The sequence below is a fragment of the Mytilus galloprovincialis genome, chromosome 5 (genome assembly GCF_965363235.1).
Source record: "Mytilus galloprovincialis chromosome 5, xbMytGall1.hap1.1, whole genome shotgun sequence".
In the NCBI taxonomy this organism is placed as follows: Eukaryota; Metazoa; Mollusca; class Bivalvia; order Mytilida; family Mytilidae; genus Mytilus; species Mytilus galloprovincialis.
Window position 1 is genome coordinate 72,548,152 of NC_134842.1, and position 116,118 is coordinate 72,664,269.

General features: G+C 32.0%; 5 protein-coding genes across 10 annotated transcripts; 3 read left to right on the forward strand and 2 right to left on the reverse strand.

The window, feature by feature from the left end:
• The first annotated feature begins 10,373 nt into the window (after positions 1-10,373).
• On the forward strand, positions 10,374-28,811 carry LOC143076366 (uncharacterized). 2 transcript variants are annotated; one of them, XM_076252096.1, is made up of 10 exons: positions 10,374-11,874; positions 12,836-12,955; positions 14,062-14,106; positions 16,077-16,209; positions 17,652-17,752; positions 19,972-20,021; positions 21,290-21,371; positions 21,695-21,730; positions 23,189-23,286; positions 28,545-28,811. In XM_076252096.1, the coding sequence occupies exons 1-10, from the start codon at positions 10,380-10,382 to the stop codon at positions 28,740-28,742; spliced, it is 2,358 nt and encodes a 785-aa protein (XP_076108211.1). In that variant the 5' UTR covers positions 10,374-10,379; the 3' UTR covers positions 28,743-28,811. The 2 variants fall into 2 exon arrangements, with proteins under 2 accessions (XP_076108211.1, XP_076108210.1); XM_076252095.1 differs by lacking the exon at positions 21,695-21,730 and having other exon boundaries at positions 21,290-21,407.
• Positions 28,812-30,604: 1,793 nt separating this feature from the next.
• On the reverse strand, positions 30,605-41,833 carry LOC143076371 (RWD domain-containing protein 4-like). 2 transcript variants are annotated; one of them, XM_076252106.1, is made up of 7 exons: positions 41,725-41,833; positions 38,830-38,898; positions 38,025-38,105; positions 36,099-36,208; positions 35,544-35,589; positions 34,198-34,305; positions 30,605-30,799 (listed from the first exon to the last, which is right to left on the reverse strand). In XM_076252106.1, the coding sequence occupies exons 2-7, from the start codon at positions 38,851-38,853 to the stop codon at positions 30,623-30,625; spliced, it is 546 nt and encodes a 181-aa protein (XP_076108221.1). In that variant the 5' UTR covers positions 38,854-38,898; positions 41,725-41,833; the 3' UTR covers positions 30,605-30,622. The 2 variants fall into 2 exon arrangements, with proteins under 2 accessions (XP_076108221.1, XP_076108222.1); XM_076252107.1 differs by having other exon boundaries at positions 41,738-41,802.
• A 200-nt stretch (positions 41,834-42,033) lies between these two features.
• On the forward strand, positions 42,034-80,754 carry LOC143076369 (synaptic vesicle 2-related protein-like). Its single transcript, XM_076252103.1, has 17 exons — positions 42,034-42,199; positions 45,423-45,685; positions 51,195-51,280; positions 58,787-58,885; positions 60,290-60,361; positions 60,961-61,085; positions 63,733-63,796; positions 65,897-66,022; positions 67,097-67,228; positions 68,016-68,092; positions 69,077-69,153; positions 70,863-70,964; positions 71,569-71,680; positions 74,577-74,658; positions 75,713-75,802; positions 76,042-76,155; positions 76,730-80,754. Exons 2-17 carry the CDS (start codon positions 45,469-45,471, stop codon positions 76,760-76,762), a joined length of 1,608 nt encoding a protein of 535 aa, XP_076108218.1. The 5' UTR covers positions 42,034-42,199; positions 45,423-45,468; the 3' UTR covers positions 76,763-80,754.
• Positions 80,755-85,242: 4,488 nt separating this feature from the next.
• Positions 85,243-92,647, reverse strand: LOC143076372 (small ribosomal subunit protein mS23-like). Its single transcript, XM_076252109.1, has 5 exons — positions 92,501-92,647; positions 90,406-90,570; positions 89,947-90,030; positions 86,836-86,974; positions 85,243-85,414 (listed from the first exon to the last, which is right to left on the reverse strand). Exons 1-5 carry the CDS (start codon positions 92,542-92,544, stop codon positions 85,382-85,384), a joined length of 465 nt encoding a protein of 154 aa, XP_076108224.1. The 5' UTR covers positions 92,545-92,647; the 3' UTR covers positions 85,243-85,381.
• Positions 92,624-109,932, forward strand: LOC143076368 (uncharacterized). Of its 4 annotated transcripts, XM_076252100.1 has the most exons (10): positions 92,641-92,782; positions 96,358-96,766; positions 96,830-96,873; positions 103,184-103,816; positions 104,584-104,788; positions 105,398-105,640; positions 106,011-106,133; positions 107,027-107,105; positions 107,525-107,639; positions 108,102-109,932. In XM_076252100.1, the coding sequence occupies exons 2-10, from the start codon at positions 96,412-96,414 to the stop codon at positions 108,207-108,209; spliced, it is 1,905 nt and encodes a 634-aa protein (XP_076108215.1). In that variant the 5' UTR covers positions 92,641-92,782; positions 96,358-96,411; the 3' UTR covers positions 108,210-109,932. The 4 variants fall into 4 exon arrangements, with proteins under 4 accessions (XP_076108216.1, XP_076108215.1, XP_076108214.1 ...); XM_076252101.1 differs by lacking the exon at positions 96,830-96,873 and having other exon boundaries at positions 92,624-92,770; positions 96,358-96,810; positions 108,102-109,931; XM_076252099.1 differs by lacking the exon at positions 96,830-96,873 and having other exon boundaries at positions 92,642-92,782; positions 96,358-96,810; positions 108,102-109,930.
• The last annotated feature ends 6,186 nt before the right edge of the window (positions 109,933-116,118 follow it).

Genomic DNA, 116,118 nt, shown 5'->3' on the forward strand with positions numbered 1-116,118 from the left:
TTAAATGAAGGATCGTGCATAATCATATGAGGACCTTACTTTAACCAAACTTCAATAAATTCAGGATTTTTTGGATTCAAAGATGAAGCCAATAATGATTGGCTCGACTATTTGCTTTACAGGAAATTCATAGGCAGAAGAACAAAAGAGAGAATCATTTCTGCCCTCCCTAACCCAAGTTCCTTTAGAATATTAGAACAAAAAAATCTGATTCAAATGTATAGTTTTTTTTATTATTAGAATGAGATCTTTTTCATAAAATGATGTTAGCTAATATATTTTGAAACAACTCGTGCTTTATTTAAAACCTTCAAAACACGATGTTATATCTTCATCATTATATTTTTGGCCGGACAAATAGCGAAAACCCGTAACGTTGAAATGCTATTTGTCCGGCTTGCCGGATGAATAGACATTTTAGACTATTTGTCCGGCTAGCCGGACGAATAGCCACTGCCTTAATTATATTGAACTGATACAAATAAGTGTCAATATCTTATTTGTTTTACAATATTTTTACACGAAACTAAGAAATCTACGACATCAATAAATACTTGATATGAAAATATAAACTTTATAGTAAATAAAAATGTTTTTCTTCAAAAAAAGATGACCGGACGGAACAAACATTCGCCGTTATATGCCTTAATATAAGTTGGTAGACCCAAGTGTTTATATCTCTTTTATTTTATCAAATTTATGAAATCTGAGAGATCAATAAGTACTTGATATGAAAATATAAACCTTATATCAAATATGTTAAATGTTGTTCTTAAAAAAAAAAGTTGATCTGAGGGAATTAACATTCGCCGATATTATTATTTAAATATATTGAACTGATCAACACAAGTTTTAATATCTCTTCATTTTTATAATATATCTGTCCATGAAATGAAATAATTTGTGAGATTAGATAAATATTTTACAAGAAAAATAAACTTTAAAGTAAAAACAATGAGCCCAAAATGTTTATGTGAGCGAGTTCACCAATGCATATTAGAAGTAATGATATTTAATCAAATTAATCTAATTTTGACACTTGTTGTAATCACCAATCAAGCCAAATAACATGTCATTAAAGTTTTTACACCTGAGACATCAAATACATTTAATTGAATTACCTTATAATCAGTTGGTAATTAGTATCCAATTAAAGAAGAAATTTTATGAAGTTCAGGATTTCAGATTAACATTTAACTCACCTAATAATAACTATTCAATTGTTCAGTCATTTATGCTCTGACTTTCAACCAGTTCAGATCACACAAATTATATTTCTACTATATTTTGCTTGTTGTCAGAATCTCACTTTCGTTGTATTATAAATACAGTCATGTCCACTAATTCTGCCCGTCCGATAACTCCACCCGTCCGATAACTCTGCCTTTTACTTCCGTGTGTGTCTCTACCAAAACATTTTCTTCTGCTAAAGTATTTTTACTTTAAAAAAAAACATTTGCTTACGGCATGCCAAAATCAAAGGGAGATAATTCAATTTTAAAACTATGGAAAGCCAAAATAACAAATTCAAAAAAATCTTAAAGATCCTGAATCCTTAAGAAATATGTATATATGAAAGTTTGATGTAAGCTTTCTTGTTTTTTTTGTGATATATTTTCGATTATAAAAAATAAAAATAAAATATATTGACTCAGAAATAATAATTTTGGTCATGTATTTAAATCACTTTATTTACATGTGTACTGCACAGACTTTAAACCCATTGACAAGAATGATGGTGTCTTTAAAGCTGCATTTCAGAATACTGAATGATGGCAATTTTGTTATGAGAATACTATTAACCATTCTATTGACATTCTTATCTTTTTGTATAATCATATTTTTACTTTTCTTCATTTTCTGATCATTATAAAAAGAATGTTTTTTGACATTTTGAAATATTCTTCTTTTTCACCAACTTCTTTATCATATTGACTTTAATTGTTTATATTTCGTACTCCTTTCTTATTGGTCCATCACTTAAACATCATTTCCTAACGTTTTAGTTCGTTAATATGTGATAAATCGGCCCTCCATGCATGTTTACTACACATGGGCTGACTTACCGGAAACCACACTTCCGCCACACTTCCGTGAAAAACACAGGTGACCTATTTGTCTGATTGTTTTTCCTAATCATTTCAGATATGTCTTTGCGGAACTAAGATAATATACGTAACATTCAGTTTTTAGTGAAAAGATTTAAATAAAATTTGATGAAATTTTTTTAATTAACAATGAAAAAAGAAGAGATATACACGATCAAAGCCTTAGGTGGGAGGAGTTACCGGACTGCATCGTATCTGTATGGCGAATCCGTATTTTCTGGAACTGTATCCATGATTGTTGTGATTATTACATGTATTTTTGTGTTTCAATTCAAAGAAAAAGGATATAATTTGAAAGCTCTTCTTTGTAATTACTATTATACTGTAGTCCCCCAAACCCAAGTCAGGAATACTACACTTCATTTTAAAACCATGAAAAAATAAAAATTTATAGCAATACCAAAACTCGATAATAAAATTATCAAACACAAAACCAATTAAAAGGGTATGAAAAGAATTTGGGTGTGATAGTGTAGGGTGCAAAAGTGAAATGGGGAGAATGTGAATGAATCCAGGCCTTTGCGCCCAGTCTTGTTCACACCCTTTCACTTTCGCACCCTACACGTTTGCACCATACACGTTTGCGCCCAACTTTTTATTGGTTTTGTGTTGAATGGCTTTGTAATCAAATTTTGGAATGTGTATTCTTTAAGCATAATTTGTTGTCATATGCATTGTCTCAAAATAAATTGAGACAACGTTTTTTGTTGTTGAATAAATCTTAATCATGTTTTGGATTGTGCATTGTTGAAAAAAATAAATAATCAGTTTCTGTTTAAATGAGATTCTGTCAACATTTTTTTTTGGTTGTGTTTAATAACTCTTAATCATGTTTTGGTTAGTGTATTGCTATAACTTCATTTCATTGTTTCAAATGTCACAAATGATTTTTGTAAAGAAAGTGAGATTCTGACAAAGTGTTTTTTTCAAGCTGACATAGTAAAAACAATTGTCTTTTGTGTTTTTCGTTTAAAATCTTCAATTTTTTAATCATACCAAGCTTAATACATGCAGTATTAATTACATCAAAGCAATTTAAACAACAATCATGATTTTCTAAATATTCAACTAGAATTTGCTTTAAATTGGGTGCAAACGTGTAGGGTGCGAACGGACTAAAGGTGGGATTGTGCGAACATGTAGAGTGGGAAAGTGTATTGGGTGCGAACAGATTTGATACCCACGTTAATGGGGTGCAAGTGAATAGGCGCCACCGTGTGTTTTGGCACACGGACACGGATTCAATGGGTGCAAATTTCCAAATAGCAAAAAGCTATTATAAAGTCGTTTGAGTATCATTAACCTTTTGATAAACACAGCACATATACAAAATTTCCTTTAGAAGTTTCTGCTTGGACTGTTGGTGAGAAGAACATGCACTCATCGTCTGGGTGAGCTGTGATCAGCAGTATTTTGCGTGGAAATTTAGGGATTTTTACTTTCCTCCAAATGAAGGCAAAATATGTTATTATACATATGACAAAATATATCAACACTATAACAGTTAAGGTGCTTTGTTGACAAAATATTTCAAAAACTTCCTTCCATCCCGCCATGTTTGTTTATGATATTTCTAATATCGGGACGAGGTAGGAAGCGGACAAGAAGATTTCCGAGCACCGGCAACGTTTCGTATTTAGTATTTTCAGGGTTGCACTAATGACAGGACGATTGCCCGGATAGTGACAGGACGGTTGACCGGACGACATATAAATAGTCATAACCTTTTTGTTATCCGATAGATTTGTTTAATATTTGTAAACCTGAAAGATATTAAACTATATTTTATGAATATAAAAAAAAAAGAGGAAAAATATTTATTTTTGAGCAAAAAAAGTTGACCGGACGGTATTCACACTCGCCAATATACGCTAAATATATATTCAACTGGTTGACGACAAGTGTTAATATCACTTTTGTTTTACAATATTTGTCCATGAAACTCAGGAATCTGTGAGATTTATAAATATATTATACGAAAATATAAACTTGATTGCAAAAAAACGTGTTTTTCTCAAAAAAAAGTTGACCTGACGGTATTCACCCTCGCCGATATACGCTATATATATATTGAAATGGTCGACGACAAGTGTTAATATCTCTTTTGTTTTACAATATTTGTCCATGAAACTCAGGAACCTGTGAGATTGAATAATATATTACACGAAAATATAAACTTTAGGGTAAAAAAGAAAACAAATCTACAAAAAAAGTTGACCGGACGGTATTCACCCTCGCCGATATACGCTATATATATATTCAACTGGTCGACGACAAGTGTTGATATCTCTTTTGTTTTACAATATTTTATCATGAAATTCAGGAATCTGTGAGAATAATAAATATTGGATACGACAATATAAACTTTATAGTGAAAAAAAAAGTTTGTCTCCAAAAAAAGTTGACCGGACGGTGTTCACATTCGCCGATGTACGCGTTAATTATACGGAGTGTCTATTCGTCCGGCTAGCCGGACGAATAGTTAAAAATCTCTATTCGTCCGGCCATCCGTCTGCAGATGCGCAAACCTTCGATATCAATCAAAGTGTCATGTGACGCGGAAAGTGTCCCGGATGAGGTGTCGGATAACACACGCGGTGTCGGATAACACACGCGCGTATGCAATGGACGTTTTGAGAATTGGAGATCGTGATTTATATTTAGAGATGGCATAGAGAAAACCAGAGAGAATGTGATTGCTTTAAACAAATGTCTATAGGAGTGATTCCAGAACAATAGCGTATACATGTTAATTGTGAGAAATAAGCCTGAAATCAAAGTGAAATTGATGATTTACCCCCATTTACCTTATGGACGCATTCGGAAAAAAGTACTATATCAAACTTGCTTGGATGCATTATTTTCAGTTATACTACAACGGAGATATATGAACATACTGATATGCCTGGACTGGGAATAAGACACCAGGGTTGGGGAATCCCCCCTTTTTTTGTTGTATCTAATACACATTTTTTTCTAAAAAAAATCTTATCGAAAACACAATCCTACTTTTGGGGACAGGTTACACGTGCCTGACCTTTTCTCTAATTTCCTATGAAATAAAAATCGCCGAACAATTTAAATGAAGGATCGTGCATAATCATATGAGGACCTTACTTTAACCAAACTTCAATAAATTCAGGATTTTTTGGATTCAAAGATGAAGCCAATAATGATTGGCTCGACTATTTGCTTTACAGGAAATTCATAGGCAGAAGAACAAAAGAGAGAATCATTTCTGCCCTCCCTAACCCAAGTTCCTTTAGAATATTAGAACAAAAAAATCTGATTCAAATGTATAGTTTTTTTTATTATTAGAATGAGATCTTTTTCATAAAATGATGTTAGCTAATATATTTTGAAACAACTCGTGCTTTATTTAAAACCTTCAAAACACGATGTTATATCTTCATCATTATATTTTTGGCCGGACAAATAGCGAAAACCCGTAACGTTGAAATGCTATTTGTCCGGCTTGCCGGATGAATAGACATTTTAGACTATTTGTCCGGCTAGCCGGACGAATAGCCACTGCCTTAATTATATTGAACTGATACAAATAAGTGTCAATATCTTATTTGTTTTACAATATTTTTACACGAAACTAAGAAATCTACGACATCAATAAATACTTGATATGAAAATATAAACTTTATAGTAAATAAAAATGTTTTTCTTCAAAAAAAGATGACCGGACGGAACAAACATTCGCCGTTATATGCCTTAATATAAGTTGGTAGACCCAAGTGTTTATATCTCTTTTATTTTATCAAATTTATGAAATCTGAGAGATCAATAAGTACTTGATATGAAAATATAAACCTTATATCAAATATGTTAAATGTTGTTCTTAAAAAAAAAAGTTGATCTGAGGGAATTAACATTCGCCGATATTATTATTTAAATATATTGAACTGATCAACACAAGTTTTAATATCTCTTCATTTTTATAATATATCTGTCCATGAAATGAAATAATTTGTGAGATTAGATAAATATTTTACAAGAAAAATAAACTTTAAAGTAAAAACAATGAGCCCAAAATGTTTATGTGAGCGAGTTCACCAATGCATATTAGAAGTAATGATATTTAATCAAATTAATCTAATTTTGACACTTGTTGTAATCACCAATCAAGCCAAATAACATGTCATTAAAGTTTTTACACCTGAGACATCAAATACATTTAATTGAATTACCTTATAATCAGTTGGTAATTAGTATCCAATTAAAGAAGAAATTTTATGAAGTTCAGGATTTCAGATTAACATTTAACTCACCTAATAATAACTATTCAATTGTTCAGTCATTTATGCTCTGACTTTCAACCAGTTCAGATCACACAAATTATATTTCTACTATATTTTGCTTTTTGCATGTCTTTTTAAAGACAATTTTCAATATATATTCATTATTGAACTATTGATATAGATAGATTGATAGTTGTGTTACTATATATATTGCTTTATTCAAAAGCATGTCTTTTTAAAGACAGTTGTCAAACATATATTTATAAATACAAAAGTAAACAGATTGATATTAGTGCTACTATATATTGCTTTATTTAAAGGCATGTCTTTTTAAAGACAGTTGTATAGCCATCATATTAGTACAACTTACCAGTAGACAAAATATCAAAATGGACAGTGGGTCTATTGTCTATATGCATACAGATGTATTACATCAAACAGAAATAGTAGATATTTTAACTAAACCTGAAACATCTTGTACATCGAATGTTCCCCCTTATAAGCCAAAGGCAAACGAAGTTTACTTGTTTCAAACTGGTGCTGATGATTGGAAATGTGACCAATATCTGTGGATAAATAATGGTACAAAATCAGTCACCATTGGTAATGATGTTCTTAAAAAACATTTTTACAAAATCCGATTACCAGGAACAACAGACAAAACAAACGGTAGAAAAAGACCAGTTGGTTCTTTACAGTTTAAGAAAACTGCATATAGTTTGAAAAGTAACAAAAGCTTAAAATACTTGTGCATTGAAACATGAAACATGAAAACTTAATTAAACGCCTATTTCTACATATACAATATGTATTCAATGGCGTTGTACATAAATGACATATAAAATACAAAAATACTAAACAAAAATACAATATGTATGTACAATACCAAAAATTGAAAATTTATACTGTGATACACAAGAAAAAAGTCAGAAAAGTTCAAAATAATTTTGGAAATACAATGTTTTCAACCGACATTTAAAAATATCCAAAGATTCAGAGTTTCTTACATGTGTACCTAGTTCATTCCACAATTTTGGCCCAGTAGTACTAAAGCTTCTATCTGAAAAAGTTTTCTTTTTGTTATATGGGACTGCATAACAACCAATAGATGACTCTGACGACCTTAATGAACGTTTCGACACTGGAGGATTTAACAAATTGATCAAATAAGACGGTGCATTACCTACATGACAGTTGTACATGTATGTTAAGATTTTAAATGTAATTCTGGCTTTGATCGGAAGCCAGTGTAAGTCAAACAATGCCTGCTTGGCACTGTCATACTTAGAACGGTTTAACACAAGTTTGGCACACATATTCTGTATACGTTGCAATTTATATAAATCAGTTTGTGAAACTCCAAAAAGTATAACATTGCAATAATCTAAATGTGAAATAACCAAAGATAAGACCAAAGTTTATGAGGGAGATGAGACGGTATATGTACCCGTTGGCCATGGGAACAGCAAAAAGTCAGATCCCCCTGAGTATACACGCACTGCTCCTTCTGTATTAAGAAAAATAGAGCAAGACATAAGGTCAGGTGAAAAAACTGCCATGGATGTTTACAGAGAAAGCATATCAAATGGTTCAGTTTCTGGTGAACACCAAGGGGTGCTAAATGCTAGAAATGTGAAACAAGTTGAGAACCTAGTAAGGAAAGTCAATGAGGAAGAAAGACTGAGCAAAGATGATATATATAACCTATATTTTTACCATTTGAACAAATTGAAACAATTTCATTTATTCGATAGTAATATAAACTATTAACTATAAACAAGGATTTCTAACTATACAAATCCTTGCTATAAAGGTTATTTTTTCATAAAATATTGCTATTAACAATATTATAACCAAAGAAGAGATATTTTAGTCTTGTGTCGATCAGTTCAATATATTAAGGCATATATCGATTGAATGTAAAATCCGTCCGGTCAATTTTTTTTTTTTTTTTTATTATTTAAATATATAGTTTAATTTTTCGTATAATATATTTATTCATTTCCAATGTTCATAAATTTCAGGGACAGATATGGTAAAAAAAATATTAACACTTATGTCAATCAATTTATTATTATTAACATATATCGGCGAATGTTAGCTGTCCGGTCAATTTTTTTTTGAAGAAAAATATTTTTTTTATCATAGAGTTTATATTTTCATATCATATATTTATTTATCTCGCACATATCTTTTATGAAAAAATATTGTTTACAAAAAAAATATTTACATTTTTTGTCGCTCAGTTCAATATAATCAACGCGTACATAGGCGAGGGTGAATATGTAACAAAAAATTTGTTCCGGCGTGACATTTGTTCCACCGGAACAAATTTCATAGGAAATATGTTCCACTGGAACTTATGTCACAGAAAATATGTTCCAGCACTATAAAATTTGTTCCGGAACTAATTTTTTAACCAAGTGTGAAATAAGTTCCGGAACAAAAATCACAGCACCATGAGTTTTGTTCCAATATTAAAATTTAAAAAAAAGTGAAATAAGTTCTTTTGATATTAGTTTTAACATGTTTAAACGAAGGTAATTTATAGGAATCAATGAAAATGTTCTGCTCGAAACTTATTTCACAGAAAATAAGTTCTGTGCTTGCATGGGGTACATTTGCAATTGAAGGAATGACTGTAGGATGAAGATAAGAAAATGATGCGATGATAATGTATCTGTGTTTTATGGTTTATGTGGTATTCAACCTCCTTGTTTCCTAATGATCTGTCATGGGTGTTCTAATCATACATGTACTTAGCTATGATAATTGCACATTTTTAAAAGAATGTGTCTTTTGTTTCTTTATGTCTTTTAATATAATTGATCAGTCACTTTGTCCTTTTCAAAAAGTACAAATGTTCATCTTTAACTATAATACTTTTTTTCGGAGTGACTTTTATTATTATTTCTTATTCTACTCTTTCCTGGCTCATAAGGTCCATTTTTAGTATTATTAATTGAGCATGTTATTAAAATTTTGCTTTACTCCACATGATCCAATTGGATGTTTACACTTTTTATTTATTACATTATCAATATAGTACATGTTTTTTATAATGACTTTAAACTCACTGATGACAAGTGCTCAGTATATAAGATAACTTGTTTAACCAGTGGAACATATTTCACAGACAAGGAACTTATTTCACCAGGTAAGGAACAAATTTCACAAATCCAGAACTTATTTCACCAGGTGAGGAACAAATCTCACAAACATGGAACTTATTTCACTAGGTAAGGAACAAATTTCACCAACCCAGAACTTATTTCACCAAGTAAAGTGTGGAACTTATTTCATAGAGGTGGAACAAATTATATAGAAATTGTCTGTGAAAAAAGTTCTCCCAGAACATATTTCCTGTGAAATTAGTTCCACTGGAACTTTTTTCACAGGAACAAATTTTGGCTCACAAATACCGTCCGGTCAACTTTTTTTGCAGATTTTTTTTCTTTTTTACTTTAAAGTTTATATTTTCGTGTAATATACTATTCAATCTCACAGGTTCCTGATTTTCATGGACAAATATTGTAAAACAAAAGAGATATTAACACTTGTCGTCGACCATTTCAATATATATATAGCGTATATCGGCGAGGGTGAATACCGTCCGGGCAACTTTTTTTTGAGAAAAACACGTTTTTTTTGCAATCAAGTTTATATTTTCGTATAATATATTTATAAATCTCACAGATTCCTGAGTTTCATGGACAAATATTGTAAAACAAAAGAGATATTAACACTTGTCGTCAACCAGTTGAATATATATTTAGCGTATATTGGCGAGTGTGAATACCGTCCGGTCAACTTTTTTTGCTCAAAAATAATTATTTTTCCTCTTTTTTTTTATATTCATAAAATATAGTTTAATATCTTTCAGGTTTACAAATATTAAACAAATCTATCGGATAACAAAAAAGTTATGACTATATATATGTCGTCCGGTCAACCGTCCTGTCACTATCCGGGCAATCGTCCTGTCATTAGTGGTTCCCGTATTTTCAAGATGTCAGCGCCCATGCGGAGTTGTGTTGGGATGAATTTAACACAACGATCAAACATTACTCGTACTTTAAGGGTTATTTTGAAACGAAATAAATATCTTAACATACGTTGCATTGAAGATAGATATATTTCTTCTCAAACTACCAAAATCGAAGAACAAACAACTGAGTGTAATGTCACAAATGATTTTTGTAAAGAAGATGACATTTATGGCATTAATAAATTTTATGAATCACTTCAGCCTCGTGTAAATCCAGAGGTGTCCCTCAAAACAGAACAGTTGGCAACAAAATACAACATTCCTAATATTCTCCGTAAGAAAAAATTTGACACAGTTCAAGTGCCGTATGGATTTGTTCGCTTAGATCCAGGTGTTTCAAATAAGTTTGTGACAAGCCAGTCTTCTGATGAAAATGAATCATACAATGTTCAAACAAAGCGACAAAGAAGAAAGGCGAAAAATGTAAATGCTTCAAAAATTGACAGCATGCGAATGGATATCAATATGGATTCTCGTTCAATAGTCCCAGACGTTTCAACACAAGATTTTGACTCAGCAAACAATAATGGTGATATCCTTCAAAATTTCTCATCAAATTTTAAAAATCCTAGACTACATCCAACTAGACAAGACATAACTGTGACATCAAGAAGAGAAAACAGAGATTATGAAATGAAACATCATACTAAAATTAAATCTGAAAGAAAAACTGCTAGTGGAGAGTATAGATTTTCTCATGATACTGATCAAAATTACTTTAATTCTTCTGTAAACCGAGAGATGGACAAACAAACAAAGATGTCTAACAACACATCTTCTACAGTTGAGACACAATATTTTCCCTATTTATTAAAGCAGGAGAGCACACTTGAAAACTGTGATCTTAAAGCTAAACCTGTGACAGAAGAGAACCATGATAACTTTATAGACCAACAATATTTTGACACTGTACATGAATCAAACAGAAATGGTTCAAATATTTCAGATCACAGTCATGACAGTGCAAAGAAAAAATCTGAATCTTTTAGTGAAAGACAAAGTAACATAATAGATCAGCAATATTTTGATTATGCACTGAACCATGAAAGTGCTAGAGATGGCTTAAATGAAAATACCAACATTAAACCAGATATATTATCTGATCCTCAATATAGAGAAGATGAACAAGAAAATAATAAGTTATCGCCTGTTTCACTAGAAGAAATTGATTATAACCAACTAAATGATCATGAAACTTCAATTGAAAGTCAATATTTCAATAATTTACATACAACAGAAAAGACAAACAATAAGCACCAGCCAGAAGTAGAAAATAGAAACTTGAATGATATAAGACAAAGTAAAATTACTCTTGATTTAACCATAGAACATCAAAAGTCATCTGCTTATAATCGTAAACAAACTGTCTCTTCAAGAAAAGTGCATGAGGAGAAAATTCTCTCTACAGCTGAGGAAGCTGTCAAAAAAATAAGAGATGAGCTTGAAGCTAAATCTATATTGTCTAAAGGTACATTATAATAAATACCTGTTTCAAATTTGCTTACATGTAGAATTGTTTGCACCTGTCCTACATCATGTACATACATGTATATAAGTCAGGAATCTGATGTTCAGTGGTTGTCATGATTGTCATCTGTTTATGTGGTTCATAAGTGTTTCTTGTTTCTCGTTTTTATATAGATTAGACCGTTGGTTTTCCTGTTTGAATGGTTTTACACTAGTAATTTTTGGGGCCCTTTATAGCTTGCTGTTCACTGTGTGCCAAGGCTCTGTGTTGAAGGCTGTACCTTGACCTATAATACTGGTAGTTTACTTTTATTAATTGTGACTTGGATGGAGAGTTGTCTCATTGGCACTCATACCACATCTTCATTTATCTATCATGTGATATATATAACTTGTTTTTAACCAAAATAATGTAGAGAAATTTCTAGAACACAAGTGTCATTCACATCATCATGTTCTGCTTCAATATTTTACCAGTTATCATGGTTATTGACACAGTTATAATGAAATGCTTAAAGGTCCTCATGAATATTTTCAAGCTTTAATCATTTAATACCATCATGACCATGTGCTTACCAGCTGTGCACAATTCTCAACTTTTCAGGTTTATACTTAATAACTCAGTCACTAAAATAAACTTAGATAATATAATTTTGAGATGAAATTTGAGCAAGTACTCAGTAGCTCTTACAAATGTATATCATGTATATATGCAATGCATTAAAAAATAATTATTAAAAAATGAAATTATTAATGTATACCTGTATACATGTATACAATTCTCAGTTTGGAAAGAGTTCGATCCATATGACATCTAAATAGAAAGAAGTGTAATGCCTTTACAGGTTAATTCCATCCCCAGTCTGGAAAAAGTTACAAATCGCATCTACTCTAAAAAAAAAAGTATTAAAATTGTATAGCTAAATTAACCTTTGACCTTATATTGAATTCATTTATTACAGAACCAACAGAACCAATAAGAAAGAAGATGAGGCAAAACAAAGAAATGATGGAACAGTTACACAATATGACCTCTACAGAGGTCGTTAGCAAGCTTTATCATAGTATTGTGTATGACAGAGGTAAATAAGAATCTGAGGTTAAAGGTTAATTGATATGACCTCTACAGAGGTAGTTAGCAAGCTTAATCATTGTATTGTGTATGATAGAGGTAAATAAGAATCTGAGGTTAAAGGTTAATTCACATGACCTCTACAGAAGTTGTTAGCAAGCTTTATCATAGTATTGTGTATGATAGTGGTAAATAAGAATCTGAGGTTAAAGGTTAATTCACATGACCTCTACTGAAGTTTTTAGCAAGCTTTATCATAGTATTGTGTATGATAGAGGTAAATAAGAATCTGAGGTTAAAGGTTAATTGATATGACCTCTACAGAGGTGGTTAGCAAGCTTTATCATAGTATTGTGTATGATAGAAGTAATTAAGAATCTGAGGTTAAAGGTTAATTCATATGACCTCTATAGAGGTTGTTAGCAAGCTTTGTCATAATTGTGTAAGGTAGAAATAATTGAAAAAAAAGTTTAAAGGTGAATTGTTATGACCTCTAGAGCTTTATCATATATTCATAGTATACTGCAAGGCAAAGGTAATTAAAGAAACAGAGGCTTAATATTGATTGTTATGACCTCAGTCTCTGAAAGTTGTTAGCAAGCTTTGTCATGGTATTGTGAAAGATAGAAATAATTGAAAAAATAAGGTTAAAGGTGAATTGTTATGACCTCTACATATCTTTGTATTCTGCAAGACAAAGGTAATTAAAGAAACAGAAGCTAAAGGTTGATTGTAATAACCTCTGCGAAAGTTGTTAGCAAGCTTTATGATAATATTGTGCAATCGTAATTGTAATGAATTTATGAACTTGAAGTTAAATTTTAAAATCTCTAACAAAGAAGTCATACTGTGAAGATGAAGATTTTATCATATTTTTGACCTTGGTGTAAATGGCACATTTTTGAAAGTCTAATCTCAGTTAAATTTACTTTCATTTTTTCAGACTTGACCTATAATGGTTTACTTTTATAAATTGCTATTTGGATAGAGAGTTGTCTCATTGGCACTCACACCACATCTTCCTATATCTATTGAAGTCATTAGACCTTGACCTATAGACAACTTTCTATTTTAGGAATAAAATGTAAAGGAATTAATCTGAACTTTTTCTTCCAGATGATGTTATAGCCATCAGTAAACCCTATGGAATGCCTTGTGTTGGTAAGTTTCAACAGGGACTTAACAAAACGCCAATAGGTTTGAATTAGTACTTTGACCATTGACATTGACTCTCACATATTTACAAGATTGGGCATCTGCATCCCATGGGCACATTCTTCTTTTTTTTCCAAACTTGGCAAAAGTTATATGATCAAAGATTAAAATATGAATTTCGAGTGGGATTTTTAAAAGCTCTATACTATTTTTGCCAACTCATATTTCTTTTGGTAAGATATTGCCTTTTTTTGTTGAGCCTGCAACTTTTGTCCCAGAAAGCTCGATATAGGGATAGTGACCCGGTGGTTCTCAGACAGTTTTCACTTGACCTTGACCTCATTTCATGGATCAGTGAAGAAGGTTAAGTTTTGGTGGTCAAGTCCATATCTCAGATACTATAAGCAATAGGGCTAGTATATTCGGTGTATGAAAGGACTGTAAGGTGTACCGGTCCATCTGGTAGGTGTCATTTGACCTTGACCTCATTTTCATTGTTCAGTGGTTATAGTTAAGATTTTGTGTTTTGGTCTATTTTTCTTATACTTTATGCAATAAGTCTACTACCGGTTATATTTGTTGTATGAAATGATTGTAAGGTGTATATGTCTAGCTGGCAGGTGTCATCTGACCTTGACCTCATTTCATGGTTCAGTGGTCTAAGTTAAGTTTTTGAGTTTTGTTCTTTTTATACTACCGCAAAAATTTTTGGTCGTATATTGGTATCACGTTGGCGTCGTCGTCGTCCGTCGTCGTCAGCATACGAAAAACTTTTGTTTTCGCACTAAAACTTTAGTATAAGTGAATAGAAATCTATGAAATTTAAACACAAGGTTTATGACTATAAAAGAAAGGTTGGGATTGATTTTGAAAGTTTTAATACCAACATTTTGGGAATTAGGGGCCAAAAAGGGCCCAAATAAGCATTTTCTTGGTTTTCGCACTATAACTTTAGTTTAAGTAAATAGAAATCTATGAAATTTTGACACAAGGTTTATGACCACTAAAGGAAGGTTGGGATTGATTTTGGGAGTTAAGGTCCCAACAGTTTAGAAATTAGGGGCCAAAAAGGGCCCAAATAAGCATTATTCTTGGTTTTTGCACAATAACTTAAGTATAAGTAAACAGAAATCAATGAAATTTAAACACAAGGTTTATGAACACAAAAGGAAGGTTGGGATTAATTTTGGGAGTTGAGGTCTCAACAGTTTAGGAATAAGGGGCCAAAAAGGGGCCCAAATAAGCATTTTTCTTGGTTTTCGCACCATAACTTTCATATGACTTTAGTATAAGTAAATAGAAATCTATGAAATTTAAACACAAGATTTATGACCATAAAAGGAAGGTTTGGATTGATTTTGGGAGTTCTGGTCCCAACAGTTTAGGAATAAGGGGCCCAAAGGGTCCAAAATTAAACTTTGTTTGATTTCATCAAAAATTTAATAATTGGGGTTCTTTGATATTCCGAATCTAACTGTGTATGTAGATTCTTAATTTTTGGTCCTGTTTTCAAATTGGTCTACATTAAGGTCCAAAGGGTCCAAAATTAAACTAAGTTTGATTTTAATAAAAATTAATTTTTGGGCTTCTTTGATATGCTGAATCTAAACATGTACTTAGATTTTTGATTATTGGCCCAGTTTTCAAGTTGGTCCAAATTGGGGTCCAAAATTAAAGTTTGTTTGATTTCAACAGAAATTGAATTCTTGGGGTTCTTTCATATGCTGAATCTAAACATGTACTTAGATTTTTTATAATGGGCCCAGTTTTCAAGTTGGTTCAAATCGTGGTCAAATATAATTATATTTAGGACTATCAATAATCAATATAATATCAATAATTAGTAAAGAACATGAAGAAGGCGAGACATTGCAGCGTGTGCACTCTTGTTTAGTTTTTAAACTTTGTCAAAAGTTGTGCTTTGTATGTTTTCTTTGTATTTTGAGTACATGTATTTATATTTTGATTATTTTTAGACGGCCCTGGAGGTCATTTGACTATACAGAACTGTTTAGAAAAGTTAAAGAACCATGTTGACCCAGAACTGAAGAAGCTCCACCTTATAACACACCTAGACAGAGATTCAACAGGGATTATCTTGTTAGCAAAGTATGTTATGTTTATCAATGTTTATACAGTAATAATGTAGCAATTGGATCAACTTTTGTAAAAATAACAGGTAAACAAACTTTTTTGCACTCAATATAATATACATTTTAATGCAATTTAGATGTAACTATTTTTTTCATTTGCTAAAAGTTGCCGTCAAATCCACAGTTGACCAGGCGTAACTAAGGAGGGACCCGCCATTTTGAATTGATTGAATCAACAAATGTTCGATTACTACTACATAATTGAAAATAAAACAACACCAACCTCGAATATGCCGTTTTAATGTAATTTTACCCAATTTGAAGCGTACAGATAACATAATAACCTCCAGTTTGTAAGTTTTCATTTGTATGACGTCACGTTTAGCCATGACGTCTTTGTGCCAAAATCATTCATGAAGTTTCGCGGATTTTTTTCTTTTTGTCAAATTTAGACATTTTTTCAAGTTTGATCGTATTTTTTCTTTTTGTAATGCATTAGAATCGGAATAACAGTACTGTAGTTGAAGAGTTGCCACCGTCAATTTTGATTTGACGGTCGCAAATCTCCGTTTTACTGTCCACGCTACGCGTCGCCTGTAAAACTTCATTTGCGACCGTCAAATCTACAATTGACGGTGGCAACTCTTCAACTACAGTACTGTTATTCCTTAATTGCACTTTGACCTATAATGGTTTACTTTTTACAAATTGTTACTTCAATGGAGAGTCGTCTCATTTGCAATCATACCACATCTTATATTGTCTCCTGTTATTATGCTTCTATGTTATGCAATATGAGAAAGGTAAAGTTACTGTTTACCTCACAGTTCATATTCGGTTTTCTTCCAGGTTTACTTTAAGCCATGTTAATTATTATGAAGAATCAAAGACACCTTTTTCTGTTTTCTACTAGACAAACTCTCTTTGTACTGGGTCTTTTTGAAATTGAATAATGTCACAGGGAATGAATAAATACAGAAAGTGGAAAATTTTCCAAATAGTCTTGCTTGTGGGACAGGACAGATAATGAAATATAAAAGAGTGTGAATTAGCTTCTACTGTGACATGTAATATTGAATTAGGCTATAGTTTAAGGCCCATTTTGGTCATATAGCTGGTAATGTATTATAGGTATTTATGCATTTCTGGCTTTCAAAAGTTTGGAAGTGAACATAACTGATGATAGTATATTCAGAAAAAGGCTTTAAAAGCACAACATTTTTGAAGTGAAGTACTGTAAATTCAGAAATTATTGCGATGTTTTCATTATTGGGAAAAACGCAACAATGTTAAAATCGCAATAATTTGAAGTTTAAATACAGAATTTTCCTCAATATCACAAAATTAAAATCACATTAAAAATTACAAAAAGGCAATAATAAATGCAAGCAATAATTTCTGAATTTCCAGTATTTGTTGAATGATTTGTTGATTTGTTGATTTATCTTTATATTATAGAACAGAAATGATGGCCTTCAGATTAACAGAGGCTTATAAGAAAAATGAAGTGATAAAGAAATTCTTTGTTTTGACCAAAGGCATCCCTCAGCCTGAGGAAGGTATGTCATATGTTACACTGTTACACACTTACAACACACTAAGTTTAACACACTTTTACACTTACAACCTTACAAGTGACAGATTCGAGTGATGATTGTAAGGCGGTTACAAGCAGGGCTTCCAAAAAACATTTGAGCCAGCCGGACATTTTATATCTGATCCCGATTTTAATCCCTTAAAACTAAGTCACAAAAGGCAATTATGGTAATCAGATGGCCATTCTAATGATAATGACATTAGATTAAAAAACGATTTTAAACTTTACTTTGTTTTGGATGTTTGGATGTAAACTGTTAAATTGGCAGTGCATCATTCAAAGTGTGCACATCAGCGTGCTCATATCTGCCATAGACTCTTTATTTGTGCAAAATGACATGTCAAAAACTTCATTTTCGTTTTTAAAATCACATTTTTCTAAAACCGGATGTTGACTTGACAATGGTAAAACATGGACCGTAAATGGATATGTAAAATCCGTGTACGTTTGCAAAGCATGACTGAGTGAAGAAGCTCTTTCCACGTTATTTCTTCAACAAAATGCTTGAAATGAACGTTTAGGTACAGGTATCAATGATAATTTTAGCATTTTGAAGAAATAAAGGATGCATAATAAAATTTCCCAACTTTGCACATGCGCACACATGTTCTTGTTCATTTGACGTAGTTCTGACGATTTTTCATTTAGACCTTTTAAATTTTTTTATCAAATCATGTAGGTAAACTAATTTCTTATAATTTTAATCTTTTGGACTAAATCAATTAGCTACAAACCGCTGAAATGTAAGTAAATAATTGTGAATAGACCGATCAATTTATACGATGTCCGGTACTGAACATAGTTTACCTGTCACCTCAACAGGTAGATATCACCTGTCCAACAACTAATTAGCCTTGATTAGAATTAGAAAGTATTGAAGTAGGGGTTGTTTTGATAGTAATTAATCATCATGTCACTTTTATGACCGGAAATGTGTAGATGTTAAAGGCAAGAGGTTGGGTCAAAAAGATCGTGACTTATGTTAAAATGACCGAAAAAGCCTTGAAAACTAAAATGTATATGACCGTTTCATGCTTTGCCCAGCCGGACTTTTACCGGACATTAATCAAATGTTCGGAATATATGACTGTTTTGAAAGCCCTGGTTACAAGTACATTGTAGATACGTGCACAATGAACATATTGAAATACAAGTAATTCAAGAATGCTGAATCGACAGCTTATTGAAGAATTTTAGAATATTTTAATGAGAAAGGAGAGAATAGTTAAATTAAACATATTGATTAAAATAGCTTTTCAATAAATGTATATGGGAGAATTAAGCATCAGCATTTGTTGGGTTTAATCTGGAACTTATTTCTCATTGGTCTGTTTGCATTGGAAAAACCAAAAATCCCCTTATTTTATAGTTTCTTTTAAAATGCATACTTACTTTGTATAGACACTACTTTATAGGCTGTCAAAGGAGTAGGTAAGGGCCGATTTTGGCCTCAAATTTCAGGTTCATCTAATGAAAGTTTTTAGACATTTTTTAAACACTTAAGTGTCTATTTCAATTGATTCGATCAGTTTATGAGAAAGATTTTAACTGATTTAGTCATTAAAAACACCCTGATTCAAGCTTAAAAATGAAAAATCTATCAAACATGCCAAAAAACGTCACTTTTCAGATGTTTTTTGTCAAAAATGAAAGTGGCCGCATCCGTGTTCATCCTCAACCTTTATATATGTTTTGTATTATCATCAAATACAACTTACATTTCAATATTATTAATGAACACGAATGCGGCCACTTTCATTTTAGACGGAAACCGTCTAAAAATTAGCCAAAATGCTAAAATTTTGAAGATTTCAGTAATTTAGCATGACTTAATGATGCTAGAACGCGATATTTGTGTATTGTATTGTCAAAAACAGCTCATATTTATGTAACAGAAGCATTTTACTTTCCAAAAAATAGCTTAAAGATTACATTTTCACAATTTTCTAAAACTGCTATATTTTGGGACCAAAAAGGGGTCTTACTGAACCTACTCCTTTCTTCATCCACTGTTTAATTTACATCTGCGTCTTCTCTGAGTAACCAGATTGATTGATGTATTGAAGTTGATGCTTGGCTGATTACATGATACATTGAGGAACAACTCTATCATTTTTGCATACAAGGTCGAGAAATAAATAGATGCAAACTTTGTATGAAAAATGTGGTTTTATTTTTTAGGTGTGATAGACATACCAGTTGCAGAGGGCAAGATAGATGGAAAATACAGGGTAAGGGTTAAAATATGAAACATGTAGATATGGTGTATGGACGGTGAAGAAACTGCAAATTAACAACACATGCAGCACAAAAATTTTAAAGACAAAATGTCTGTTTTGTATTACCTATGTTGGTGGATTGCTGCCACAGCACCTTTACAGCACCAATACTAACGCAGCAATAATTTCGTTTTTAGGATAGCATCTGTTATTCTTCAAAGCTGTCAGTTGGCAATAACAAATTGTTATAAGTGAAAAATCCTGTATTGATGTGTAAAAAATATGATATGATTGCCAATGAGACAACTAACTATCCACCAAAGTTCAAATAAAGTGAATGTAAGCAATACAGAGTAAACTCTTCAAAGTTTATGCATTTGTTTATATTCATAAAGATAATAATTTTTCTATCTCATTTTTGAATTTAACTGGGTAATTTAAAATGTCTATTCCAAAAATGAAACAGTGAAAAATGACAACTTTATACAGAAAACTCTGTAGTAAACACACACATTAATCTTTTAACACACCAAAATTGGATCACTCCTTTTTTGTAAAATTAATTACAATTTACAGTAGGGTCTTTGAAACACATATCATAAAATAAAACAAACAGTAGAGTCATATGAATATAAGGAGATATTTAGTGATATATTACATACTTAGTAGTAAATACAGATAAATTGTATGTGTAATACAATCAATGGCAAGCGTGCTGTATCAGCCACCCGTGATGATATCGATATCAGCACGGTTGCAAACTCTTTATCACACCTTTAATCTGTATGATGTCACCTCATCGATTGCAGTCACTGTTGCAAAGACTTTATCAAAACCCTAATCTGTATGACGTTATGTCAAACCTATAATCTGTATGACGTCATTTCAATCCTCCTTATCTGTATGACGTCATGTCACATAAAAAACATCTACTTCAGATATATGTATATAATAAAGTGTATATGATATGGCTTTTTCAATATCACACACCGTATCAACCCTCAACCAATATAATCCCTCGAGCAGAGCTTTTGGGATTATATTGGTGTCTCGGGTTGATACGAATGCGATATTGAAAAAGCCATATGATATCCTCTCTATATAATCAATGATACAATATATCACAACAAAAGTTTCTACTTCTTTAGCTGTATAAATCCTTCATTAAGATTTGCTAGGTTGACTCAAAACAGTACATTGTGTTGAGTAATGAAGTTATATCAATTAATATAATACATAATAAAATATAAATAATCACAAATTATGTTTACTATTTTAAGATGGTTCTGAAACCAGAAGGATTTAATAGATCTAAAGGAACATTCAAAGCAGTAACTCAGTATAAAGTATTGGCAACATCAGGCACTGTGGCTTTAGTAGAATGTATTCCCTTGACAAGTAAGTGATGCATAGTAACTAAGTATAAAGTATTGGCAACATCAGGCACTGCGGCTTTAGTAGAATGTATTCCCCTGACCAGTAAGTGATGGATAGTAACTCAGTATAAAGTATTGGCAACGTCAGGCACTGCGGCTTTAGTAGAATGTATTCCCCTGACCAGTAAGTGATGCACAGTAACTAAGTATAAAGTATTGGCAACGTCAGGCACTGCTGCTTAGTAGAATGTATTCCCCTGACCAGTAAGTGATGGATAGTAACTCAGTATAAAGTATTGGCAACGTCAGGCACTGCGGCTTTAGTAGAATGTATTCCCCTGACAAGTAAGTGATGCATAGTTACTCAGTATAAAGTATTGGCAACGTCAGGCACTGCTGGTTTTGTAGAATGTATTCCCCTGACAAGTAAGTGATGCATAGTTACTCAGTATAAAGTATTGGCAACGTCAGGCACTACGGCTTATAATAATAATAATAATAATAATAAATTCTTTATTTAAAGAGGGTAACTCAATTAGAAATAGTCTAATTTTCATTGAGGCCCTCAAACAAAATACATGCATACAGTTAACATTCATACATTCATACATTAATTTACAATATATATTACTAGTATATACACAATTCAATCATTGAAATATACAAAGGGTAATAAATGACAATATTTGATATAGTTTTGTTAGAGGAAAACAAATTAGTTGACTTGCATATAATTTTCAAGAAAATGATTATAACTATGTTTCTTGAATAATTCCACATTAGGACATTTCTTTATTTCTAGTGGTAAATTATTCCATACTTTGGTTGCAGAATAATGAAAAGATTTTTTATAAAAATTTGTATTTGGTCTTGGAACAAAAAGTAGAATGTATTCCCCTGACAAGTAAGTGATGCATAGTAACTCAGTATAAAGTATTGGCAACGTCAGGCACTGCTGGTTTAGTAGAATGTATTCGCTTGACAAGTAAGTGATGGATAATTACTCTGTAAAAACATAGTTGGTTGATTAGGATTTAGAGTTGTTTAGTTGAAGTTGAGAATGGAAACAGAAATGTGCCAAAGAGACAACAACCGGACCAATGAGCAGAAAACAACCCAAATGCCACCAAAGGGTCTTCAATACAGTGATAAATCCCACTCCTGAAGGCATGCTTTAGTTTGCCTGAAAAACAATAATGTTTACTAGTTCAGCAAAAAAGACATTACACTAAAATTTGAAACAAATAAATGAACCAAAATTTAAAAAAAACATACATGACCAACTAAGGCCAGAGGTTCCCGACTTTGGATAGTTGCAAAATGCAGCAGGGTTAAACACGTGTTGTGAGATCTCAACTGTCCCCCTATACCTCTAGCCAATGAGAAATAAAAAGCAGTAAAATTCTGTTTGAAAGAAGAACAAGACTGATGTTAGAATAGGTAACAGAAATATTTGCCACTTGGCGTTAATTGTATAAACAAACAACATTTAATTATTATTTCATTATACAAAGATAGAAGATTCATTTTGAATATGTAGTTGAATATATTCATTATGAGTTTGCTTATCATTGAAGCCCATATTATCCTCGTTCTATTCTGAAGGTGCATAGTTGTCTAAATGGCATTTAAACACATCTTTTTATTTTTATTAAATAATTTGGAAAATAAAAGGGTTAAAAGTGGAAATGTAAAAATTCAACATGTTGGATGGTGAGTTGTCTCCTTGGCACTCATACTAAATATTCTTATATCTATGAGTTGTTGTGTAGATTAATACTTTAATATATTGTTTGTTTACAGGTGTAAAACATCAGATTAGAGCCCACATGTTCTTTGGACTGAACACACCTATCCTTGGAGATCACAAGTATTCACATATAACCAAAATGGCTCCTCAGGTATGTAGAATAGTACAAGATCGACTATTGTAGGTTGTATGTGACAGTTTGTCATCCGTTATATTATCCAAATAAAATTGTACTTGAAGAACCTAATCCTTCAAAAAAACTAGTCAATAACAAACATTTTACATATCAATTATTTACTTATCTATTTAATATACAGTTGACTCTCGTTATGTCGAAGTCAGCTGGACCAGCGAAATATTTCGAGATACACGTTGTTCGACTCAAACGAACACCGGAAGTTCGACAATCTAAGGGACACAACTCTTGCTTTGCTTGGTAAAGCTAAAATAAATCCGGGTGAATATGGCAAGGGGATCGATATTCTAGTATCAGATCGATGTATTTGTATGTCACAGTCTTTTATTTTTATGATGACATTATTTTTATTTATTCAATTCTTTCAATTAAAAAAATCCTATGGCTTTTCCAAGAGACTAATTTCCAATTGATAGTTTCGCTACTCAGGTTGGTTATAGCTGACAAAATTGTTTATTCTCGGATACAAGAGATTTAAGAACATTTTGATTTCTATTCATTATGTTTTATCTCAAAAGAAAATATAACAAGATTAAAGACGCTGTTTGAGTAGTTTTTAGGTGATCATCAACGGAAGCCATAATCCTCACTTTATACACACCCAAGCTCATTAGTGTAAATCACAAATTAATTGTTTTGTAAACATTTTAAATATTTTTTCATGAACATTAACAATGTATCACTAATTATTTGTCAAAATTCTATAAAAGATAATCTTAAGTAAACACTCATGGAAATAGCATGTCATAAATCAATACAGTGGTCAGTGACCGGAATTTTAATTACACGTGTATTGTCAGATTAACTATTCAATCCATTTAAATCCCGGAGGTCATGTTTTGACATATGTGTATTAGTTCGAGATAAAAAAATGAATTTTGAATGCTTTTGTTAACCTTGGGACCGTAAATTAAGTTCGACTCAACCGAAATTTCGACTCATTCAATTTCGACTCATCAGGAGTCGAATTACATACTTTTGTATGGAATAAAGTTCGGGACCACATGAAAACTTCGACTCATCCGAAATTTCGAGTCAACCGAGTTCGTAACAACGAGAGTTAACTGTATATGCTTGCTGTTCTGTATGAGTGAAGGCTCCATGTTGAAGACTCTACTTTCACTTATAACGGTTTACTCTAACATATTATGACTTGGATGGAGAGATGTCTCATTGGCACTCATACCACATCTTCTTATATCTAATTATTCATTTTTATTCATTTTTAGTCATAAATTGTGTACTTCATAAATGTACGGTTAGCTTGAGGCCTGTATTTTACAATAAACTTGATTTCATTTGTGACTTCTCAAAGGTCAAGTGAAATATTTATACTTAGATGGATTTATTGTTCTTTGCTTTACATCAAGTAGCAAATATTTCATTAATGTTCAAGAAGATCTATTGATAGTTTGTTTTGTGTCCAGTGGCAAATACATAATTCATGTTCAAGATATGGTATCTTTAGATTAAGGTAAGGTTTGCATGAAACCTGGATTTTTTTCTTAGTGATATTGTACCAATATGATACATCATTTTGTTCAGGGAGGAGTACCCAATCATTTAATGAAAAAAAATTGAACATCGCCCGTCCCGTTTTTTCAGGTGAAAAGCTAAAAATTCCGATTTTTAACGATTTTTAGGGAATATTGTATTTGAATTCTTCTGAAATAATAATGTATGCGAGTGATTATAAAAAATAAAACTGAATAAAACATGTATAAATAATTGTGGTCCATTCATTAATAATAAATTTTAATTAAAAAAATCATATAAAAGTTCCTAAAAACAAGATTTTTCAATTTTTGGGTTAAAAAAAACCCGTTGCCATGGTAACAAAAAGCCAAAAATATCCATTTTCCGGGTCCACCGTTTTTGTAAAAAACTGTGAACATAACGATTTAACTATTTGCATTATAATGAGCTAATAAAATTAATATGTCCCCGAACTTGTTTTTACGGTAATGGGCGTTATGCGTTCATCTGGTCATTTCTGTAAAACAAAAAAATATTTTGTTTGTTGATCTGCAAAGAAGAAAGTCATCTTTAAAGCATCTTTTAACAAAGAATCTTTTTGTCTTGTAACTTTTTGAGATTGACCATAATCAATGAGAGAAACAGTGATTATTTTAGGGATGACATCAAAAGATCAATGTAGGATAAAAAACTTAATTCAAATAGTTTAGGGGTGGTTAAAGTTGCTGCAAGTTTTGTTAATTTGACATGGATTTTACATATATCCATATTGGTCAATCAATTTTTCCCAAATTAAGTTTAGAGGGGGAAAGGGGGTGTCAGCGAACACTCTATGTGAATTAAGTTTTTTTTATCCTGCATTGAATTTTTGATGTCTTTGATGTCGTCCCTGAACTTTTATGCCCACCTATCAGTCGGAAGGGGAGGTGTTTAGCTTTGGTCATACTTGTGTATTAATACATGTAGAAAATGTACAAGACACTGGTTTTGAAGGAAACACTTGTATTCGTTCAGTGCTTCGAACTGTAATATTTTGAATCTTAGGAAAGCATTCAAATTGCCTTTAAAAGTAATTGAAATTGCTTTATTTCCCATGTCTGGTAAATTGTTTGTATGCAGCAAATGGATGAAAAGACATCAGTTTTGACTAGTAAAATCATTTACAGCAGTCATGTTTATTCCATTCATTTAAATCTAGACATCTACAAATGTTATTCAAATATGATCAAATATGTATGACTTAGCATGGAAAGCATTGCAGGAGAAAGATAGATTACTGGTATGATTTGTCCAATTGTTACACAGGATGTTCAGATTTGGGGTCTTTGACCAAACAAACAAACTACATGCTCCTATACATGATAAAAGACGAAACAGACAATGGCCTGGGAATACAAATGACAGTCGTATATGTATTGTTCATATTTAAAATAAGAAATGTAGTTATGTAGACCCGTAATATGAAAATCTTCCACATACTTTCAATAAATTAAAATCACTTCAATGAAGTTCCCAGGAGTAACGGCACTGTAGTTGAGGAGTCCCCACCGTCAATTTGTGATTTGATGTTCGCAAATGCCGTTTTACCGTCGACGCGTAGGGGAGCCAGTAAAACGGAAATTTTCAACCGTCAAATCAAAATTGATTGTGGCTACTCTTCAACCACAGTAATGTAAAATAAAACGTTAGAGCTTGGAATAAATGGGGAATGTGTCCATGGGACACTGATGATGCCCCCTTTTGTATAAACATAAAACATTATAAAGCATTACGTATAAATTTTATAACATTTGGTCGAAGCAACTAAAGGTAGAGAACAGAAACGAAAAATTCAGAAACGACCTCAAAAAAATACTCAGACCGAGCGTCGTCACTACTTCATTATGATCTCATATATACAGTGAAAGACTAAAAACTAACAATTTCCCATATTTTATAGTGCATACGTGCATGTGTATAGACACATGTTACCATCCTTGTTTTTAGATAAAATTGATTCAAATTTGACTGATATACATAGACGTTTGTTTGATAAGAGGTTGTAAAATGTCCGGTGGCAAATAGATCAGGCGGCATGTTCAGGACGACACAATACAATGGTTGTGTCTAATGCATCCATAAAAAAAATACTATAAGAAACAGTCCGTCAGTTGTAAAAGTGATTGATAAAATAACCCATATTTCGAATGATGTAAACGTGTGGGTTGTGTGCGTATTTTGGGACAAATCTGCTAACTGTACATTTGAAAAGACCAAGTTCAACATTCTGTCATTCGTAAAAATTATGCAATAAAAATATCTGAGAATATATATATGCATCCTCTGTAAGTAAAACATATGGCGCATTATGTTAGTTCCAACCATTTTAAACGAAATTGACTAAAAGTGTTACAAAAATGTGACGTTTTTCACTCAATCCTATTGTATTTATACTTTATAAAAATCGGAAACGGCGTGCATCAGACTTACAAATTCAATGAAAGAGACAGCGTTTTTGGAGCAGAATAAACATCACTTCTAACATCGATTTCTATTGAAATGAGCTTCCCATACATTTTTTTAAGGTTTTACGTCGGGAGACAAGAGAAAGGGGACGGCAGAAAGGAGAAATGTATCCCCCGTACGACCCCTCATAAATCTAGAACTGTAAAAAAAAATCAATTTTATTCTGTGTTTTTGTGGTAAAATGCATTGTGCATAAGTTTTTTATATCAGTTTGTTGATGCGAACTAAAGTTAGAGAACGGAAACCAATTTTATAAAAACAGACGTACACTATGGTACGTACGTTCGGATGGACGTACGAACAGACAAGGATAAAACTTAATACCCCCTTTACTACGGCGGGGGCATCAAAATGTACAATTATGAAATAAAATAAAATTCCGCGAAACTTCATGAATGGTTTTTGCACAAAGACGTTATGGCTTAACGTGACGTCATATAAATGAAAACTAACAAACTGAAGGTCATAACGTTACTTGTACGATTCAAATTTTGATAAAATTACATCAAAACAGCGATTTTGAGGTAGGTGTTGTTTTATTTTTGATAATATTGTAGTTATCGAACATTGGTCAATCAAAGCAATTCAAAATGGCGGGTCCCTCCTTTTTTCAATTATTTGAATTCGAGTTATCTCCCTGTGTACGCAAACCTTACCTTAAACGATTGTTGTTTGCTTTACATCCTGTGGCAAATATTAACTCATGTTCAAGACACAGTATCTTCAGATTACCCCATCAAACTGTTTTTGATATCTTCACATCGTTTAAATTAAATTTGATTGAAATTAACAATGAAATGTTATGGAGATTGATTATACTTATAATTCTAATAGAATGCAAACAAAATTCATGCCAGATATCAAATGTGTAATGAATACAGACATAATTATTTCACCCATGGAGGAATACTTGTAACATCATAATACAGGTTTATGTATTTACAATCTTTTTGTGTGACAAGCATATAGTGCTCACCAATGATATAAGACTGGTTATTAAACAGCACACATGCTTGGTCAATTAACAACACACATGCTTGGTCTATTAACAGCACACATGCTTGGTCAATTAACAGCACACATGCTTGGTCAATTAACAGCACACTTGCTTGGTCAATTAACAGCACACATGCTTGATCAATTAACAGTACAGGTTATGTGTCCAATTGATTAAAATGTATCTTGTAGAACTTACATGATGTAGTTATTCAATAATTTTGTTCTGATTACAGAAGATTTTTCCTGACATGCTGACTCGTCTGAGAATACGACAAGCTGAAGTGCGTTACCTACCATTACATTTACATGCCAGGTCCATTGTTATTCCAGAATTCATGGACGGCAGAAATCTCAATGTCACAGCTTATGTTCCTGACTTCTTCGTTAATAACATGAAAAGATTGAAATTAGATTTCAAGAAACATTTGTAAAGTTATATAAAAGATTCTGAGAAAATTTATAAATTTATGAAATAGATTATAAAAACATTTTTGAATTTAGTGTTACTCTTTAGTTGTTACTTAATGTAGTGTCCATAACGAATTTGTTGATAGAAATAAGAAGATGTGGTATGAGTGCCAATGAAACAACTCTCTATCCAAGTCACAATTTGTAAAAGTAAACCATTATAGGTCAAATACGATCTTTAATGGGGAGTCTTAGCTCACATCTACAGCAAGCTATAAAGGGCACCCCAAATGACTACTGTAAAACCATTCAAACCGGAAACTAACTTCTAAAAAAAAGTCTATCTATATAAAAGGAGTGCACAAGCTGAAATTTCTCAGCGTCTTTACTAACAATAGATGTTATGGTGATAGTGTTAAATATAAAGCTTTATTACAAAAGAGGGACGAAAGATACCAAAGGGACAGTCAAACTCATAAATCTAAAACAAACTGACAACGCCTTGGCTAAAAATGAAAAAGACAAACAAACAACAGCACACACGACACAACATAGAAAACTAAAGAATAAATAACACGAACCCCACTTTCACATAAACTTAACATGATCCAAAAATGAGGCCAATTTCAAATAAACCAACGAGAAATACATGTACACCTTACAATCATTCAATACACCAAATATAGTTGACCTATTGCTAATAGTTTCTAAGAAACAGACTTAACCAAGAAAACTTAACATTGACCAATGATCCGAGATCAGATGAAACCTGCCAGACAGACATGTATACCATACAATCAATATATGCATTTTAGTAAAACTATTGCTTATAGTATCTAAGAAACAAACTTAACCATGAAAACTTAACATTGACTAATGAACCATGAAAATGAGATCAAGGTCAGAAGATACCTGCCAGACAGACATATACACCTTACAATCCTTCCATACAACAAATATAGTTGACCTATTTCATATAGTACCCGTATTAGAAAAAAAAGACCAAGACTCAAAACTCAACTTTGACCACAGATTGGCACAGAACCATGAAAATGAGGTCATGGTCAAATGACACCTGCCAGTTGGACATGTACACCATACAATCATTCCATACACCACATATAGAAGACCTATTGCTTACAGTATCTAAGAGACAAACTTAACCATAAAAACTTAACATTGACAAATGAACTATGAAAAAGAGGTCAAGGTCAAATAAAAATCTGCGAGACTGACATCATAAAATATTTCCATACACCAAAAATAGTTGACCTATTGCATATAGTAGTAGGAAAAAAGACCAAATCTCAAAAACTTAAGTTTGACCACTGAACCATGAAAATAAGGTAAAGGTCAGATGACACCAGCCAGTTGGACATGTACACCTAGTAGTCATTCCATACACCAAATATAGAAGAGCTTTTCCTTATAGTATCTGATATATGGACTTTACCATGAAAACTTTACCTAGTTCACTGATCCATGAAATGAGGTTGAGGTCAGATGAAAACTACATTTATATATCTGACAGACAAGAGGACCTTGCAAGATGCACACATACTATATATACTATAGTTGTCCTATTACTCACAAGAAAGAAATTAACATTACAAAAAATCTTGACTTGTTTCAAGTAGTCACTGAACCATGAAAATGAGGTCATAGAAAATGGACATATGACAGAAGGAAACTTTGTAACATAAAGCATCCATATACAAAGTATGAAAAGTGTTATTTTTTTTATGAGTAGGTAATTTTTGGATTTACCCTGAGTTACAGGTCAAACTATATTTGGTCAAAGGAATCATTATTAGATGAATATAAAACATTAAAAGATTAGCATGGATCACAAAACATATTTGACAACAAATAAGTAAAACACCTATAGTTTCTGATGTATTTATTAAGTTTGAACACCGCTCTGACTCAAATGTTTGATTATATCCACCCAATCATAACCTCTCGGTTTCTCTCCTGCTGCGTTCATTCGCTCATACATTTTTCTCTTCTGATTTTTAGTTAACTGTTCTTTCTTTTCTTTCTTTTTACCAACATCTGGTTGATTCTTATCTTCATCAGTCTGTAAAAAATCATTAAATAAATTTAAACGTGGATGCTGTCAAAAAATCTTGAAGTACAGGTAAAAATATATACTGGTATGCCCTTGACGTCATAAGTTAACAACTTGCCTATAGATAAGTAAACATATTTTTAGTTCCATATTAGATTCATTGTTTCATAAAATAAAAAGTTAACAGGATTTCATACTATAGTGTTATTAACTGGCTGTTTCTGTATTGGCCCTGTTATGGAATCAAGGTTAGCTGTATTGGACCTGAGACACTTTAATCAAATGATTATAAGAAATTTAATCAAAGTGCTGGATAGCACCTCTGGAAAGTTTGCAACTGTATATGTGTATTATTTCAAATAGGTTATTGACGTGTATTATTTTAAATATGTATTTAAATCACTGTTTTGATTTTTTAAACTAAACCATTGTCTCGTCAGCAATTTCCAAAAATCACTTTTTATGCCCCATTTATGGGCATTATGTTTTCTGGTCTGTGCGTCCCTTCGTCCGTCCGTCCGTCCTTCTGTCCGTTCGTCTATCCCGATCAGGTTAAAGTTTTTGGTCAAGGTAGCTTTTGATGAAGTTGAAGTCCAATCAATTTGAAACTTAGTACACACTAGAATACACCTGTGATATCACGGGTCTGTGATTGAATTAAATTATATAACTATGCCTACGCCTTATTTTAGTATTGGGATTGCCATCTGATAAAGTCATGCCGATTATAAGATGCACAGTGTTCTCTGCTTTCAAAATCTGTCTGTTTGAACCCGTCGACCTGGAACTTATCAATTATTGGTAATATTAATTGAAAACAAAAGGTCCTGGAATGGAGTATTTTTTAATCAACAGCAGTCCTATATTTATTAATTTAGTTATAAATAAAGTTGAATTCTTTGATTCGTTGTTTTATGTCATGCCCGCTAACAAACTGAAAACTGTACCTATACGCCTTATTTTAAGTCCAGATTTTTAGTACTCGTCATCTTAGAAAGTCTTACTGCTTAAAATACTACAATAGGGAACAATTTGACAATGATTGAATTTAGTAGTGTCAACCCTGTGACTATGATCCGTGTACAGGGCAAAATCCGAAATACACTGTTTGGTGGTGCGCCTGTCAGATGAGAAACGTACCGATAAGGTAATGTATAGGTAACAGGTGAATATTAATTATGTGGAAGAGTGCTGTAACTTTTAATCAACACCATTGTCCTATATTAGATATATATAAAATTGAATTCTTTGATTTGTCGTTTTTACCCCATGACGGCTGATAAATTGGACCTCGTCATTTTAGTATTATAGTTGTTCCCTATGATATAATCTTTCTAATTTTAATGCCAAATTAGAGTTTATACTCCATTTTCACGGTCCACTGAACATAGAAAATGATAGTGCAGATGGGGCATGTGTGTACTGGGGACACATTCTTATATATATCTATACTTCTAAATCTAAAGACCGTTTTTATGTTTATGTTTTATATATACATGTAAAGGTATATATACTTGATAGGGTATACTGAAAATTTCACCCCTTTACATCATCTAGAATGGTAAAAGTGACGCCAACAAAATTCAAACTTGACTTGTGTTTTGTGGTTGTGTATAAGTTTCATTAAATTTGGTTCAGGCCAACTAAAGTAAGAGAACAGAAATCAATTTTGGGATGTGTGGACGTATGTACAAGTAAGGGACGTACATACTTACAGAAAAAAACAAGGATAAAACTCAATATGGTGGGGGCATAACAATAGTAGTATGACCTCAGGAATAAAAAAGTTTATATACACTAGATTCATACAATGTTGATCTGAGGTGCTTATAACCCTGTAACACATTTTAGTTGCTGCTGCGTAATTGCCATTGAGGCAATGACATTTGAGATTTTTGTTTTAAGCCATTAATTTAATCATTGCCTCTGTGGGGACACATTATTAACTATAGGTCAATCTTAAAAAATCATACTGCCCAAGGAATAAAGTGAGGATAAAAAGTTCTGGATCCGCCACTGTATTGTTAAGCACTAAGAAAGTCATTTTGCTAGTACATGGACAAATGTTATTAAATCATTTTAATAATTTCTACAGCACTTTAAATTGTCTTTAGCTTGATCTCGGTCTTGATACACGAACTATAATATTCTTAGAAGTAGTTGATGACTCAGTTGCTTTTAAATTATACGGATGCTATGATACTAATTGTCATTAAGACAATGTATTTTCTGTTGTCAGTTTGATCCACTTGAACATGCTGAACGAGTGAAGGTCCTTATATCCACATTGGAATGTGAAACAGCTAGTACTTAACGAATTAAAAGTTTCCAAATGATTTTTGGCATCAAAACTTTCAGATCGATGTCAGTTTGACAAAAACAATGCACTTTTCTATTTATTTCTATACGCCGGTATTTACCTTTAATCGTCCTTGGCGTGAGACATAAGCCACATAATTATCGATTATTTTATATTCTATCATCTGTGTATTGTTAAAATAAATCAAATCATTATCACTTGTCAATTATCCGACAATTTTGTCAAATATCAACTTGTTCTCGCATACCGGACTCTTTCGATGCACTCGGGCTTTTACCTATTCAATAATAAACAGTTGTAAATATCGTACATAGTAAAAAATAGTGCGGGAAAATGTTCATTCATGAAATATTCATGAATGAAACGCTGTCTCGCGTAGATTTCTTTGATTTTCTCTTCAGCCAATGGCCGATCCGCAAAGTAGTGTTTGTAATACTTATTTTCAATATGAAGCTAAATTCATCTGAATTGTCGTTGAACATTCATTCCTTTTTTATTCAAGCTGTAATCTTTTCAAAAGAGTAGCAACTCGAAGTATCCAAGAATCAGAAGTCAAACACTAGTACTACATTATCTTGAAGCAGAACATTGGGATAGTCTGTCTCACCGGAAGTTGAGGCCGACGCCTAAGGAAAGTAGCAATAGCAAGCTATAGCAAACTTTCCAAAAACGGTAAGTGAATGTCCCGTATGAACCCATGGGCCAATACAGCTTTTTTCCATATTGGGCCACTTTTTCTGTTTTAAGACTTTTAAGACGTTACAAAACATTTTGTTCGTATTGGCCCTGTTTGAAAAGCAATATCAAATCTTGATTTATATCGACAGTGGAACATTTCAGTATTGCACATGGTGATTTATCCGTATTGGGGCTTGTTTGCTCATATCATTTAATAAAACATCTGACTTTGTGATAAGTTAACTGGAATCCTTGCAACTTGCCAAACGAGTCTGCCAATATTTGATTAAATGTGATATCATTAAGAGTAAGTATTAGCAAATTACAAGTGATGGAAAGTTATACCCATATATGGTGAAATCAGCCACTAAAGCCATTCCTGACTAAATATAAGTAATGTCCTCCATACCTGTATAAGAGATGGGACTTCTGGCTGTTCTGATATCAGTTCATCATAATTCTCTTTTACATATTCAAATAAGGTATAGGTCATGGCACAGCCAATCAAATCTGGTACCTGTAATATAATAAGGTATAGGTCATGGCACAGCCAATCAAATCTGGTACCTGTAATATAATAAGGTATAGGTCATGGCACAGCCAATCAGATCTGGGGTCTATAATATAATAAGGTATAGGTCATGGCACAGCCAATCAGATCTGGGGTCTATGTTATAATAAGGTATGGGTCATGGCACAGCCAATCAAATCTGGTACCTGAAATATAATAAGCACTAAAAATTGGCTTGTTGTATAGAGGGACAGAAATAATAGATATATGATTTAAATCTGTTTAAACATTTTAATACATACTTCCTATTTCATGTCAATACAAACATATTAGTTGAATTAAGAATCAAAGGATAAAAGTTTTAAACTAGACACTTTTGATGATTAAGCTGAAGTTTGGTTTCAAATCCAGAGTTTTAACCAAGTGGCCTTTTCAAAACGGAGCTTTAAAGTTGATATATTTTTACACATCTTTCTATTCTTTCCCTCAGTTAAGGTGGTACCCAACACTTTCACTAAAATTAATTTAGCTTGTTTAATTTTCATAAAATTTTGACAAAGTATTTCCTTTGACCCTTTGACAAAAATATAAAAATTTCAAAACATTTGAACCAACCGATTGATCAGAAAAATTAGACTGGTTATACAGCAGTTTGACAAAAATTAAATCTGATCATTAAGAAGCTTAAAATTCCCTTAAAACACAACGTAATTAAAATGTTTAGCTGATTTTACAGAGTTATCTCCCTGTAGTGTAAGGTACCACCTTAATTTCAGCAAATGGAATGATTTTACACTTAAAAGAATTCAACAACTTATCTATTTCGAAACCCTCATACTGCTGTAAACTTATGATCAGGTGACATTACCAACAAGTTGATATTTCATGCAGACAAAATTTTGATCTTTCTAATCACGCCTAACTGTCTGACGTAAAATTAAAAACAATAAAAATTCCAATTTCTAAGGAAAATTCATAACAAATAGTCCCTGTAAAAATACAAAATCATAAGCATAGACACATCAAACAAACAGTTAACATGTCTGGTGAGTGTAAAATTAGATTGGAAGCAAAAAATGAACATTGTGCTTTCTGGTGGAAAATTTCTAAATAAGTAAGACATAACTAGCAGTGTAACTTTGTTTATTTCTTTGAAACATGATTGTTTAAGCCAATTAGATATGTGTTTCGTATGTTTTTCCATAGTCATGATAGTTACATGAATAAAAACCTAAAATACTGACCTGTTCTGCTACACTATTCTTTATTGTTTCTTTCACGTTACTCAATCTATAAATAAACAAAATTATTAATCTTTAACATTTGTAATCCAGTTTTCTACAAAAATTTAATTTCCAACATTTTTATCTAGTGCTCAAAAATGATAATTTGCAACATTTTAATCCCCAATATTACCAATTAGTGTTCCAGAATTAATTGTATGGGGGAGGGGGTGTATTTGAGGAAGGCACTTTTGATAAAATTTGATGGGTGATGGTTATTTTGGGTCAAATAAAAAGTGCCTTCCTTCCCAAACCCCCCTCCCCATACATTTAATTTTGGAGCAGCCCTTATCAACAACATCATTTCTATATTATCAATTATCAAAATTTCTATATATGGTACCAACATGATAAATTGATTGTTACCCAGGCAGTATTTTTCTATCTTTTCATATAGTGATAATAAAGCATTTGAGTTTGACTGTCCCTTTGGTATCTTTCGTCCCTCTTGCATAATCCAACTTTAAAACTAACTCAAGCTACTGTTACAAAGTTTATATACATGTAATATCTTACATGTGTTTATTGTAGAAAGCATCTAACTTTATATTAGGGCTGTTTTCTGGATAGTCTGCTGTCCATGAAATCTCCATTACAAATGATCTATGGTTACCTTCTTCACCATACTGGGGGAAAAACAAAAACATGTAAAAGTGAAAACTGTCGTAAAATCTAGTTCAACCAAACTCTTTTGGGACTGAGGAATTGTTCAAAGTTATACAGTTATGTTATTTAATAAGATAAGATAAGATAAGATAAGATAATTTTATTAACCAATCATGGTGCCCAAAATTTGAGCTATACAATCAAATGAATTACAAAATAAAGCACAGAAAATGATTAGAATGATTAAAGTACAATTAAACAAAAAACCACATGAATACACATTTACACTAATTAACCTGATATAAACCAAGTTATTGACAAAACATAGTTGTTATGGGTGCCACTGTGACCTGGAGAAATTACATAAATCTTTAGGATAGTTCTAGGTCTATGGGAGACAACTCCTGATCAATTTTAATTTATATATATATCTAATATATATTTTTTCTTCTATTTAAACAACAATATTTTCTATAATTTTCTTTCGTTCTTTAGAAAGGGAGTGCAATAAATTAGATAAGTTTGAAGTAACAAACAAATCTTCAGATGAAAGAATCCAAACAAATTTCATTTCATCAGGTAATCTTGAAAAATTTTTGAATTTAGAATTTAAATTAGATAGATGTTGAGATCTAGTATCTTTTAGAACAGGACATTTTAAAAGAAAATGTAGTTCGTCTTCAACTGCGTTCTTACATAGCTTACACTTTCTGTCTTCAGCTTTAATTCCAATATACCTCCCTCTTTCTATTTCAAGATCATGACAGCTAGTTCTAAATCTTGTGATTATTTGCCTGTCTTTTTTTGAATTCATTTTTAAATATGGTTCAAACATAAAAATATTTTTAAATTTTCTGTAAGTTCTTAATTTATTGCCAGATTGTAAATTAGTACACTTCCCAGAATTGCTTTCTAAACTCGCTAACCAGCTTTCTTTAAATTTAATAGTTAAAGATGTTTTTACTTTTTTTAGAATATGGTTTTTTTTAAAGTTTGACTGGTTAACAAATAGATATTCTAAGTCTAGAAATTTAAATATATGTTTAATGCTTCCTATCCAAGATTCCTGGTTATGTTTGTCCATAGAATGAGATAGATTTATGGCTTCCCTTAGAATAATATTTGAAGGTTCAATATCTTTCATAAGATGGATCCAATATTTTACCATATTCATTATTACATAATACAGTGTAGGGAGTGAACCTAGTTCTCCTCTACATGCCATATTTGATGTTTTTATATTAACTCCAAGTGAAAATTTACAAAGCTTAGTATGAATTTTCTCTAGTACAAGATAATCAGTTTCTTTTGATATAAAGTTATCCAAATGTATTTGTTTCTTATGTGGTATATAACCCCAAATTTCAGATCCATACAACAAGATTGGTCGGATTGTATGGTTATAGATGTGGGTTGGAATATTCTAAAATATTCATTGTATATCATGGTACAATAGTTTTTGAGAGCTATTTTCTGGCTGGTATTGTTTAAACAGGTATCACTCAAATGCACTATATTAATAATTAGCTTGTTTCAAAAAGTATAGGATTGGTAACAAAACATTGTACATACAGCATTGCAACGGAAAATAAACATGTTGTAAATGTGACTTTTGTTCAATTTTATTTTCAGGAAATTCTTGCTGCATTAAGATCGATTTGGTGGCCTTCAGCTGTTATCTGCTCTTTGGTCAGGTTGTTGTGTCTTTGACAAATTCACCATTCGTTCTCAATTTTATTACTACACTTCAACATCACAATTTTGTGTTTAATCACAAATCTGTGCACAGTTCTTAGGATGTGATACATAATTTTATTGTGGATGCATTGTACTTACTTTATACTGGAATGTTGTCTCATTTACTTGTTTAAAACTTTCATCACCATCATATATTGAATGGAGGACTTCCAGCTCTTCCTGAAACAATGATATAAACCAAGAATACAGGGGGATAACTCATATAATAACAAACAAAAATGGATAATGTGTCCCCATGGACAGAGATGATACCCTCATTTGCATACAACATTATAAAGGGACATAACTCAAGAACGGTTAAAATAACACAACCCAAATTTGTACTTGATCTGAGTTTTGTGGTAATAAGTATTGTCACTATTGTGTATAGGTTTCATTATGTTTGGTTGGGGCAAACTTCAGTTACAGAATTTTCCATTAATAAAGGGGCATAACTTGATAATGGTTAAATTGACGCCACCAAATTCAAACTTGATCTGTGTTTGTGTTTTGTGGTAATAAGTATTAGGTATAAGTTTCATAACATTTGGTTAACATCAGAAACCAATTTTGGAACGTACGTACATTCGTAAGTGCAAGAGTAAAACTTAATGCCCCCTCCGCTATGGCAGGAACATATTGAACATGATAAGTATCCTATGTAAACCGGACAGGGCATAATAAACATGATAAGTATCTGATGTAAACTAACAAAACAAGTATCAACTAAAACGGACTGTTTTATATATATTTTTGAAAGATATTGTATGGTTCAATTCTATCATTTGTTATCAATCCATACACATATAAAATCTTTTATTAGTAGCAGTTGTGTGTGACATGAGTAGGATAGTTACATTTTTACATATCAACTTTGTAATTATAATTTATTCTTTTATCTTACCTCCTGTAGTTCTTTGTTGGACATAGTTTCTGCTGATTCAGCTTAAAAATTATCACATTCTCATTTTCTCTACAAAATAAAGTAAACGAAATTTAAATTAGAGAACATGTTTACAACACATGTACAAACATGATCTTTAGCATTATTAGTTAAAACATCTAGGATAATGGAGCCCCTCTTTTTTATTGGACGATCAATGCATTTGAATGGAACATATAGTTGGAACCCCACCTTTGTCTTGGGTTTGGAACCCACCTTTGTCCTGGGTTGAGAACCCCCCTTTTTTAAATGGCTGGATCCACCCCTGTATCATATCTTCAAAATCTGCACACAACATGCACAATTGAAAAACAATAAATCTCAAAATCTTTTTTAGGGTCTATTATATTATGGACCACACATGTGAACCTCCCAACGGGAATACAATAATCCCCTTTTCAGGGGTCTCCTCCCGTCCTCCTATTAAGGAGAAAAAATCCTGTAAATGAAATATTTCATGAATGAAAATTTTCAGCCACCATTTTTGTTAATTTCTTACTACTGTACAGGTGTATTTCACACATGTGTTAAATTTATGAATGTAAAACTATTAATAAATCTTCTGAATATAGTAATACATAAACAACACATATTTGTGATACAGAATTTACTCAAAATTGTCCAAAATCTGCTCTTCGGGTCTGGGCAGAAACAAACTTCTCTATTACTTTGTCAACATTCACACTGAAATCCCGATGAATATGCAGTAATGCTATGTAACTTTCGTTGTTCATTGTTGATCGTACATTTGTTTTCAATTACATACGTAGTACCGTGATTGATAGATCTCAGGGCCATCATGGCATGGTAGCACTCGCGAGATGTTATAAACCAGTGTACGTGTTCGGCATCGAGCGACCTCCCAATTGAATTCGTCAAAATTAAATGCTAGGTCAGTTTCGTATGTTTCAGACAATATTGAGATGAAGCGGATACAGCACAAAGAAGCGATTTTCTGATAACTTGACGCGACTCCAATCTCCAGTTGCCTTATCATATGGTCTATGAACGCAAAAAAATAATGAGACTTTCCAATACTGTTTTGGCGTGGTTGCAGGGTGATTGGCTCCGGAAGTCTGTCAACCACATCGCCTCTGCATATTTTCAACAATATTGAAGGGATCTGATAATTCTAATGCCGATTGGTACATCTCATTCCAAACTGATGAACTGTACACTGTAAAATGTGCTCCAAAACTACATATCTTAGACTGAGTATTACAAATTCAAAAGTAATATTTTGTAAAAGATACAAGTAACCTTCTGATTTTGTCATAATCTCAACAAAAAAAATTGTTTTGAAACCAAATGTCGTTATTTAATGATATTTCACATAGGTGTTTCCTTTAACATTCAATTTATAAATTTTTATTTTGCCATTTCTTTTTTTGCATGCCAAATCAATGTGCACGCAACTTCGGAGCTACGATCTTTTTCTGACTGAACAGCTTCATCAACACTTGTAACTAGGTTGTCAAACTAATATCCGGGATAGATGGAAAAGACACCAACAGTCTCTGATTCTGATTTTTTTTGTTTTTTTTTTTTGGTGAAAACGACATGGATGCACGTGCTGTCGTGCCCCGGGTAGCTACGCCCCTGGATAAGGAGATGGAGACATGAATACAAATTTATACACAAAAAAAAAAGATCATAATGATTTATTTGCAAGCAGTGAACAATCAATTATCAAAAACTAAGCAAGAAACAGATTCTTCTCAATACTTTTTAAAAAAAATATGATATCATTCAAATAGAAAGGCTTAAAAGATACTTTAAAGTGTTTTTTTTTTCTTCAAATTTCCATCAATATGTAATATATTTAAAGACAATTTCTACATCATACAGTTACATTTACGACAAAATTTATATGTTGATAAAAAACCTCCTGATCTGAGTCCTAATCTCCTGGCCAAATTTTCCAAATCTCCTGATCTGAGTTTCACAGTCCATCACATGTATGATGGACCAGAAACACAACACATGCAAAAGGAAAAATTAAATCTAGTCCAAATAATTATGACTTCTGGCAAGGCTATTTTATCTTTTTTCTGGGACGCCTTCCTACATTGTGCCAGAAGTCATAATCATTTGGACTAAATTAAATCATATTTCTAATTAAAGCCATATGGCAATGTACATGTACGCAAGGACGTATATTAGATTTAGTTATACGTCCTTGGTGTATGGTGTCACTTTTCCAGATGCACAGCTAGGTTTGTCATGTTTGTCTGTATAAATAAGAATAAATTTTGAGGTGAAAACACAGCTAATATTTCACATTACCAGTGGCGGATCCAGAGGGGGGGTTCCGGGGGTCCGCACCCCCCCCTTTATTTTGGCTGATCAATGCATTTGAATCGGGACATATGTTTTGCACCCCCTGCACCCCCCCTTTGCCATGGGCTAGCACCCCCCCTTTCGAAAATTCCTGCATCCGCCACTGATTACCCATATAAAAATAATTTTTCATTCAACCACAGATTAACTCATTTTACAATAACATTTAAATCTTCCCTGAAGCTTTCAAAAATAATAAATTGAAGAAGAAAATTACAAACAAACAAGATAGCAAATTCTAGATATATATAGGCTTAAATAGTAAATAAACAACTACAAATTTATGCAAGCTTCATAGAGGATTAAAAATAAAACCCTTTGATTCAGGTATATTCATTCTTTCAACTACAGTCTCATGGTCTACACATGTACATCTACACTGTTTACAGTAATGATCAGTAATACAGTTAGGATATCTTATGTTAAATCTTAATGATGTACGTTTAAATTAATATGCTAGTGTAAATACATAATTATATCATACAATATCTGATTTCCAACATATCTAAAACTCACCTAAATAACATACATGTAAAAGTGCACGATCGTATGGTGGAGACGTAAAGGGAAAAGGGAGAGAAACGACGTTAGTGATATCATAAAATCGCATAAAGAGAGCGACAACAATTTGATACAGAGAGAAAGAAAATACAACTTTTTGGCCTGAAATAGTTTTGGTTAAATTTATGATTTGCCAACGCAGGTAAAGTATGACAAAAACAATATGATCTCTATTGTTTTTTATGTTTGAGGTGCTCCAACGTAAGGAGATGAATGTACTGTACAGTCATAAAATTATACGAAAATAAATTACCCTAGCTCCATTTGCATCTGTCAATATTTTTATTAACAAAGTTGAGTTCAGATAGGAGCTGCATTATAATAATTTTACTTCATACATGCAGGCTTGATTTCTTCCACTAGTTTGCAGAATTGCAAATCAGTAGCTGCAAAGTGCTTGAGGAGAAAATCAGCATGTCAGAATTTACTGGTAAGACATACAATGACTTTAATTTGTAAGAAGTCTTGAAAAATTTGGTGTACATTTGTACATGCATACATTGTAGTTTACATATTATATGTAATCTGTTAAATAGTTAAAAGCTTCCAGTGAACATTTCTTTTTTTAATCTGCAATTATTCAGTTTCTGCCACATATGACACAACTCCAATCATTTTGCATATACAGAATAGGAAAAAAAGAGTTTGGGGGGGGATACACCGCTTTCGGGTCGAACCGGCCCCACGTCGATCCGGCCCAAGTCGATCCGGCCCACGTCGATCCGGCCCCACGTCGATCCGGCCCATATGTAAAGTCGATCCGGCCCCAATAAAAAATATATTTATAAGGAATAAAAATAAAGATATATATTAATTGTAATTCATAAATATTTCTGATTTCTTTTAATTATAATGTAAAAAGTGTTACTTCCACTTTTTATCAAAATGTGGGATCTGCTTATTGATTTGTGCACAACCCGAAGACTAAATCTCCAGCCCGAGGTAGATAAATTGACTTTAAATGCGCAATGCATACTGCTATTACAAAAATTTCATGCTACTACAATCAACGGTTCAAGGTACTCAGATTAATTATCTTTAATATATTTTTTCCGGAATGGTTACTATTTTCGCGGAAAAGTAAGGCATTTATTTCCGGAAACGTAGACTTTTTTTTTGCGGAAACGTAGACTTTTTTTTTGCGGAAACGTAAAACGCCGACTGTAATCCAATACGTCTTTTATCTTGTGTTATAACAAATAGCTACATACACAACGGTACAGGCCGATCCCCAAGCTGATACATACAAATTTTGTTTTTCTTTTTTAAAAGTTCTTAAATTAAATTCTCAAATTGAGAAATGTTGTTAGATTTGCCTAGTCCTTTCTATAAAAGAGAAGACAGAATGCGTTTGTTTTTATATCACAATGGCTTTTCCTTGTGTGTTATGGGACCAACATGTGCATTTAGTGTCATTGGTTTGTTATTTTCTTGCAATAAAGAATAATGGATACTCATATTACTTGTTTTTTTTTATCTACACACAACTATTCAAAGTATTGTCAATTTTAAGAAAAAATAAATTGACTATATTCGATATTACAAAAGAAAAACAAGTGTAACATGTGTTATAGAAGCCTCTGATGTTACCTGAAAAAAATAAAATTAATTATTATTATATAAACACCAAACACCAAACAAAAGATCAAACTACAAAGACCTTGTTGATAACGTAACTTTAATTAATCAGGATTTGATTGAATTAAGTGATTACGATTGGCATTACCTTAGTTCACAATCATCAGACAATTATTGAATAAACAAACCAATTATAGACTAATGATTTGGTTAAACAAGACATTAATGATGAGTTAAATTTTTACGGTTCCATTGGACTCAGCACTGGCGGATCCAGAAATTTTCATAAGTGGGGGCCCACTGACTGACCTAAGAGGGGGCCTGCTCCAGTCACGCTTCAGTGATTCCCTATATAAGCAACCAAATTTTTTCCCAAAAAGGGGGGGCCCGGGCTCCCTGGCCCCCCCCCTAAATCCGCCTATGGACTGTAAATATTTATTTAGCTACTCTGTGTGAGAAGTAAATAAAATAAAAATCGCCATGACATTCAAAGTCAAATTTGAAAATATCTTCACATTTTAAAATATCATTGGAGCTGCTGTACAAATAGACACAATAACTATAGTTCAAAGCCACTAACAACTAATAAAAAAATCATGCATCTAAGACTAAACTAACACTTCGTTTCATATCGATTTAAAATAGTTCTTTAACTGGTACTTCAATACTTCGTTTACCTGTTGTGATCCATCATCGACACTTTTTGCAAATTCCGTTTATACAGTTCAAATTTGTCAAAAATTCCTCCATATAGTGAATATAGTTTATTCATATTTTGTTATGGGGCCGGATCGACTTGTGGCCGGATCGACGTGGGCCGGAACGACTTGGGCTGGATCGACTTGGGGCCGGATTGACTTGGGGCCGGATCGGTTTGGGGCCGGAACGACCGGATACCGATACACCTAATCGCTATTTATTCCATTCCGGATAAGTTCTAAAATTACACAACTTTTTCATCCAGTTGAAGCTATCTGGGACCCTGTTTAAACAATTCACCATGCATGATACTTTTTAATGAGACCTGTTTAAACTACCGTAAATACTTCAAACAAAATATTTTTTTACTTCAATTTTAATTTCGAAAAAAGTGGATCATACTATATCAAAGTTTCTTGACGATCACTTTCTAAAGTTTTTTCTCCCTCAGCTCACTACTGATGACCTCCATTTTTCGGCCGTGACCCAAACAGGAAGTTGTATAAATGACTGTTTTTCCCCGGAATGGACTAAATAGCGATAAGGTGTATTGGAGGGGGATTGATCCCAAAATCCCTGCCTTAAAAAGATGAAATCCTGATGTCTAGAATTTAAAGAAATTTAAATCGCAACATCCCTAAATTCGAAAAAAGAATTCATGGATCCTGAAATGATCAATCACAAAATCCTGAGGTTTAAAAACACCCGATCACGACATCCTGAAAAAGGTCCTGCCTTCCACCTCTGTAAAAGTAGAAGCTAGGATGTACATCATGATTCTTGCCCAGTAATGACAGTACATGTACATGTATATATAGTTTACAGTTTACTATGCAAAGTTGGCAAACTATGAACTGTTATATCCAGTGGCGGATCCAGAACTTTTCTTAAGGGGGGGCCTGCTGACTGACCTAAGGGGGCCCGCTCCAGTCATGCTTCAGTGATTCCCTATATAATCGACCAAATTTTTCCCACGAAAGGGGGGGCCTATGATATCTATGAATAGTTAAGTATACATTGTACATATAGAAAAAAGTAATATCAATAGAACTTTTATACATTTTAACTAAACTAATGATGTATATTGTCCCTTTGAAACATGTAACATACATATGTTATCACAGTTCTTTGATGTTTTAGTCCACAATAACAAATGTATGATATTTTCCTGTAATAATCCTATAGAGTTATATCCCTGACTGATGTAGTCCTGATTTGAACATTTTAATGTTAATATATAAAATTAATCAATCTGTAAAATATATAACTAGAACAAGTTTTGAAAACATGAATGTCAGTCAGTCTGAGTAGTGCTCCCAGAATACGGTCAAGTTTTGTGATAAAAAAAAAAACATTTCATTTCTTTTTTAATACAGAGATGTAGAAATTAAAACTAACACAAGGAATAGTAAAGAAGCAACCATGTTGAACAGATTTAAATACAAAAAGGGGAGTGACAACTATGAGGATATATCTGGGGAGGATAAGATGGACATGGATTTAACTGATCCTGCAATGAGAAGGGCTGCAGGGATACAGGATGGGACAGGCGGCACTGATAGTTATACAAGCTTGAAGGAGTTACGCCATAATCTGAGTCCAGTGGAAGAAGGGGAACCATCAACAGATTCATCTGAAGGTAAGATTCATGACCTTATCTGAATTAAAGATCCATAATCTCTTTTGTAGGTAAGGTCCATCAGACCTTTCCTCTGAAGGTCAAATCCATGACTTCTCCTCTGAAGGTCAGATCCATGACCTCTCATCTTAAGATTGGATCAATGACCTCTCCTCTCAAGGTAGAATCCATGACCTCTCCTCTGAAGGTAGGATCCATGACCTTTCATCTAAAGGTCAGATCTATGACCTCTCCTCTGAAGGTACATTGTAGCATCCATGTATGATGAACTCTTCTCTGAATGTCAGATCTATGACCTTTCCTCTTAAGATAGGATCCATGACCTCTTCTCTGATGGTAGGATCAATGACCTCTCCTCTGAAGGTGGGATCCATGACCTCTCCTCTGAAGGTGGGATCTATGACCTTTTGAAGGTGGGATCCATGAACTCTCCTCTGAACGTAGGATCCATGACCTCTCCTCTAAAGGTAGGATCCATGAACTCTCCTCTGAAGGTAGGATCCATGACACTGAAGGTAGGATCCATGACCTCTCCTCTGAAGATAGGATCCATGAACTCTCTGAAGGTAGGATCCATGACCTCTCCTCTGAAGGTTGGATCCATGACCTCTCCTCTGAAGGTAGGATTCATGACATCTCCTCTGAAGGTAAGATTCATGACCTCTCCTCTGAAGGTAAGATCCATGACCTCTCCTCTGAAGGTCGGATACATGACCTCTCATCTGAAGGACAGATATATGACCTTTCATCAGAATGTAAGATCCATGACATTCATGACTTTTTCATTCAGCTTTGTCCTTAATAATGTTATAAACCTCCCGCAGGTTAATAAATCAAGCAAGTAAAGGTGATTCATGAAAAAATTCATGAAAAAATTCTTGGTTGCAAGTTTACATGATAAATACTGGTGATTTAATGGCTGAACATCTAAAATATCTTTCTGCACATGTTAATCAAATGTATTAATACAATTATCAGAGTGCAATCAATCTAAATCTACAGCAATCACATGTTGGTCCAAGAATAACTCTACACCAGCAAAGGTATCTTTCAACAGAGCCACATCTTGTGTACTGTAATTACTGAAAATTAAGAAATTATTGTGACTGAGGAATTTATAAATGTGAATAATGCGACTAAGTGAGTATAGCAATAATAAGAACCTGCATTCTTATATCTGATACATTTTATCTGTATGTAGGTTTTCCTGACATGGCAGTAATTATTTTTGCATTTTTGTCCATTTAAAAAAAAACACAATAATAAATGCATGTAATTATTTCTGAATTTACAGTCATGACAGTATATCAAATAGAATTTCATACATGTAAATCTTATCACACATATCCCTCACCTCAACTAATGTCATGAATGTATCTGAATCAGAGATATTAAAAAAATTTAAACTTCAGTATTAATATACATTTTTGTACATGTACCAGTATATAATTAGCATATATATTCAATACTTGTAGTAAAAATTTCAGTGTGAGGCCAATAAGTTTGATCCATATCATTCCTTACCAGAGATACTCTTTTTTACTACATGTACATGTATACCCTGATTTCTCACATCATTTATGGGCTTACAAGCTAGATCCCTTCATTTTTGAACTGAAGAAAAAAAGATATTAGTTTTATGAATTGAAAACAGTTGTCAGAGCAGTCGTGAGGAAGTTCAAATATTCATCCTTTACTCAAAATATTGCCGTAGATTTTATGCCCCACAACTGCACAAATAACATAACATTAAACCAAACACTTTAAAAGTTTTCTTCTCAGAAATTTCTTACATCATTCTGGCAAACAAGAAATTATGAAATATCTTGTTTCTAGAAATTATAGCATCACATCTATAACACTTTCTATAAAGAAATCATTTCAGATAACATCATGTTCTATCAATATAGCATCACATTAAGCATGATGCTAAAAGGCCCTAGGGGAGAACACTGAGAAAGATAATGATTGGGATCAAGTGTTATATAGAAAAGTTCTCCACCTTTTGCCATATAAAGTTGGGGTTTATTTTCTTTATTTTACCATATTTTTATTAAGATTGATAAAAGAAATTAGCAAGAAATTAAAATAAACTTAAAATAAGAGAAATTTGCCAAACATGTTGTCATGAATGCATCTAAAGGTTTTTTGTACGAATATTTTAAAAGATAATATTTTCCGATAGTACATGTAGATCCAATTACATGTTATGTCAACAAAAATTGGATTTCCTTTTATACACAGCGATGTAATAAAGATAGAGTTTCACAATAAATACGTGAAATTTACAGAGAAATTGATTATTGGTAATGATATCATATTGTACATTTATAAAAGTCACTGATGGGGAAATAACGATTTTTTTGTATTTATAAAGAAAAGAAAATGTAAAGTATGTCAATATTCAGCAACCCAACAAGAAAGAAGACCCCCAAAAAACAATCATATACATGTTGTATCTATATCTATGGAAAAAAAGAGATATTGCTCAAATCAAGATGGCCACCACGGCTAAACATAGAACATAGGGGTAAAATGCAGTTTTTGGCTTATAACTCAAAAACCAAAGCATTTAGAGCAAATCTAACGAAAGTAAAATTGTTGATCAGGTCAAGATCTATCTGCCCTAGAATTTTCAGATGAATCAGATAACCGGTTGTTAGGTTGCTGCCCCTGAATTGGTAATTTTATTACATTAAATACCTCACCTTCATAAATTTAGATGAGTCCACTCGCTGCATTATTCAACCGGAAACCAGCCAGGTCATACATTGATCTGTAAATGTTAACTGATTAAAATCTTTTATGTCATTTGGATTCTGACTGAGGGGTGTCTCCTTGTGAATCATACCACATCTTCTTATTTTTAAAATTAACATAGTTGCTAATGGGACAACAATATACAGTTTAAGAGAAGTGGATAATGTGTTATTTTTTGTAGCTTACAAACCTTCAACAGTTTATTAGTCCCCTACCTATTAAGTTGAAGAAGACTTTAGATTTGCACTCTGTCTGTCCATCTGTCAGTCCAGCAAATCAGTTTTCCGCACTTTTTTTCTTTCTTGAAGTTATTGATTTGATATTTGATATATTGTTTAATCATGACAATTAAGTTACAGGTCAAGTTCCAATATTGTTCCGATCAGATGATTTAGTGTGGAGTTATATATATGGTCCTTGAACTTAGAAAATTCACTAAAATAATCAGTTTTCAATTTGTCTTTCTCGTCATGCTTGAAGATGTTGACTTGGTATTTGTTATAAAGTTTACATCATGACAAGTTATAGATCAAGTTAGAATTTTGTTCCAATACAACGATTTGTTTAACCAGTAGCTAGGGGACATTGTATTGCCATGCAATACTCACAGAATACTTGTCCATCATTTGAAAGTGGCATTAAACACCAATCAACCAAGCTGTGTAGTTCATTCAATGAAGACATAAATTTTAATTTCCTTTTATTCTACAATGTTAGAAGAATATCAGTAACAGTAATTATTATCAACTGGCTTAGACTCCATTTTTCTTAAATTCATGGAAAAACCCTTATATGGAAACTTATTGATGACATGTGTTCTCTAGAAAACTAAATGATGACAATGTGTTATATAGAAACTAAATGATGACAATGTGTTATATAGAAACTAAATGATGACAATGTGTTATATAGAAACTAAATGATGACAATGTGTTATAAAGAAATGATGACAATGTGTTATATAGAAACTAAATGATGACAATGTGTTATATAGAAACTTAATGATGACATTGTATTATAAAGAGATATAAGATTAATTGTCCTTTATTACTTTTGATAAAGAGAGACATCTTGTTGACAAATATAGCCTGATCATCAATACTCAAGGTCTATAGCTGTTTATATTTTCTAAGGACGTGAACCATTCTGGACGTTTAATCAATACAGTCATGATTAAGATCTGTAAAACCTACAAATGACTGATTTTACAAATGTCATTTCCGACTCTAATACAATTGATTGCTTTTTGCTGGTCTGTAATCTTGGTGTTATTTCTGAATGAGATTGTAATTCATGTTTAAAAGTGCAATGAGAAACACAGCTTTTACGTTATTACTAGTCATATGGCATGTTTAAAGTAAAAAATTAACAAGCATTTTGAAAATACATAAACTAGATGGTATTACTTTCACAATCAATATGACATTTCTGCTTAAACCTTAATTATTAAGAATAGAATCTGAAATTTGAGTTAAATTACTCATTATATATCTGTTAGTTTGAACTGTTGACTTAAACATGTTAAAATTTAGAGCCTTAGATTTAATTTTATACTGCAAATAATTACTCATTTTATGTGATGGTATCTGAATTTTGTTGACTAGTTCAAATCTGCATGTTTTTCTTGAAGTATAAATTAGAAGAAGGTATAATTGCCAATGAGACAACTCTCCACAAGAGACCAAATGACACAGAAATTAGCAACTATAGATCACCATATGACCTTCAACAATTAGCAAAGCCCAGACTCCAAAGTTGAAGGTCAATTTCATAAACTTATTTTAAATTTAAGACATATGTTCATGTCCATCTGTAAGTGAAAACCTTGTCAGTACTTGTCCTTAGTTATACCTAAGGCCGTAGTTTTTTTATTTTTAGTTTTACGAACCCTCCTATCCTAATTTTTGCCAAATAGGAAAAAAAATAAAATTAAAAATGTTGATTTTTAATTTTTTTTTCTCCTCCGACCCAGTGTTTTTCATGCAAAAAAAAAAATTTTTATTTCATAACTGCATGAAAGAATCTAAATTTATGCTCTTGGTGATTTAGTAAGTTGTTGCACATTGATTTTCAATTCAAACCTTGTCAAGAAAAAAAAAATAGTTGTTACACTAGTAGAAAATCTCCTGGTGAAATAAAAAAAAAAAAATTTGATATTGACGGTTGGTATTAAAAAAAAAATCAGCAGCAGCAGCAGTTTTTTTTTTTTTTTTTTTTTCGTCCTCCTACCCATTGGTTTTGTCAAAAAATTTCGTAAAACTAAAAATATAATAACTATGGCCTAAATGTATTTTAAAATTCCTTAACAGATTTTGTTGAAGACAGATCTTTAGTTCATGCTACTAGCCGCTGTCAATTTTTTTCACAATATGTACATAGATATAGGAAGATGTGGTATGAGTGCCAATGAGACCATTCTCCATCCAAGTAACAATTTTTAAAAGTAAACCATTATAGGTCAATGTACAACCTTCAACACAGAGCCTTGGCTCACACCGAACAGCAATCTATAAAGAGCCATTATGAGTGTAAAACCATTCAGATGGGAAAACCAAGAGTCTAACCTATATAAAACAAGAAACAAGAAACACTTATGAACCACATAAACAGACGACAACCACTGAACATGAGATTCTTGACTTAGGACATAAAAGCTCTCTCACAGGCAAGCAACCCATAATTGAAAAACTGATGTAATAGAATAATCATTACAATTAAAAAATAATGTTGTATTTACAATTTGTTGTAGATACTTACACAATACAGCAAGCAATAGATAATATTGGTTTTGGGAAGTTTCAAGTCAAGCTGTCCATTCTTACAGGTTTTGCCTGGGTAAGTCTTTATGTCAGATCAAATCAAATTTGCAATGTCCATTATTGTTTTTCTTTAAAATGGAGAGGTTGTTGCAATTGGTTTTAATTTTTTCCATTTTAATAATGTAAGATAATGATAGGGTTTCAGATTTCATTTTTAAGGTACACATCAAGTTATGTTTACGGTGGGGGAAAAAAAACACCACAATGTGTTGAAGAAGTCATGTAAGGGAGCTACCATTTGATTTTTATGGGGGGGCTAGGATGAAATTTGAAAAAAATAGGCAGGACAGGAGTTTTGAGTTAAAAAAAAAGGCAGGATGAGCAACTTGGTAAAAAAAAAAAAAAAAAAAAAAAAAAAAAAAGGCAGGATGACAATTTGTGTAAAAAAAGTCAGGATAAACTAGTAAAAAAAAATGGCAGGAACAAATAGAGTAAAAAATAAAAAGGCAGGACAGGGATTACAACTAAAAAAAAAAGCAGGACAAAATTTTTCATCCTAGCCCCCCCCCCATAAAAATCAAATGGTAGCTCCCTAACTGCAATGGAAGCTGTAAAACATTGATTGTTCAGTTATGCTATACATGCTTAAGGTCAAGGATCAGTAAATGAACTAGTGCATAGAATTATTTTAAATTTAGAACTCGATTATATAGATATTGAAAATATACATCAGAAAATGTTAAAAAAAGTATATGTCACCGACTTAGTTTTCGAGAAAAAAATCATTTTTAAAATGGTCCGAGAGGGTACTAAATTACATTGAACATATAGGGGGAATCTGTATTTTTCTTCTACAATTTTCTGTTTCCGGTATAAATCACGTAAACCGCTCCATAGAATTTCTTTTTAAATTAACATTTTCTTCCTCTTTGTCTTACGAATTAGATGATGTTAAAAACAAATATGGTCACCGACTTCGTTTTCCCTGTAGAAGCGACGCAAACTCAACATTTTGGCAAAAAACCCATCAAAATTTGTGACGTCGTTATTTTTATTACATAACGTCAAGTTATCATGCTAATTATTTCCAACGTTCTTCGTGTTGATTATGCACAATTAATATGTGTTTCGTATTGATAGATTCTTTTTATCTGGATAATTATCATTAATTTTTATTTTGTATTTCCGATATTCTTTATTCTTTATATTTAGGCACCCCATTATGCTCTTTTTTTTTTTTCTTTTTTTTTTTGCCTTTTATTCTGCAATTTTTGCCCATTATTCTGTATTCCGTTAACCTCAATCAGACCCTCTTTTATGGGACATTTTAAAAAGAAACTATACGTTATAAAAAATATGATACATGTATGTTCATTATCAATACACATGTCTAAAACAATTACTAGTTCAAACAAAAATACATTGTATGTACATGAACGCAAAAATATTAAAAACATAAAAATAGAAATCATCAGGTTTACTGTCTACAATCTACAAGTTGATGCAATTATTATATAAAAAGATGTAATTGAAACTATAATTTGTTATGCCCCAGCAACTGAAAGTTGGAGGGGGGGTGTTACCCCTGTCCTTCTGTCCGCCGTCCTTCCCCTATTATAGTTAATCCGCATAACATCTACAGTTTGAATCCTAGAACGTTTTCACTTTGTTGTCTGTTTGTACATATATTGAAGGTGTGCATGTGGTCAGGGTTGTGATCTTTATTAATATTTGCTCTAATGGGAGATTGTTGAATTTTGTCACTTTTTTGGGTAACCAATTCGTAAATCTCTTAGACTATCGTGTAGATCATCTGTTTGCATTTTTTCTCCGTTCCGATATATGATTTGGCAAATTTTTGAAAACAACGGTTACTTTATCAGCGGAACATGTAATAGCTCGTTTTTTGGTACTATATCACGACAGATCAAGCTCTGTCCATATTCTACTGCTTAACATCGCATATATAAACAAACATTATATCAACGATTCTACAAATTATTGAAAGAGTGTCATGCGGTTATTTATACATCTGCAAGTTAACAATTAAAACACGCAGACAAACTGACATCTTTGTAAATATTTTATTTTGATCTGCATAAAATTTATTGTATACAAGTCTATAAAAACGTCTTAAAAAGTTTAGTAAATAGTTATTTTTCCATAAGTGTACATGTGTATGCTCGAAGTATATATAGAATCAGTACATGATACACAACATGCGACAAAAAAAGGGGGGTAGTAATAACAGGAAACTAAATTAAACTAAGGCTTTGATCAATGTAAACTTCAATAAAACTGGAAGTTACACAAGGGGAACAGGAAAATAAGAATATATTGAATCACTTACGAAAACCTTTGAATTGACCAGTGACTTTTTTATTTATTACTGACCAGCCACAACGAGATAATCCAACGAGTTTTTAAGGGTTCATATGAAGTGTGGACCTAAATATTCTTTATCTTTAAATATAACGCTTATTCTGTAAAATCCTCAATAAACAATTTTGTAAAATTCTTCTATCATTAAATGATTTCTGAATTCTGTACATGGTTCTTGTCTGTGTCTACACTGTTGTATTTAATTATTATTTTATTTTCTGTTGTTATTCTTTATAATTTTGCAAACTTTTTTGTTCAATTTTTACATTCGCCAGTATCCGTTATTCTGCAACTTCCTTTGAGATCTTATTATATGTGACAATAAATTAATGTCCTTCTCTCTCTGATTTTCGCTTTCTCTCAAGACATTGCACGGTCTTTGAAGCACGGTGTATTTTCCAGAAGATACATCGTGTAAAACATTTACAAGGAAACCAAACATACGGAGATTGAGATATAACTTAAAAACAGATGTACAAATTAATGTTTAATATGCCTACCAAACAAATCCCCCCCCCCCCCCCCCCCCCAAAAAAAAAAACACAACAAAAAACAAAAAAACAAAAAAACAAAAAATTACAATCGCACACAGGCTGAGACATGACTCGTAAATGTTTGTTTTGTTATTTAGTTCATCCACACAAATGATGGAGGGGGGAGGACTGGGATCGGAACTCCGGGATTGGGTATTTTTAAATACGGGATTTCGGAATTAATCTTTTCGGGATGTGGGAATTCTTTTTTCGAATTTCGGGATGGCGGGATTTATTTTAAATTACTTTAAAATTCGGGACCTCTGGATTTCATTTTTTAAAGTCCGGGATTTCGGAATCAGGACCCCTCCTATTTTTTTAGTAGGTATATAGTACATGTAGTAGTATTATATAGAGATGATCGATATAATCTCGTTCTCGACCTTCAAGTTTTATGGGTGAAATAGAATTGAGAACAGTTCTATTCTATATTTGAGATGCTACTTTCAGGGTACATTTTTATTTTTTATTCGATTAATTTTTACCCATATATATATATATATATATATAGAACAATTTCCTTTGAGGAGACAACCATACGAATCAATACTAGTAAGAAAATTCTTTTAAGGATCCACTGAATGTTCTTTTATTAGGATAATATTCCATGTATAACTTTTTAAACCATAAACTATTTATACATGTATCTATTAAAAAGATTTGTGTTCTATTTTTAACATCGAAACTTTCAACAAAATTGCGGACGTGAAAGAAAACACCATTAGAAAAAAACAAACACGTCAGAATACAAAATGTAGCGATGGATTAATGATCGTGAAACATCATTTTTGTTTATTTTTCATTTGTTATAGTCTAAAAAATGTTGTATGAATATTAAATTATTGTTCCGACCGTAAAGAAGGTTAAAAATTTAAATGTATTATAGTTTAGTGTCATCTATATGACTGACTGACAGCAGCGGAGAATTTATGACCAGTATTAATTTATGTGGTTCATTTCCTTTTCGCTACTTTGAAAATATTTTTAATTGTTCCGAATGGTGTGATAATTTTTAAAATAGGGGAATCTAGTCTTACCGTACAAGACTAAGTTTAGTATTAATGTCCCAAACTTGTACCCCATTCTGCTTATTTCCTGCTACACGATGTCTTTTCCCAGTGAATCCACTCGGCGAACAAATTTTGGGACCTTTTTTTGGCTGAAAAACATAAAATAAGTGTAAAATGCACTTTTTAAACGGTTCTTGACGTGGGGCATGTATATTTAATAGTTGCTGTTAAGTGTAAGAGTTGGACATTTTTGATGTTGTATTCTCCCCATAAATTGTCTATCATAAAATTATAGTATGGGTCAAAAGCTATGAACTGATATATTTGATGTGGGACTTGTCAGTAAAAAATAGACATGGAAAATTCTCGCTTGTTGTATGTTAAGTTAGCATAAGCTCACAGATTTCTTGTTGTAAACAAGAGACATGCCGCGCTATTCGATGAATTTTACAATACGAGCTACACGAGTTAAAAAAGACAAACAAGCAATTTTTATACAAATGTTTGGTTGATATGTTTTACCCAACACAATTGAAAATTAACCAAAGGCTACGAATGAGTCTGAAATGACAATGAATTTATGAATGACGGTCGACAAATGGAGACATAAAGGCCACACCAGCAGGCAGGTTGCAGTCTGATCTTGATAAAAGTATTCGATATATCAGTTCATGCAAACCCCCGTCCCGAAAAAAATATGCCCTTTTTTATTCATTATAATCATTTAATGCTATATTATTCTGTTGGAAATTTTCGTTTCTATTAGCCAAAAAGTGGACAAGATTATTGTTTTCAATCTAAATACGGCCAGACTCTCAGATCTCAGACTGCCTCCTCAAACAATGGCTCGAACCTTGCACTTTAAATCTATAATTATTCAGCTATGTTATTTTAAGATAGGCGCGGGCGTTTGGGGTTAAACATAATTTCGTAGGTAAATAATATTAATGTGGAACTTTTTTCATGAGATTATAATAGAGTATAACTTTTTTTGGTTGAATTGTGAAATAGAAGTCAATATGTTCTTGCTCACTCCTTTGTCGCTTTGAAGGTGTCATGATTTTTCATGCTCAGAATTGCAAATGTGTTCCTGTAATTTGAATTTCAAAATGACTGAGTAACATTTTTTCGACGAACTGGTCAACTCAACCATACCGAATCACTCTACTGTGATGCGACTGCCATATAAGTGAGAGGTTTAGCGCTATAAAACCTGTACCAAGTCAGGAATATGACAGTTGTTGTCCATTCGTTTGATGTGTTTTATCATTTGAATTTGCCATTTGATTAGGGACTTTCCGTTTTGAACTGTCCTCGGAGTTCAGTATTTTGTAGTTTTACTTTTGAAATAATTAGTAAATACTGGCGAAAAAAAATCTATATATGAAAAGAATTGTCTCATAAAAATAAAATACACGGGAAATGGCAAAGTTTACGAAGTCTAATCTAAGTCCAAGCAAAAAGGGGGGCGTACGCCCTCATGCCCCCTCTGTATCCGCCACTACACGCAGTTACTGACTTGTTCAAAGCCAAAGCCAATAACAACTAATAAAAAAATCAAGCATCTAAGACTAAATTCTTACCAAGATTTCTGTAAATCAGTGTTGATTGAGACCCACTGGAAAGAAATGCACCACTATTATTCTGTGTAACAGATTGTCATTGTTGCGTCAACCTGATTGATTTCTTGTTTTACTTCATTTGAATTTTAAAAGTGTAAGAAAAATTGATTTCTTGTCCAAAAATACCGTGTGTTGCACTTATAAACATTTCTTCCTGCTTTTAAAACATGCTGAATGTTTATAATTACATAATTGTGTAAATTTACATTCAAACATTAGATGAATTACATTTATTTCAAACGTGCCAGAAAACATGCTCATATTCGAATAAGCTGACAATAATTCAAGTGAAACATGGATGGGGATATACAAAGTACTGTAAAAGAAAAGTTAGAGTATCTATACTAAAAAACGAGAAGACCTAATTTTGTGTGTCGCTTCTCTTCCTTCTACAATGAATTAATCATCATGCCTCTGTGTTCTATATAGGTATAGTCGCATTTGTCATCTTTTCTTATGATTATTCAGTTTGTGTTATTTTGGGAGGAAAACAAAAATAAAGGTGTCAGACCACCAATTAAAAATCCCTATCTGTTAAACCGAATCTTGCAATTTTCACAGCTATCTAAATATTTTACCTTAAGTTTAACTTCAAGGAAACCAGGTATATCCTGAATTGTACATGTATCACCTTTCTACATGACAATTTTCAACCAATGTTTAAAGTCTTATATGAAATTTCTGATCTTGAAAACACAGGTACTATTAAAATAAATCCCTGTTTTCTGGACATCTTAAATTAGTGTACTATGTAGCGCATTAATCTGGAATTTTTAACGCAAACTCATAGACAAGTGAATTTTGACTCAAAATGGTCTAAATATATTTCCCTTTCACCAGAAGTTTCATTTCTGCATATTTGTTGGTTAGTTTAAGTAAACAATGACATCAAAAGTACTATTTTGTGTCAGAGTTCAATATACTGTCAAGACCGCACTGTTTTTCCTCATCACAATTATGTAGAAATAGTGGTGAGCAACAGTGATCAACAGTTTTCACACTTGTTTTAACTGGTAGGCAGATATCCAAACTCTAACACCTGATTTTCGTTTTGAATGTCGTCTTCATGACTGTTTTCATATTCATTTTCAAAATCCTGTAGCATTTCTTCAATTTTAGCAAACAAGTTCATTCTCCTAGAAGATACATACTTTCCGTCAGATTTACCGTTGTCCCATTGAAAAGTCGCCGGTTGAAATTTTAACATTGCAAAATCTGGTCAAAGGGACGTAATTCGTACAAAACGTCGCAATATTTCGCGGAATCCGCTAGACGGTGTTCATTTACTGTTACTTGACCTTAAGGTGGTACCCAACACTTTCACTAAAATAATTTGGCTCGTTTAATTTTCATAAAGTTTTGACAAAGTATTTACTTAGACCCTTTGACAAAAATATAAAAATTTAAATTTTTTTAAACAAACTGTTTTGTCAGAAAAATTACACTGGTTATATAGTAATTTGACAAACACCAATTTTGATCATTGAGAAGCTTAATATTCCTTTTACAACACAACCTAATTAAAACGTTTAGTTGACTTTACAGAGTTATCTCCCTGTAGTGTTAGGTACCACCTTAAATTCTTTGAAATGGAATTTGAATTGCTGTTGTGCCATTTATGCACAAACTTTAATTTGAGAATTTTAATGAACAAATTTTATGATCCAGACATGTAAGAAGATAAAACATGTGTTGAAAATGTACAAAAAAATTGAAAGAAGAAAGGAAACTTGATTTTTATTGCTATTCTTCAGTTTGTACAGCACCCATTATCCCCCAGGGATGAGTGAGACACACATTTTAGACTAACAAAGACTAGACATTCCTGACTTGGGACAGTCGTGAAAAATATGGCAGGGTTAAACATGGCATGTTTTTCTTTAATTATAATTTCTTATTTTATAGATGACTGCATGATGCTTTCTCAAGAAATACAAGTCTTCTATATATATCTTCAAGATACAAGAAGACAAAAAAACATGGCAGAGTTAAAAACGGCATGGTTTCTTTTTAATTATAATTTGTGGTTTTGTAGATGGCTGATGCTATGGAGATGATGATTTTAGCCATTCTATCTCCTGCCTTACATTGTGAATGGCAGTTAAAAGGCTGGCAACAAGCTCTTATAACAACAGTAAGTACACACTGAAATGTTGGTTTCTTTCCCTCACCATCATGCATCCCTATTTGTCAGTCAATAAAATATATGCCAGGATAAACATTTACATAAATTATTGAAGATGTGACATGATTGCCAGTGAGACAAATATCCACTTAAGGATGTATTCTTCTGACTTTTCAGTCTCGTTCAGTCTCGTTGAAATCTCGTTCTTGAATTATTTCCAAAACATGTGATAGAAGTGGAAAATATCAATGAATTTAAAAAATATTATAAGCAAACATAAATCTGTGAAAAAAATTTGTATTTACAATGAATGGTTTTCGCGTAATCCAGTTTTCAAATTTTATGACCAATCAAGTCAATATTTTTAGCCAAAATTTTGAGAAAATGGGTGAGGGATTCAAAAAATGATTTTACAAGAATCATGTACATCCCATATCATTTTGGTCTTTTCAAATTTCTTAGATATGTCTTTTGTCATTCATTTATAACAAAAAAGTTGAAATAATATGCATTTTGTTCTTAAAACTGAGAAAAATCACAAAAATACAAAATTGACAGCATGGTAAATTTTACACAAAAAAGCGTCAAAATATGATAAAACTTTCTTATATTAACACCTACCTATAGTTTTTGTAAGTAAAATTTATTCAGATTGGTCCACTTCATCTTTATAGAAAGTATGAGAAAAAGTTTAATTGTGAAACTGTATTTTTTTTCATAATAATAGCCCAAAAATAGGTAAAAATCGATGAAAAATGGGAAAATCATCAAAATTGGGCATTTTCAAAGGGCCGTAGCAAAAAGTACACCACCATATGATTTTTTCTTCACCAATTATTTTGTTACAGTATTATAAACCCAAAAATCAGGTTAAGAAAAAAAGTTTAATTCTAGAAATTTTTGGCTCCTCAGAGGTGTACATCCTTAAGACCAAATGACATTAATATAAACAGCAAATATTTCTTTCCACCATTACCTCGTAATATCTCTACAAAGCAAAGTGAACTGAAGTTTTTATAAATCATGAACACATCACCCAAAATCAGATTTGCTAACATGTTTAATTCTCTTGACATAAAGGATCAATATTGAATCAAGCACCATTTACTCTGATGTGATTTAGTTATTTATGAGTTTTCTACTTCAAGATTGAGTATAGTATTCTTCAGTATGATTACAATCAAACCTCTCACTTGCTATCGTTTATTTTAATATGGTGGGCAACATATCAGAATACAGGAGCCCTGAGAGGTTGGGATTTTAATCAGACTGAATATTCTTCTATCTATTTTTAACTATTACATGTACAAACTTTTCTTAAAGCTTGTAATCTAGCCTTTTGTAATGCTTTGAACAATAGGAAAACATAATCCACATATTTTAAGGTTATTGTGACCCAATTTTATCTTTTAGGTAGTATTTGCTGGTATGATGTGTAGCTCTAGTTTATGGGGAAGTATATCAGACAAATATGGTAGAAAAGCTGTAAGTTTTATTTAACTACAACTCCTGATCAATATCAATACAAATGTACATCAATTAATGCAAGAATAACTAATATTTCAAGATTTATTTAATTCTTTGTGTTTTTTTATTGTCATTTTTTATATTCAAACTGAAAGGTGGTAAAATTTTCATTCAAAATGTTCATGGCATTATATAAAACTTTCTTAGTTGACCACACCTCATAATTGCCTCAGTTGTAAAAGCATGCTCACCTTGATAGAGGGGGGAGGGCAATAGGGGTCTGTTAACATGTTAACAACAACTCTATTTTGGCAAAAACAGTTAACAATAAATTCAAAAATGCTAAGAACAGTTAACACAGTGGGTTGAAAATTCTCTCAGATAACAGTTAACAACACCTTGAATAAGGCCTAACAGGTTAACATGAAAAGGTTTTTCCCACTTTCTCCACAGATAAAATTTTTAATTCTATATATACAGATTCATGCACCAGTATATTTTAACATTTTTTTATTATATTTCATCATGGTGTATGTTTCAAACCAGTGTTTCATACGTTTTTTCTTCATTTTTTGGTCTTTTTAGTATTAATTCTTCCAATAAGTTTTTATTTACAGGAGTTGATATTATGTTCTGTGTTTACCTGCTATTTTGGAATACTTAGTGCATTTTCTCCTAACTTTGCCTGGTTGTTGATTTTAAGAGGACTGGTGGGTTTTGGTATTGGTGGCGCTCCTCAATCGTAAGTATTTAGTATGATAACTTCTTCATGTTGTTTATCATTTAAGGAGGTTGGTAGTGAGAGCAGTTAAGGTATACTTCTAGACACAATTTTGATGAGGATGTTATAGATGGTTAGTGGATTTGATTATTTTTCAAATTCTCCAAATTTTGTTTATAACAGGATTTGTACTTCTATAAAATATACTACTCCATTACACACCTTATCTCATGCAAAATCCTTCTGCAATATTTTGGTAACTATGACCTACATATTATGCAGGGCTTCCAAAACGGTCATATAATCCGGTCATTTGTATAATGTCCGGTAAAAGTCCGGCTGGGCAAAGCATGAAACAGTCATATACTTTTTAGTTTTCAAGGCTTTTTCGGTCATTTTTACATAATTCACGATCTTTTTGACCCAACCTTTTGCCTTTAACATCAACACATTTCGGGTCATAAATGTGACATGATGATTAATAACTATCAAAACAACACCTACTGTTCTGTACAGGTATTCACCTCCGTTTAATCGGAGCACTCCACTTATCGGATGAGCAATTTAATTTACACACCGAGATTGCGGATATCTTTATATTTACATTAAAAATATGTACGACTAAAAGAAATATTTTAAAAGTCTTAAGATATTACGACGATAATAAGTTAAAAATATTATGTACACATCACAATTGCGGTAATAAGAATCAACACGATATCACGGTAAAAATGTATGCAGCTCAGTGTTCTCCCCAGGCCGTTGTAGCGTACCGCGACGCTATATGTTTTTACCGTGATGCTATAATAATTACCGCGACGCTATAATTATTCCAGCGACGCTATAATTATTTTGAAGATGCTTTTTTACTTGTCCTCAATTTTGAAATTTCATCTATTATCGATTATGATCATAAACATTATATCACCTTTAATAGGGCTCTTCACGGTTAGTTCGGCCATATTGGATAGGGGGCAGATTTTTTGGAAGGAAGTGGAAATGGTATGAAAGTGTGGGAAATCCTATGTGTGTTTCCAAGCAACAGCTCTGTTTTAATGATGTTTTCCCGTATTTTTCACACCATTTTTACCTCTATTATGAAAATCTGCCCCCTATCCAATATGGCCGAACTAACCGTGAAGAGCCCTATTGTAATCCCTTTAAGTCGGACACTACAGGCAATTAAGAGATTAAATAGCTAGGTGTTAATTGCCTTCAGGGTGATAACTGATAACTGTTTGGATGCGAATATCCCAAGCTGACACTTATATGACATGACTAATACCACGGCACGTGTCTGCAATCACCAATTTCGACATGGAAAAATGCAATCACAAAATAATTCGAAATCTACGTTTTGTATTACGAAATTTGCAAAGATTGGTACGATTTTTATTTTTTTAATAAAAGGTCGTTTATTTGTGCAACTCTCCAAAAATTACTTTCTTTCTCTTCCGAGAGCGAGAATTTTGGTTTAGAGCTAAAATAAGTTTAATACTTCTTTCAAAAGTTATCATAATTGGCTTAAGATTATGTTTAATCTATTTAATGCATTAAAAGCGTCTTATTCATTCACAATCTCTTGTCAAACAATGTATATTCTCGGACTCATTTTCGTAAATTTTTCCACGGCCGCCATTGCACATTTTTGGGAAAACTACGGATCGGAACCGGACCAGATATGACAAAAATCCGCATTTTCACGATAATGACAACAGATCGAAAAAATATACCAAGAGAAAAAACTACGCATTAACAGACTTAGTATTTGTTAGATAACTTTGTTAAAAATACATATCATTTTGATGTAAAGATAAGAATCAACTGGGACTAATTGATTGAGTGCCATGAAACAATGAATTTCATAAACAAAACAAAAAAAGTTTTTAAATTGATTTTTTTTTGCTACTTTTGCTACTTTATCTTTACTTAATATTATATAAATAGTTAATTTTGTGTACTAGATATTTAGTTTTGTATATATACAGCTTGCACTATAACGAACCATTCATTCATTTGACTTATTGTTGGGTAACTGAAACCACATATTTATTTTTATTTGGCACAAGAGGAAAAAAATAATTCTGTAACTATAAATGAATAAAGAAAACATAAACTGAAACAACTGTTTTTTGTGGTTATAGTTTAATTGTATTCTCAGTTATGAATATATAACAATATAAACTAAAACATATAAAGGAAAAAGAGCATCGACGCGACGCGACAATTGACATTAAAAAAATGGTTATTTTTTTTTACGCAAAATGTGATGCTATCCAAAATTTCTGGGGAGAACACTGCAGCTAATGTTCACCACTTGTATCACAATAAAAATGTACACAGCACAAGTTGCAAATACAATATCACGATAAGAAATGTACACAGAACTATTGCGGCAATAGCGTTCACCACTATATTATGATAAAAATGTTATTTACAGCTTATTTAATAAAACTATAAGTGCCCTGCCAAGGCTATCATTAAAAGTATAAATCACACACTTCTTGATAGACTGATACAAGTTAGCTTGGCATCCCATGTTGTCCATTAGTTTAGAAGACTTTATATATATTATTTTTTATATCAGACTATCAGTTAATACTTTAATTACCTTTCTTATAAGAAATTGTAATTTTTTTTATTCATATTGATTTAAATTGTTTTGCAGAGTAACATTGTACGCCGAGTTTTTACCATCTGCATCAAGAGCAACATGTGTAGTTTTGATAGAGGTATGTACCCTTTTTTCTGGGAATGTTTTATGTTCTGCTAAAAACATAATCTGAAATGAACGTGAAATGTTTAAAAATTTTCTACCCAAAACCATTTGCCATTTTACAGGACAGTGACCAGTGTTCCAGCTAGGCCGTTTTCAGAGGGTGTGGTACCCGGCCTTTCCAGAGTGCGGCCCTGTGCCCTGCCTTTTTTGAAGATCGATTTATATTATTTTGTTTGTATTGATATGATCCGCTAATTACTAAATTTTACCTGGCGAAAAGTTTATAACATTGTTTACGACCCCAAGCTAATCAACTGTTACAGCTGGTGTCATAATCTGTTGTAATAGGTAATCCGTTTATTGGATGGGTCATTAATGATCATCAACATTAATTCATTCAAATAGAATCAGTCAGTCGGCAATTATCTTTGAAGAAATGTGCATACAATATTTTAGGCACAATTTGCAATGTTTACCGTAGTTTCATGGAGAAAACATAATGACAGAAAGTTGAAAACCACAACAACTCGTGGAAGACAATGTTTTAATTGTTCTCTATGAAATAAATATCAAATTCAAACATATTTGTCATTAACTGCCATCATTTTTATAATAAAATATCAAAATCGGTCGCCATATATATTGTTGATCATATTTACATCTTCTACGTACTGTTTATCCTCCAATCTAATTTAAAAACGATCTCTCATCGCTCCTGTTTCTGATATGTCGCGTGGGAGATCTAACGAAACCGGCTTTGAGGTCACATGTGAGTGAACTAAAAATAATGAATTTATAATGATATGCAAATGAGTTGACGACCTATTAATAAGCCAATCAAAAAAGTTTATGAATTATTTTGACTGACGATTTCGTCGTAAATAAAATGAGTTACATCCCTTTACCTTACGTTAAACTTTCAAGATCGTGGAAGACTTAATTTCATTGGTCGAAAAAGACACACCTACGAGGTCACTCACATATGACCTCAAATCGGTTTTCGTTAGATCTCCCACGCGACATATCAGAAACAGGAGCGATGAGAGATCGGTTTTTAATTAGATTGTTTATCCTCCAAAGAAGGAGCACCCCCGAATAAAGAACTCATCTGATTTTTTCCTAGCATTGTGTTACCCATTTAGAATATTATAAAATATGTCTACATACTTCTTGCTTAAGAATATATATGTTTAGGTATTTTGAGTTATGGGAATAGTTAAAGAGGGTCTTAGTAGCAGTGTTGGAAGGGTGTCTTGGTCATCTTTTTCTATTTTCTTTATTTTTAATACAAATTTTTACTGTTGCTATATCCTAACATTGTGCATTTAATGAGCACAGCTGTTTTGTGCTATATTGCCATTAAGCACAGCAGAGGTAGAAAGGTGAAACTGGTAAAGTGTGTCAGACCATAGAAACAGAGTGAAGCAGGACACCTTTCAAAACATGCTGTATATTAACTGTGCCAAGCATTGATTTAAAAACTTGTGTGATAAGCTGCTTGACAAGTTTTTCACCCTAAAAAGTAGAAAGGTAGAGTTCTATATGGTCTAATGATGTAGTTGTTGTATAACCAGTGATTTCAACGAATTAACACAATGTTTGATTAATATCTTTATTAAAACATGCCCTTTTCATATTATCATATCACACGTTAAATGCCCTTTTTCAGGATTGGCACCCTGCCCTTTTGAAATTCTAGCTGGAACACTGGCGACTATAGTTTTTTATGATTTAAGTATTTGTGTTTAGTTGTTAGTTTGAGATAAGGAGCTTGTTTTAATGTAACATCATTCTTGATAAATTAACATTCATTGTTGTTGTTTAGTGTCCAGCTGAAGCCCTCTTTGGGTGCGTGATTTTCTTGCTGTGTTAAAGACCCATTGATGCCCTAAGGCTGTTTCCTGCTATTTGGTCTTTGGTCAGGTTGTTGTCTCTTTGACCCTTTCATCCTTTCCCCATTTCCTTTCTCAGTTTCAATTGATGCCTTCACTTAAGTAGGTTGACCCTTTCATCCTTTCCCCATTTCCTTTCTCAGTTTTAATTGATGCCTTCACTTAAGGAGATATCTTCATTGTTTTTGCAGATATTTCAGGACTTTTTTCTTATTTTCCAGGTATTTTGGGCCATAGGAGCATGTTTTGAAGTATTATTAGCCTTAGCTGTGATGCCTACACTAGGGTGGAAATATTTACTAGGATTTTCAGCTATGCCTCTGCTGCTATTTACAATCTGTTGTTATGTGAGTACATGTATAAATAAAAAATAAGAAATCCGTTCACATAACACCATATGTTACAGAACAACAGGCTGAACAGACTGCTCCAATTATAAATACATGAACAGACTCCTCCAATCATAAATGCATGAACAGACTGCTCCAATCCTAAATACATGAACAGACTGCTCCAATCATAAATACATGAACAGACTCCTCCAATCATAAATACATGAACAGACTCCTCCAATCATAAATACATTAACAGACTCCTCCAATCATAAATACATGAACAGACTGCTCAAATTATAAATACATGAACAGACTCCTCCAATCATAAATGCATGAACAGACTGCTCCAATCCTAAATACATGAACAGACTGCTCCAATTATAAATACATGAACAGACTCCTCCAATCATAAATGCATGAACAGACTGCTCCAATCCTAAATACATGAACAGACTGCTCCATTCATAAATACATAAAAAATAAAATACGCAAATGAGAATTGAAGATTGTCGATTACTTTATGTGATAATTTTAACTCTTAAGCACTATTACTTTTTTTCATAGCCATCCACCTTCATTTTAGTGTCTAAACTATTTTTTGGAAGAACCAATTTGGCATCATTTTAAATGAAATTTTTGCAGTTAAATACTGTGCCATCCACTAAATTTTAACTCTCTTACTTTACCCTTTTTGTGGTAAAAAGTGACAAATGTTGAGAGCATTTTTGAGACAATCCGTAGCTCTAAGTCATCATTTCATCATATTTTTGAAGCAACAGTGGTGTAGATGACAAATATAAATCTTATATTATTGTAAAAGTTTGCTCAGAAGATACAATTCCCCTTAGTTTGAATACATTGTCTTTATTCTATCAAGTAGTTTACCGCTATTTTTATTGCCTAATGCTAGATAGTATGTTCTATGTTACAATGCCCCTTAGTTTGAATACATTTTCTTTATTCTATCAAGTAGTTTACCGCTATTTTAATTGCCTAATGCTAGTTAGTATTTTCTATGTTTTGCAGACAAGACTTTATAAATCAGTTTCTTACAAAATATTATAACTGGTTACCTGTTTATTGCAGTGGTTACCAGAAAGTGCTCGTTATGATATCACACGAGGTCACACAGAGAAAGCTTATGCAACTTTACAGAGAATTGCTAAAGAAAATAATAAACCAATGCCGTTAGGGAGACTTGTAGAGCCAAGCTCTAAGGTATAGTATTACTTTATACATGGCAGCTAGATAGAAAACTGTAGGATTACATTTTGAAGAGTTGACTTCAATCTTGCGATTTCACATATAAAGCTGTCATTTTAGCTTGTCTGTCTGACACAAAGCAGGACTCATATTCATAAACTTTATTTTCTGACCTAGATTTTATGATTTGCCATTCATCATAAGTAAAAGTGTTAGCAGGGCTAGTCTAGTGTATTGTAATAAACGACTAAAACTTGATACTTTGCGTTGTGTTACTTTTATGCTCAAAATCTATATCAAGGGCGCCCATACAAAGGTACTAAGTAACGTCATAAACATAAGACGTTAATACGGGAAACATAACGTTAACATTTGCATTATATTCTCAACATCTAGAAAGGTTATTTTATTTTTCCTTTGGCGTCACAGAAAAAAATAAAAATACCCTTTATAGGCACGATAGTGGGGCTAGTATACTATACATGATATTGGGTTAGTCTTCTTTCAACATAAAAATGGTAGCATACGCTATAAATTTATTACTTTGGGATTTCATAAGGCATATTTCGTTAATAGTGACAAACAAAAAGGTAAAACATGCTACACAGAAGAACAAGTGGTCAGTATGCTGGAGTTTCTTATCGACAACATATTTGTTGAGTTTGGAGGTAGACTTTTCCAACAAATTGTCGGCATTCCTATGGGAACAAACTGTGCGCCTCTTCTTGCCGACCTCTTCGTATTTTCATATGAATCGGAATTCCTCCAGACACTTGTCAAAAACTAATATTATTTTATTCAGGCTGCTAGCAGAGGCAGTATAAAAGATTTGTTATCCTTAGAGTATAGAAAAACAACTATGATGTTGTGGGTCATATGGTAATTATATTTAAAAACTGGCAACTTTAACATTAATGTTGTTTTCACAACCACCTATATTATAGTGACAGTGATATTGTTGGCTTTTTTCAAAACTACCTCTACCCTTTTTTATTGGGAAAATATGTGTCATTTTTCTCAAATTGGGAAATTAATAATTAACCATGAATATAACTGGAACTTCAATTTGCAGACCCCCTTTCAAGAGGTAAACCCTCATTTGAAATAAGACCCCTTATTGTCAATGAAGATACATAAATAGACCCTCAAATCTGCACATATAGTCATTTTAGGCATAAAAAATGTGTAAATGAGTGTTTTTTAGTTTGCATTCACACACAATTACTCCTGAAAAAAGTAAAATCACAAAAATACTGAACTCAGAGGAAAATCAATTCGGAAAGTCCATAATCACATGGCAAAATCAAATAACAAAACGCATCAAAAACGAATGAGACTGCACTGTTTGGGAAAAAAGTTGTTTTTGGTGGAATAATTTAAAGCCATTTTTTTTTCAAATTGGGATTCTTCTCCAGGGGAACAAGCCTTTATTATCTAGTAATTTAAGGCAAACAATATCACTGAGTGATAATTAGATGCATCAACAATTTACGCTTCTTTGTTTAGTAAAAATGTGAGTTGTAAACTTTAAATTTAAAAAAGAAAAAAGAATTGTTATAGTCTTATGATGAGCACTAGTGTTATCTCTCCTCACAAATGTCACATGACATGCATGTTATCTTGTGATTTCAAAATATGTGGGGTTTTTTTTAAACTATTGCATCACATCTATAACACAATTTCATATACCGGTATTTTATTTGCCACAAAATGACATCAAACTACAACATTTTCATCACAATATTTGAGGGACAATATTCATAATTTCCTTACAATTTAAATAATATATTTAGAATATAAGTGTGTACTGTTAAACTTCTTAATGAACCTTAACACTTTTTGATTGTTTATTTTCTATTTCAGGTTGGTGTCTGCATTTTCTTATTATGGTATTGTTTTAATGACCACACAGTTATTTGAGATATCTGACGGTTGCCATGGTAAGTTGTTACCTCTTTATCTCACCTGGCCTAAAAGGCCTGCCAACAAAAATGGCCACCATGGCTAAAAATAGAACATATAGGTAAAATGCAGTTTTTGGCTTATATCTCTGAATCTAAAGCATTTAGAGTAAATCTGACATAGGGGAAAACATGTTCATCAGGTTGAGATTTATCTGCCCTGAAATTTTCAGACGAATCGAACAACATGTTGTTGGGCTGCTGCCCCTGAATTAGTAATAAGGAAATTTTGCAGTTTTGGGTTATTATCTTAAATATCATTATAGATAAAGATAAACTGTAAACAGCCATTATGTTCAGAAAAGTAAGATCTACAAATAGGTCAACGGGACCAAAATTGTCAATTGACCCTTTATAGAGTTATTGCCCTTTAAAGTCAATTTTTAACGTGTCCGATGACCCTGCCTGCCAACCAACATGGCAGAAATGGCTAAAATAGAACATAAGGGTAAAATGCAGTTTACAAAAAATATCAGGTGAGATACACAGGCTCCTTGGAGCCTCTAGTTATGTTTATAAAATTGTTCTAGAGATCACTGAATAATTTGTGACTTCAGACGTTTGAATTATAGATTATTTGTGTTTTGATTGATGTCCAGTGATGGATATTTGGTAATATTTCAATTAAACAAAAAATCAGAAAGGTAAGTTCTGCAATGCCAAAGTAGGTTTGTTTTGACGAAAAGTGGTACCTGGATTGTCACTGAAAAACTATAGCATGTTGCTGATTATGATAGATAGATAGTTTTATTCTCATAAAACCATAAGTGCAAAGGTCACAGAGAAGTTAGAAAATAATATACATAAAAATGAAAATGCATTAAAAATGCATAAAATTGTGGGTGAGATAACATATAAAAGAATATAAATATACTTTCAGATATAATATATATAATATGAATGAGTACATATGTTTTGCCTTGTAATAGGCTACCTATGAACCCCTTGAAGTATAAAACAAGGTTGTTTAACATAGAATATAGTAAAAATGTATTTGAAGATTAGCTGCATTCCTGTATTTTGACTGTTATATTTGTAGGCTCAAAAGGTAAGACAATGGGATATTTGATTTATAATCCTCTAAAAGGCAAAACATACAGTGGTCCTGGGAATGTTTATATTATTGCAAGTTTCTCTTTTTCAGCTCTTTATATTAAACCTTTTTAAATTATTATCAATTTCTTCTTAACAAATGGTAAAGCTTACAAGGCTTCAGATTGAAAATAGCATGTGACAAAACAATCTTTCACTACTGTAAGAATTCTGTGTTTGGACTGGTTAGTGTTGGGTTTTTTTTGTAATCTTTATTAAATAAAAATAATGAGATGTGGTATGATTGCCAATGAGGCAACTATCCACCAAATGCATGCCACATATTCTCTATTCTTTATTTTTTTAGCATCCCATTAATTTTTTATTTATTTTTTTGCTGCTTTACCTAGTTTGCTCTATGATTAATTTCTTTGCCCATTAGTCGTAACACATCATCCAGACCTCTTTTGTTGGTGCATTTCAAAGTTATACTCACTGAAAAATGTCAAAAGAAATGATAATTTCAATATGATAGTTACTTATTATACAATCCGCAAATCAAAATTCATGAATGCTTTTTTAAAAGAAATTTAAAAAAAAATTTAGGACTACAATATATATGTGTACATGTGTTATAAGATATTCTCTCTATTTAGGTTCTACAAAAGAAGTGGAGGAGGCTTGTTATGTGGAATGTAAAGGTCTAACAACATCTGATTATATAGATTTGACATGGACAACATTTGCTGAGTTTCCTGGTTAGTTTTTATACCCTTTCTTATTAAGGTTTACCCTTGTTTGTTTGTCCGTCTGTTGCCAAATTGATTTCTGTTCACTCACTTAAGTTTGCCTCAACCAACTGTTTTAAAACTTGCTTATTACCACCAAAAAGTTTGGCGTTATTTTTACTGTTATTGAGTTATGTCCCTTTATTGTACTCCAACTCTTACTACTAAACATAGATCTAGTTCAAAATTTGATGGCATCATTTTCACTGATTTTGAGTTATGAATTAAAAAATGACAAATTTATCTTGTCATTTGGTTTCAAAGAATGTCCCAGTAATTACACCTTATACTATTTAGTCCAGTATACTGTAAACCAACTTATTTTCGTGAGCGATTTATTTTCGCGACTTTCGCGAGGAGAAAAACAACGCGAATATAAATCTTCGCGAATAAGTAAATCGTTATTAATCTACATCAAGTAAATAAGAAAATCGTGAATTTTAAAAGGCGAGAAATGGACTAGAATTGGTTAAATGCGAAATAAAGTATCCGCGAAAATAAGTTGGTTTACAGTATTTTATAACGTTTTTTTCTTGACAGTTGTATTGTAACAGTGTTTTTATATATTTTGTAGGACTGTTTGTTACTGTGTTTATTATAGAAAGACTGGGAAGAAAGTTTACAATGGCATTTGAATTTTTTGTGTTTACTATTTTTGTGTTGTTAACAAATATATGTACATCTAGGTGAGTACTGTAAATAGTTAAGATTGATTGATTGTTTGTGTTCTAATGCTACTTTTAAGCACCACTTTTGGGCTATTTCGTGGATGTCATTTTTAATTCGTGGAGGATGCCCTAGTCCCCGGAGAAAACCACAGACTTTTGAAAAGAAAACTGACAATCTTAGTCAATTAAGATTTGGGTCTAGTGCGCCCATACCAGCAGGGTTCGAACTCAAAACCTTGTGACTGGCTAGTGATGACAGTAGTAGAACTACTTAGACCACTTGGTCACCGAGGCCCCTGTAAATAGTAAAGAAGCTTAATTCTGTACAACGACATATACTGTGGAATCATTTATTTTTCAAGGTTACCAATTTTCATGGATTGCAAAAAAAAAAACACCTTTAAGAGGATATGTGATTCCATGGTTTTGCCATATTCTGCAAACAACCTCATTGAAATTCAAGGTTCACCTGAATCCACAAAAACCATGAAAAATGGTATCAAATGAATATAATAATGAACCCATATTATTTGTTAACATGCTCATCATTTGGTCACGGGTGGGCAGTTGTCTCATTGACAGTTACACCACATGACATTTTTATAATCAAGATTATTCAAATATGGTGTGGGAAAAGGATTTGTTAACAAGCAATCTCATGTTCAGTAATAAAGAAACTGTTTGAAAGTTATATGAATAAATATAAATGGCGATAAAGGGTTTTATATGAGACGGCAAGAGCTTAAGGTGGTACCCAACACTTTTACTAAAATAAATTTGGCTCGTTTAATTTTGATAAAATTTTGACAAAGTATTTACTTTGACCCTTTAACAAAAATATAAAAATTTCAAAAATTTTGAACCAACCGTTTTGTCAGTAAAATTACACTGGTTATATAGCAGTTTGACAAACATCAATTTTTATCATTGAGAAGCTTAATATTCCTTTTACAACACAACGTAATTAAAACGTTTAGCTGACTTTACAGAGTTATCTCCCTGTAGTGTTAGGTACCACCTTAATACACACTTCAGCAATACACATGTTCTAAATGACCAAGAGTCTAAAGAAGTGGTGATATATTTAAACCATGTACCTAAAGGACAGCAGAAATGACTGAAGACAATCTCTGATCGCTTCCTGTCTTGTGACGGACACTTAAACATGCTGCAGGGGTAAATTGTCAGTCTGAACTAAATTTAACCACTTCCGATAAAATTTAATGTACAGGCCAACATCTAAGCATCTAAAAATACAGAAGAATGCTATTTTGGATAAATGAAGTCGAGAAATATCTCAACATGTTTTATTGTCGAGCCTGCAACTTTTGTTGCAGAAAGCTCGACATAGGGATAGTGATCCGGCGGCGGCTACGGCGGCGGCGGCGTTAGCTAACTTCTTAAAAGCTTTATATTTTAGAAGGTGGAAGACCTGGATGCTTCATACTTTGTATATAGATGCCTCATGTTACAAAGTTTCCGTCAGTCACATGTCCAATGTCCTTGACCTCATTTTCATGGTTCAGTGACCACTTGAAAAAAAAGTTCAAATTTTTTGTAATGTTGAATTCTCTCTTATTATAAGTAATAGGATAACTATATTTGATATGTGCGTACCTTGCAAGGTTCTCATGTCTGTCAGACAGTTTTCACTTGACCTCGACCTCATTTCATGGATCAGTGAACAAGGTTAAGTTTTGGTGGTCAAGTCCATATCTCAGATACTATAAGCAATAGGGCTAGTATATTCAGTGTATGGAAGGACTGTAAGGTGTACATGTCCAACTGGCAGGTGTCATCTGACCTTGACCTCATTTTCATGGTTCAGTGGTTATAGTTAAATTTTTGTGTTTTGGTCTGTTTTTCTCATACTATATGCAATAGGTCTACTATATTTGTTGTATGGAACGATTGTAAGGTGTACATGTCTAGCGGGCAGATGTCATGTGACCTTGACCTCATTTTCATGGTTCAGTGGTCAAAGTTAAATTTTTGTGTTTTGGTCTGTTTTTCTCATACTATATGCAATAGGTCTACTATATTTGTTGTATGGAACGATTGTAAGGTGTACATGTCTAGCGGGCAAATGTCATGTGACCTTGACCTCATTTTCATGGTTCAGTGGTCATAGTTAAATTTTTGTGTTTTGGTCTGTTTTTCTCATACTATATGCAATAGGTCTACTATATTTGTTGTATGGAACGATTGTAAGGTGTACATGTCTAGCGGGCAGATGTCATGTGACCTTGACCACATTTTCATGGTTCAGTGGTCAAAGGTAAATTTTTGTGTTTTGGTCTGTTTTTCTCATACTATATGCAATAGGTCTACTATATTTGTTGTATGGAACTATTGTAAGGTGTACATGTCTAGCGGGCAGATGTCATGTGACCTTGACCTCATTTTCATGGTTCAGTGGTCAAAGTTTTTATCTAATACTATATGCTATAGGTCAACTATATTTGGTGTATGGAAATATTTTATGATCTTTATGTCAGTCGCACAGGTTTTATTTGATCGTGACCTCATTTTCACGGTTCATTGCACAGTGTTAAGTTTTTGTGTTTTGGTCTATTTTTCTTAAACTATATAAGTAATAAGTCAACTATATATGTTGTATAGAAGCATTGTTAGCTGTACATGTCTGCCTGGCATGGTTCATCTGACCTTGACCTCATTTTCAAGGTTCATTGGTCTATGTTTAGTTATCTTGGTTAATGTTAAGTTTATGTGTCAGTTGTTATAAAGCTTAGCTTTATACTAAGGACTATCAACATAATATCAGTGATTAGTATAGAAGGCGAGACATTTCAGCGTGTGCACTCTTGTTATTATCAAATATAAAGTTGTTTAGGTCAAATTTAAGTAAAAATGTGAACTTTTTAATCGTATAATTTATTCTTTTTCTTTTCAGACCTGTATTAACATTTTTCCTGTTTGTAGCAAGAGCATTTATATCTGGAGCTTTTCAAGCTGCCTATGTTTATACTCCAGAGGTAAGGTTATATCTTATATAGATTATTTCCCTTTACAATAGTTACCTCTCTTTATATCTGGAGCTTTCCAAGCTGCCTTTGTTTATACTCCAGAGGTGAGGTTTTATCTTTATACTCGAATTTTGATATTTTGATACATCATCAATGGAAGTAGGTCCTTTATATTGAGGATTTGATCACTTTGAAAGGCCACCCGCTGGTCAAAATGACCCATGCTAAGATAATTGGTAAGATAAATTCCTTGCACAGTGTGCTAGTGGCCTATTGCAATATATATGTAGTCAGTAATTTCACTCTCAAGCCATATGGAATTTACTGACCCCATATATATATGGTATGAGGTCACAAGCACACTGTGTAACTAATATTACAAGAGATGCTTCCCATTTTAATTAATATCTTTATGTTTATACACCAAGGACTAATTTTAGAAAGCAAGGTACTATCCAGGCATACAGTTTTTCTTTTAAGAAATATCTGTAAATAGTGAAAAAATAATGTAGTACATGCTACCTGAAAATGTAGCAGCCCAAAATGAAGACTCATATTTCTACCCAGACATATTATTCTGATGGATCTGAAAAGTTTGGCTCTTATTGCAAATTGCCTTTTGTTTGAGACAGAAGCTACAAATTCTTCAAAGTTTCTTGGTGCAATCAAACAAGAAATTGTATTATAGCATCCCATACTCAAGGCTAGCATGAGACAATCAAGGCTAGCATGAGACCATCAAGGCTAGCATGAGACCATCAAGGATAGCATGAGTCCATCAAGGCTAGCATGAGACCATTGAGGCTAGCATGAGACCATCAAGGCATTTAAACACTCCCTGTTAGGTGTACAACAATTCCTAAAGATTGAAATTTACTAATGGCCTATTCCATGGGTAAGAGTGAAAAAAAGATGTTTGTTAGAGACTATCAATAATCTTAAAATTGTTGTGAATCAATTCTTTATAAACTACAAGATTTTAAGTTAAGTTTCTATGTCTGAAATTAAATGACATAATTCCATTTAATGTTTATTGTTGTTTTTTTTTTTTATCTCATTTCAGGTTTATCCAACATCAATGAGGGCTATAGGATTAGGATCTTGTAGTGGTATGGCCAGGGTTGGGGCAATAATTACCCCATTTGTAGCACAGGTAAGGTATAGGGTTAAGCTCGATCTTATAGTGGTAATGAGTTTCAGGAAACTCTGCATATAGTTAAATGTATCAGAAATCAGATTGAGAATTCTCAATATTATAATAGAAGTGGCATTCTGTGCATTAATAAAATCAATGCAATACTTTCTGAAAAAAAAGTATGTCATGATAACTTTAGTAAACAATATTTTCACATTTTATGAAATTTGTAGCCAAAGATTTCTCAACTATTTCAGGTGTTGTTAAAAGAATCGTCATATATAGCAATATCGACCTATGGTGTTATATCTTTAGTAGCGACTGTTGTTGCGATGTTACTGCCTATAGAAACAAAAGGGAGAGAAATGAAGGTCAGTATTAAATAATAGGAAGTTATTGAAATCAGACTAAAACGTGAATTAATATAGTCACATCAACTTGAAAACTTAGTACATATCATATGTTGGAAGGAAAAAATGAACGTTTGAAAAAAAGGAGAGAAAATGAGATCTAGAGGGAATCAAGAGACTGAAACACTTAGTACCTATGACGAGGTGTTGAACCTTGGAAAGAAGTAAGAGGAAATTAGAGAGAACAGAGAGAGTAATATATATATGATGGAAATTTCCTTGACCATTTTTAAATTTGAAGAAAATTGGAAGAAGGGTGGTAGGGAAGTGAGAATTCTCCTATTTAAACTATCACATTTGATTATTCTGATGTGAACAATATTACTTTTTTGTCAAATTAGGGTTTGGATCCATATTTCATGGTTCAACAAACAATCTGATAGTTTAAGTGAAAAATGTGATAGTTTAAGTAAGCAAGGTGTCTTATTGACACATGTTCTCATTTATATTACTTTTTACTTCACTTTTAGTTATTTTCCCATAGAATCATATATTTATCAGCTAGATATTTTATGACATGTTATTTATTTTTCAGGATACTCAACAAGAGATGACAGTAGTGCATTAACAAGAGCAGACAATCTGTATCAGTTTACTAGATTTACTATAGATTCACCAAATTAGAATATAATGCATTCTGGGTAACTCTTTCAAAAGAGTACACCAAAAAATTGTCACTTGTAACACAGCCTCATAAACAAAGATAATTTAACCAATAGCATAATATCACTTTGGTGTAGGAACATTAAATTTTCTGTTAAATTGTCCCTTTTAAAATTGTTATACGATGATGACTGATGTACCCATATTTTGACTATTTTATTTATTGTGTCTGTTTAGTATACGCATCAATGTAAATATAACAGAATTTGACGAGACTGTCATCAAAGTGAGAGGGTTAGCGCTATTAAACCAGGTTTAATCCACCATTTTCTACATTTGAAAATGCCTGTACCAAGTCAGGAATATGACAGTTCTTGTTCATTCGTTTTTGATGCGTTTTATTATTTGATTTTGCCATGTGATTATGGACTTTCCGAATTTATTTTCCTCTAAGTTCAGTATTTTTGTGATCTTACTTTTTGTTTATTAGATTTAAAATGTATTCACCCCATTAGAATCTAATGCATTCTGGGTAATTCTTTCAAAAGAGTACATCAAAACATAGTGATATATTAAAAGGTTCATAAACAAAGATAATTCAACCAATAGCATAATATCATTTAGGTGTAGGAACATTAAATTGCTCTAATGCATTCTGGGTAATATTTCAAATAGCTTCTCCTAATTTAGGCTTCATAAGCAATAAAATTCCACCAATAGTGTAACAGTATTATCATTTAGGTGTAGGAACAGTACACGTAGTCATTTGGATCCTTAAATGGCAAACAAATTGCTTTTACAGTGAAACCTGATTAAACTGAACCCTGAATAAACCGGAAACCTGTCTAATCCAAACTTGTTCTGAAGACCAATCATATCACATTTTATGCATTGTGAACCTGATGAAACCGAATACCTGCCAAAACCGAACAAAATCTCAAGTCCCGAAAGGGTTCGGTTTAGTCAGGTTTCACTGTATATAGTTTATTTAATCATGTCTCTAGTTCAGACTTATATATGACATTATAAAATTTCTTTTTAGAAATTTGCACAAATAGATTTGAATTAAAAGTCTGGATTTCTTTTCAATGTATGCTTTTATTGTCCATGACATCAATTATTCTCTCAATTCATCACATTTAGGGTGTATTTTAGATCAAAAAGACTTCTAGGGTCAAGGTTGACTGAAAGGTCAGGTTAAATATCATGGCTTTTGTCTCTGTAAATCTCTTTGTGGGCAATTTTTGATTTGAAGATTGCTATTATGAAATTCTTAAATTAATTATAAATGTATAACCACTGGTTTGATTACAGACTGGGTACCATGATATGGTCCAGCCGAATTAAAGCCTTTAGAATATGTATTCTATTGATAAGTGTCAGAAGTTCCAAAGGTTTTTTAGACACCTGTGGTCTCTGGTCCAGTTCAAGCAGTCAGTGTATTAACAGTTTTTTTACACTGTGAGTATGACAAAATTCTTACTCTGGTTATTTAATCCAGTAATTGTGACCTTTTACTGGACCAAATCATTTAATACTGGATTTGCCACATGTGTGAGTGACCTTTGGAATGACTTTGTGTGTCAGGGAAACATACAAGTGCAATATATTGTGTAAATTGATATACAGTTGTGTATATATATAGATGTCTCACTGTAACTTTTGCTTGTTTGCTGACGGGTCTTTTTTTTTTATCACAAATGAAAAACAAGGGTTTTTTTTACTGTTTTTTTGTTGTTGATAAAACCCATAATTTCTGTCAGATTTTTAAATTAGCTTTCTTAGTATTTTCAATAGATACCAGCACTAAGGAAAGTGAAGTTTGGCAATAAGATATTTCAATATAGGAATTTTTCCATTTAGGTGTCAAACCAAAATATCAAGTAATTACTTGTTTTATAGAAGTATAAATATATTGTCATTTTGATTTCCAGTTTTTACAAGATATACAAATTTTTAGATAAAAGAAAAGAATTTGATAGTGTGATTTAAACTGCAGAAAATTGCTTCATTTCTACATATCCACATATCAACTTTCATGTGGCTGAACTGATTTTTCCATTTCCAGTGTGTGTGTGTGTATGAGAAATTTTCAATGTTTTCTGATAACATATATGAAAAAGATATATTGATAAAAAGTATGATACGCCAAAATGATTCCCGTAAAATATGCATTGCAAGACACATATCTAATCAATTTTGAGTTGTGTTTTTATTATTATATAGTATGTTTATTTTCTAAATTTTTATAATGATATTATTTAACGACATTCCATGTTTATAACTTATTTCAGATTTTTATAAACTTTATTCTTATTACCTATTCTGTAATCTTTATAATAACCTTAGATTAACGTCGAGGCATAGTAATTTGGGAATATTACAGATTTTACATGCGTTCTTGTGCAATTAACATTTCTCATGTATGGCATAATATTTTGAGGGACAATACATAATGATATCCTTAAGGTGGTATCAAACACCTTGACTAAAAACAAATGGGCTTGTGTATTCTTCATAAAATTTGGACAACTTATTCACTTTCACCCTTTGACAAAATTTTTAATAAAATCAAAATTAGAACCACAAACTTTACCAGAAAAATTTTATTGGATATATGGCAGTTTGAAAAACTGATTTTAATCATCGAGAAACGTAATTGAAAATGGAACGTGATTTAAATGTTCAGCTGATTTTTACACAGTTATCTCCCTGTAGTATTATGTATACCACCTTTATGGTAGTTGTGATAATTTGTTATTAAGGATTTTTGTATATAACTAGATATCTAATGAATCAATGTTTCTCAAATGTACCGAGTCAGCCTTCAGGACTATGACAATTGAGCTGCCTCGGATAGAAATCAACCTTATGCAAATCAACACCAAAACATCTATAAACCTATTTTGGTTTAAGAAAAAAAAAATCAACGGAAAGTCTGGGACTGTTTGCAAGTTGCATAATTAATCGAATGCTACCAAACTGCATCTTTTATTTCATTGTCTTTTGTATATTAATGTTTCAAAATCAGATTCTTATACATGTTCATATTTATGTACACATACATAAGGTCGATTTCTATCCGACGCAGCCCATTTGTTATCCATTCTTTTGATGTGGTTGAGCTTTTTATTTTGCCATTTGATATAAAAGGACCTTTTGTTTTGAATTTTTCCTCTGAGTTTGGTACTTTTTTTTTTTTACCAAGAAATGAAGACAAAATGTATTATTTACATAATCCAACAATTTTGCTTAAAGAACAGAATTAAAAAGCACTGTAAGAACAAAGAGATTTTACGCATGTCATGTGTTAAAGTAATTTAACAACAATTACTCTGATAATGTCGCAAGTGACAATGTCAGCCACATTGAACAATTCGAGAAAAAAAATTCCAATATTTTCAGAGGAGATAATATGTACAAGTAAATGGCATTTAAAACTGAGGAATGGAAAATAATGAAGTCTTAGTCAAAGTTTCTGTATGCATTCTAAATAAATAACTATTTTCTGTAACTATGTTAAGGTGGTACCCAACACTTTCACTAAAATTAATTTGGCTCGTTTAATTTTCATAAAATTTTGTCAAAGTATTTACTTTGACCCTTTAACAATAATATAAAAATTTCAAAAAATTTGAACTAACCGTTTTTTCAGAAAAATTACACTGGTTATATAGCAATTTGACAAACACCAATTTTGATCATTGAGAAGCTTAATATTCCTTTTTCAACACAATGTAATTAAAACGTTAAGCTGACTTTACAGAGTTATCTCCCTGTAGTGTTAGGTACCACCTTAAATATATATATATATATGTCTGTGAAAATCTACAGGTAGATTGTTTGTTTGATTTTTTTTTTAGAATAATTATTTTGTATATACATGTATACTTTTTTTTTTACTAATTTTTATATTTATGTTGCACAAGAATCTCAAATAAAAATTGTTAAATGTTATGATTTATTCCTATACAAAATATTCATCAAAGGCCAACTAAATTACAAAGAGCATTGAGGATAAAAAGTTTTCAAAGGTTTTGCCAAAAAAAGCTAGTGTAACCTTTTCCTGGGGAAAAAAATGTTCAATGATTTAAGAGAAAAAAATCAAAGCATTATTAAACCAATTAATTTATAATAATGATCACATCAAAGATAAATTATGTCAACACTGAAGTGGTGGATACTGTGCTGGTGATACTGTCCAAGAGTAAACCTCCACCAGCAGTAGCCTCTATCAAGTGGTTGTAAATAAATCTCCACCAGCAGTAGCCTCTACCAAGTGGTTGTAAATAAACCTCCACCAGCAGTAGCCTCTACCAAGTGGTTGTAAATGAACACATCATGATCAGCCAAACCAGAATTAAAATGTTGTACGCCAGATGCATGTTTTGTTTACAAAAAGATTCATTAGAGACGCTCAAGTCAAAAAAAAGTTAAAACAGCCAAATAAAGTACGAAGATGGAGCATTAAAGACCAAAATTTCTTTTTACCTGGGGTAAACTATTTCTGAGGTAGAAAATCCTTAGTATTTTTCAAAGTTTTTGTTGAGCCTGCAATTTTTGTCGCAGAAAGCTCGACATAGGGATAGTGATTCAGTGGCGGTGTTAGCTAACTACTTAAAAGCTTTATATTTTAGAAGGTGGAAGACATGGATGCCTCATGTTATGAAGTTTCTGTCAGTCACATGTCCAATGTCCTTGACATCATTTTCATGGTTCAGTGACTAATTGAAAAAAAAGTTAAGATTTTTGTAATGTTAAATTCTCTCTTATTATAAGTAATAGGATAACTATATTTGGTATGTGCGTACCTTGCAAGGTTTTCATGCCTGTCAGATAGTTTTCACTTGACCTTGACCTCGTATCATGGATCAATGAACAAGGTTAAGTTTTGGTGGTCAAGTCCATATCTAAGATACTATAAGCAATAAGTCTAGCATATTCGGTGTACGGAAGGACTGTAAGGTGTAAATTCCAGCTGGCAGGTGTCATCTGACCTTGACCTCATTTTCATGGTTCAGTGGTCAAAGTTTAGTTTTTGAGTTTTGGTCTGTTTTTCTTATACTATATGCTATAGGTCAACTTTATTTTGTGTATGGAAATATTTTATGATCTATGTAAGTCGCACAAGTTTTATTTGACCGTAACCTCATTTTCACGGTTCATTGTTCAGTGTTAAGTTTTTGTGTTTTGGTCTTTTTTTCTTATACTATAACACCGTGTAGAACGCCACATGCGGGGTGTCAGCTATGTTTGACATAGGGTGGCAATTTTGAAGCGACGAAAAAGTAACAAGGTAAGTTCAAGCATCAAAATTTCTTATTTTTATAACTCTCAGTACCATATAATGTATTGCACGGAAGGATCCGAAACATAATTCATTTCCTAAAGGCAGAAGCAGTTGTTTTCAGTGCTCAGTTTTCTCAAACACCTCGCCCTAGTTTTCCGTGTTGCAGATTTTGAGGCTTTATATGCAAATTTTGGTATAAAAAACTACTTTACACAGCTACCCTCCGTATCATTTATATAGAATTGTATTCCTCTCATTGACTTATACCAAATACCAGTTTCTTTGTTAAAATTAATTGGTTTTAAAACTGTTATTCATCAAAATATAAAGTGTCGCTCGGGGTGTCAGATTTTGCGTCGCAAGGGGTAGAGGCTTGTCATAAAAAAATACATATTTGCATGTAAATAAGTCTTCATATGATACATTTTATTTCAAACACATCTACTTTACCATGACAAAACAAGGATTTTTCATTTTTCCTGTTTTTGGTCTTATAAAATATATATTTTTGATTTCATTCACACCTACTTTACCGTGACAAAATAAGGGTTTTTCATTTTGCCTGTTTTTGGTCTTATAAAACATGTGCTTTTGATTTCATTCATAGTAAAAAAACGGCTCAAAATACTTTGTTTTCAAGCTGGTAACGATTTCTTTTTCTTTTCAGTCACTATCATGGTAAAAAAAGTCAAGGCTATGGCTCAATAAACCAAAACATGGTGGAAAATCACAAAATAGTCCTCAATATAAGATATGCCCGAAGCCTCCACCAGCCAAAATGCATCATAGTTCATCAATATAACGACCACGCAACACGTTTATGCATTTGCATAATGTCTAAACAACAATTAATCTATTTAGGCGTCGATCAGTTTGTGAAAATAAACTGATACAGTTACTAAATAAAAATTATATAAAATCATTTCCGATCTCGAATATACATTTGCATTTACGAAATTGAAAAAAATATCATCGAAAGATTAAAGATTTATATGTTCATAGCATTTAAGTAAGTGTATTCCTATTCAACTCAATTTAAATCATTAATGATTTGATAATTAATCGGGTACACCCTTCTTCATTCATACGTGTAATTTTCATATTCTTACGTCCATTTGTCAATATTTTTGTATTTCAAAGGTATAATATAAAACAAACAACATTACACTTCTATTTATATCCAATTATTTTTCTTCTTTGTGACTTTATTTACTATGGTTATCAAAAAAAAATGCACATTACTTAAAAGACTAAAATATGGACCAAATGACATACCTTAAGTTTGTAATTTGTCATCATAACAGTGTAGGTGTGTTTGAATTAAAATGTATCAGATAGAGATCGATTTATAAGAAAATGTATTTTTTTATGACAAGCCTCTACCCCTTGCGACGCAAAATCTGACACCCCGAGCGACACTTTATATTTTGATGAATAACAGTTTTAAAACCAATTAATTTTAACTACGAAACTGGTATTTGGTATAAGTCAATGAGAGGAATACAATTCTATATAAATGATACGGAGGGTAGCTGTGTAAAGAAGTTTTTTTTACCGAAATTTGCATATAAAGCCTCAAAATCTGCAACACGGAAAACTAGGTCGAGGTGTTTGAGAAAACTGAGCACTGAAAACGACTGCTTCTGCTTTCAGAAAATAGATTATGTTGCGGTTCCTTCCGTGCAATACATTATATGGTACTGAGAGTTCTAAAAATACGAAATTTTGATGATTGAACTTACCTTGTTACTTTTTCGTCGCTTCAAAACTGCCACCCCATGTCAAACATAGCCGACACCCCGCATGTGGCGTTCTACACGGTGTATAAGCAATCGGTCAACTTGTTAGCTGTACATGCCTGCCTGGCATGGTTCAAATGACCTTGACCTCATTATCATGGTTCATTGGTTAATGTTAAGTTTATGTGACAGTTGTTATAAAGCTTTATAATTAGGACTATCAACATAAACATTAGTTAAGAACAATTAGAGCACAATTTTAATCATAGATGTCTTTTAGGGTCTTTTGTATTAAAGCTTTAAAAATTAAATTTGATTACATGTGTCATATCCTTAAACTGTCCATCTCAAGCTTTCAATACCTATCATGATTTCCTTCATAGATGATTGCTGCTTATAAGGAAGCTTTTGAACCATGGGCTTCAAGTGGTAGAGTTGAAGTAATTTCTTTGAAAGTTGATTGGAAGCCATCACAACTTGGATGACTAATAGAATATCTATGTGACAGATAACCACAGATACACTCCAATGATATGTCACAATCCTATTTCCTCAATAGTGACATCACAGAATAGGACTTATGACCAAATATAAATCCTTAAGGTGGTACCCAACACTTTTAACTAAAATTAATTTGGCTCGTTTAATTTTTTTTTAAATTTTGACAAAGTATTTACTTTGACCCTTTTACAAAAATATAAAAATTTCAAAAAATTTGAACCAACCATTTTATCAGAAAAATTACACTGGTTATATAGCAGTTTAACAAACACTTATTTTGATCATTGAGAAGCTTAATATTCCCTTAACAACACAATGTAATTAAAACGTTTAGCTGATTTTACAGAGTTATCTCCCTGTAGTGTTAGGTACCACCTTAAAGAGGCTGTCAACCCAATCTTTGACAAGTTTTTATCACAATTTACACAACAGGTGCAGTAAGTAAAACAGAATCTGATTCAGGAGCAACCGATTATAACCCCACACACATTAGCAATTGGTTGGGTTTCTGACTCTAGGTTTTTTGTTTTCAATGGAGTGGTTTATTGACTGTTGTTTATCTTTTGACGTTTTCCTTTTGTGCCATTATTTTGATGGATTCTCTTTAACATATATTGTGTGTCAAAAAAGAGGTGGAATTCCCAATGGGACATTCAAAGCTTATATAAAGTTGAAGAAAAATTGACAACCCCATTGCAAAAATTTTAAATGACGGGCAAACCTTGTATTTTACTAATAATTTTTATAACATTTATTTTTTTCTATCCTAAAGTTCATATTCCAATGTCCCTGTTATCAGCAACAAATTTATATGTTATCAAGTGTGCTCCTTCTGCATATGGATTATTAAGGGACTTTGGACTCTCACACAGAGATTATTTTTTTTTTATCAAAATCAAAAGATATGAAAATATAGATATTTAACAAAATTTTATTGACAGTCTCCACACTCTTCCTATCTTAGTTTTGACAGTATCTGTCCATTCTTTAATCGATATCTGATTTATATGAGGTCACTTCTAAAGTCTTAGCACAAACGCACCCGCACACACCATTAACTAGGAAACATCTCTTGTGCCATATTATGCTGAAAAATAAATAAATCATAATTTGAGTAATCAGGCAAATGTGATATATTTATAAATATAAGCTTGAATTTTGTTATAAAGTGAAGCTGATTATTTAACATTTGGACAAAGATGTCAATAAAATAGAATGGACATTTTTATTATGCCCCATTTATGGACATTATGTTTTCTAGTCTGTGCATCTGTTCGTCTGTCTGTTCCTTCGTTCATTCATTCGATCGTTTGGTTGTTTGTTCATTCTTCCATTCATCTGTCCTGCTTCAGGTTTAAGTTTTTGGTCAAGGTAGTTTTTGATGAAGTTGAAACTTAGTAACGATGTTCCCTATGATATGCTATTTCTAATTTTAATGCCAAATTAGAGATTTTATCCCATTTTCACGGTCCACTGAACATAGAAAATGATAGTGCAGATGGGGCATCAGTGTACTTGGGACACATTCTTGTTTATTTTTCATCCCAAGATTGATAAATGTGAGCCTCTAATTATGTTCATGTAAATACTGTCTTAGAATTAAAGGGATACGATACCCCATTTCCCTTTAATTTCAATGACAACTGAAAATTAACAATTAACAAGTGTATGTAAACCATACCCCACTCACAACATCATATGTTCATAGTGAACCGTAAAAGCAGCATTCAAATCCTTGTGTGGGACAAATCTTTTTGAACACATTTATATATAGAACAAGGAACATTATAGGGCATATTTGCCTCTTTAAATTCACCAAAAATAAAACATTGCTTGATATCAATTTAAGCTTCAGGAGAAAGGATTTCAGAAAATATGACACAATTTCAAAAAGATTTGTCTGATTTGTATCTAAAATGGTCAAATTGAAACAGTTCAAGCTCAAACAAAGAGGAAATCGAAGAACAGACAGACTTACATTAGTGATGGACACACAGATCAAAAAACATAATGTCCCCTTCAATTGAAGGAGGGCATGAAAAGTATCATTACAATCTTGGCAGATCATAACACAGGATGGATGGTAGTTTCAAGGACTGACAGCTCACCCACAGTGGTAGTAATATAACTTACAATTTACAACTCCCATTAGTGCATGTTAGTTGTACAATAAACATAATGATAATTCAAACGGAAATGTCCCGTCATAAATGACCTTGAAGACCGAAATCAACAAACTTAACCTTGAACCTCTCTATGTTCTGCACAACATTTCTGCAATGATAGTTATTATCTAACATGCAATGAAATGTGATGTAAAAATTTGACAGTAGTATTGGACAGGATAAAACTTTACCCCTTCACATTTCTTCATTTCAAACACATGAAACACAGATAAATTGTTCAAAATATTTTGAAAAATACCAATTTAACAAAGACTACTAGTGAAAACCAATAATGGTGGTATCACCCCTATATAAGTATTAGGGTGGAGTGTAGTATGCTTACTAATTCTTTCTGTTCTTTCTTTTCCACCTCTGACTCCAGTTTAAAACCTTGTGTTCTCATGTAATTAGCTGCTTGTCTAAATAAATCTTCATCACTTACTCTACCAGATCTCTTTAATTCAAAATACTTATCTACAAATCTGAAAGAAAGAAGTAAATTCTTTTATACAGACTTCCTGTTTTGAATTTTCCTCAGAGTTCAGTATTTTTGTTATTCTATATTTTTTTAACAAAGATATCAAACTCATTTAACATGTTGAATGTTGACCAGTAAACATTTTGTCCACTTGTTAAATTTTTTTTTGTGATTTGGAGAAAATTAAAGAGCTGCTGGCTACTGACCAATCAGAAAGTTCACAATTTTTGGTTAAGTTCATTTTGTTCAATCTTTAGTGTAATGCATAGTTTTTATGGAATGATGTCTTTCTGTTTACAATTAGCCATGGTATTGTCTGTTATTTTTGGCTGACTTATGGCTTTTTTATTTTCTTCTTTGTATTTAATAATTTTACCCATTTTTTCACTGATGTTTAAAATATAACAGTATATTCAGAAATTGTTGCTTGCATTTATTATTGTGATTTATTAAGAATGGACAGAAATGAAAGATAAATTATATCAATTTCCGTATAATCTTAATTCTGATATATGTACATTATATCAATTTCCGCATAATCTTAATTCTGATATATGTACATTATATCAATTTCCGCATAATCTTAATTCTGATATATGTACATTATATCAATTTCCGCAATATCTTAATTCTGATATATGTACATTATATCAATTTCCGCAATATCTTAATTCTGATATATGTACATTATATCAATTTCCGCAATATCTTAATTCTGATATATGTACATTATATCAATTTCTGCAATATCTTAATCCAGATGTATGTACCATATGTCAGAATGTGAGTTCATATTATTGCAATCCTCACCCAGTCTCATTATTCCCATGTATATAAAAACCTTGCACTAAATCCTGAATTTACAGTAACTACCTAATGAATTTATGGCATGAATTACACAAAGGTATTGATTTGATTACTCCTTGAGATTTGATTGCTCCTTGAGATTTTATTTCTTCATGATTTTTTTCATGAGATTTGATTAATTTACGAGATTTGATTACTTCTTGAGATTTAACCACTTCTTATAGAATAACTAATCTAAGAATTCAAATAGAGAAAAATATTCAACAAGTGACCGAACAACACATTAATTCACGAATGCGCGTAGCGCATGAGTTAATTATCAGTGTTGTTCGGTCACGAGTTGAATATTTTTCGATATTTGAATTCTTTGATTAGTTATTCTTTTTATTACATTGGCAAATGGCTCTTTTTTTTATGAAATTAATGTAAAAAATGTAAGGAACTATATGTTTTTCCTTCGCATGTTTTGATCCAACGTTATCGACGTCTTGACAACGCCTATTGTTGTATGACTTCAGAGAGTGAAATAACCACGTTTATTTCACATGTGAAATTATCGGGTTTTTTTTGACTGGGAAATCAATGTAATTCATTGCAACCAATGTATAGTCGCCGTCAGCTGAAATTCGTAGCGGTTATCGGTAAAAATAATCGAAACTATCAATCGCATTCACTCGAGATATAGTTTTTCACATTCCATTCATAAATCGCAAAAAGAAAAACCACTACTGACCTACCTTTTAAGTGATCACACTGTAATAATCCTGACCTTCACATTTTCCAGAATATTTTCCATTGTAATTCCGCCATCTTCGTTTCTATGAGGATCATTTGTTTACATATGACATTCGTCACTGTACGCAGTTTCCTGAAATGTTCCTTTCATTGATGTGATAAGGTTTCCCGCGCTTTATGCAAATTTTATGAAATTGAACTCCACGGAAACACTTCCGGTAAAAACAATGGCTGATTCCACCATTCAAAATCGTCTATGAAAAAGTGAAGGTCAGGATTATTACAGTGCGATCACTTAAAAGGTAGGTCAGTAGTGGTTTTTCTTTTTGCGATTTATGAATGGAATGTGAAAAACTATATCTCGAGTGAACGCGATTGATAGTTTAGATTATTTTTACCGATAACCGCTACGAATTTCAGCTGACGGCGACAATAATAATTGAGTTTTAACCACTTTATGAGATTTAACCACTTCTTGAGTTTTAAAACTACTTCATGAGATTTAACCACTTTTTGAGATTTAACCACTTCATGAGATTTGATTAATTTACGAAATATGATTACTTCTTGAGATTTTATTAATTTACGAGATTTGGTTACTTCTTGAGGTTGGATTTCTTCATGAGATTTGATCTCTTCTTGAAATTTGAATAATTCACAAGATTTGATAACTTCTTGTGGTTAGATTTCTTCATGAGATTTGGTAACTTTATGAAGTTTGGACAATTCATAGATTTGATTATATTGTAGATGTGAGTACTTCATGAGACTTGATTAGTTTTAAAGATTTATATTCTTCTTTTAAGATTTGCATACCTGCCAACTTTTCAAAATGCCCATGGGAGTTTTACATACAAGATAGTCCTACAAAACCTTAAGGGGGATTTATAATATATTTGGGAGCCTCCATGGGGGAAATCCCCAGCAAATAGTGACAGTTGGCAGGTATGGATTCTAATATTTCATGAGATTTTCAATTCTTAACATCTGATTACCTCATAAGATTTGATTACTTCATGAAATTAGATTTCTTCATGAGATTTGATTTCTTCATGAGATTTGATTACTTTGTGAGATTTGATTACTTTCCGAAATTTATTGACTACTTCTTGAAATTTAATTAATTCACAAGATTTGATTACTTCTTGAGGTTAGATTTCTTCATGAGATTTGATTTCTTCATAAGATTTGATTACTTTGTGAGATTTTATTACTTCATGAGATTTGATTTCTTCATGAGATTTGATTACTTCATGAGATTGGATTACTTCATGAGATTTAATTACTTTCAGAAATTTATTAACTACTTCTTGAAATTTGATTAATTCTTGAGATTTTATTCATTCATGAGAAATGAACACTTTTAAGATGACGTATTTACTTCTTCAGATTTGAGTACTGTTGTAAAATGTATTACTTCTACAACCAACTGACCTTTGACACTGGGTGGGTGTTTCCTTTTCTGTTAAGTCTACTACTTCTTGTGATTTTTTACTGCCATATACTGCATAATATTTCCTGAAAATAAAATTTTGATATTCTTCTAAAACTATTTTAAAATCTATTCTTCATATAAGATACTCCCAGTCCTGTAATCTAAATTTTAAAACAGTAATAATAATGTGTAAAATAGGGTGACAGACAGTGTTTTTTCTTCATCTTCAGAAGTAACAGTTTCTCTCCTATTAGACACAAACAGTAGTTTATTGGTGTTATTTGTGAGTAGATCTTGCCTTGCTGATCATTTTTGTGATTTCTATCATAAAAGGCAGCACTGAAGAGACATTAGGTGTTGAAATGTGCGGTTAAACAGATGAACAGCAACAGGTATAGTAAGTTAATGTTTTAAAGCTTTAAATAAGTATATTATCACCATCTGTATAAGTAACTTACGCTCTGACTAGATCTTCTGGGTAGAGTATATTAACAACTTGTTGATTTTCTGGGGCTTTCCTGGTAAAAGTTGGATTTACTTTTGGAGGAAATGCTTTATATACATTAAACCAGATTGGTTTGTCTTCATATTTCATAGCTCCTGAACGTATCATTCCTTCCACTCTGAAAATAATAATAAAACTGTGTTATCTATAGTATAGCCTTTTTCTATTTTAGCTGTCCTTGTACCTTAGGTTTTGGGTTTACTAACTGTATAGAGAGGCTCCAAAGAGCCTGTTTTGATCACTTTTGTCTATGTGTATATTCAACAAAGTACACCCTTGACCATTGTTGACAAGAATAGAATTCATGATAAAAATTTCTGTTTTGTCGATGTTGTATTTTTAATCATTTAGTTGTTCAGTTTCTCTTTACATGCTCTATCTTCTTTAGTTTTTGCTCTAAACACAAAAGAGGGTAAAAATGGCAACACTCCTATAAAGAGTCTACTAACCATATCAACAAAATTTGACTTCTTAGTAGGCCTTGCTGATCATTTTTGTGATTTAAACTGTCTATTTATGTATCATAAATTTGATCATATAAGGCAAAAGGCAAAAAAACAATGAGACGGTGTAGCAGGGGTCCTGATCCCTGCTTAAAAACACAAGATCCCGAAATCCCGGGCTTAAAAACACGAAATCCTGAGGTCCCTAAATTCGAAAAAAGAATTCCTGGATCTCAAAAGTGTCAATCCCGAGCTTAAAAACACCTGATCCTGGAGTCCCGATAAAGGTCCTATCCCCCCTCAACAATGGTATAAAATATTGTTATGATAGAGCAATGACTCCAATAAGGAGTTGTCTAGACAATTTCTGCTATATTTATAGTCATAATTGTAGATCTTGTCTTGCTGATCATTTTTGCTGATTCAAGTATCTATCTATCAATTTGGGGTAGGTAGACGCAATAACCAGGATTGACATACTTGGCTAGAATTGCTACAGAGGTTTCTGACAACAAAAGCAACTTTTATTGGGATTGACAACTGAGAAATCGCCTCGGCATATAACAGAATTTCGCAATCAGCTGACATTTTTCATAAATGCAAGTGAATAAGTATTTGTCTTATATTAAGGCGTATATATATAATAGACGAATCCGGGTTCGTTCGCGCCTATTCACGTTCGCACCCGATCACGTTCGCGCCCTTTCACTTTCGCACCCTACACGTTCGCGCCCAATTTTTATTGGTTTTGTGTTTGATAACTTTGTAACCAAGTTTTGGCAAGTGTATTCTTGTTAGTATATTTGTTGTCATTGTCTCAAAGTAAAATGAGACAACGTGTTTTTTGTGTTGAATAAATCTTAATCATGTTTTGGATAGTGTATTGTTAAAATATTTTTAATCATTGTTTCTAAATAAAGTGAGATTCTGACGACCGGGTTTTTTGGGTGGAATCTATTTTAAATATTAATCAATTTTGGTTAGTGTATTGCTATAATTTTTTATTTAATTGTTTCAGGTCAAAGGGGCTATCTGTTAAAAAATAATTATCTTTTGTGTTTTTCATTTAAAATTTTCAATTTTTTACTCGTACGAAGCTAAATACATGCAGTATTTACATCAAGGCAATTCAAAACAACAATCATGATTTTCCAATTATTCAACTGGAACTTGTGATTTTAAATTGGGTGCGAACGGACCTTGGGTGCGAACGTGCGAGGTGCGAACATGTAGGGTGCGAAAGTGTATTGGGCGCGAACGGACCTGATACCATAATAGACTTGGGACGAAATGTCTGATCCACCTGATACTGGATAGTCATGATAGTCGACCTTGTCATTGATAGAAATAAGTGCCTGTGTAATGCCAACCAGGGTAATGATTCAGTTAAAAGGAAAGGTGTTTTATATTCTTTCTTTATAAATACTTTTAGAAGTAAAAGTACTATAATTTCTATAAAACTACAAATATTTTTATAAGCTTTGATGTATAAGATAAGATATTCTCCTCATCATTTGCATAAAAATGTGCATTTAAGTTTTTTTTGTCATCTGTGTAGTCTTGTGATGGCTGTCAATGCAATATATATAATTATAAATAGATAACCTTGCAAATATATTTGAAAATTTATCAATTCTTGATCCAGCCATGATGAAAACATTGAATCAATGTATGTATTATCAACACGTGATTTATAGTAAAATTGCACTGCATTAAACACTTGGGTGAACCAGTACAATCTTGTGTTTACAAGTGGACTTCCGGTTGCTTGACCGCAGCAGGTGGTTGAAAAAATACTTTAAAGCTTACTATTGCTACAGACGATTATAAAATGACCATTTCAGCATTATTTTGGGAAAAAGATGTGAAATCACAGTAAGATAAATAGTAAGGATAATTTAGGTTAATTTTATACAGAAGAATAATTGGAAAAGCCCATCCTTCATCTTGACACACTTTCGAAATATTTCTTTGATGTTTGTTATGAGTTACATTTTCGCTATAATAGTTAATTCCTGTTTTTATATCACTATTTAAATCAATACTGTAAGAGTGATTGAATTGTTTAACGTTTGTAAATGTCAGTTTTGTTTACAAATATATTCAGATACGAATGTACGAGGTAGGTTATTTATCTTTTATTTTTATGTGTATCAAAATTTAATTTTTCCAATGTAATTCTGTTTAAATAACATTGTCTCCAATAAAATACTGGTCAAATTAAATGTACCCCCAGCATTCTTCTAGTTATCATGTTTATCCCAGTCAGTGAGGTGTAAAATCAAAAATACACTTGTATTTAATTTTCATTGGCGGATCCAGGGGGGTTCTGGAGGTTGGAACCCCCCTTTTTTTTGGACGATCAATGCATTTGAATGGGAGCATATAGTTGGACCCCCTTTTTAAAATGGCTGGATCCACGCCTGATTTTGGTGCAATTATTTAGCAACATTTGATAATTTACTTTATATTTTTCACCATTTTCATACGTTGATTTATCTTGGTATTCCTCCCCTTTTTCAAAATTCTGGTTCCCCACCTGATTTTGATGTTTACATGTACATGATGTACATCATTGTGTAACATGTGTAAAGTGTAAGGGCTCTTAATCTTTTGTCATGCAAGCTTTTAAAGTGAAACTCATTTTATTTTGTATTTGAACTCATTTAAAAGATTACTCTGAGTCTGACGTCCAACAGCTGTATTGCCAGACAATCTTGGGGTGTGGGACAGCAATACAGCCGTTGGACGAGTAATCTCGGACTACCTTAAGCTTTAAAGAACAATTCAACATTGAAATTCAGCCTCAGTGGCAAGGCTTTGGCATATCATGCAATTCTTTTTTACTTCCAATGTCAAATTTTTTATTTCTTAATGATTTTTTTTGTGACAACAAAAGATAGCAGTTGATTTACAGGTAAACTTATTACACACTAGCACATCTTAATAATCTCACACACAGGTCAAAAGATAAACAACATGAACAAGAAAATAAAAGATTTAAACAAGAATGATACTAAGTGTGAAATCGTAATTACATGTATGACAGAAATTATTTATAACCAGTGATAACTAGAAGGTTACAATAAAAGCAAATCATGGTATTGATAACAGGAATTGTAAATAAACAGTCAGGGGACTTACTTAAACAAGTGATTTTCTCAATCACTGATTCAAGTAACATTATTTCCATAAAGGTTGGAAGTTAGAGTTGTCTTTCTTTAATAATCACCTATTTAAGTAGTACAAATTAATCACTAGAAGAAGTGATTTAATATTAGTGTAGCTTTAAATATAGAATACTAATGATCCAGGGACTAATTATGTTTCTAAACTTATCAGAACCAACATCTGTTGTCTAGGATGACCAGGTCATTTCAGGTGATGACCTTGTACTGAATCTAGGATAATGACATAAAAATCACTTGTTTAAGTATCAGACCTCAATGTCCTTCCCAAAAATCACTTGTTTAAGTATCATTCTTTTAATAACCCTCACTAATTTCAACACCCCCGAACAGTGATATTTTTATCGCAAACAGTAGAATTTTATTACATAATCTGAAAGATGAAACCTTGAACTTCACAGGAAACTCCCACTGCTGTGAAAAATCTTTTAAGAAAGTATCAGTTCATTATGTAAAGCCATTATTATGGCATTTTTTCAACTAAAATAGAATTTTTAGGTAAATGATAGCATCAAAGGCATAAACCTTGCTACTTAAAAGAAGCAAAAAGTTCATGCTTTTTTAATTTTACTAATTAAAAGATGTTATTTAAACCTATGTGTTTAAAATTTTGAAAAAACTAAAAAATCCCAATTTGTGACAAAACCTCGAATTTGCTACTCAAATAAGTGATTTAAAAATCACTTATTTCAGTAAGTCCCCTGACTGATAAATAAATAACTAAATAGGTAGTTGTTGTAAAAAAAAGATCAATCTTTATCAAAAAGGTGTCAAATATCAATTGGAATTTGAACATTGTACATGTACAATATACATTTGTAGATTACTTTCTGCATGAATTTAAAAACTATAATTAAATCTTCTATTTTACTAAAGAATACATGGAATATCATGCATAAAAAGACCTTTTGGTGGTCTACATGTACACTTACATGTTTAATTCAATTGGGCTGATTATTTTTGTGCTGTATGACATGCCAGTCTACACCAAAACTTTTCCTACTTCTAGTCAGAATATATTGATCTATAACTCTCCCTCTTTTATTTGAGGTTTATGCAATTACCTCTGCCAAAGTAAAATTTATTTTTGAAAATTCTCTTAATTAAAAATGCATTTGAATATATATAAATGTATGTCTTGATCAAAAACTCAATCAGCACTTGAAGATCAATCAAGCCTGTCTGGGAATTTAACTAAACCAGTTAAAACAGCTACAAAAATTTTGGTTTCCTTGACATTCACCAATCATGAATGGAAAAAACTTTTTATACAACATTAGAATTATACAAAAATAAATGCCAATGAAAGTGGACCAAAATGAAGTACATGTACATTGTACTTAAAAACAACAAGTGCAGTCTTCATTGTAATGAATGGTAAAAAGTAGTTGTGATACTTAAAATTCTTCCCTTCCATCCTAGATTAAATATTTAGACAGGAAGAAAATATTATGATTCATGAATCTTTCCATTCATATATATATATCTGACATTTCTGAGGGTAGAAATGGGATACCCCACATTTAAATTACACAATCAAATTTTTGTTCTAACAACATTACCAATAACATGAATAAGCATATCTCCATGAGATACAAACAGTATAAAAAAATATGATGAGACAATGATGAAAAAGTTTAAGTCTCAATTGATCCTAAAGTTAGAGAAAGTGATACCAGACAATAAATGTTTGTCCTACCCTCGTACAAATGTACATAGTTCACCTACTGAATGAAACATTTCCTTGATGTAAAGGTCAACGCTCTAGGTTCATTGTCAATATAAGTACTTGTAGGATTAATATGGAATTACATGTAGTATTGTAAGTTTTATCATTCAGTTATTTGGGAGAGACAAAGCTTAGCATGCTTAGGTGGAAATAAGGCTAAGAAAAATAATAAGGCACAAACCTTTTATTTTGATTTTTTTCTCTCTGGATAATAAATTTTCACACAACATAACTGTAATAAAACCTACTTTTTTTTTTAAAAAGACAGGAATAAGATTTTTAATCAATATTTAATTTTATTTCACTTATTTGCATTATACATGTATATAGTTTGTTTCCACTCCACTTCTGAAACAAAAACAAAAATTTCAAGATATAAATTTAAAATCAAACAATTAAGATAAAATTAGTTATAATATATTGTGCAATGATAAAACTTGAGGTACATGTAATATTAGCTTGTCACAATAAATAGCATTTAACAGTTATAAAATTAGATTTACATATTCCTTAAGAATTTTATATTCTTTCTATTTCTTTTATAGGTTTTTTAAGATAATGATATGATAAAGATAGAGAGAGGAACAAACTAACACCAGATGGCGACAGCAGATGCACAGCAACACAAGCCGAGTAGTAGACGTAGCAGTCGGAGAAATCAACCATCTCCACCAGATAATGAATTTATACCAAACAACATGACAGAGACAGCAGTTACTACCGTGGACGGCCATCGACCCCATCACCATCATCATCGTACCCATAGCAATGCAGAAAAAAGTAAAACCAAATCACGACCAACCAAACAGTTGGACTTTGATCAGGCAATGGCTGATTTCAAAACAATGTTCCCTACAATGGATTGTGAGATTATTGAGGCAGTACTTAGGGCAAATGATGGGGCTGTAGATTCAACAATCGATCAGCTTTTAACAATGAGTATAGATACAGAAGGCAGGGAATCCCCAATAGAGATACCTCCTGATCTTATATCAGCAGTAAGTATAGATACAGAAGGCAGGGAATCCCCAATAGAGATCCCTCCTGATCTTATATCAACAGTAAGTATAGAAACAGAAGGCAGAGAATCCCCAATAGAGATCCCTCCTGATCTTATATCAACAGTAAGTATAGATACAGAAGGCAGGGAATCCCCAATAGATATCCCTCCTGATCTTATACCAGCAGTAAGTATAGTAACAGAAGGCAGGGAATCCCCAATTGAGATCCCATCAGATCTTATATCACCAATTTATATACAGGTACAGAAAGTAGGGAATCCCCAATTGAGATCCCATCAGATCTTATATCACCAATTTATATATAGATACATAAGGCAGGGAATCTCCAATTGAGATCCCATCAGATCTAATATCACCAATTTATATATATGGACCATAATTTGCTATTGGGCTCGTTTCCTATAACTATAGAAAAGTGATAAAATTGTGAATTACTGTAAGAAAAGTTGTAACTATATCTAAAGATGCCATTATTTTTATCAACATACAAGTGTATGCTATTCTTTCCTAGAAAAAAAATTTAAATATACAAATTTCCAAGTTTCTACAACCGTATTTTTGTGTCGTTTCTCGCGTTACTTTTTGTTTCCGAAGAGCATAACGCTGACTGATTTATAGATAATCGTCACCGGCAAATTCGTAACTTTTGCTTTCAAATAACAAAGAACATTGACCAATAAGAATAGTCAGAAGAAAATGCAGAGAACTATAAGTATTTATGTAGCAGATGTAAGAACAGTGGCGTGACTTTTGTGTCCGATTTCGTAACGCAAATTTTAGATGATGTAATCTGCTTTGTTGTAATAGAATTCTTAAAAACAATATGCAAATATGAACTCTCGCGAGATGTTCAAACAGGTAAATCAGAGATGATTTACATTCTTGTTTTGATCTTCGTAATAATTAAGTAAGAAAATGACGTTATCCTTATGCGTTACATTTCACACGAAACAGAAGTCCAGTTATTTATTAAAATTGTTTTTGTCCTTAAGTTCTAATCATTTCCGGTGACCGGCGGGTCAGACGTGAAACATGTGACTAACATGTGATCACACCCTTACAGCCGGACATACGATATACTAGTTCTAAACATTGTTTTTGTTTCCAACGGGATGTTAGCAAACATAATCTGTAGACTTGTTTCGACTTGTTTAAAAAAGGAAAATACAATTTTCAAAGAGATTGCGCCGGGGGTCTATTATTATTCCTATGTGCATAATGTTACATACGATCTTGTGTGAAAATAAATGCCAAATGACTTGACAAAATCGATTTCAGATTTGACCGACGTTTAAACACACTACGTTTCCCAATAACTATGTAAAGGGTCCTTGGAAAATTCAATCGAAATTACGTCTCTTATCATGGTGCCGATGTTCGTTGGATTGATTTTGCTTCAGCAGTAAATATTACTGGATATTTTAGGTGAATAAAGATAATTAAATGAAAAATGCATGTTAATATACCGTTACACTTGGAATGTACAAAGTTGGTAACTTTGTCACAATTTTTAATTTTTTTTTTTATTCATGTTCTGCAAACACTTTTCAGAAACGCAATAAACTTGTCAAAGGAAAAGTAAACTTTTACCAGGCATGACTTGAAAGGAAGTACTTTATTGATTTTAGCCCACTAAAGTAGGTTAAAATGTGGAAACCATGTAGATGGTGTACAGGTCACAAATATCACATGGTGCCTATTTTAAAGATTTTAATTCCAAGTTAAAAGTTTTTTTCTTTACTGGATTTAAAGAATTTTACATTGCCAATGATTTGGAATAAATTTTATATAACTGGAATTTCAAAACCAAATATAAATATATATTTTTTGGGCCAAAACATCAAGATACAACGATTATGGTATCCTGTATCAACGAAGAAAATATGGAAAATTCTGAATAAATTGTACTAATTGTTTTCAAAACAAGCACATATTTAGGAGTTTTATAATACTGTTACATTTAAGATGGATTTTAAGAAAAAGTATACTGTTCAAATTATTTTAAGCAGATTTTGCAATAAAATAAAAATAAAAAAATGCTTTCGGTTTCTTATGGTTTCCTGTCACGTTTAAAAAACACTTTAATATAACATTGAAAATAGATTTTAAATATTAACATGAAGCAAGTAACACTAGAAATGGTGTTTATTTATGCCTTTTGAATTATATTGTGCAAAATAAAGAAAATAAAGATTGGTTTCCTGTTTGGTTTCCTGTCACGTAAACGGTGAATCAAAATGTAAATTTTTTCTCGAAAAACTCAATTGTTCCATTCATACTATTCTAACACCAACACAACCCACAAAATAAAAGTTAAAATTTTAGAACTTATAAAAAAGGATACAAAAAGAAACCAAAGGCTGAATACCAAATTATGGTCCATATGTACAAATGTACAGAAAGCAGGGAATCCCCAATTGAGATCCCATCAGATCTTATATCACCAATTTATATATAGATACAGAAGGCAGGGAATCCCCAATTGAAATCCCTCCTGATCTTATATCAGCAGTAAGTATAAATACAGAAGGTAGGTAATCCCTTATATAGAGATCACTCCTGATCTTATATCAGCAGTAAGTATAGATACAGAATGCAGGGAACCCCAATAAATATCCCTCCTGATCTTATATCAGCAGTAAGTATAGATACAGAAGGCAGGGAATCCCCAATAGATATCCCTCCTGATCTTATACCAGCAGTAAGTATAGATACAGAATGCAGGGAACCCCAATAAATATCATTCCTGATCTTATATCAGCAGTAAGTATAGATACAGAAGGCAGGGAATCCCCAATAAATATCCCTCCTGATCTTATATCAGCAGTAAGTATAGATACAGAAGGCAGGGAATCCCCAATAGATATCCCTCCTGATCTTATACCAGCAGTAAGTATAGATACAGAATGCAGGGAATCCCCAATAGAGATCCCTCCTGATCTTATATCAGCAGTAAGTATAGATACAGAATGCAGGGAATCCCCAATAGATATCCCTCCTGATCTTATACCAGCAGTAAGTATAGATACAGAATGCAGGGAATCCCCAATAGAGATCCCTCCTGATCTTATATCACCAGTACATGTAAGTATAGATACAGAATGCAGGGAATCCCCAATTGAGATCCCTCCTGATCTTATATCAGCAGTAAGTATAGTAACAGAAGGTCGGGAATCCCCAATTGAGATCCCTCCTGATCTTATATCAGCAGTAAATATAGATATAGAAGGCAGGGAATCCCCAATAGATATCCCTCCTGATCTGATATCAGCAGTAAGTTTAGTTACAGAAGATGGGGAATCCCCAATAGAGACCCTTCCTGGTCTTTGATTTGCAGTAAGTATGTATACAGAAGGAGGGGAATCCCCAATAGAGATCTCATCAGGAATTGGTTTCACTAAAAAACTTAGGACTAAGATCGGTCGTAAGAATACTGAATTGTTCATGACTTAAGATTAATCTTAGCTGTAAGTTTTTTTGTGAAAAGGACTCTACATCTTTTGTTACTCTTACTTTTTTTTTTCTTTTCTTTTTTAAATTTGAAATGACAGCTGTACTGAAAAACCACATGGCAAATGGCCAAATCAGATTTTTTTTCATACAATGAAAAATGTCCTTGTAGATCTTTCCAAGATATAAGAGAAAATCATAAAATTAAATGTTACAAATATAGAGGACACCACTTGGGGAAAAAAATCAACATCAAAACAAATAAATCATAAATGAATAAAAAAAAAGTGATGAATGACCTAATAACAACACTTAAACAGAAATAAAGATATATATCGCATATCAGCGAAAAACACCTAACATTGAATAAGGTATTGACTGGTCAGGGGTTAAAATTTGTTGTTACAGCTAACTAGCCCAGGACTTATTGGCAGCAGGATTTTACTAGCCCTGTTTAAAGAACTGCTATCCCAAGTTTGCCTTACAAATCAGAGTTTGCTGCATAATACAGGGTGGGTGCACGTGTCATGTTTTAAAGTAGACATTATACTACTTCATTTTTATACGCCCGTCAAAATTTTGACGGGACGTATTATGGTATACAAATGTCCGGTGTCCGTCCGTCTGTCCGTCCGTCCGTCCGTCCGTCCGTCTGTCCGGCGTAAACATGTCGCAACGTAACTTGAGAACGACTTATCCAAATTTCATGAAACTTTATGTAGTTGTTTCTTATGATGGTCAAATGATCTGTATACTTTTTGGTGAAAATAAGATTTAAACTTTTTGAGTTACGGCACTTTGTAACTAAAACAGGGGTGTGTTTTTTTTCACATGTCGCACCGTATCTCAAAAACGTTTCTTGATTATTGCTTAAAACTTTACACACTTCTTAGTTATATTAATCTTAATATCTGTATACTTTTTGGTGATGATTCAAAATTTCATTTTTGAGTTTTTGAGTATTTTGTAAAAAAGGGGGAGGTTTTTTTTACATGTCGCGCTGTATCTCAAAAACGATTTATGATTATTGCTTAAAACTTTACACACTTCTTTGTTATATTAATCTAAAGATCTGTATACTTTTTGGTGATGATTAAAAATTTCATTTTTGAGTTATTGAGTATTTTGTAAAAAAGGGGGAGGGGTTTTTTACATGTCGTGCCGTATCTCAAAAAAGATTTATGATTATTGCTTAAAACTTTACACACTTCTTTGTTATATTAATCTAAAGATCTGTATACTTTTTGGTGATGACTCAAAATTTTATTTTTGAGTTATTGAGTATTTTGTAAAAAAGGGGAGGGTTTTTTTTTACATGTCGCGCCGTATCTCAAAAACAATTGATGATTATTGCTTGAAACTGTACACACTTCTTTGTTATACTAATTTAAAGATCTGTATACTTTTTGGTTTGATTCAAAATTTTATTTTAGTGATATTTGTAAAAAAAAAAGGGGGGGGGGAGGGGGGGGGGGGTTCACATGTCCCACCGTGTCTCAACAACAATAAATGGTTATTGCTTAAAACTTCCACACAAGACGTCGGGCGTATCATGCGCTCATGGCGCAGCTGTTTATTATCCGTTGTAGTACCATGGGTCGTTAAATATTTTCTGGCACAGATAATATGTTCATTGGTTTTATTGTGTGAAACAAGTGGTTTAATTCTTGTATTTGTTGTCCCCAAATACAAGGCAAACCTTCTATTGGCATGCTCGGGAAAACACCCGCAATATTCGCACAACATGGTCTCAGGTTTTTCATCCCGGTTCCACACCCGACCTTGACCAGGGGAATCTTTCTGTCCATGTCACTGTAAATGTTATTTTCCTCTTTTCCCAATTGTATTTTGCATTTTGGGATGAATTAATTTTCAACCTCATTAGTACTGTACCCCTTTCATCTACAGATTTTCGCTTTGAAACTGACAAAATTCCTGAAGTGCCCGTACTAAATTATTTTGAAATATTTTGTTGTATTGTTTTGTGTTCAACAGTTGTCCAACAAGACCAATAAATAATACCCCTGGTACCGTTAATTAAAAATCTCGACAGAAGCAATGTACAATACCCCCCTGTACTGAGAAATCGATATTGAAAGTACAAGATATTGCGATCAATATATGATACTGGGCCACCCTGAGTTATTTGTTCTATTTTTATGCCCCGCCTACGATAGTAGAGGGGCATTATGTTTTCTGGTCTGTGCGTCCGTCTGTTTGTCCGTCCATTCATCCGTCTGTCCCGCTTCAGGTTAAGTTTTTGGTCAAGGTAGTTTTTGATGAAGTTGAAGTCCAATCAACTTCAAACTTAGTACACATGTTCCCTATGATATGATCTTTCTAATTTTAATGCAAAATTAGAGTTTTTATCCCAATGTCAAGGTCCACTGAACATAGAAAATGAAAGTGCGAGTGGGGCATTCATGTACTGAGGACACATTCTTGTTTAAACATGTAACTGGACAACAGGACCTATACAAACCAGTTAAAATGTTTGGAATCCCAGATGACATAATTGAATTTGATTAGCTAAGATAGATCATAGAATATCTATTTTGGAAACATCAATAATTTGTTACTAGTCCGTCGGGCATATTAGGTTACAAGTTTTGATTGCCCGAGGCGTAAATGTTCTAGTCCCCGGCGTCGGACTTGTGGATTTTTTAACCCCTGCTGGTACAGCTGTGAAGTATTTCAGAGTCATTTACCTACTATGACCAATCACCATTCACTGAAAATATTTACCGTACTACCAAATATTCTAGCTGAACCAACCTATGTACTGTGTAATATCCTTTGAATATTTTAGGCCTTGATTTAATTATATTAGAAGATTTAGCTACAGTAGTATATAACCATCTTTGCTAGAATGACAATTTTTTTTAATTGTATTTTTTAGGTGGAAGATGATTGCCCTTTATATAACGAGCATAGGAGTGAAGATTCTCCACCATCTTATACTGAAGCTGTGTCAACAAACATCTGGACAACACCTATATCTAGTCAGGAGAGTAAAAACTCATCAAAGACACGGTCTCATTCAATGTCATCAAAAGCTCATAGAAAATCACACAGGTCACAACGTAGCAAGAGTTTGTTTGACCCAGAAACTGATGAACTGTCTCTGTCTAATACAGAACCTAAACGACCTCCGTCTTCCACGATGACTCATAATACACCTGTCAAAACAGGTCATAATACACCTGTTAAAACAGGTTTCCGTAACTGGAACCCACCCATGCTTGGTAACTTGCCAGATGACTTTTTACGATTGATTCCTACCTCGGAAACAACGAGGTCATTTTTAGACACTAATATTGACTTAAATGAAAAACCTAGAGTGCACCACAGAAGGAGTAAACATGTTAGTTCAAGATCAAGTAGTGAAAGGAAAAAACTGTCGCAAAGTGTTCTTACAGAAGATACAAGTACAAGACAGACAAAGCTGTCTCGGAGCATGAGTGAGAGGTCGCCTATCGAACCGTTACTTAGAACTAGGGGTACAGGAATGCCTTTAACAAGTCAATCATTAGTAAGTTTATACTGTGGATTTATTAATATTCGTTGGATACCAATTTTCGTGAATTTCGTTGGTATACATTTGTAGGTAAAAGACGAAATTAGATGATCAACGAAGAAAAAAAATCTTCTATTGGCATTAAGACAGACTTTGGCAAAACCATGAAATCAAATATCCTCGAAAATACAACTTTAACCTTATCCACGAAAAAATTGGTATCCACGAAAATAAATGAATCCACGGTAGATCATGTTAGATCTGTATCACTAGGATCTTTAATTTGACATGAATCTGACTTGTTCACCAACAGTGTACAATGTTGTAGCTAGGATTCAAGGGCAGAGGGTCAAAAATAAAGGTCACAATAACACTTGATCATGTTTATAGATAAAAAAATCAAATAACTCAACAGTTAATTATGTTGATCGTGGATCTACCATTGAATATCTGTTTTGATATGTATATTGTTAACTAATGTTTAATCGCTCTATATTTCCATTGACAAAACTACATGCCTATTAAGCTGGACAGGTCCTTGCTCGTTCACATGAGAGAATGGAGAATTTTGGTTGGAATCTCTATGTAAAATTCCTCTAAGTTCAGTTTAGATTTGCCAAACAGTTTCAGAAAAGAGGATTGATGATTTCCTATAAGTTTCAATTTGAGCCTTTATATTATCTGTATATTTGATAAATTGAAGAAAGAAAACAAAGGTTCTAATCAAAATAAGACTGAGTGTCAAATGCCGTAAAGTATAACTTCAATTGAAATATTTTCAGATAATATCTTCACACGAGTTTACGCAAGGAATGCTAGATAAGAAAATGAAGGAGAACGAGAGGCGACGTCGTACGGCTGTGATGAATGCCGACCCTGAAATGTCACAATATTTAGAGGATGAGAGACTTGCCATTATGTTACAGAACAGTGAATTCCTACAGGAACTCAGAGGGAATGAGGAATTCATGCAGACATTAGAAAAAGGTATGAGAGAAAGTCGCACCACATAAATTTGTTGGCCTTTTATATAGTAAATTCATAATGTCAGAATATGGTTAATGTCAAAATGTTTCAGAATATGGATAATGTCAAAATATGGGTAGTACAGTACAACTAAACTGATTCACCAAAACATATTTGAATGCAATCACCAAATTTTGTGTTTAATTATTAACATATAATTGATATATCCTCTGTCCTTGCTAATTGTTAAAATCTGCTTGAGATTGGATGATTTTTGCCTCGTCTGGGGACTTTTGTTGTAGTATGTAAGACATATATTTTCGCTTTCTATGTTTTAATTATTTTGTACTTATTATTGATTTTAATTCTATTATTTTTCTATCAATATAATTATTTATGTTCATATATCTTTCATATATAAGTTTTTAGTTCTTTTAAACATAACATTTTTTTATTTCATTTTGTTTTGTGGTTAACTTAATATATTTTTATCATGTATATATGTAAAGCGCCTTAGAGTGATTTTATTGTTATATAGGGCGCTATAGAAATTTTTACTATTATTATTATTATTACATTAAGGTATTACTATCAATTTTTTTTTTTATATCCAATTATCCATTATTGCAGAACGAATCAGGAATCAGAGTAAATCAGAGCGGAAGAAGAAATCACCAAGCCGTGAATCTACAGAAAGTCGGAAGCATGCTCCTCTTACAGAGCAGTTAGAAGTGTGGAAAAAGTCACATGAAGTACCAGAGGTACCTCGACTTCTTCCCATCCCCCAACAGGAAGACAGACATGACTGGTCAGCTGAAGTACCACTAGCTGCAGCCTCTGATGTTAGACTGTCCTTTAATGATGATGATAGAGGTAAAAATAAAGAGTGTATTATTGATCCATACCTTAATCATCTAATCTGTAACCTAGAGACTTAGTCACTTAATACCCTGTCAACATATATTTGTTCTTCCTATCATCAATTGAACTGAAAACTGTATAAACAATATACGTGTTTTTCTATTGGAGCAATTTCTAGTGAAGGCAGACATCTGAAACTAGTTTTATGGTTATTAACCATTGTTAAAACTTCAGCATTTAATTTCTAGTGAAGGCAGACATCTGAAACTAGTTTTATGGTTATTAACCATTGTTAAAACTTCAGCATTTATTTGTTAATGGAGAGGACTAACAAAAGAAGATTGAGAAATGCACTTAACATGGTTACTTTTTTATTTTTCAGTTTCTATAGAAGGTTATGGAGATGATAGACAACAGCAGTTAGATGCCTTCCCTTTCAGTCAGCCAATACCACAAGGAGATGATGATGCAGAATTAAGACATAAACTGAAAGATATGGGAGGAGGTATGAAACCCTTTGTGCCTCAAAAAAAAATTATTTCATGGCATTTTTGTATTTTAGTCAAATAGGAGTAAAACATGTATTTTCCTAGTCATAAATGTTGTTAAATTGTTTCTTTTTAAATTTTACCACAAAAACATGAAAGTTTGCTGTTTTATGTAGAGACCCATTAAAATAGATGTGGGAAGTTATATTGTTGATCCTGGGACCTAGGTCATAGGTCATTCATTTGAGGTTGTTTGTTTTGTTAATGTTGCTAAATACTATTAAGAAAGTTTGTTTGCTTTGAAGGAATTTAAGCAATCTTTTCCTACCCTACCACATCTATTTTAATTGAACAGTCTTGAAAAAAAATGGCATAGAACAATCTTAGATTTTTTTCACAACTAAAAAAATTAAATGCTATGTTTGTTCAAGCAATAAATACCACTCAAAAATCGAAATGCATGGTTTATATTAATTCTTTACAATATATAAAAAAAAAGGAGATGTATTGTGATTGATTAATGGTCCAATATTCACAGAAACAAAAAACAGAAGAACCAAAGATGAGAATGTGCATAATTGCATGTCATATTATTTACTTATCAGTAGAGGGATAAAAAGAAATACAAACCATTGATATTACAGTGGATTCCATTGAGTGTGTAGCCAAAGGTAATATCTTTGGATAGCTTGCTTGTTAGCTGAACCGTGAAGTCATTGTTAGGTCAGGTAAACTACCCTACTTTAAGAATAGACTAGTTCAACAGAAAAGCCATCGATCTGTCTGTTGGACTATGATACTTCGAAAGGAGGGTAGTAAATCATGTTTTATTTGTGGTTTACTGTTTACAATGTTTTTGAACTTCAAGCAATAAATATATTGAAGGTAATAAATTTTATTTGTGTTGTAGCATCAAGAAAACAGTTTATGGCGTTGGCCAGAAAATTCTTCTCGCGAAAAAAGACGAATAAAAGAACACTTAAACAAATGTATCCTTTTTCAATCTATAAATGTATTGATGTTATTTACACAATACTTGACAGACATTTATGAACATGATGTATGGACAATTGTTTTCGTTTTAGATCATGTGCTCTTTCAATAAAACTGACCAAAATTCATCTTAGATTTCATATTTGAATGTTCCAAAATCTATTAAAATCTTATACATGTACATGTATGCATACACTTGCATAAGGTCGATTATTTTTCGACGCAGCTCATATGATAAAGAAACATGACAATCAGATCAAGTAATTAGGTTGTAAAAAAGAAAAAAATGCAAATATTCAGTTGAGAAATATTTTTTTATTGAAATGCTTGTAAAGGTAAAAACTATTAAAACTTATGTTCGTAAGTAATAAAAAATTGTTTGCTAGTATCATTTGACCTTAACCCAGAAAATCAGACAGAAAGAGAAACTGGCGCCCTCTATGATGAATCTACTGAACAGTGATGAGGAAGATTTCAATGAGGAGGATAGTAGTAAACCTTACGACCAAGAACCAGAAATTGAATCTTTGGTAATTATTTGTATATTTTAAATATGCTGGAAAATAGAAATAATCAACAGTTATCAAAATGATAAATAGTAGATATTTTATAGTAAAGTATTAGTAAGGCATAGAAAGGATAATGGAAATTACCAAAAACAGTCAAACACCAGCCCCATCAACAACAGACTCCCAAAAATTACAAACTATCATTTGTTCCTTATTTTGTCAGACGACTAAATAGATTAAGACATTGCTTTTCATTCTTTTACCCTTGTATGGTGGTCCCAAAATTGTGACTATTTTTTATTTAATCATTTAATGGTATCTATGGGTTCAGTAGTTATAAACAGAAAAAAAAGACCCAAAAAAACAAACAAACAATGAAAGGAAATATACAGATATTAAAAAGTATCATAAAAAATTGCACCAATAAGAAGATTAATAGATTGCTCTATAAATGTATAATTTTATTTACATGATTTTTTTCAGCCAACATCTTTAATAAGTGTACCAGGTCATAAATATGTACAACGACCTCATTATCACCCTGACACTATCACAACCTACCATGACAATATGGGGTCAGACATGGTCTGAATGGAGGGATGTCCAGTTACCATGACAATGACAGGAATAATCTAATGAGATTGATTTCATGTTACCATGACAACACATTTCACTGCCTAGTTACCATAACAGTATAGATAACAGATTGATTAATGATATCAGTAAATTTAGTTACTATGACAACATTACTTATCATCCTAGTTACTATGACAACATTACTTATCATCCTAGTTACTATGACAACATTACTTATCATCCTAGTGACTATGGCAACATAGATTGTGATATGGTAGTGAAACAGTCTTATGTTGTTAATTGAAGTTCAGAATTTGTTGTACTATACATTTATTTATTATTGATTTAGTGACAAAATGATGTACACAGATTTTATGCTTTATTTTTTCAAAGAAAATCATTATAATTTAAAGAAAAATAAAACTCCACTATTAATTTAGACATGCAATTTTCAAGAGGCAATAACTTATTAATTATAATATAAGTTCAAGTACTGACATTTTTTCACTCTTTTATTACTTTCAAGAAACTTTTTGAGGGAGAATTATGGTTGATAACAATATGTGCAATGCAAATATAAGGCAGGGTTGATATTATAATAACAGAATATGACAATTGCTTAATCATTTTCACATTTGAGGAAAACAACCACACAATGCTTTGTGCAAATAAGGGGAGATAATTTGTCTTATTTTCACTGTAATGAAAAAGTTACGACTGTATAATGTGTGCATATAGAATTAAGTTTTTTAATCAGTTATTGTCTTTTGGCTACAATTTATGGATATAAATGCCTAAATTGATTGATTTTTTATTTTTTTGAATTCTTATTGTACAAAAGGTATTGTTTAACTTCAATTGTTGGTCACTCTCTAAATATGATTATGCCACAACTTTTTGAAGTCGAGTTTATACTTAACAATTTTCTTTATTCTGACATTGTTTGAAATGGATTTCTTCACTGCAGTCATTATCAATCAACATTCACTATAATATAACATACGGCCAGTAACATTGTATTTATTTATTATTTTCGTAATTTATGAGGCTCTGGATGGGTAATATTTTCAATATCTATTATTTAATTATTTAAATTCTTTTCTCTTCTTTCTCAAGATTTTTATATTTTATGCCTCTACTTTTCTCTTTATATATTGTGGCCCCTGTTCTCATTTCTTAATGTTTTGGACCTATTATTCTCTATTTCGTGAACCCTGTTTAGACCCAAATTTATTTAGGTTTTATTGTATTGTACAGTACTTTTATGGATGGATGTTAATATTTGTGGTGCAATGGGGTGGTCAACAGTTTGGCTCAATTTTATTCATACTTTTAAAATATTCTGATTTTTCTTTTTAAAGAAATGTAACCATTCTAATCGTGGAAAGTTTTGGTTTATTTTGTGGAAGGATTCTTAAAACTTGAAATTTTTTACTTATTTTTTTATTGAAATACTTTTGATTATTGTTTTAATTGCACAAAACAAGCGCAGAATCAAATGATGTTTGTAGGTCAATGTATCATATTTAGACAATCTAATATCAAGAATACAGGAGCCAGTACATTTAATATAATTTATTTCATTATCTTATAGCTCTTCATCTTTTATATAAGCTTTGGATTTCAAATATTTTGGCCAAGAGCATCACTGAAGAGACATGTATTGTCGAAATGCGCATCTGGTGCAAGAAAATTGATACCGTTAATTTTATTATAACTTTGCACCTGATATTTGCCGTCATGTAAAGGTATATGAATTCAGAAATATTCATTTCCCCTAATCATGTCACCTTATAATTATATGATCGTTATTTTTCCATCTTAATCATGTCACCTTATAGGTATATGATCGTTATTTTCCATCTTAATCATGTTACCTAATTATTATACCATTGTATATTCACATTTTTATGTCAACTCAGTTTTTGAAAGGGTAATCAGTGACTGTATGTAGCCCTTTATTGTTTTGGGAGATGTAGATCCTTGGGAGAGAGTTTCTGGGGAGAGTTATGGAACTTTACAGTACTCCTGCTTTCATATGTTTTCTTATAAACTTTACCAAAGATAAATAACCTCATAATATATCTGCTTGGTGCTTAATCATGTAAAATGTCTCCAGATTTAAATTGTTATTGATGGAGGTAGGTTGATACCAATGATGAATTTTCAGTAAGTTATTATTATGTAAATTTTTATGAACTGTTATATCTCAATTTTATAAAATAAGATATCTCAAAAAGAGTTGGCTTTTTTAACAAAAATTTCATCACAATAATTATATGAAAGCTTTGTTTTCTAAAAGGAAATCATATTTTGCTATCTCAAAGAATTGCAATTGTTTTATTGACCTTATATTGACCTGAAAATATTTTTTAGTAGAAACCAATAAAAGTGATCAAAACAAGTGCATAAAAATCAGACATTTTTAGTGTAAAAAGTCTTCCAATGTTCTTCAAAATGAATTATTTATATTGTAAAGGCTAATTATATGTACACTTATAACTAATTAGATACTAATTGATTTGAAAGAATTCATCCCTAAAAAAGATATTATTTTATACTTTAGAAGTATATATTTACATTTGGTTGTTAATATCATGTAATACATTCAACAATTTACACACATTGTGTCATTATTTCAACATTTTACACACATTGTGTCATTATTTCAACAATTTACACACATTGTGTCATTATTTCAACAATTTACACACATTGTGTCATTATTTGAACAATATACACACATTGTGTCATTATTTCAACATTTTACACACATTGTGTCATTATTTCAACATTTTACACACATTGTATAATTATTTCAACATTTTACACACATTGTGTAATTATTTCATGATGTGATCAATATTTGTCTTTTATCTTGCATGATCAGCTCTTAATATTTTTTTGGAAAGATTTGTTATAACAGATTATGATGAGTTCTGTGTATATATTTTTTTTTAATTTAAAAGCAGACACTTATACCTTATGTATGTTATACAATGTATGTCAACAATAATCATAACAAATCTTTATCAAAGGCAAAGAAATTTATTACTGTAAATTAAGAAATTATTGCAAAATATGTGACAGGGTTATAATCATAGTAATTTAAACTTACATTTTGAAAATATTTTATATGAATAAAACAGGATGTTTTTTAAATATCGCAAAATGTAAAATCACATTTTAGTCTTAAAGGACAAAATGACAATAATAAATGCACACAATAATTTCAGAATTCATAGTATTATTACTAGTGTAATGTAGTGCCGACATCTGCTTTTTATCTGCATCAGTGCCAATTATTTGTGTAAATATTGAATATAATATCAATATTTGTTATTAAATATGTAAATATACCAAATAATGTACATTTATTTCAATTGTTGTTAGTGACGTTTCTTTTTTGTTAATTCTGAAACTTGTCATTGAATATAACAATATACTATTTATATATATTCCTGATATCAGGTTATTTTCACATCATGTTGTTGTAATGTTCGCAATTAGTTCTAAGAAGGGGCAGATAACTATTTGCCTTGTTCATTGTTCTTGTTTCACTTCTTTGTAAAATGTACTTTTACTGATCCGTGAATTTTGCTTTGTGTGCATGGTTTGAAATTGACACAAAGCCCTTCAAGACATCATTGGAAAATTTACTGCTACTACAAAGAGACTTGTATCTATCCTTCTTTTTGATTATGTTGTACTCAGGCCATGCTCAAAAGATTGTTGGTTTCCCCTAACCCTGCTTTGTCTGTTTTAACCACTGGTTCATTTTTTTTCTCTGGTAATGTAGCTTTATTTGTCTTTATAATTTCTTATATTTTGTCATCTATAAAGTTTAAAACAGCTTATATCCATGTCTGTGGTTAAGAAATTCTCTGTAGAGCAAAACCGGTGCCTCATTTAATCAATCACAAAATAAATAAAACATGTTAAAACATTAAATGGCTGCCTGCTGACCATTAAGGTGGTACCTAGCACTGCAGGGAGATAACTCTGTAAAATCAGCTAAACGTTTTAATTACATTGTGACTTTGTGTTGTTAATGGAATATTAAGATTCTCAATGATCAAAAGTAGTGTTTCTCAAACTGCTATATAACCAGTGTAAATTTTCTGATAAAATGGTTGGTTCAACTTTTTTGATTTTTTTATATTTTTGTCAATGGGTCAAAGTAGATACTTTTTTCAAAATTTTATGAAAATTAAACGAGCCAAATTGTTTTTAGTGAAGGTGTTAGGTACCACCTTAAGACATTTGATATTGCCTTCTAATAGGGGGACCAATATTCAATTTTCAATGGCCTTGCAAAATGAGGCTTCTAATAGGGGGAACCAATATTCAATTTTCAATGGCTTTGCTAAATGAACTTTCATGCAATGGAAATAACATTTGATTTTTTACCTCAAAGCTTGTATTATTTTGATATTCATTGTTAACTTTGATACATTATGTTCCTTTTTTTTAGGTTGTAGATAATACTCAAGGTTTTTTTTATTATTTATACATTTTTCAGATGTATAAACTTTTAAACAATTGTTGTATATATTTACATATATGTATTGATTATATTTAGTTAGAGCAAGGATGTATAACTAACATACGTCCTTGGTTAGAGTTAATATTGACCTCAGTATGGCCTCTGTATATATTTTTTAGATATGGTAGAGTTGATGTTCTGTATAAATTATTTTACTTTGTAAGACCTGGAGGAAATCATTTTTTTTTTAACCTTAAGTTTATAAGACACAACAACTTGTGACCAAATGTATAAATATGGCCTCCATTGGTGTTTAGTTACCCAATTATGTAATTCGAAGGAATAACAAGGAATCTATGAGTAATTAACAAAAATTATTTAAGTAAGTAAAAAATAATCAAACGTACAAAATTTTAGTATCTTTTTTAAATGTAACCAATTAAAACCATTTTTGACTTTTTTTGTTTTAAATAACCAATTTTAAAAGTTGATTCAGTTAAATACTAGTTCTTTGAATTTAAACTTGATTTTGGAAATATTTTATTCATTAAATTACTAGTAGCTTTGTTAACCATGTCTGTTATTATATTTGTTAATATATCTTATAAAAAGTAAACAATTAAATATGATGTGTTGATATTGTGGACATTTACTTTTTTGTTTACAGTAAAACTTGTTTATTGTGTAACAAAATAAAAATAATTTAAATATAAATTAAATCATTAATTGTTTTTCTTGTTTCTTTTTTGTGACAAATTAATATAACAGTGTATTGATGATTGGATTCTGTTGCGATGTATCACTTGTGACAAACTTTTGTTTAAAATATTCCAATTTAAATAAAAGAACAGAATCCAATGTTAGGGAGCTACCATTTGATTTTTATGGGGGGGCTAGGATGAAATTTGAAAAAAATAGGCAGGACAGGAGTTTTGAGTAAAAAAAAAAGGCAGGATGAGACGCTTGCAAAAAAAAAAGTCAGGCTGACAATTTAGGTAAAAAAAAGTCAGGATAAACAAAAAAAAAAAAGGGAGGACCGAACAGAGTGAAAAATAAAAAGGCAGGACAGAGATTACAGCTAAAAAAAAATGCAGGACAAAATTTTTCATCCTAGCCCCCCATAAAAATCAAATGGTAGCTCCCTTAAGGGAGTTTGCTTCTCAGTTTCAAAGAAATTAACTTTTCAACACACTAGTTTATATAGATAGGGGACTTATAAAGGAATCAAAAGAGCCAAAAAAATATATAGGTCACCATGCTTCTTTTCGAGATATTAGCCATTGAAATTTTGGCGGGATAATATTCTCTCTGGACTTTTCATAGCTTTATCATTGACAAGTTTAAGTTCTCAAAAACTGTTAAAAAGTAATTAAAATTTTTATAAGACCTTTACAGATGGCTTATCATCATACACGTAAATGATATACAAAAGAAAAATGGGAGTCACCAGGCAAATTTTTTCAAGTCATTCAAATGGATAAAACCAGAGGATTTAGAAAATCTGACAAAAAATCTAAAACATGACAAGCCAGCTTCCTTAATGTTGCCCCATTGCACATATTTTATATTTCCAAGGGCATACTGTGGATTCATTATTATTCTTTGGATTCCAATTTACGAGAGTGTTGTGTGTACAGGTGAACCACGAATTCAAACGTTCAACAAATAACATTTTTTCAATAGGTTTTGTATACAAAGATCGGCAAAACTACGAAATCAAGTATCCACGAATATGCAATTTCTCCGCAATCCACAAAATTGATACCCACAAAAATAAATTAATCCACAGTAAATCTTTAAAAAAAAATTTATCACCCACCATTATAAAACGTGTCAGAGAAATAACTGATACTAACCTATAGTATGAGTTTTATAAAAATGGGATAAAGAATTGTATAGTGAGAGCACTAACATGACTGGAAAGATGCCCAGTATTTCCATGTCTCCATAGTCGGTAACATATACTACACTCGACTACATCAAACTATATTTGACTTGACAATTTCTATGAGAGTTTTCATGGTTCATCGACTGATTGAAAATAGAATTAAATTTTATTTATGGGTCAATGTTAAGTTATCATTGTTTTATGTCTTAATCAAATACTGGGGATTCATATATGTTTGTGGGTATCAATTTACATGGATTGCTGAAAACTTGCATATATGTCATTTTGCCAATCTCTGCATATACAAAGCCTTTTTCAGTACTATAACCAAAAGTTCTAGTATATTTGATATGGAATGATGATAAGAAGTACTTTTCTGTCTAGCAGTGTTCATGATGTTTAGATATAAGATGTGGTAACAGTGCCAATGAGACAAATCTCCATTCAAGTCACAATTTGTAAAAGTAAACCATTATAGGTCAAAGTAATGTCTTCACCAAAACTGGTATATTCATGTATATTATGGAGAGGACGAACTTGTTGAAAAACTTGTGTCTAATCCATTTGTTTTGATCCATAAAATATGTTTAAACTAAACAAAACTGCAAGCTATAAGGGGCAAACAAATGCAGCTAATTTAAACGTTTTAATAGGTACCAACCTTCACCCTTACCTGAAACAATAGTGAATATAGAAAGACACACTATAAAATATAAATAAACTTTCTGTTTCTCAGATACAATAAGCAAAAGTTCCAGTATACTCTGTCATATCTGCCAACTCTTCAAAATGACCATGGAGTTTAAGTGCAATTTAGTCCTTTAAAACTTTTAATGCAGCCTTCAAATTCATTTCAAAGTTGTTTATTTGTTTCTATCTGCTTTTATAATCCCTACCCTGGTCAAATTCATTTTTATGCCCCCGCTGCAGCGGAGGGGGCATCAAGTTTTACCCTTGTCTGTACGTCCATACACCCTAAAATTGGTTTCTGTTCTCTAACTTTAGTTTGCCTCAACCAAATGTTATGAAACTTAAACACAATGCTAAATACCACAAAACACATATCAAGTTTGAATTTTAGTGGTGTCCCTTTTTCAGTTGAGTTATGCTTCTTTACAAATGGAAAAATTGCTAAATTTTTGTGAACCATTCTCTTAATAACTTTAGTTTGTATCAACCAAATGCTATTAAACTATAACACAATGCTCATTACTTTAAAACAAAGATCATGTTTGAATTTGGCATCACTTTTACCGTTGGGGAGTTATGCCAACTACAAATGAAAAAATGCTGAATTTTTCTTTCCATTTTCTTACTTTTGTTTGCCTCAACCAAATGTTATGAAACTTAAACACATTGCTTATACTACAAAACACAGATCAAATTTGAATTTTGGTGGAGTCCCTTTTGCTGTTCTAGTTATGCCCCTTTACAAATGGAAAAATTGCTTAATTTTTAGTTTACGTTCTCTAAATTAATTTTGCCATAAACAAATAAAATAAAACTTATACACAATGCTTATAACCACAAAATACAGATCAAGTTTGAAT

Bases quoted from the DNA above. Each gene is read 5' to 3' on its own strand.
- LOC143076372 (XM_076252109.1), bottom strand. From the start codon at position 92,544: ATGGCTGGATCAAGAATTGATAAATTTTCAAATATATTTGCAAG. The intron at 90,031-90,405 runs GTAAGTTACTTA...TTTTATTTTCAG, and splicing joins CCAGAAGATCTAGTCAGAGC to GAAATATTATGCAGTATATG. The intron at 86,975-89,946 runs GTCAGTTGGTTG...TCTTTCTTTCAG, and splicing joins ACACCCACCCAGTGTCAAAG to ATTTGTAGATAAGTATTTTG.
- LOC143076366 (XM_076252095.1), top strand. From the start codon at position 10,380: ATGCGGAGTTGTGTTGGGATGAATTTAACACAACGATCAAACATTACT. The intron at 11,875-12,835 runs GTACATTATAAT...CATTTATTACAG, and splicing joins TAAATCTATATTGTCTAAAG to AACCAACAGAACCAATAAGA. The intron at 23,287-28,544 runs GTATGTAGAATA...TTCTGATTACAG, and splicing joins TAACCAAAATGGCTCCTCAG to AAGATTTTTCCTGACATGCT.
- LOC143076368 (XM_076252101.1), top strand. From the start codon at position 96,412: ATGGCGACAGCAGATGCACAGCAACACAAGCCGAGTAGTAGACGTAGC. The intron at 96,811-103,183 runs GTAAGTATAGAT...TGTATTTTTTAG, and splicing joins CTCCTGATCTTATATCAGCA to GTGGAAGATGATTGCCCTTT. The intron at 106,134-107,026 runs GTATGAAACCCT...TTTGTGTTGTAG, and splicing joins ACTGAAAGATATGGGAGGAG to CATCAAGAAAACAGTTTATG.
- LOC143076371 (XM_076252106.1), bottom strand. From the start codon at position 38,853: ATGTCCAACAAAGAACTACAGGAG. The intron at 35,590-36,098 runs GTAAGATATTAC...GTTTATTTATAG, and splicing joins GCTTTCTACAATAAACACAT to ATTGAGTAACGTGAAAGAAA. The intron at 34,306-35,543 runs GTCAGTATTTTA...ATTATATTACAG, and splicing joins AGAATAGTGTAGCAGAACAG to GTACCAGATTTGATTGGCTG.
- LOC143076369 (XM_076252103.1), top strand. From the start codon at position 45,469: ATGTTGAACAGATTTAAATACAAAAAGGGGAGTGACAACTATGAGGAT. The intron at 45,686-51,194 runs GTAAGATTCATG...AATTTGTTGTAG, and splicing joins ATCAACAGATTCATCTGAAG to ATACTTACACAATACAGCAA. The intron at 66,023-67,096 runs GTGAGTACATGT...TGTTTATTGCAG, and splicing joins TATTTACAATCTGTTGTTAT to TGGTTACCAGAAAGTGCTCG.